This window comes from Cupressus sempervirens, chromosome 3 (genome assembly GCF_028749045.1).
Source record: "Cupressus sempervirens isolate cs-2001-9-10 chromosome 3, ASM2874904v1, whole genome shotgun sequence".
In the NCBI taxonomy this organism is placed as follows: Eukaryota; Viridiplantae; Streptophyta; class Pinopsida; order Cupressales; family Cupressaceae; genus Cupressus; species Cupressus sempervirens.
The window spans coordinates 235463198-235607376 of record NC_143120.1 but is presented as its reverse complement, the minus strand read 5'-3'; the positions used below and the strand labels follow the sequence as shown (position 1 = coordinate 235607376).

Sequence of the window (144179 nt, the reverse complement as noted above, 5' to 3'; positions counted from 1 at the left end):
ATGCTAAAATAAATATAACTAAATATCACATCTATGAAATGTAAACACATAACAAAAAAGATTTGGTAACCTTGACACCCTCCAAAGTTAAGTTAAAATTGGGGTGGGAATGACACCCACAAATCTTCACTACTGTAGTAACAAAGTTAGCCTGTTAGGACTACAATTTTGATCATTTCTGATGATCTACCTTGTGAGGGGTCATCTCTTTTAAAATATTTAAGACTATTAGGTCTACCTTGAATAAATGATTTTACACTTACAATGAATTAAGGACTTGGTTAAGAGATTTAGAAAAGGCCTATTAAGACCACTATGTTAAGAGATTTTGCCTGATTTAATCTGTCAAACTTAATTTAGTACCTAATCCTTTGGTCTACACTCACAATGTTGATTATGGATCTCCTCCTTCCAATATCTAATCTAATCTCTTATCTAATATATATTTACTCTATCCTTCACTACTTTAATCAGGCCACTAACTTTGTTTACTTCACAACTTTCTCTAGCACCATCCAAAACTTAACTCCTTTACATCATTCGCATAGTTCACACTTTCATCTGTGACATCATTTAATCACTTCTATCAAAATAGGGTTTATATCTTTCTTTTTAATTACATCTAGAGATTCTTCTATATTTTTTCCTTTTTTCCTCTTCATTTGATTGGTTGTCCACTCTTCATAGGGATCAATGACCCAAGTCAAAATGTGTAACAAACTTTTAACAATCTCTAAAATCATTAAATATTATTTACATGTCAGCCCAAAATGGTTTACCTCAAAGTTTGTACCATTCCAGACATTTATATTCACTCGTTGTTACTTAGCACACACTGTCTCTGATGCTCGGTCATAACTGTTCTTCCTGCTATTACTTAGTTCATTCTATATAAATTAACATCTATGTACTCTTGTCTAATTGGAATTAACCATACTTATCTTGTATATTAAAGTACTTGATGACCAAAGACTTTCTAGGCTCCTATATAACTCAGGTTATACATGATTATTTACAAGTCTTTACATAACTCGACCTATATGGAGTAACTCATTTGTAGTGATGACTGATTGACTCTACCTTATTTATGATTAAATGTTTGACACTAATAGACAACAAAACTTAGAGAGACCAAAAATATCCCCCTTTGACATTAGTGGAAAAAATACTTTGTCATGATTTTATATTTATAATAAAAGAATAAGAGTACTCCCCCTAAGCATATGTATCAGTTCTTATAGAACCTCAAAACTTTTCTTTACAACACAGTATACATTACATAGTTTACATGACTCAAAAATAGTCTAATGTAGATTTTTTTCACCATTTCCTTATGAATCAAAATTCCCCCTTGTTTTTGACACTTATGTCTATTGTTGGGGTTCTTCTACTAGGCTATGTAGATGGAATCAAACCATATTTATCAATGAATATTTTATGAGTTTGAATAATCATGGCAAGAGCATGATCCCATATGGTTCTCACTGATTCTAAAACTTGACTCTTGATCTCCAAATTTGTTGCTAAATCAATTAAGCTACCAACAATAGATAGATTATGATCTCTTGGAACTAGATCCTTTTCTACAACTACCTCTGCTTGCATAACCTCCAAGTGAGGTATCAACATGGATTGTATGGAGATTAGTTTGGCTCGCATTCTACTAGCTATTATATGTAGCTCAACCAATCTTCCTTGTGCAAAAAAAAAAATGTTATAATGCATTGAGCTTGATGTAGTTGAATGAGAGATAGATCCTCTTGATAACTTCATGTCATCTTGAATCTTCTGGATGTTTTTCTGAAATTCATTTGTGAATCTTGGCATGTCACAAAGAATATTGTATAGATCTTGTATCTTCTTTATAAATTCTTCTAGATTCTGTACTAGTGCCTACAATTCTACTTTTCTTACTGTAGTGATAGTAGAAACTTTCTCCAATACTTTATTTTTTAACTTACTTTTAGACCAGGCCATAAGTTTCTCATTTGTCTCAATATCCTCATTGTTAGCTTTTTCAACTATTCACACTAACTATGATATGATAGGTGCATGTTCATCAATGTTCTCAATATCAAAGACATCAAAAAATATTTCCTTGATATCATGCAACACTTGTCTTTTTTGTTGCTCTCTTTTCATCTCTTCTTTCTTTTTCTTTCTTACTACAATATATTGCAAGATGAGAGTTTGTTCAAATGTGTGAATCTTTAAATCCCAAACTAGTATTTCAATAACTTCTTCCAAGGTAAAAGTTGTACCTAGAGAAATTTCCTTTTTCTTCTTTCCATTCCCTTTCTTTGGAGTGTTGTTGTCTGGCCCTGCTTGAGTTAGAGTAGGTGAGGGGGTTTCACCACTTGGTCATGTTTGTATTTCAGTGCTAGGAACAACAATAGTAGTACTCAAAACTTCTTGAGAAACTACATTCTCTTGTTCTTTCTCCTCTTCTTTCTATATAGTATCCTTATTTCCCTCATCTAAAGGTCCTAAGACATGTGGTCATGCTTGAGCTATAGTAGATACATCTACATTTGTTTCCTTTTCTAGTTCCATATGTTCTTGCTTCTCCCTTTCTGACTCCTCAACTTCTATTACCAATATTGTGGTTTGAGAGGCCTATTGGAGTTGTTGCTCATTCTAATTTAGTTTTTTATTAAAATCAACCACTTGGACTTGAGTTCCTCCTAACTTAAGACAGTCCTTAATTTTCTAAATGACAATACTGTCAGGTGTTGATGTATGAATATGTGATATATTCACTTGGGGGCTCAGATTACCTAAATCTTCTTCATTACTATGATTTTCATCTATTGTAACAATGTCTACTTCCTTCTTCTTCTCAAATCTTTCCATAGTTAGTCCAAAAATACTACTCCACAACAACTCATTTTGTTGAACAAGAAACTCAACTTTATTTTGCAAAATCATGAGTGTTCTATATTTAGGAACAAATTAGCTCCTATATTTCTCTAAAAATGCTATCTTTTTCTTATTAGTAAGTTCACTCATTATTTTGGCTAATCTACCTTCTCTTATGTGTCTTTCAATTATAGTAGCATGTTTCCACTTTCCATCAATTCTATTATACAAATCACTAGAAAATTTATTTTCTATCTCTATCAGTGCTAGCTTGTGCTTAGCCATTATCTCTAACATGGTTTCTTCTACCTTTGATTTTTATAAGGCACTCATTTTATTATACTTCAAGAATATAAATTTTGATAGTCCTATAGAGTTTCTAAAATTATCACATTCCTCATCAATTGTTTTAGGCTTGGTATGTATAATGGCTCGGTGATGACCAATTTCATCAGACTCATTCCTCTCTGCATCTTCCTATATAGCTTATTTTTTCTTAATTAGCCTTCTTCTCTTTGATTGATCTTTGGTGACTGGAATATTCCTTTTCATTACACTTGTGCCACTTGAGCCTTTTCTTGACTTGGTGATCTTTACCACTTCTTTCTTCAATAGTGGTTTGGCACTACTTACTATCACTCCCCTAGTTCTTTGTCTTAGTGGCACAAGAGGAAAGAGGGGATTATCTTCTTTGCAACCTTCCTCACCTTAGGCTGAATTATTTTTTCCTTCTTTTCTGGTGAGGTGACAACTGCTAGGGTGTTCCCTTGTTTCTCTATACTTTCATCCTCTTCCTCTATATCACTATAATTTCCTTGGTCTTCTCCAAGTCCTTGAGTAATCATCAAAGGTTCATTGCTTTTGTTTTGTGTTCCTAGCTTCTCTTCTAAGTCTTTAATCATATTCTTTCTCTTCTTATTGTTAGAAGAAATCTTGATGTCAATAGTTATTCTAGCCTTTTCTTCTTCATACTTTCCAAAGGGCTCGACCTTTGCATCAACTTCTTCATTGAGTAGTAATTATTGCACTCACATCATTGCTATCAATTTCATAGCCAAAAGTTTTAAGCTAGGATTTTCTCGGCTTGACTACTTGTACAAATGTGTTATTTGTGTTAACTAGAATACATATATCATTATAATGCTTCTCAACTAATGACATCGGTACCCTTAGCCTCTTTTTCATCTTTTGTTGAATTCTTCAAAATATCCATCTATAACATTCTCAAAATATTCTCCTAAACTTGCAATATTCTGACTAATCTACCTCATAGCAAGTTTTCCTTGTTCCCATACAATATTACTAATAGTCAGAAAATAAATATGCGTATAAAAGAAAATACACATAATCAATGATCTAAACTTACACGTTGAGTTCTTTGCTTTTTTGATAGATGCTAGGTTCTCTACAAGTTGTAACCTTTGCAACTTGGCAAGATCATATTCATGATCCTTCATCACAATCTTCCATGCTTAATCAACTGCCATACACGACACACTATTCAATTAGCTTGACTGGTAAAATTTATGAGAGATTGCTCTCACTAAAAATTCAAGTAATGGATATGTGATGGTTGAAATAGACATGTCATGTCCATTCCACTTAGCTTTTGTACTAGCCTCAAGTTCTTCTCTACTCTAGCAATGCATTGTCTTCTTCATATCAAATGTCAGATACTTAGTAATATCATAAATTATTTTCTTTGTAATTTTAATCAGCCTATTCTCTAGCCACAATTCCATATCATGATTTCTACTCAAAACTGCCTTAATCCATTCAATATTAAAATTTATCAAAAAATATAGGGCATGAATTAACCCTTTCCTCTCAAAAATGTAAACTCATTCTTTAGTATTCCTTCATTATACAGTTTCTGATAAGCTACACAAATCTCATAGTCTCCAACTTCACCAATTCTACACATGTAACAACATTATACATCATGGATAATAATAACCTTAGGTGGTATTGATGATAATGCACCCATCAAACCTCCTTTCATTGCAATTTTAGGAATAACACAGTACTTAGGTGGAGACAAGTGTCACTCTTCACCAATTGAACATTGCTTACCTCTTTTCCTTGATTCTTCACTATAGATGATGATGATGCCATTTTCCCATGTTAGGGTTTTTAAAAAAAAATCTTCTTGAACAACTCGACACAACTAAAAATCAACTCTTGATCACACTTTCACTTCTGATCCTCTTTCAATCGCCTTAAAATTGCTTCACAAATTGCTCAAGTCATTATGTGCTTTCAAAATCTAAATGAAAGGTGTTTGAAATGTCTTGAAATCTTGATATATACCTTTATTCATTCAATTTAGGGTCTCCATAAATGACGTGTCCTCTATTAGGTGGAATCCAACTATCTCGTTCACTATTAGACTTTTGAACTCAGTCTATATTACACAGCTTGGTTAGTACCATCTAACTCAGCATATACATCAGTATGGTCTTTGGGGGTACTCGGTCTATATTGTAATGCTTGGTCAATATAGATATTTTTACTAATACTCAACATCCAAACATGTAAATGATTCTTTTTCACTATTCTTTCTATAGATCTATTCTAATGCATATTTTCTCATACAGTTATGAACTTTGGTACTTTTATGTTAGGAACTGATATAAGATAAATCATTAAATATATAGTTCCTTACATACCTTTCTTAATTAGTTTGAGGTGGTGTGATCACCTTCCCCACTAGATTAGGCGATCTCAGCTTCATTTTTTCCACTACTTCCAACTTCCTCTTTTTTCTTCCAGGTTTGATTCATCTCCTTCTTTGTTTTCTCAACATCCACTTTACTTTTACCTTTACCTTGATGTGTTCATCTTTGGTACTAGTGACTAAGTCCTATATTTCTTGTTCAAATGTCCAACCTTGTGACAACTACAACATACTTTCTTAGATGTATTATTCTACCTTTTGTTTGTCCAATTTTCTTGTGATCTGCATTCATATACTCTATGCCCATAATTTTGATAATTATAGTAATATCCCTCAAATCTAGGTGTAGTAAGTGTATTTTTATCTTTGATCTACATTCATGTACTTGGTGTCCTTGCTTCTTTCAATAAAAAATAATTACTAGCTTAGGTTTAGGGTTTTGCATACCATTCTTGTTTCAAAAAAAAAATTTCATATGTCCAAGTTTACCACAATAATAGCATATAGGTTTTCCTTTTGATTTTGCATTCCTTAGCTCTCCAATTTTGGATTATCCTCCTAGTTCAATAGATAAATGCTACTTTATATGCCCTAATCTAGAGGTGTTGCTAGATGACCTTGGTGATCTCATTAGTTCTTCAAAATACTTTATTGCTTCACTAGGCTTGTTCATTCTTTCCACAAGTTCTTTCTCAAATCTTAACTCATTCCTCAGTTGGTCACTCTATGATCTCAGATTTTCTATCTCCATGTCTTTCCTTACCAATTCATAAGTATCATTTGATTCATCATGTCTAGCTAAGTGTTTGTAAGATTTTGTACCTTAGATTATCTTTCTTCAAACCTAATATACAATTGTCTTTTATCTTCCTCAACCATAGCTTTTTCTTCCTCATATTTCTTTTTATGTTTGGTCACTTCACATATTCTTACTGAAAAGAATTAATGCTCTATTTTCAATCCTTTCTAACTTCTTCATTTATGATATTGTCTTTGTCCAATAGATAAACAATGGTAGCATCACTTCCATTAGAATTTCCATCCTCAAGCAGTCCTTGTGTATCAACTTCTAGATATAGTATGTTATTATGTTGAATGGCCATATGTTTCCCCTTTCTTAGGTATTTTCTTAGCTCCTCTCTTGCTACTTCAAGTTTCTATAGTATGAGTTGGATGTCAATCATTTGATATTCAATGATCTTTCCCAATTTGTAAGGCTTCATCTCCAAGATTTGAATTCTTAAGCTATTAGAATTTTTTGAATAGAACTCTACTCCGATACTCAGAGGAGGGGGGGTGAATCAATATTTATAAAACTTTTATCCTTGAAAATAACTTGGTTGTATTCACCATATTAACCATCTCATGTCTAGCTTATGCATAACATAACTTGAAATATCAAATGCTGAAATAAATATAAGTATCACATCTATGAAATGATAACACATAACACAATAGATATGGTAACCTAGAAACCCTCCAAGGTGAAGGTAAAAATTGGGTGGGGATGCCACCCACAAATCTTCACTACTACAATAATAAAGTTAGCATGTTAGGACTGCAATTTTGATCACTTCTAATGATCTACCCTATGAGGGGTCTGTTGTACTAAAATATTTAAGACTCTTAGATCTACCTTGATTAAAGGATTTTACACTTACAACAAAGTAAGGACTCAGTTAAGAGATTTAAAAAAGGCCTATTAGGACCACTCTTTTAAGAGATTCTACCTAATTCAATCTATTAAAACTAATTCAGTAACTGATCTCTTGGTTTGCATTCACAATATCTATTACATATCTCCTCCTTCCAATCTATGATCTAAACTCTTATCTAATATATATTTACTCTATGATTCATTGCTTCAATTAGGTTGATGACTCTATTTTCTTCATAACTTTCTCTAGCAACATCCAAAACTTAACTCCTTTGCATCCTTTGCATAATTTGCACTTTCATATGTGATATCATTCCACCACTTCTATCAAAATATGGTTTGGGTCTTCCTATTTAAATATATTTGTATATTCTTCTAGAAATTTTCCTTTTTGCCTCTTCATTTGATTGGTTTTCCATTCTTCATAGGGATTGGTGATCCATGAAAAAATGCATAAAAACCTTTGTAACAAGCTCTACAGTCATTAAATTTTATTTAAATGTTGGCTCAAAATAGTTTACCACAAATTTTGTACCATTCGAGACATCTATGTTCACTCTATGTTACTTGGCACACATTGCCTCTAATGCTCAGTCATAATTGTTCTTCATGTTGTTACTAGGTCTTAACTAATTCATTTCATTTTATATAACTCAGTATCTATGTGCTCTTGTCTTCTTATCATTAATTGTACTCAGCTTATATATGAAAGTACTCAGTGACTAAAGACTTGCTCGGCTCCTACAGAGATCAACTTATACATGATTATTTACAAGTCTTTACATGACTCGCCTATATAGAATAACTCAGTCACAATGATGACCGACTGACTCTACCTTATTTATGACTAAGTGTTTGACACTAATAGATAGTAAAACTTAGAGAAGAAATCTACTAACAAAGATGAGAGTTGAGGTACTTGGTCTTGATGACTTGAAGCATTTATATGGAACTGATCCTAACTTTGTAGAACCCTGAAAGGATTGTAAGGAGAAAATAGTGATTGATGAGTGGACTAGTTATTTAATTTAAGAAGAAATCTTATTTAAGGGAATTCAGTTATGCATACCTAAAGGTCTATGAGAGAGAACATAATTAAGGAGAAACATAGTGGTGGACTTAATGGATATTTTAGGGTTGATAAACTAGTGAAACTAACTTCAGATTGATACTTTTAGCCACAAATTTATAAGGATGTTAAGAAAATGGTTAGAGTTTGTAGAATTTGTCAAACAACACAAGGAATAATTCAAATTTTGGGAGTGTACTCACCTATTCCATTACCTGATAAGCCTTGGGAAGATATTAGTATGTACTTTGTTCTTGGGTTGCCTATAACTTAGAGAGGTAATGATTCTATTTTTTTGATGGTTGACATATTTTCAAAGATGGATCATTTCATACTTGTAAGAAAAAATTTGATGCATTACATGTAGTTAATTTATTCTTCAAGGATGTGGTAAGATTGCATGGTTTGCCTAAGACTATTATTTGAGATAGGCATACTAAGTTTACTGGTTATTTTTGGATGACACTTTGGAAGATGTTGAATACAAAATTGAAGTTTAGTTTTACATTTCACCCTTAGATAGATGGAAAAATTGAATTTGTGAACAAAAGATTGGGTAATTTGCTGAGATATTTGGTTGGAGATAAGCCATCTAACTAGGATTTAGTTTTGGCACAATAATATTTGGCACACAATAATTATGTGAATAGGTGCACTAAGAGGACACCATTTGATATTGTTATTGGATTTCATCCTAAGGGAACCACATAGTTGAGATATTTTCTTACCGAGAAAAGGAGTGCTAAAGCTTGAGACTTTGCAATTTTCATAAGAGCTTTACATGATGGAGTAAAAGGAAATTTTGAGGACATTATTCTAAAATATAAACAAAAATAAAATAAGAGAAAGAGACATAAATCTTTTCAAGTTGGAGATGAGGTGATGGTTCATTTGAAGAAGAATAGATTTCCAATTAATACCCATAACAAGCTAAAAATGAAGAAATTTGGTTCTTATAAGATTCTGAAGAAATTTGATACTGGGAACACTTATGAAGTGGAGTCAATAGAAGACACAAATATTTCACCCATATTCAACATTATAGATATCTTAGAGTACTTTGAATAAAATGACGAGTTGTGAGATAACCAACATTATCCAAAGAAGACAAAAGATAGTATTGAGAGGATCATGAATAGTAGAATAAGAAAAATATAAGAGGAAAAGACTACATGGAATACTTAATTCAATGGAAAGATGAGCTGGTTGAAGATAGTTCATGGATTACACAAGCTACATTAGACCTCTATGATTCAGGTTAGAATATGAAGAATGTTTGATGTCGACATCAGTTTTTAATTAACCCCAAGTATCTGGTGTAGGAGCATCTTGGATCTTTGAGCAATCTTGAATCAACCAAAAATATTTCCAATTTTCTGTATCAATCTATTATTTGTGAAGTAGTCATTGTTGCTTTTGTTTTTAGGTTGTATGTAGTTTTGATCCGATCAAGAACCTATCCTTAATCTTTTTTCTAAGTGCATAAATTCCTATGTTGGATGATTCTCAATTTTTGTGCCATTATTTATGATTTTATTTTCCTTTTATTTTACCTTTCATAATGTGTTGATCCAATTGGGACGCAATCTTGAATCAACCAAAAATATTTCCAATTTTCTGTATCAATCTATTATTTGTGAAGTAGTCATTGTTGCTTTTGTTTTTAGGTTGTATGTAGTTTTGATCCGATCAAGAACCTATCCTTAATCTTTTTTCTAAGTGCATAAATTCCTATGTTGGATGATTCTCAATTTTTGTGCCATTATTTATGATTTTATTTTCCTTTTATTTTACCTTTCATAATGTGTTGATCCAATTGGGACAATTTTGATTGCTTGTGTGGTATCTTGCATAGTTAGGAGTTGACTCCTAATACATTTTTGGACCTACCTTCAAGTGTGTGTGTGATTTTGTATGACCATTGGCATGGGTTTTTGTTTACTCTATTGGCACTCAAAATTGCATTCTCATTTTAAGCGTCCATTTATGATTTTGAGTCAAATCAAGCCCCATAAATGCCTATGTACCCGGTTGTACTTGTGAGGCCCCTAAGGTGTTTAATGTTTCTAACACCCTCCATTCAGTCTGCTTAAGTGTTCCATGATGTTAAATTGAGATTTCAATGTTTTTGGCAAAGTCTTGTTTTGAGTTGGTGTCATTTCTGCATTTTACCCTAAGTGTCAAACAGCGACATGAGGCCTTGTTTGCCATTGAATATCTCGCACCCAGAATTGTGTCATGACTTTCCACTTTGGGAGTATCTAGTGTCTCAACCTGAGAACCTATGTTTCAGATTTTGAGTTGTTTTGAGTTTGTTTGATTAGGTTTTGAATCCCTCGAAGTTGGTCAGTAACTGTTTTCATGATTTTACACTTTGCACACATTTATGGGAAGCCCTGTTTGACGTGTTATAATTTTGACCCAGTTGATCCAAATGTAAAAATTCCTATTGTGTTGCATTGTAAGTGTCAAAAACTTGTTATGTTTCAAGTTTTAGCTTTTGACGAATCTGTTTGATCAGTTTTCAAACACGATTCCAAATGGAATTTCTAACTTTTTACTGGTGTTAGTATTTGCAGATTGTTTGGTAGCCCTATTCCAGATGTTATAACTTGAAATCTGTGATTGGCTGGATTGAATTAATTTTACTCTTGTATTTTCCTCTGAAGATGCTCCAAGTGTGTCAGTTTGCAAGTCATAACGAATCCATATGCACACTTTTCCAAGTCAATTCTGTTTGCCAAAATCACTTTTCAGTCAGTGTTCCTAGTTGCAAAATTCTGAGTAGCCTACTTTGAATGTCCGCCATTTGTGTCCAGTTAATTTTCATGAGCCTAAATCATAGATCCATAATGTCCTCATGACAGAGAATGAGTGTCCCAATTTTTATTTCCCCATGTGCTCATTTGCCTAGTTTTCCAAGCCGATTCCAGAGCCAATTTGTTGTTTTCTGACGTGTTTGCTTGCAGGTAATTCTGAGAAGGAAACTTTGATGGTCAATATCTTTTGACTGGAAATTCATCATGAGATGAGATCTAACAAGGTAGAAGTATACAGAGAAAAGATTCAGTGTGTCATTTTTTAGATCTTGATCAAGTATTCAAGTCAGTTTTTAAAGGCAGTCAATAGACCTCCTGGCATTAGATTCACAGTTGGCAGAAAGTGACAAATTGAGTTTTTAACGATCAATCTATGATCAAAATTGTTTCCAATCAATCTGAGAAGGTCATTGGATCAGTTTGAAAGTTTAGTTGTTCGAAAATGAAAAATTTTTTAGTCGAACCCACTTTGGGGTCCAACTGATTCCATCAGATAGAGTAAGCCTAAGAATTGAAAATAATGAAGCTAGAGTGAATGCCTCAATTTTCAGAATGATGAAGTGAATTTGTTAACCACAAGGGCTAACACCCATGGTGATGAAAATGAGGCCCTTAAAACTCAAGCATCGAAGTATAACAACAGAACTGCCATATCAGCAAAGCATGAATTATGCAATGATGAATTAGGAAGCAAACTTCTTGATTAGGTACATGATGAAGATTATGAAACTTCTAGAGCCATCATTATATCACAAAATTCAAAAATTTCTAATGACAGAATGATTGGGAAACCTTCAAATGGATGTGTTGTTTTAAAGTGGAGCAAATGCATATAGTCAAAGGTGAATTTGCAGAATAAGACTAGTTAACGCATGTTGTCAATTAAAAGGGGCAACTGCAATTAAGATAAGGCAGAGAATTCTGATTTAAATCCTCATAGAGCGGCCAAGCATCTAAAAGAGCCTTCACGCATGTAAAAGAAGACCCTACGCTATGAGGGCTCCATGTATTGAGTTTTAAAGTTCACTTCCATGCAAATGTGAGAAGCCGCAGGCCTGCAAGTAAAAAGAGAGAAGCTCCCATGCCAATAAAAAGAGCACAAACACCTCATAATCACGTAGTAAAAGAACACAAGCAGCAATCCGCATTTTTTCAGGGAAATTAGCATTGTTTGAGAGTAGCTCATGCATTGAGCAATCAATGCGTGAATAAAAGGGTAGTTATGATGTTTTTAACAGGGCTGTCACTGCATTGAAAAATAGAACCCTCCATGCTGAAAGTGAAAAGAAGTTTCAAAGCAAATATAAAAGGGCTTACGCTAGGAAATATTGAACGAATCAAAAGAATTAGACGCCTATGCAAAGACCAGAAGCACTCCACAAACATAAGAATCTATGGCTAGGAGAATCGGTTAAAAGAAAATAAGGAAGCCACAGTTAGGGTAAATATCCCACATCTACTGCGGATTGATATCTTTATGAGTTTAAATAGAAAAGTGCTCCATACTTCTAATGTCTAAAGACAAGGGCCTCTTGTAAAGGCAACTGCATGGGAGGTGGGCCCCTTATAGTTGACTTGGTGATGTGGATGCCAGCTGGAGAAGACAAAAGCATAAATTTTGAACTAACATGCAGCCCAAGGGTCGATGATGTCAGCAGAATGAAGGCGACTGGGAAATTTAGAAATCTGGCGCCTCGCTACTTCGCTAGCTGGGAAATTTCAAAAAATTCGGCTAGCGAGGTAGCGACTCGCCAAAAAACTCCAAAATTTGGAGGGGATAATAAGTCAGTGTGGGTCTCGCTTGTAGGAGCAATAACGAATCAGATCGTGCCAAGTGGCAGTGAACGAGAGGTGGTGTGGCAAGATCCAGATGGTTGAACAAAATCATGCTACGTGGCACATTCGGTGGTCCTCGCTATCTTTTCGAGGAGAAGTTGCTCATGCGATAACATGGTGAAGTAGTGAGAAGATGACACATGGCACTGATGAGGATGTCCAATCAGAATGTGACACGTGGTGCTGCTCAAGTCCAAACCAATCAGAAGATGACATGTGTCAAGCTCAGTCAAACCTAGTTTGACCCAGATAGAGAATGGTGGAAAATTCTTAGGAATTTCAAATGTTTAATATTTTACTATTTTCCTTCAAACTCACGTCAGGTTCATTTAAATAAAGTTTGAAACTCTATATAGTTTAAACTTTATAAAAGTTTAAATTTTGCAAAATATATGTGGAAGCCATGAACAAAGGGTCGATCTTCAGAAGGCCATAACTGGAGTATCTTCTAGGCAAAATGGGCACTCCAATATACCGTCAAAACTAGGAAGAGCTGAATTTTCTATTTTTGGAGTCAGATTATGCAAAGGTGTTCACTAGTTCATGTTGTAAGTCAATTTGTGTTTTCCAAGGCATTGGCAGTGGAATGAGCAGATTTCTTCATTGATGACCAAAATCAGTTACATCCTTTCATCATCAAATTTCTGAGATATTTTGATGCCTTTGAGAGGTGAAATGATGAGGATTTGATTTTTAGTTAGAAGGAGAAGTTAGAAAGAGGTTTTTGATCTTCTTGGAAAGGGTTTCTAAAGGGACACTTGTCAATTGCAAATTAAATCTGGGAATTGTCTTCTCCATATTTATTCTTTCTTCGTCTCTAAAAAAGAGGTTGTTGGTTGGTTTTCTATTTCCAGTTCTTGGAGCTCTACTCAGGCTGTGAAAGCCACATACCCAGCATTTCTCTGTTGTATTGAGCAGCATTTATGTTTTATGCAGATAGTTTTATTCTGTTAGGTGACCTATGTATTATTTTCTGTACATTTCATGTATTTGGTTTCAAGGAAAGCAAATAAAGAGCAGCAATAGTTTCAAATTCAATTTGAATCTTGTCTCCTATTTGTGGATCTGTAATCTTTTCTAGTTTGCGATCAAAGACCATAGATTAGGTTGCATCTCATTTAGTGATGTATGTGATTGAAATATCTTTCTTATGGAACAAAGAGCCATGTAATTGCTTGGTGTTTATCATAGGGTTTACTGATTTCATGAAAGGATTGTCTGAGTATGAGATTCAAATATGAAGCAGATGTCTATTCACAAGGTGAAAGATAGATCAGGGATCTTGATGTAGAGATATTTTTGAGGTTTCCAGGAGATGTACTATTCTAATTTATTTTAATTACCCAATAGATAAGGCACTAGTGAGAGATAGGATCATTAAGTTATGTTGCTCATACTTGGGTCTTGCTATTATCAACATCAATAATCAAACGCTTTTCCCTTTCATGTTGAAGAGCTATAATGGAACGCCCTCACTCAGCTTGTGAATATCATAGAGTTGTAATTTTCTACTGTAGATCTATGTTATTACATGAGTTAATAGGAGAAATAAGGGTTTTATCTACTTTATATTAGATTTAGTGTATGCTTTGATAACTGGTACCATATAAAGAATCTATAGGTATACCCGCCTAGGTTTTGCAGAGCCTGAAGTGCAGAAGGAGTGTAGCCTTATAGTTAGCCCAGGTTCTTGGTGAAGTGTGTCAATTATTGGAGATAGCTGCCCATAGACGCATTCTTGCCTTGCATACTTGGTTGTTTAAACACTATTAAATTAGGAGCCAACATACTCTTCCAAGTATGAACCTAAATTGTAATTAGTGCTTGAATAGCTCACTTGTGGCTTAGTTAGCTATTAAAGAAGCTTGGTTTGATACAGGAGAGTAGATTTTCAAGAGACAATAAGAAGATAAGAGTAAGAATTTGCCTAAGGCAATAATTCAATGCCAAGATCAAGAAGCTTAGTAGATAGCACAAGAGAGACAAATAGTTATCAAATGATAATCTTAGTAATGATCAAAATGATGATGAATATTAGATAAATACACCATAGAAGTGTTTGTATATAAAGGAAACTAGGATGACTAGGAGTCAGCAAAGAGATAATCATAACAACTAAGCACATGTGCACCAAGAGTAGATTATCATTCATTGTGCATGAATGTACATGCAACAATGAGAGGATAAGAATACAAAGGTGTATCTTGTAAAGAGATGTAGTAGGCAACATGTGCTCAATTGGATTGCAAACAACTGTGTCGTCTATATGATAACTCATGTGAATATGCAAACTTCTAGGTGTCTACATGAAAACTAGTATGCTAATACATTTATCTAAGTAAACTTAAGTAAATTGTAAATAGTAAATACTTATCTACACCAACAGCCCCCCTTAAGTGCAACATGGGGGAATGCACTTAAGCTCACAAAAGCTAGATGATAATTCAAGATGGGTCCCAACTCCTAAGCCATATTAGGTACCCATGTACAAAATGAAAAAAGCATGCAAGCTCTCATAAAGAAGAGAAAGAAATAAAACCTCATGAGAAAAGCCCTCCCCCAAAAAGAGAGATGAAAAAACAAGATGAATGGATGGATGGAGTAATTAAGACCCACCCCTCTCCCCACCCCCGCCCCCCCACCATTACAACATACATCATGTATATACAATAGAGAAGTACAAGAAGGACACAATACCAGAAGAGGAAAAGGTCCCCCCCGTAAGAGAGAAGTAGAAGAAGAAGAAGAAAGGAGACAAGGTAGTCACCCCTCAATGTAGAATGCCCATCAATGATAGTTGCTCCAAGATGAATTTAAAAGTTGATCTGTGATTACTAAATAATGTTCCTACCCTTAAGAAGAAATAATGTCATAGGTACATATGAGTTTCTTCCCTAATGTGTAGAAAGAATCCTCAAGATGAATGGTGTCTTTGAAAACTGCTCAACTTTCCCTGTGTTGATACTGACGGTTACCCCCTTCCAACATTGCTAAAAAGAACAAGTTTGGATCTAGCAAGGATGGATGTAGAACATATCCTAAAGAACCAACTATCTCCTTGAATGATAAGGAGGCCTCCTCTAACTATTGTATATAAGGATCCATAATCATATCAACCTTTTAAGATTGGTCATGTTAAGAATGGACAAGACGATCAGAGTGTTCCCTTACAACAACTAAAGAAGGATCATCTTCATCAAAAAGAAGATGTATATCATCAATAATGTCTTCCAAATCTACTAAGTAGGACTCCACAAACAAATCTAAAATTTCTGTCAAGTAGTCATCCCTTGATGCTAAAACCAAAAGACAACATGTACCAAACTATATTGAATTACATGGACCTATCACTGTAGCAATGTATGGAAGTGGATTTTTTGATGTTGTGACCTCCTCGTGCATCTGTTAGAAGGATCCCCCCCATCTAAACCTGCTGAATCAAGTGTCTGTCTAACCCAACGAGGCCTAGTGGAAGATGGTGGGGTACCCTCAACCTTGAGTTTACCCAGAAAAGGTGTATTCCTACATGTCGAGGTTGAGGAATATGATCCATCTAAATCACTATCAAATTTTTCACTATTAGTTTCCATAATTTATGAAGTATGGAGATGATTAGAGGATAAGTTGAGTGAACTTTCCTCAAAGTGAGCATTCCTCTCTATGAATATCTCGTGAGTCTCAGGATCCATAAGTCTACATGCCTTAACACATTCTTCATATCCAATGAAATTATAAGGCCTTGGTGGTGGTGCCTTGCATTCCCTTAAAGATATATGTGCCCATGTTAGACAACCAAAAACTTTGAAGTGTTTCACAACTAGTTTTCTTCTGTACCATACCTCAAAAGGAATCATTCCATCTAAGACATTATGAGGAGATCTATTAAGGATTTTATTAACACTACTTATAGCTTCTACCTCAAGTGATGTATCAAGAGACTTAGCTTAAATCATGCAACTTGCCATTGACTTAAGAGTTTTAATCCTCATTGCTGCAACACTTGTCTTTTGTGGACTAAATGCTATAGGATTCTAAAGATCAATACCCTCAAGTTCACAAAAGCCTCTAAGTCTTGTGTTCACATGTCTACTTTCATTTTCCATACAAAGAACCTTGATGACTTTACTTGATTGCTTCTCAACATGACTCTTGAAGGCTAGAAACTTATCAAACACTTCATTCTTGTGATCAAGAAAGTAGACCCATGTGTAGTGTGAAAAGTCATCAATGAAAGTGAGGACATAGCGACCCTTGCAAACTAATGTCATTGAAAAAGGGCCTTCTATAATAGTGTGAACCAACTTAAGAACTATTGATGCTCTCCAAGACTTCCCTTTGTCAAACTTCTCTTCTAGATGCATATCCATTGAACAAGTTGAACATTCACCCTTAGAAAAGTTGATTGTAGGTAGACCTTTGACCATATTTTTTGAGGTAATTTGATGAAGATAGTAGAAGGAAATATGTCCATACCACTCGTGCCATAATTTACTTTGTGATTGTGAATGTGTTAATAAGGCATGTGAAGGCAACTTAGGCACAAAGTGGTAGAAAGGATAAAGTTGTGTGTCATGATTAACATTACCCACAGCAACCAATGAAGCATCCTTAAGATTTCACACCATTACTAAATCAGGAAGGAACTCAACTTTATTTCCACCTCCACAGTGAGTGATTTGGTAAATTGAAAGGAGATTAGTGCTAAGTTAGCAACATAGAGAACATCTTTGAACTCTCTATTTTCCATCTCAACTTGTCCTTTCCCTTCAACTTCAACTTGTGTATCATTCCCTACAAAGATGTGAGGTACCTTAGATTACTCCAATGAAAAAAAATGTCCTTTTGAAGAACCCATATGATGTGTGGCACCTGAGTAAAGAATCCATTCCCTTGAAGAACTTGAACTTTCCATAAGTTCTTGCCTTTTTCCCTTTGAAGTGGATAGATTTGAATCCTTGGAAGCATTTGGGACATTTATTTTGTTCTTCCTAAGTAAGTTTTCCAACTCATCTATTCTCCTAGTCTTGCAATGATTCTCATCATGATTTCATTTCTTGCAATATGCACAAAATGATTTATCCTTATTGTTGGAAGTAGAATTGCCTTGTTGTGAGGAGGAAGATTGTTGTGTCTCTAATTGTGATTTTGGCTTCCACTGCTTTTTCTTGTTGTTGGTGAAACTTTTGCTACCTTGATTTATTTTAGTTCTCATTACTAACCACCAATGCCTTAGACTTTGATGACTTGAGAATTCCCATATCTATCAACTTGGATTATTTCACCATCAACATTTTTGCAAATGCATCAAATGAAGGCTTAGTGAAGGCACTTCCCATGGTCAACTTGTGAGTGTTGCAACTTGAAACATAAGATGCATACTCCAAAGGTAGCCTCTTCAAGATGTGATGAATTAATCTATCATTCTTCATGGGATTACCACAATCCTTAAGTAGTGCTCTCATCTCATTGGCTTTGTTGACATAGTCTTGAATAGTGTCAAAAAATTTAGGATCCAAGAGAAGTAGATTATCCTCAATTTGGAATCCCTTATCCTCATCCATCTTACCGTACAACCCTTCAAGTTTGTCCCAAGCACCCTTGGCATCCTTAAAGCTAAAAATGTGGAAGAAGAGATCTCTGTGAACACAACTCCTAATAATTCCTAAAGCATGGTTGTCTTTAATTTTCCAATCAACTTGTACATCAACATCAGTGGGTTTTACAATTGTACCATAGACATGTAGATTTAAACCTTTTTCCATTAGTCTACTCCATACAATATCTTTCCATGTAGCATAATTGTGTGAAGTTAAAAGTGGATTTTTAGGTGAACCCATGATGTAAAAATTAAAAGAACACAAGATAGAAAGAGAGACACAAGAACACAATACCTCCCCGAAATTACTCAATCAAAGAACCCCCCAAAAGTGATGTTTTTGACACTTTATATTTAGTGCATGTACAATTGGCCACTTGTCAAAATGGAACAAAGAGGACTTCTAATTTTGATAGTTACAATAGAAAAGATGAAGCTATAGCAGACTCAAGTACACAAGACACTAGATCTTTCAAGGATCTAAACAAGTACAATTGCTAAAATAGATCCAAAATGACCAAATGTTAAAAGTATAATATCTACTTACAATTTTTCTAAAATGATATTAGATCTGGAAAGTAGACAAGAAATTATGCACTTTTTTTAAAAATGGCACTTGAAAATGTCTACGTATGAGCTTGAACGAAACATCTAAAGTTGTAAAACTAAGGATTGCACATAAAGAGTCACCAAAATCTCTCAATTCAGCAAACACTACTCATCAAAACCATAAAATAGCTACACCAATGCAAAATTTAGGAAATGTATTCCAAAAAAAAATTGTGCCTGCTTTGGAGTTTGGATGAGTGACTTATGGCCTTTTAAAGTAGGACTACCATATCAAAAATCAATATGGTGAGGGATCCATTTTGCAAGCATTTGTTGATGTCAACAATACTATGAGCATAAAATTGATGGTTTTTGTCTAGTTACAACAAAAAATGAAAGCCCTCCTTTGACTATGAGACAGGTGTCAAATTTTACAACATGGATTTATGAAAAAAAAAAAAAAAAAATTTACCAAAAATTGATTGTCTGGTCTGTGAGATGTTGTGTATCTGATCATAGCCTTAAGATATGAGATGGCTTGGCCACTGATCTTAAGTGGGGGCTACTTTGCAAAAACCTCTCAGTCTGTCAGATCAGATGTCTCCAAGATGACTCAAATATGAATGATAAAATGAAGATTTGAAGAATATCTCCAAATTTCCAACAAACGGATGAGGTGCAATGATTGCCAAAAAAGATGATCTTTTTAGATCATAAAGAAAAACTAGATCTACTCCAACAGAGAGAAGATATCGAGTGCTTAAGAATGTGGAGACTCAATATGTGATAACCAAGCAGTGCATCTCCAAATCGATGAATCAGGGTCTAAATGCAAGATGCCAATGATTGATGTGGAAGATCCCTTCAATGTTGATTGGGCAACAGGAATGTTAGTGCTTGCACCAGAGATTACCAGTTTTCCCTCCTCTTGAATTTATGATTGGGAATGTGCTCGATTGCAAAATGTTTGCTTAAGAAATCATCTTGAGTGTATGTTGGGGGTTGGATCAGATGTTGCCAATTTAACTTCCTCCAACTGTTACTAGCCCATCAAATCTTAATTACCTCTGTGATGTGTATAGAGAATGGTGGCGATGTGAACCACATTAATGTGCACAAATTGGAGTAGCAAAAATGAAAATCAAATCAACAATGAGAGTCAATGCAAATTAAACCAATAGTGATTTAGATCATTGATTGTGATTGAAAGAGTGCATATGCAAAGAATTTTGTAGATGTCTTAATGACCAATCTATAGGTCAAAGTCAATACAACCATCTTCTATGTGGTATTGGGTTATAATGTGTGAATCAGTTGCATGTTGCATTAGGAATATTGTCCCTATGCATGGCTATGGGTACGATGTGATATGTGATGAAAATTGCAAATGAATTGCTGCAATTCTAAATGAAGATGGATTCTGTGAAGAAAATGGGTGATCTCAATATTCAAAGGATAAAAATTGCTATCAAAGATCAGATAGAGAGTCCACAGTGATCTATATGATATACAAGTGCTACGATGGGTCTGTGATCAATGCGATGGGCTTGGATGGGAGAATATTTGCCTGCACACTTTGACCATTCACCCAATATTGTAGAAATTATAAATAATGAGCTCTCCAATTCAGAAAATAGGAGTTAATGTACTGTGCAAAAATAAATTTCCTCAAATTTGACTTTTGCCTAAAATAGGCATATTTATAGTCAAAATTTGTTAGAATACACACCCAAACGCATTGGTGAGGCCAGCTCTTGTTCTAGACACTCCCACAAACTGTTACACTTCTAGATCTAATTCATGACCTTCCACAAAATAAAGCAAAAAACTCTCAAATGAATATACAATAAAACTCTTGTGGCTCTAATACCATGTAAGAATTTGCCTAAGGCAATAATTCAATGCCAAGATCAAGAAGCTTAGTAGATAGCACAAGAGAGACAAATGGTGATCAAATGATAATTTGAATAATGATCAAAATGATGATGAATATCAGATAAATACACCATAGAAGTGCCTATATATAAAGGCAACTAGGATGACTAGGAGTTAGCAAAGAGATAATCATAACAACTAAGCACATGTCCACATAGAGTGGATTATCCTTCATTGTGCATGAAAGTATGTGCAACAATGAGAGGATAAGAATAAAAAGGTTTATCTCATAAAGAGATGTAGTAGACAACATGTGCTCAATTGGAGTGCAAACAACTATTTTTCTACATGATAACTCATGTGAATGTGCAAAATCCTAGGTGTCTACATGACAACTAATATGCCAATGCATTTACCTAAGTAAACTTAAGTAAAGTGTAAATAGTAAATACTTATTTACATCAACAATAAGAAAGGTTTTTTAGATTGAAGAAGATAGAAGATGTAAGCTAAGGCTCTAGTTTTTTATACTTTTTTTTTTTTTTTTAAGACCGCAACCTAGAAGGCCTCATAAACAAGCATGTTATGGTTACTCTTAATAAAAATTTAAATAATCACACCTACGACACGTTTCATCTGGCCTCATTTTCTTAGTAGATTCATTTGATTTATTTATAACTTACATGTGTAATTCTTGTCAGGGGTAAAAAGTTACAATTGATTTTATTCTACTTGTTGTTGTTGTAGGGCTCTTCTTGCACCCTCCTTGCATCAACTTGAAAGTTTATAGACTTCTTCCTCCAAAACTTCCTTTCAAATTAGATTCCTTCCTCTAAAGGTACATTTGCAGTTAGCTTTCCCTCAAGTAGTCTCCTAATTTGGTTTTTTATAGGATTTGATATTGTTGTGGTTCCACAATGCATTCCCCATCTTTGAAGTCCAAAGTTGGGATCCACATTTTTTCTTTGGGTCTTAGGAACCTGCTCTTCAAAATGGGGTATCTTCTAATATGTTCAAGAGTCAAGAATGCCATGGTTTGGGCCTAGTGATCTAGAAAAGAGATTTTATCCATTTTAGATGGTAAAAAATGGGCATTCTTGTTCAAACTCTATAAAAGTGTGCACCTACATATGTGTGTAGGGTGTGCAAAGAGGCACAATGTCCTTTACATCTAAGTATCTTTGTAGTTGTTGAGGTGTGTACTTGTGCACCTTATACAGGCTCACAAATCTACACCCTACATACTCTAGAGAGTGCCACATAAAGACTCCTAGGCACCTATATATACCCAAAGGGAAGCCATAACCAAGTCATTCTGCTCACCTACCTTCTTGATTGTAGACCTACACACCTTTAAAGCTCCACATTTTATCGCATCCTCCCAACATATGCTTTACCGTTTCATCTAGTGGGGGTCTCATATGTGCATCTTGTGTACTTAGGGACATCTAAAAGTGCACATCCTCTACATTCCCCCACATTTAATAGCTCAAGGTTTTATTTTCAAACTTTGCGCACTCTATGCACCTAAGCAAGTGTGCAAGGTTTACACTTCCTTCTATTCAATCTTCCCAAGTTTACAGTCTACACATTTGTGTAGCCTATAAAAGAAACCTATTCAAGTCCATAGTTCTCAATATTTTGAAAAAGAAAAAATAGTCTTGCTAGGTTTTGGGGTTTATCATCCACCTTTTTGAGTTTTAAAGAGTTTTTCTACCAATTACATATCATAATTACTAACATTTCTTAGTTTTTTTGTGATCATGATGGCCTCTTTATCATTAACAATAAAAGATAATATTTTATCTAAGTTGGTAACATTTACATACAAAGGATCCCCATGCATATCACAATGATAAATCTCCACTTAGAGATAAAGGACATAGAACTTGGGTATTAAGCCTCATGAGAGGTTGGAGTTTATCTTTGTAATGATTTAGAATGGATTTTTAAATGGAAACTCCCACCCCACATCATTCTAGTCCTCTAAGATCATCACATCCTTAGCTCTGAAAAATGTCCTAGATGAAAGAGTGGTAAAGAATGTCATTAGAGAGATCATTCTAGATATCATACTAAATAACATTGAAAGGGTTTTTCATCTCCCCATTTCAAATTAGTATTATGGAATCTCTTTCTATACAACATGGAACTCATACAAATAGAATAAGCAAGATAGAGACAAGATAGTGCAGGAAAAGTATCTAACAAAGACAACTCATGAAGGTAAGAAAATAGCCAAGGTTGATATTAACCAAGGGTACATGATTTTTGACATTGGCTATTGTATTGTACTTTTGAGTAGAGTAATGGGACTTCCATTAGCAAGAGACCTAGAGACATGGATGGTCCACTTTATTGAGATGATAAGACCAAGGAAAAACATGATTTATTGGGGTACTATTCTCAGTGACTCCCAATATGGGCAATTATTATTGGTAAAGATAGATCCCAGGTTCTACATTATTATCATGAATTTAGATGGTATTCCTATGAGGGAGTCTCCTTTCATTACTACAAAGATGATATAGTGATCATATGTTGCATTCATGATTATGTTTTTCATTGATGTCAACATACATGTTATTCTATAAAGATTGACATAACACTAGACAAAGATTGAGGTAGTGTGGTTTGAGGATTGAAAAAGAGGGTATGCATAGTTGAGGCCCTTTTTAACAAAGTTTCTTGATGATGTGGCTAAGTGCCTATGTCGAAACATAAAGACATATGATAGTTATTCGAGATTTATTAAAGACAACATTTAGATAGAGTTCCTGAGAAGCGGTTACTCATGTTTTCAAGGGTAAAATTTAAGTGATTTCAAGAGTGTTCTAGCTTGTTGGAGCATTTGTTGATGTTATTGACTAGTGAACCTAAGCAGAAGGTTGAGAAGAGTTTAGAGGAGAAGGAGAGTGATTGCTTGAAGGATTTCCAAGTGAATTAGACATAGAGATGACAATGAGGGCTACTCAATGAATTAGTGCATGTGAAATGAATTGGGATCTATATACGAAAAGTGAGTTTTACTTGAAAGATCAAAACCTATTATTACCTTCTAACCATTATAAATAGTGTTTGAAATCCTTTAATCAAGGTTGACCTCATAGTCATATGTAAATCCTTTAATAGGAAAACATTCTAATGGAATATTTTGATGTCCTCTAATAAGGTCACTCTTAATAGGGCGATTTAATCCTGTAACAAGGTCATATTTAACAGTTTTTTTTGTAACCTTTAACAAGGTAAGTTTCTAATAGAGCTCACTTCATAAGAGTGAAAATTGGTGACATGTTACTAGTGGTTTTTCCCAAATTGGGTTTCCATGTTAAATCCTAGTTTCAAATTTGTGTGGATTTTATTTATGGTGTTTTACTAATTAATGTTTACATTCTACAAGTCTATTACATTTAGGAAAATGGACAACTAGTTAATGTTACTAAAGTTGATTGTTGAGACCGAGCTATGGAACGATAAGATCTTAAGTTGTCTAAGTGATTGATTGTTCCATTGGTACATGTAGACCTTGAATAACTTATTCAACCACCCCCCCCCCCCCTTAGTTATTGTAAATTTTATAACAATTAGTATTAGAGTAGTGGTGCTTGTAGAGAAAAATTTGAAGGTACTTGCAATGTCAATATCAAGATGTACAAAAAGGAGGTGCCAAGATTAAACAAAGAGAACTTTTTTGCATGGAAAATATTGATAAGGCTACACATAGATGGTATTGGTGAAGCTTCACTAGAGTTTTCGAACAATGCATATGTGGAGATAACAACAGTCCCTTTGACTACTCAACAACTAAAAGAAAAACAAGAGAACAATCAGACAATGTTGGAGATTACTTCAGTCCTAAGAAATGTTGAGTTTGATGATATAAAAGATTGCAAGAATGTAAAGGAAATGTGGGATAAATTGAAGACCATATATGAAGGATCTAATAATGTCTTGAGAACCAAATTAGAAAGCTTGAGAGGAAAATTTGATGAAATGAGAATGACAGTTTGTGAGAATATAGTTCAGTATTTTGCAAGAATCAAAGAGTTTGTCAATGCTATTAGAGGTTCAAAAGAAAAGATTGAGGATTAAACACCAATAATAAATGTATTTAGAACTCTACTTCCTATTTATTTTATTAGGGTTTCTAAAATACAAGAACTAAAATGTACTCCTGGTAACACCCTAACTATAAAAGGTGTGATGGGTAGGCTTACTACTTTTGAGATGTCTAATTTTGACAATTGCACTACTGCTACTACTAACTATTCTTTTAAATCACAATTGGTTCTTAGTAAGAAAGGAAAAGGTAAACATGTTAAAAGAGATAGTGTTAATTATGATGATGAACCTAATGAAGAACAAAAAGGAAAAGAGCCTACACTAGAAAAATATGTGAGAAGACATCATGCACTTGAACAAATTATTGGAGATAAAAAAATTTGGTGTTATGACAAGGAAACATCTTAGAAGTGAAACATGCTTACTTTGTGAGTTTGAGCCCAAATTTGTGAAAGATGCTTTGGATAATGAGTATTGGATATAAGAAATGATTGAATAAATTGAGCAAATAGAAAAGAACAAATGGACACTAGTACCTAGACCAAAAGACAAAAAAGTTATTCGAACAGAGTGGGTATTCAGGAATAAGCTGAATGAAAATGGTGAAATCACAAGGAACAAGGCTAGATTGGTATGTAAAGGATTTGCACAAGAAGAAGGTGTTGATTATAGGGAAACATTTTCCCCTATACAAAGACTAGAAGGAGATAGAACACTTCTTTCACATTCTTCTTATAAAGGATTTAAAGTATATCATATGGGTGTTAAATTTGCATTTCTTAATGGATACTTGAGGAAGAAGTATACATAGAGCATCCTAAAGGATTTGTGGATCATGCCAAGAAGAATATGGTGTGCAAGCTACACAAGGATTTATATGGTTTCAAACAAACTCCTAGAGCATGGTATGAAAGACTTCATAACTATTTGGTGAAGATTAAATTTACAAGAACTAATAATAACAACAATTTGTACTTGAAGACTAACAAGAATAGTTTGTACTTGAAGAATGACAAGAAATATCTTCTTCTTTTTCACTTTGTAATTGGCTGGCTTTTGATTTCTTACCCATCTTCTTGAGTGAAAGATTAGCTTCAAATGTAAACTCAATACCTTTGGAACTAGGGACATAGTTATCATAGTTATCCAACTCAAAAGTTGTCAATCTTCCAACTAGAGCATCCAAAGTTATTTTTCTATTTGGATCACATCTCATCTCTTGAATAGAAGAAACTCTAATTGCATAGATAGGAAGAAGGGTTCTAAATACCTTGCTTACAATTGTTTTGTGATCAATGTTTCCTCCATATGCTTTGATTGTGCTCATGCTTGCTTTAATTCTCTCAACATATTTTGCAATGTTTTCATCTTCTATCATATTTATCTAATCAAATTGTCCTCTGAGACTTTTGGCGTTAGCTCTTCTTAAATTATCATCTCCTCCATAGATGGATTTTAATTTGATCCACATATCATAAGTTGTAGTACAACTTTTGACTTCATCAAATTTGGCATAATTAAGAGCAGAAGTAATGTCAATCATCATGATGTTATAATTTTTCTTTTTAGCAATATCTTCAATTAATAATGTCCCAATAAGAGTCTTGTATTCATTATCAAGATATTTACAACTTGAATCATTAATAGTTTCCAAATGTAACCTCATAAGTCCTTGCCATGCTGCAAAGTTATCTCAATTCAACTTGGGAATCTCTTTTCTGTAAGACATACTAATCTTTAGCTTTGGTCCTTAAAACCTTCTCTACAAGCATCAAAAGATATGATACTAATTTTTGGAAATATGATAGGACTAACTAAGAGGGGAGGGGTGAATCAGTTACCACAAAAATAAATCCCAGATCCCATAGATGTCAATATAAATCAAACTTTGTGAAAACTCAACTCTATTGAAACTCAAAAAACACATAGACAAAATGTTGTAACTCAGTAAACACTAAAATACCTTGGAAAATGCTTAACATGAATATATTTAGATAGTATCATATTACTTGATTTTCAAACACATAGCATGAACACAATTGACACCAAGATTTAACGTGGAAACCCAATTTGGAAAAATTCACCAATTACAACTAGTTATTGATTTTCACTCTTCTAAAGTGAGCCCTATTAGGAGTCAAGCCTATTAAACGTTGTAAAACACATTGTTATGTATGACCCTATTAGAGGATTTAATCACCCTATTAGGAGTGATCTTGTTAGACGATTTACAAATAGTTGTTAGGCTAAATCTATTAAGAGATTTAGATCACTACTACAATGGTTAGAAAGTAACAATGAGATGACCTAATTTATGATGCAACTAAATTACTAATTATAGATCTCAATTTTGGCTTGTATACTTGATCTGTCTTGATTGAATGTATCTTTGCATCTCAACAAGGATATTTTTTTTATCCTTCTAATGTGCTTCCTCTTAGCATCATGAAATCTTCAATTATGTTCCACACATTCAATCCTTAACTTGACCTTATATTTATATCTTACATATTGTCAAGTCAACTTGAATACAACTTAGAATAATTAATATTCATCTTCACAGTCGACTATAATAAACAAACAATTCAATTGAACTCAATATGCCAAAATAAGAAAATCCTTTGTTAGTCGACCCTGCTTGGTAGTTACTAACTCAAAGCAATTTTTCTGTGATAACCAAGTGAACTTGGTTAATACTATATATTCACAAAGTTCCTTTGGTAACCGAGTCATCTTTCTTAACACTAGTTCCATCCAACATTTCCTTCATTGACCATGTGAGCTCGATAAACACTCAATTTCTGCAAACTTTCCTTTGTTGCTCGAGTGAACTTGCTAGAAATTGTCTTCTAAACTAGGCAAACTCTAGAATGTTCAAAAGACATAGAAAAATGTCTTCAATGCCCAAGTGAGCTCAGCATACATTGACTAGCAATGATATGACATTTTGTGTAATATCAAAGACAATACACAATTAATCAATTGTTTCCAACAATAAGGTATCTTTGTTACACAATCCAAATATATCAAGGAGATAATAAAAACCTTTGGAATGGAAGATTTGAGACCAGTAATTACACCTATGGTTACTGGACACAAATTATCTAAGAATAGTGATTATATTGATGTGAGCTAGACATTATATAGATCAATGATTGGAAAACTACAACATGTTGTTCATAGAAGATGTGATATTGCACTAGCAATTGGGATAGTTGCAATATTTTCTGCAAGTCCTAAGGAAAACCACATGATGACAGTAAAAGGGATATTGAGATATATGAAAGGAATGAAAGACTATGGATTATATTGCAAGAAGTATGAAAAATTTGAACTAAAGATATTCACTAATTCTGATTGGGCAAGAAATTTTGATTATGGGAAGAGCACAAATGAAGGCACAATCTTTCTATGAAAGAGACTAGTTTCATGAACTAGCAAGAAGAATAACTACATTTCTCGTCAACAACTAATGCTAAATATGTGGCAACAACAATGAATTGTTCAAATATCACATGGATCAAGCAATTTTTGAAAGGTACAAGAAGGAAGAGATCACAAATTTAGTGGTTATCTATTGTGATAACAATAGTTCTATTAACATATCAAAGAATCCTATAATTCTCACAAAAACCAAGCACATTTCTATTAAGTATCATTACTTGAGGGAGCTAGTTCAAGAAAAAGAAGAAAATTGGAGTATGTTAACACTAAAGATAAAATAGCTAATATGTTCACTAAAGCTTTACCTAAATATGCTCTTGAATATCTTAGAGGTAAAATAGGGGTGATTCCCCTAGATAAATCTACTTAAGTTGAAGTGAAGCTTTATATCAAATGTGCTAATGAGACTATCTTACAAATTGATGTAGACAGTTCTACTTTAGGATTTGCCTAAGGTAGTAGTGAATAAAAAAAAAAAAAGAGACAAGAATATTGTATCAATCATACAAAGATAATAGATGAAGAATTAAGAATTGATATAAAGGTATCTACATGAGAAAGATGCATGAGTTGGAATGTCTTTGGCATTATTTTTGAAGAAGGGGAGATTATCTAGTTACCATAAGAAAGAAACAGAGGATATCTAGCAGAAATAAAGATTAGCCAAAAGGAGAAGATCAAAATGAAAGAGGGAATTATTGAAGAAATTATGATGCAAGAGGGAGAGATTACTACAAGAGATTTATTTACTAGAGGTGTTTCCACATATGATATGATAGAAAGACATATATTAGAGTTGCATGGATGGGAATCCGAATGAAATTAAGGATATTAATGAAAATATGAACCTACATATAGAGGGTGTTGGCCATGATAGTAAAATTTTTGGATTGCAAGTAACTAGAGGTGTTTCCATCAATGCAAAAGAGGGAGATTGTTGGAAACTACAATTGGAACAATTATTATGTTTTCATTGATGTCAAACCTATTGGTGAGATAGTTTTCTATCTGATCTAAGTAGTATATCTATTTGATTGATGACAAGAATTTGAGAAGTTGTTCATAACAAAAGTATCTAGAGGAAAGGTTGAGTAATGAAGAGGACACTATAAATGGACACTTGATTAGTTGGACTTTGAAAAGATAAAGTGATTGTTTAAATCATGTTACAAGTGGAGAAGACACTATTGCTAAAGCCTTGAAGATGTGATCAAAGATAGATCAAATGCATAGGCTTGACTAACAAACAAAGTAGAAGACTAAAGAATTTGAAGCATATGTCGAATGATGCTAGTGTCAACTAACTACCAAAACAAGCCGAGAAAAATTAGTGTTGATTGAGCATCAATATTGATTGAGTGATAGTTTATGTGTCAAGAAATAAATTTAGTAGCGACCGAGTAACCTAGTGATGACCAAGTGTCAAAACTTGGTGTTGAGTGAGAAATAACATTTTAATAATTTGTGAGAAATCACAACTTTCAATAACTAAGTTGATTTCTTGGGATATGGAAAGTTATTGAAGATAAGGATCGATGAGTTGGATCATTTAATGCTAGAAGAGGATTAGTTCATTACCTAAGGAATGGATTCCACAAGAATTTTCTAGAAAAGAAGAGGATTAAAAAGATGGCGATCAGACTCATTGTATGTATTGAATCTAATCATAAACCTTAAGATCTACAATGGTGTTTAAGTGGAAAAATATAAGAATTGCCTATTGAAGGAGGTACAAGGGAAAACTCTAAGTGAGTTTGAGAGTGTTCCAGGTTGTTGGAGTAGTTGCTAATGTTATTGACTGGTGAACTTGAGAAGAAGGCTGAGAAGAGTTAAGAGAAGAAAGACAGTGATTGCTTGAAGGATTTCCAAGAGAATCAAAGACATAGATGATGATGAGCGTCAGTCAATGAATTAGTGCATGTTAGCCAAACTAAGATCTATATATAAAAAGTTAGTTGTACTTGACAGATCAAAAAAATTTATTACTTTCTAACCACTATAAATAGTATTTGAAATCCTTTAATCAAGGTTGCCCTAACATTCATATGTAAATCATTTAACAAGGTGACATTCTAATGGAATGTTCTAAAGTCCTCTCAATCCTAATAGGGTGATTAAATCCTTTAACAAGGAGACATTTAATAGTGTATTTTGTAACTTTTAACAAAGTTGGCTCCTAACAAAGATCATTTTAGAAGAGTGAAAATTGGTGACATGTTAATGGTGGTTTTTTCCAAATTGGGTTTTCACGTTAAATCCTAGTGTCAAATTTATGTGGATGTTATTTATGGTGTTTTATAGATTAATGTTTACATTCTACAAGTATATTATATTTAGGACAGTGGACAACTAGTTGGTGTTACTAAAGTTGATTGTAGAGATCGAGTTATAGAATGATAAGATCTAAAGTTGTTTGAGTGATTGATTGTTCAATTGGTACATCTAAACCTTGGATAACTGATTCATCCCCTCTTAGTTATTCTAAATATTATAACATGTGTTTGGTGAAGAATAAGTTGTACATAATTATTTTTTGGTATTATTTTGAGAAGGATAATACTATGGCCAGTTGGACAACAAGTTTAGTGGTCTTGCTCTTGAAGTTGTTTGGACAGTGGGTCATTCTTCCCTCCTCAACTCCTAACAAGGTTAGAATATCCTCACATGGGTTAAAAGTATCCTAAAATGGACTAATATGTACTGAATGTATTTCATTTACTCCTAATAGGGTCTATCCTCTTAAAAATAACTTATATATTAGTACATCATTTTTTGGGTATCATCCCCACTAGGGTTTTCCCTCTAATCAAGGGTTTCCCTAGTTAACAAATTAGGTGTTATTGTATATGGTAATCTTCTTATGGTTGTTACACTTGATGATTACATATTTTAGACTTAAAAAAGGTTAATAAGAGTTACTTTAATATAATTACTAATTTACCTTCTCCCCGCCCCCTCGCCCCCCACACACACACACCCCAATTACTTTAGTAGACTTTACTTTCTAACAATTGGTATCAAAGCCTTAGGTCCTTGAAGGAAAAGTTCAACAACTTAAAGAGATCTATGGTGAGTCATTTTAGAAAAGGAAGTCCAAATTTTAATGGAGTTAACTATGAAATTTGGAAGGAGGAGATGAAGACACATTTTTCTTTGCATGCATACAAGATATTGGTTGATAACTAAGAGCAAGAAAGAAGTGATTGAATAAGATAATATTGAAGAGTGTACTAAACCTTAGAGAGAATTATTGATGTGTAATGTGCTTTCTAGACAATTATTTATGATAGATCTTCCTGAAAATGAGTAACGCATGTAAAAAAATTAAATTTAGCACATGAAATTTGTAAAACTATGGAATCTAATTTTCAAGGTGATAAGGGTGCTAGGAAGTTTAGATTGCAGAATTGGATATGCTTATTTCAAGAAGATTATAACATGACGGAAGATAAATTTTTAAGAAGCTATTTTGGTAGAATATCAAAAAAAATTGTTTCAAGAAGATAACATGATGGAAGATAAATTTTTAAGAAGTTATTTTGGTAGGATATCAGAAATTTTTGTAGGAATTAAGGCTTGTAATAGAAAGAAGGATGAATATGAAATTGTATGGAAGATCTTGAAAACTTTGCCACCTACATATAAGTAGATAGCAAAGAGAATAAGTTATACCTTGTGTGGAGAATTTCAGAAGAGAAAATATTCTTGGAAGGTTGGAATCATCTGAGATTAGTTTAAGAAAAATTGGAGATCTTCCTAGAATTAAGACTACTTTCAACATATTAAGTGTTAGACCTGCATTGACAAGAAGTGCAAGTAGTAGTCAAGATTGTGCTAGTAGCAGCAGAGGAAAATCAAAAGAAGACAAGAAGATTGAAGAAGGAATTTCCCTACTTGTGAGAAGAGAATTTGAAGGTAAGAAAATATTTTAATGTCAGAATTGTAATGAATATGGTCATTATGCTTCTATGTTCCCTAAGAGAGTAATAAAATATAGAAGATATTTCAAGCCTAAGAGTCCTAGAGAATGTATTTATGCAAATGATGAAGATTTAGAAGCTAATGTGGAAATAGTTTTTGACTGAAAGTGATGATGAAAGCAATGAAATGGGATATATTTCTATTAAAGAGGAAAGTCTTGAAAAAAATGAAATTAGCGAAGAAAGAGTCCTAGTCTCACAAGTGGAAAAAAAGAAAATGGATTGGATCATGGATAGTGGTTGTTTACATCATATGTCTAGAGATATGAACAAGTTCATTGAATTTAACAGTTGTGATGGAGGAATTGTTAGAGTTGGAAACAATGTAGCTTGTCACATAAAAGAAATAGGATATGTTACTCTTGATGGAAATACTAACACTAATGATTTTTTTTTTATTTAATATTAATGGTTTGAAACAGAATATCTTGAGTGTTAGAAAATGTGTTGATAAGGGATATCAGTCACAATTCACAAATAAAATATGTATTATCAAGGATAAAGATAGTAAGATGATTGGTACTAGTACAAGGGAAATAGATAATGTTTTTCAATTGAATTCTACTGAGATAACATGCTTAGTTGCTAAATTTGATAATAGTTGGTTATGACACAAGAGGTTTTCTTACATAGACTTTGATAACATTGTCAAGATCAGTACTACACTTTTTGTTATAGATTTTCCTAAAATTTGAAGCCTACTAACATGGTATGCAAGGAATGCGTAATGAAAAAGAAGAAGAAAAACTTATTTTCTAATCAAGAAGTTTACTACATCAGTGAAGTTGGATCTATAGAACACAATGACTTAAGTAGTCTTGCAAAGACAAGGGCTTTCTATGGTGAGAGGTATTTCATGATTTTTGTTGATGATTTTCTAGGATGATGTAACTAGCATTTGAAAATTTTAAGGTGTTTAAGAATAGAGTTGATAATGAATCTAGTTTTAAGATTAAATATTTGAGATCTAATAGAGCTGGAGAGTTTACTTTGAATTAGTTTAACATTAAAAGACAACTTTCAGCCCCTAAGATACTTCAGAAGAATGGTATAGAAGAGAGGAGAAACAAATCAATAACAAAGGGAACAAGAGATATGATGTTTGAGAAAATTGTGGCGAAGATATTTTAGAAAGTAGTGAATACAACAGTATACACCATGAACGAAGTATAGATCAGACAAGGTACTGGTTCGAACCCCTATGAGCTTTGATTCGGAAATGTACCCTTAGGTAAGCATATCAGAATCTTTGGAAGTAAGTGTTACATTAAGAGAGAAGATGATATTGGTACTTTTGATGCAGGAAGTGATGAAGGTATGTTTCTTGGTTATTCATTGAAATAAAAAGTATGCATATGTTTTAATATTAGAAATAAGACTATTGTTGAGAGTGAAAATGTAAAAGTTGAGGAAAAGTTTTGAATTCAAAAATAATGCTTGATTATAATTATGACGAAGAAACGAATCCAAAGGATAACTAAGGGAATGTTGAGTTGTTTTATGAGATTGACACATATTTGTAGAATGACATACAAATTGTAGAACAAAGAGAAGAAACAAGGACTGAACCTAGAGTTTAAGCAAAAGTTGGAGCAATGACACTTAATAGGAATCTGATAAAGAATCATCCTACTCATTAGATTATTGGAAGCAAGGGCAAAGGAGTGATGACAAGGAATAAAGCACAAAGAGACGATTTTTTTTGGATTTCATAAGTCAAACCTAAAAGTCTTGATGAAGCTAGTAAATATGATTTTTTTGATTAAAGTTATGAGAGAAGAATTAGATCGGATTAAAAAGAATGATACGTGGGAATTGATTCCTAGACCTAAGGACAAAAATGTTATTGGAACTAATTGGGTTTTTATAAATAAAATGAATGAACAAGGTGAGGTTGTGAGAAACAAAGAAAGACTAGTATGCATAGGTTATTCATAGGAAGATGGTATATATTAGACAGTTGGAATGTTTTTTGCATAGGCGACTAACAAGAAATTCAAAGTCTATCAGATGGATGTCAAATCAACATTTTTAAATGAAGAACTTGAAGAAGTTTACCATTGAGTAGCCTGAAGGTTTTCCTTTGACAGAAGAAGGAGACATGCTTTCTAAGTTGAAGAAAGCATTGTATAGATTGAAACAAGCACCTAGAGCATGGCATGCAAGATTGGACAAGTATTTGAAAAAATTGGGATTCGCTAAAGGTAGTGCAGACAATAATTTGTATTTGAAGGAGATTGAAATTTTTTTTCTAATTATTGAAGTGTTTGTGGATCATATAATCATTGGAGATAATGATGAAGCAAGTGAAGGAATTTTAGATGAGCATGGTTAGTAAAATGAAGAATCTATTGAGTTTGTAGATTTTGTAGAATATTGATGGTATTTTCTCATCACAAACTAAGTATTTGAAAGAATTGTGGAAAAGATTTGGTTTAGAAAATTGTAAATCTCTTGGTTTGCCTATGGTAACTGGTCATAATTTATCTAGAAAAGGTGAGACATCTACTTTTGAACAGAATAAGTACAAGTCTATGATTGGAGGTTTGTAATATCTAACACACTCAAGACCTTATACAGCCAATCCAATTAGCATTGTTACAACATTTCAAGATGGTCCCAAAGAATCACATTATGTAGCAATAAAAAAGACTTTTTAGATATTTGAAGGGTACACCTGATTTTGCATTATGGTATGACATATCAAATGACCTTACCTTATGCACATATACTGATGTGGATTGGGCAAGTAGTATGGATGAAAAAAATAGTACAAGCGGCAAAGCATTAATCTTAGGGAGAAGATTGGTTTCTTGGATAAGAAAGAAACATCATCGTATTTCATAGAGCACAACCTAGGCATAGTATGTAACAATAACAAATAATTGTAATCAGATCATGTGGATGAAGAAAATGTTGAAGGAAATGGAATTGAGTTAATAGAGCCTATCATTATACATTGTGATAACACAAGTACAATGAATATGTCGAAGAATCTTGTTTTACATTCAAAGAAAAATCACATATCTATTAAGTATCACATTTTGAGAGAGAAATTTTTAGAGAAGATTGTATTAAAGTATATCAATATAAAGGAGCAAATAGTAGACATGTTTACAAATATTTTTTCAAAGGATACATTTGAGTACTTGAGAGGTATACATGGGGTTATTCCATGCCTACTTATGAGTAGTTGATGTAGATATTGCATTAGTCCAGTGGTATGGTATAGAGATCTAATCTTTATCTGGAGTATATGCTTGATGCTTCCTCTATGGGGGAGTATTTGCAATTGAGCTAAGCCATGAAGGACTCTTGGTAATTGGTATTTGATAGTGTCTTGGACACTTGAGCTTATTGAAGATCTTATGGAACAGAATTGACATAATGATGCATTTATCATTGATGTCAATGAGGGAGAATTGCACATGAAAAACATCTTATGGTATATCAGGGGGGAGATAGGTACATGTTATTGATGTCAATGGGGAGTAGCACATTGATTAATATCAATGGGGGAGAAGTCTTGTGAGATTTAGATTTAATTGATGAAGAGGATTTGAGAAGAATATGATTTTAGTTCAATAAGCAATTATAGTAGTGAGTATTTAGTATTCATGGAACTTAGATATTTTCATCTATGTTTTCATCAATGCCAAAGGGGAAGATTGCTAGAATGAATTTTGATGGTATTCCTATGGTGGGGTATCCTATCATTGCTATAGAAATGATACAGTGATCATATGTTGCATTCATGATTGTGTGTGTTATTGATGTCAACACACATATTATTCTATAAAGATTGACACAAAAATAAATAGAGATTAAGGTAGTGTGATTTGAGGATTAAAGATGAGGCTATGGAAAATTGAGGACATATTGTGTCATAATGATGCAGCTAAGTGCACATGTCAATACATGAATACATATGACAATTATTCAAGATTTATTGAAGACAACATTTAGATAGAGCTCCTAAGAAGTAGTTATTGATGTTTTAATTATATCTCCTAACAGAGATATAATCTAGTTAAGTGTGGTTTTATAGAGGTAGAATACATGATTAAGATGCATTGATCAAATGTGTGCATCCTAATGAGCATTGTGTAAATATTTATGGATACTATGATTTGCTAGTTTGGTTTTACTTGTAAAAATTTGTGATAATGTAATTTAATGTGTATTGTAATATCTTATGGTGGTCCTATACTATAATTATAAATTGGAAAAGTCTCAAGGATGACTTAGTAATTTGTTGTAGGAATTGGTATAAAAGAAAGATTATTTCCTTGTGCTACAATTTTTTTAATCTAGTAGAAATATATGTGTAATGTGAGTATGCAAACTTGTATGTGAGATCTAATATTGAATATCTTTTGATAAGAGAAGCCTTTGGTGCAGTTGAGAACAATGAGTAGATAGAGGGGTTGTATTTGGCAAAGAAGTTGTTTTAGATAGTTGTTTATTGGTATTATTCTAAGAAGGATAGTACTAAGGCTAGTTGGACAATGAGTTCGGTGGTCTTGACCCTAAATTTATTTGGACAGTGGATCCTTCTACCTTCCTCAGCTCCTAACAGGGTTGATATCTCCTCACAAGGATTCAAAGTCTGCTAATAGGGGCTGCTATGTACTAAATATATTTCATTAACTCCTAATATGGTCCATCATCTTACAAGGAACTTATATATTATTACATCATTTTGTGGGTACCATCCCCACCTAAGGTTTTCCCTCTACTCAAGGGTTTCCCTAGTTAACAAATCTGTTGTTATTGTGTATGGTTATCTTCTTATGGTTTTTGTACTTGTTGATTACATGTTTTAGATCTAATAAGGTTAATAAGAGTTATTTTAATTTTATAAATGATTCACCCCCCCCCCCCCCCTTACCCTCCCTGAATTATCTTGGTGGACTTTACTTTCTAACAAACATGACCTCATATGTCATATATTTACTCATTGTTAAGGTGGAATACCTTGGATTTACTAGGGAGGAAAGCCCATTAGATAGCCATGCATGCCTATATATTATATATACTCACTTAGTCAAGAAGAAATTGAGGGAGGTAGTCCTAAATATAGGATCTTTAACGATGCCTTCATTTTTACTGTTATTATATTTGTAGAAGGGGATATGCAAACAAGATGTCAATAGAAGCACTGTCAAGGGTGGCTGAAATAGGGGTCTATTTCATATATTTCAATAAATTTTCTTATATTTGGGTGGTTGATTCAACAACTTATCCAAAGAATCTCCCTTAGTATCCTTGGATTAAGATCATTTTATTAGAGATAGAATCCAAACCAAGAATTAGAAAACCTAGGTATGAATGATCTCTATTGGACCTTATGAGGTCAAGAAGATAAACGATATCTACACCTATGATGTTGGATGAAGTATTTCTCATTGGATGATTTCCTCGTCGCTCACCCTGATTTTGACAATATCAAAATGTTCTGATATGTTGCTGGCAAGGAATTTGGACCTATTTCCTCCATAGCTATATGGATGATTATAAACTTCAAATTAGGGACCACTATAGGATGGATCTTATCTTGGTTGAAATGTTTTAGGGATATGAATTTCCCACAAGGTGTGGAATAAAGATTCTCCAAAGATCATAGACCCTTTGTACAACAAAGATAAAATCTTTGATAGGTTTATTTTAAAATTTTAGATACATTGCTAGGAGAATGATGATTTAATGTATCACACCTAACATGTCATCAAGTTGACTAATAATTGGGTTGTCAACCCCTTGATATAGTATTTATTACCAAATAGGTCATCTTTGAAGGACCCTAAATGACTAAAGAAGGGAAAAAGGGGTGAAGGTGATGGCTCCTATGTCAGGACTTGCCTCCCTGGTGCACCCAAAAAGAGTATACCACCATGATAGAGATGTCATATATTCCACTAGGTGGAGAAGATAAGAAAGAAGAAATGAAGGCAAAAATGGTTGAGGAAGAGTGAGAAAAATTACTCAAGCATGAATAACAAGAGGAAGCTACATCCAAGCCTTTAGTCTCCAAGAAGAGGAGAAAACTATAGTGGTAGTGAGCCAAAAAGGTTGGAGATTAAAGAAGAAAAGTATAGTGTCTCACATATTATTCCTAAAAAATTACTAGAAGATCCACAAGAAGAAGAAGCAAAAAAAGAGGATTATATACCTCTCAATTGGAGGACCCAGATATCCAAAGCCACTAAGAAAGAAAAGAGATAAAGCTAGACTTGGAATCTTCCCTCAACACAAGAGAAAACCATTGTGGTTGAAGAATCTATAGATTAGGAGAAAGAGGATTAGAATAAGTCTACAATGAGGGATGATTCCAATAACTTTGACTTGTCTGATGTTGAATCATTTCTTGCAGGGACCTACATGGAAGGGAGAGTTATCAAGGATACTCCAAGAGAAGAATATGGAGGAAATATGTTCACAAAGACATAATTTTTGGTGCTAAAAAAAACTGACACTTCATCTCCTCTTGATATATCAAGGTCTACTCCTTCACTTGAGAAAGGCACTATATTGATTCCTCCACCCTCTCAAAGCCAAGAATCAAAGGAAGGAGAGATAAGTCACAACAATATATGGCCTTCATTTTTATGTCCATTTTTGACATGAGGACATTTTGTCTTGTAAAATTCACTTTTTTTTAATGTCCTAAAAAGGTCAAAATTTTCACAAAAATTAAGTTTAGTGTCAAAATTTTGATGCCAGTTAAGTTTAGTGTAAAAAAATTGAGGAAAACGAGATATAAAGAAAAGAAAAGTTAAAGTAAATTAATTCATTTTTTATCTTAGTTATTTATGGATTGTGGGTAGGAGGAAGGGTTTTAACTATACAGGCCAATCAAGTATAGTGGTAAGTCCTTAACAATTCCCTATGTAGTTGTTGATCATGATTATTTTGATGAAAATGATAGAAACTATGTAAATGTGTAACACCCTATGCCATAGGTCTGACAAAATTCCTGCTACAAACCTTCTTTTTGGATCAACTACAGATTATTTGGATTTCCTCCTGCATACATTATTTCCTCTTTCATTTTCTTCCATCTTCTCCAAAATTATGAATGCTAATGATGAGATTCACATCCACTTCTTCTTTCGAGGTCAAGGGATGAGTTTTTTTATGGTTGTAAGTAGATGAGAAAGGATATGACCTTTAAGAGGATGAGTAATTACTACAAAAGCTCTGCTAATTTCTCTTACCTGATGTACCTAATTTTCAACAACATTATTTTTTCTTGATGTCCATTATTGAGAATACAATCGACATCTACCTCTTCTTATGGTGTTTGGGAGCTTGGACTTTTGAGATACTTAGTGGGATTCTACTCTCCATTTTTGTTCTACACTTATTCAAAACATTTACAATAGTATTCAAAATATACATCATTGCCTCATGACACTATTCCCAACTTCTCCGTATCCTATGATTTTGCTTTACAAATTATCAACTCCCTATACCTAAATTTCATAGCATTGGGGTTCTAAATTCATTTTTTGTGGAAAAAAAGAAATGAATTTGGGAAAAACAAGAAACTTGGAAAGGAGTTGTTAATAAAAAGAAAGCAAAGGATGTTAATGTTTCTAGGTTCTTCTCTTTTAAGACTCATGAATTCAATTTGGTTGTGGTTTCAAAAACTTCAAATAATAAGTTTTATTTGCATTTTATTATGAACAAAGAACTCTACAAAATTTAACACTTATTTTGTACCTTCTATATAATGACTATTTCAAACAAAAAAAAATCTTTTGGTAAAGAACTTACTCTCATTGGAAGTGTAGAAGACCAACCGAACCTAAAGAGGAGTTTGGCTTCTCCCTTGTTACTGCCTTGGTAAACATATCTATTGGATTATCATATGTGTGTATTTTCTCTAGCTTGAATGTCCATCATCCAAAATTAACCAAATGAAATGGTACCACAACTATATGTGTATTGTCTTTGAATGTAGAGAAAAATTCTTTGCAATTTGAATGACACTCTAGCTAGGGGCAAATAATCTAGGGGGGAACCATGCCAAATAAAACTCCAAGTCTGATTAGGCTCCAAATCACAATAGAGGCAGTGGCCAAACAAAACCCTAAAAGAAAATGGATCAACTAGTGAACCATTTATTTATCTCTACAAAGCTTAGGAAGATGAGATCTCCATCAATCAATTTTAGAGATGATAGATACACATCGACCCATAAATAAAATTAGATTGCTCATCATTATTTCTCAACTACCCCCACCCCTTTCATGATGGTGCAATACAAGGTATCACAATCCCCAAAGGAGATGTCCTAGCCCTTAGGAAATAACCACACAACAGAAGAATAACAATAACACATAGATTTAGATGCAAAATAATGCAAATTATCTTAAGATAATCATAAGATTTACATCCAACATGCCTGACTGTAAGGCCTTCTGGGTTACCAACAAATACATAAGCAGATACACAAAATTCTCTACAACATCTCACAAGATCCAAACCCTAGCTATCCTAGATCCGCAATGTGGTAGAAAACCCAAAGAAGAATCTAAACTTGTGCTTTCAAGTAACCAAGAAACCTTCCTATTTTTTTAGACTGCAACTACTAGCTTTGCTAACAAACTTTGCTCTTCTTAGCTACTCCTCTCTAGTTGACTTCCTCCATGTTGGATCTCATGTTGAATGAATAATGACTCTAGACTCCACAAGACCCTCTATTTATACTAAACCAAGCCACAAATTCGCCTATCATAAAAGACATTAAAATAAGCACTCTCATTAAATACACCTTCAAGCCACAAGTCATCTTCGCAGCAAACATTAAGGAACTTTCCACTAACTTCTAAAATACCACCTATGCACCTTGGCAAATGAAATGCCTTTTTCTCTTTTTTCTCCATTATTATTTTTATTTTTTTCTCTAATTTTCATCACTTTCTCTCTCCTCCACATTTTTTTTAATAAATTTAAATCATGCCCCATTTTATTTTGTGATGCAAGATGCTCATGCATCAGTCTCCCCAAGTAGATTGAAAAGTATGTTCCATACTTTCATGCCAAAAGAAATATCTACACACAACTTCATCTTCACCAAGGGTTTCCAATTCATCCTAGATAGAAGAACAAATCTAAAAATCAACCATATATGCTTCATCTACTCAAACATCAGAATTGAGTGAATCTCAACAACCCAATCAGCAATCTCACTCCCAGGAACAACTCCTAAACCAAATCAACAAAATGTAATATCAAATCCACAATAAGAGCAACATGTAAATCTGTAGCCATGTCAGCCATAAGAAAATCAAGAGTATATAGATCCATAGTATCATGTAGACCATTAACCACATCAACAACTAGAGAATCCACACCAAGAACATCTGACTCCACATCAGTAGCAACATCCATATCAACCAAACCCTTAATCATTTCAATGGAAATATATGAATTTAGATTCATATCAGAAACCATAAGAAAATCTTCATCCATATGTAAATCCTGATAATAAATAATCTCATCATCCACAATAAGATGCTCTACAATTTTCATGTATGATCCATCTAATTGATCATGAAAACAAATATCATGTCAAGCTCAACAAGATTAGGAACCTCTTCAGAAACAACCATAAGTTTCTCTACAGGTTTCATATTAGACTCATCAAAATGATCAAAAAAATCAATTTCTTCCTCAACCTTGCCATGCCTTCTTCTCTCTTGAACAAGTATTCTAATCGGCCATAGAACTCTCTTCCAAATCAATAGAGTCCAGCTCCAAAAATTACTGCGAAACTCAATTATCCCTTCCTTAACTGGATTAGTCAAACTAGTTTCTAATCGACAAACATCTCCGAAATCTTTTTCTTCACTATATCATGGAGATCTACAATCATCCCAAGGTCCAACCTTTTGGACTCATCTTCCAAGATCTTCGCAAACCCTCTACAACAAATCCACATTCTTAACAATCACCAGCCAGATCAAACCCTTGATCAACAAGGTCAAATTCCCATCTTCACAACCATCGATCCATTTGCAAGTCTTCCACAATTGTAAGTTAGAACCATGATCTACTACCTCACAAAAAAGATATATAGGACTCCAAAAGGAACAATCCATTATAAGATCAAACTCATCTATGATACCACTTAATGTAATAGAAGGTAGGAGAATCATCAAAGGAAGTTTCATGGCCCTAATCAAATAACTACACAATAGAAGAATAACAATAAAATGAAGATTTAGATCCAAAATAATGTCAAGTCTCATAATATAATCATAATATTTACATCCAATGCCCAGTGGTAAGGCCTTTCGGGTTATGGCCAAATGCATAAGAAAATACAACCACTCTATAAAAGCTCACAAGATCTAGACCCTAGCTAGCCCAAATCCAAAATTTGGTAGAAAACCCAAAGAAGAATGTAAACTTGTACTCACAAGCCACCAAGAAACCTTCTTGTTTTTCCAAGCTTCGACTACTAGCTCTACTAACAAACTTCACCCTTCTCGGCTACTCCTCTTTAGTTGACTTCCTCCATGTTGAATCCCATGCCAAATGAATAATGACTTTAGACCCTCCAAGACCCTCTACTTATACTAAACCTATCCACAAATTGGCCTAGCATAAAAGACATTAAATAAACACTCTTGTTTAGTACACCTGCAAGCCACAAGTCGGGTAGGTAGTAAACATTAAATACATGAAATGATGAACTTTCCACTAACTTTTAAAATGCCACCTATGCACCTTGGTAAATGAAATGTCTTTGTAACTTTTTTCTCCATTATTATTTTTATTATATTATTATTTTCTCTAATTTTCATCATTTTCTCCCTCCTCCACAATTTTTTATTAACATTTTATAAATGTAATTATGCCCCATTTTATTTTGTGATGTGAGATGTGTAGAAGTTGATGAAAGCCAACTTCACAGCTCGCCAAGATCACCTGTATGCTCATAACTTGCTAAAGAGAAACTGAAGAAGGAAGGGTGGAGCTTGGAGAAACTAAACGAACTGAGAGAGAAGATATTGCAACAATGAGATTATGAAATTGTTGTACAAAAATGCAAAGGGAAAAGATATGAAATTACAATAGGAGAGCTTGAATATAAAGGCCTCAAGGAAGCTTGTAGAATAAGCTAGAAAGCTCTAGGATATAAGGTTGACATGTAGTGCCTCTCATGTTTGTAGTTTGTACCTTGTCTATTTTGATTCGAGAGATACTTGATACTCTTATTTTGTACCTTATGTTGACCTGAGGGTCAGATGTTGTCTTGGATTCAATACCATGGATGCTTTACTGCGATGTTGTTTAGTTTATCATTTTGCATGTTGATGCTATTTTGAGATGACCGTAGATCTATGATGATATCTAGTTATGTGGCTTATTGGACATATTTGTTGATTATGTCATGAGATGAATTTCATGCTATGGTTATTTACTTCATTCTTTTATCTTTACGCTTTTTGTGAATGTGAGTGATGTAAATGGATTAAATAAGTATTTTAATACACGTTGCTTCGGCTATGATATTATATGCAATTACACTTGATCGTGTGTTTTAGTGTGCAGGAATTATATCCTTGGCAGTGGCACATGGAGTTAGTGATTCAGCTATTCATAATTACCAATGTTGTCCCTGTATGGTCGACGTACCCTTATTTAATTGTTTAAATTAAAACCTTTCGGTGATTAGTAAATTCGAACTCATCTGCATTATGTGATTAGACCAGTGAGCGTGTTTGTGCATTTAGAAGTTTTCTTTTGTCGCGAAAGTGTTAAGTGATTTTCTATGATTTTGGGTTTTGAGGTTTTAAATCTTTTCAGATTTAATTTTTGGCATCTTTGCCTTAGGTGAATTTTCATTACAGATAATAACTTGTTTCCGTTTGGATCGATTCAAAGTTTAGGTACTATAGTTGGCTATTTTTCCTAATCGAATATTCACTTGAAAAGTGAATAAGTGTTGGAAAAGTGAATTCGTTATTCACTTCTCACATTTTAGAAATATAATTTGGAGAGCAAATTTGGAAATCCTCTTTTGAAGGATTATTGTTTTGTTCATTCTAAGAGCTGTGAGCATGGGATTTGCGCACGATTGGTCTCGTTGGATTTTGCTCAGGGACTTTATGCTTTGTCATCATTTTTAGCAAATTTGATGGGTGATTTATTTTATTGTGCGAGTTTCAGTTTCTGCCCTTTTTGCTATCAGGTAGGGCCTTCCCGTTTTATTGTTTTCGCTCTATTTAAGCTTCTGTTTCTTGTAGCTATATGTTAGGAGGTTAAGAACTAGTGTTCCCTTCCATTTTTGTTTGTTGGTTCTGCTCGGTTTGTCAGTTATGAACATTTTCCTCATTTTCGAGATGGGGGTTTGAGATTTTGAGCCATTATGTTGGCCATTTTTGCATATGGTGTCCGATTTCATTTATTTTTGGATTTTTGGGGTTTTTGAACCCAAAGGCCAAATGGGTTTTAATTTTAAATTTTTTTTAAAATTTGGAGTTTTTACCTCGTTTTGTGTGCTGCCCTATTTTCTTGAGTTTTCTTGGCACTATTTGGTTCATGGACCTAGATGATCTATTTGGATATCAGTCAGACCACTTTTGCATCTTTTATTGCATTGGGATGTGTGTTGCATCCGTCCTCTCGATTTTATTTTCGGTTGAGGGACTTGTTGCTTTGTGATCTCTTCCAGTCCTTTTGTTATGATCTTTGTGATGGTGGTGTGCCACATACAAGTATGTGCGCGTACATTTTCAGATGACTTGCGAGGATCAATCTTTCGTGGTAATTTTGAAAGCTATGATCATTGGGGTTGGGTTGGGAATTTGCATGCCTACGGGCACTCATCATTGGATGAGCATGGGTAGGGTAGGGTAGCATATGGAGGGGGCTTCTATCTTGCATCCCAAAAATCATGGCGTCATGGGTTGGAAAAGGAAGCTTTATATAAGTGATAACTAAATGAAATACTAGGTGGTAATAAAACTTAAGATAATAAAATGTGTGAGCACCTGATTAAGTTTGAGGACACAATGTGTTAGCACCCAATTAAGTTTGAGGACACATGATCTGAGCTTGGGCTTGTCGATGCCAAGCGACTCTCCATGATGTCATCCCCTACATGGTAGCCCATTGAGGTTTCTGACTAGGACCTGTAGTTTATGCATTGTCTTTGTCTTGGATTCAGTCATCATACTGCTTGGCATGTGTGTTAGCCATGGTTGTTTTGTGTGTGTGTGGTTGGATCATTATCTCCATCAGCACGACGGGTGTGGACCTATGGGTGCCATGTGGTTGGGAGGCATAGCTACCTTCACCATTGCTAGGGACCGATGTACAGAGATTGTCTTGTATCCTAGTGCAACTGTTGCTAGATGTGGTCACTTGGTACTTCGATTTACAGAGTATGCTTTCTTGTGATTTATGTTTTCCTTGGGATGTTGTTTATCATGTTTAGATGATGTTAGTTTTAATGCATTACTTATTATGATGATTAGCATGTGGTAGGTGATGTTATCTACTGATAGGATTATCTTATGCTTTACTACTAGCATGTTAGATTTCCTTTGCTTATATTGTAGCATGTTTAGTAGTGACGTCCCTATCACAACAGCATCGATGATCTGATCGGTGGCTTGGGATGTTACGCATGGGGGATGGCTAGGGCCCACGATGGTCTTATGATGCCATTGATGGTTGGGAGGAACCATGTACTTAGTGGTTATTTTGCTCATTGTGATGTTAATTAAACTTAATTGTGATGTTTCTTTCAGTCCTTTGTGATGTTTTCCCTTTCCATACTTTCCCTTCACTGTTTGATAGATGGTTAATTTTAGCTTTTCGTCATTTAATTATTCAGTTATAGTTTGAGTGTTCATGCCTCGAGATGTGGATCCGATACTCCCCAGTGTGGAGGTTTTATACTTTGTTTTTCCCTTTTTGTGTTCTCTTTAGGTGTTCTTGTGTTTCTTTAGGCGACATTTATCAGCATGGTACGACATAAAAATGTATCGCACGCTCATAGAAACTATGTCGTACAATGCTGGGAAGTATCGCACGCCTCTTGGAGAAATGTCATGCGATACTGGAAAGTATAGCACCTCCTTTGGAGAAATGTTGTACGATACCCTGAAAGTATCGCACGCCTTTGAGAAAAGTATCACTCAAACTCTGAAAGTGTCGCCCTCCTTTGTAAGAAATGTGTAATACTTTTTAGTGTTGTATTAAAGTATCACACAAGTTTTGTAAAAACCTGCGCGAGCGGGCAGTGGGCACTTTTCGACTTGATCTAAACTTTTTGAGAGTTGTTTTGGATACCCTTTTTGGTGTTCTTCAACCCTATGTTGTTGCATTTTGGATTTAGGTTGTTTTCTTTCAAATCCAGTTTGCATGTTTCTGTTGTAGTCCTTCAGGGTTTAAAATATATCGTTTAATTATAAGTTACTTAAGATATATTTTAATATATGCGACGAATCATTTGAGATGGGTTTCAGACCTCTACGGGCTAAGATAAAGATTCTAAGAAATTTCAGGGCTTCAGAAATTCAAACTTAGCCAAATTTCAAGGCTTTAGGATTTCAGATTTAGCCAGTTTTCAGGAGTCAGCTAATGTCTTTTAGCTTGGTAGATCTCTGATGTTTTCTTGGTTGTGTTTCGATTGGTAGTGGCATTTGGAGATATGTTGGTGCTTGGTTATCCTTCAGTCTTCCATTGCGATCTTTGGGATCCATGTATGTTGTTATCATGTACACTTGCACACAAAAAAATCTTGCTTGTATTTCATCCTTGTTTCCAAGGATCTCTGGGCAGGGCATTACATGACAACTAAGCATACGTCCACAAAAGATGGGATATACTCAATCAAGGTGAGAAGATAAGTATGATTTAGATAGGAACAAACTCCCATGTTGTCAACAACTCCTAGATGACTACTATTAAATAAATGCATTTAACTTAAGTAAACTTAAGTAAAAGTGTAAATAATAATTATTTACTCTAACACCCCCCCTTAAGTGCAACTTAGGGGAATGCACTTAAGCTTACAAAAGCTAAGATGAAATGTAAAATGGGTTCTGGCAACTAGGCTATGTTAGGTACCCATGTACAAATGCAAAGAAATCTCTCTAAACCGGAGACAAAGGAGAAAACCCAGTGGGAAAAAACCTTCTTCAAAAAGAGATAACTAAAAATCTAGTGAAGGACTGAAGAAGCCTCCAACTAGAGGAATGTCCTAGAAAATAGGAACAAAGAGAAGATCATGAAGAGCATCACTGAAGCATGAAGAAGCCACAAACTCTGTCAAAAAGAAACTACTGATCTGAAGGACCTCCACAGAAAATATAAGGCACGAACTGAGAGTGTCTATATGGTAGATGATCTATCTCATTGAAATGCATAGGTAGCTAGCCACTGCAATCGCCTAGTATATAGGATCAAATATTGAATGCATAGCTCACTCCATCAAACCATCGAACCAAGGAAGCATTAGAAATAACAGGATAACCCCCCCTTAATGTAGACAAGGTGAGGTGACAGGCAACTAAGAAAGTGGGCCAAAATCCTTTGTAGAAAGAACCAAGAACAGCGAGAGAGAGTAAGAGGTACAAACACCTATAAAGGCACGTGTCATCGACACATCATGGGGCTAATGTCGTGGAAGGGACACTCACTTGACAAAGGACGAGGGCAAAAAAATGGCAACAACTAACCCCCCCATGGTGCTTTATAAAATAGTGCGAGTACAACTGTCTCAAAACAACGTTCACAATCTCGAAATGCAAGAGTGGCACTTTATCTCAGTGTGTTTGCATAAAGATGCTTACAAATGATAGTAGCAATGATCAGAAAGGGAAAAAAGCTAATACAAAAGATAGTACAACTCAAAACAAAAGATCCCATGCCATGAAAATGATCCTCAAACTTGGAACACCCAAGATATCCACTGTAGAGAAAAAAATGCCAAAAACATGATACAAAGAACATGGGGCAGAATATGAAGGAAATTACAGCATTTTTGAAAAGTAGATAGAACCAGTTGTCCACAAATATAACATTTTCAAAAAATGGAGATGGGATGCACAAGATATGCTTGCTAGAGTGAAAAAAAAAACATCTAAATTTAACTACAAAAATAGGCAACAAAACTGCATCAAAACCAAAAAATACCTACACCAATGTCTTTGTCTCGAAACCGGCTTTTTGATGCTTCTTTCAGATCAAAAAAATACCTCCATATGCTCAAGTTAGGCTAAAAAATTGCGAGTAGGTCAAAAAGGGACTTGGTGAGCTTGCAAGTGTGCTGATGTAATGCTGACATCATGTTGATGTCAGCATTTTACTGTCTCAAATTTAACAACTTGATAGCTATTGTGGAAAAAAAAAGGTTGCCATGTGGTAGTACGGTAAATGGTTGGGCGTGATTTGGCACGGGCCACATGGCACTCGTGCCACATGGCATGCGCAGGAAATGCCAACTATCACAGGAAATGCAGAGCGGAGGAGGTGGCCATAAGTGGGCAGCTGTCGCTGGTGGAGGCATCAGAACAAGGTGATGTTGTGGTGGCTCCGCAATGCTGTTGTTGGCAGTGGTGGTGTGGGGGTGGCACCCGTGGTGGTGGCGCCGCAGTGGCGTAGTGGTGGCCCTGAAAAAATAGTTTCTTTTAAATTATTTTGTACAAAAATCGTCTGTACAGGTCCATATGGCCTCCCGAACAAAAAAAAATTGCCTCCTGGAGCAACTTTCTCCAAAATGGACAAATTTTATGGATCATGACTGTAACGGGCCTTCTGAACTCAATGGCAGCGTCCGTTTAGGCCCAAAATGCCCCAAAAAAATTGCTCTTCCTCCCAATTGAAGAAAAAATCATAAACAAACTAGGGTTTGTGTCTCTGAATCGCAGCTTCAAAAATCCTTCAAACAGGAAGCAGCAGGGAGGCTCTAATAACATGTAGAAGTTGATAAAAGCCAACTTCACAACTCGCCAAGATCACCTGCATGCAAATAACGTGCTTGAGAGAAATCAAAGGAAGGGTGGAGCTTGGAGAAACTAAATAGACTGAGAGAGAAGATATTGCAACAATGAGAAAATGAAATTTTTGTACAAAAATGCAAAGGGAAAAGATATGAAATTACAATAGGAGAGCTTGAATATAAAGGCCTCAAGGAAGCTTGTAGAACAAGGTAGAAAGCTCTAGGAGATAAGGTTGACAATTAAGTATACATCCACAAAAGATGGAATATCCTCAATCAAGGTGAGAAGATAAGTATGACTTAGATAGGAACAAACTCTCATGTTGTCAACAACTCCTAGATGACTACTATTAAATAAATGCATTTAACCTAAGTAAACTTAAGTAAAAGCATAAATAATAATTATTTACTCTAACAAGATGCTCCTCCATCACATGAATAGCACGGCAATTCTAAAAATCAAAGCACCAAATCTAAAGGAAACAACAAGTCTAAGTTCTTGAACACATGGGAACATACAATTTTAATGTGATCAAAATACGGCATGTCAATGCAATATAATTCTTTGACTAAAAACCAAAGATTAGAAAATACATGTAGGATATCCATGTATTATATCTGGGAAGAGAAGGGATGACAAAAATATTATAAAAAAGTGCCAAATATGGAAGAAATTGCGTATCTATGGAGACGAATATGTGGGAAGATGTAGTTGTGATGGGATAAAATATGGTGCATCAGTCTAATAGCCCTCTTTAACTAAAAATGAAAGCTTGGAAAATACCTACATGTTGTATTTGGGAAGAGACGATGCTCACCAACAAAAATTATGTGGTTGGTCTTTGGATGGGCACGTGGAATTCCAACAAGTGACAGACCTTTGATCATATCCTCCATCTCACAAAACTCTACAAAGCCACAAAAAAAATCCAGCCTTTGACAAGCTTGGCCCATTGACAAAAAGAAGTACAAAGAGTGCATGAGGGATGCATACCACTTATGTAGGGATTTGGGCCAAAGGGGATAATTCCTTCTCTAAATTGCTCATTGTTCTTACACGTGGCATGCATGGATCTTTGTGGAGAACTCTGAGCTAAAAGGTGATTTTCATGTCGTAGTCATGGAGACTCTTGGGGAAATCCTTCCTTATGGGATGGGAACTCCAAACTATGGTGTTTAAGACAATTGTCCCATTATTAGGATAAGAATAGTAGCAGTAGTTGTTTCTATGATTCACTTGAAATACCACATATAATCTTTCATTCCATGAAGGAATTAAATGTAGTTAATGCTCTAAAGTTTCTAAGGAGCACAAAATTCCTTTAACAACATCACAAGAAGTTAAACTTGGCTAGCTATCCATAGAAATGAGAAAAATGGCAGTTTTGGAAAATGAGCAATATACCTCTACAAAATTTGAAAGTTATCTCAAAAGAAATAAATGCAACATGCTTGCAAGGGTATTTACTTGCTTATCTAAATGGTAATAGTTTTAGAGAATGGTGGAGCATTCACAAGCCTTTGAGAATTTGAGCAAAGCCTAGATTACTTCATCCTTGAAGCATAGAAACTCATGCTAGATTAACTAGCCGACTGCATCAAGATCGCTTCCTAGGTTTTATATATGATGATTAGCTAGCTTCCTTTATCAAAATTGAGAATGGATTGGTCCTTGCAAACTTGAAATGGATCCTAGGGGAGGACATCCTTCATAGTGAAGATTGGACTGTTAAGCTTTAGCATTCCATCATTGAACATTTTAACCTTTTGCAAAAAACATTAATATGGGAAGATGGAAAAATACAATAAGTCTGACTTTCCTTATATGGGGTAGTTAAATCCCTGCACGCAATAAAGTTTTTTATTTAGGGTAAAAGTGGGTTTTGAGGGGACCCAAAACCTCGTACAAATAGATCTTAAAGAGGGTCTAGAACTCCATCAACAAGAATCTTTGCCACTAAGTAAACAATCAAAGGTCTAGTAGTCCATTATAAATTGACAAACAATGGACAAGAAAGAAAGATCAATGACAGAACAATTATGAAAGGGAGAAGCCCTAATCGTCCTTGAGGGAGAGAAACTCTCAACCAAAAGAAACAAGGAAAACACTAGGATTTTCCTTTACCTCCCTTCTTATTGGATCAAATATTCATATTGAAATGAGGAGAGGATTTCTTACAGTGTTTTCCGGTAACATGGATCTACACTTCTTCAACCAATGAGACTGCCACCTGCAATTCCAGAATAAGCAAGTATGTCACAAAAGAACCAACAAAAGAGACATAGGCAGAGCCAATAGCAATACCTCCAACAAAGGGAACAAACATAGCAAAATTTGGCTCTAACAGGGACCTTTGTCTAGTTAGGCCACCATACTCAATAAAGTTAAGGCCACCAATGTAGCTTTATTGGTCTAAGCTATCACTTTAGATGAATCAAACAAGATTAGGCCAAGAAAATGGCTCAAAACAATCAAAATGATTGTTACAACCTAGAAGAATTCAAAAGATAAGATATTGGATATTATGTTGCAAACATAGTATTGTAGTAGATAGAAGAGTTCATAACATCATTTTTATTTAACTAATCTAAAGTCCATGCCGCTGGTCTAAAGGGAAGAGGCAATATTATAGATAATCATCATTATAAGATGCAAAATAACAAGTAATATAGAATTTGTGCATATGACATGTCCTTTAAGTCACCCTTTCTTTTGTATTTATCAAATTCTGACATTTCAAAGTGTGATTAGAAAGTGTTGTGCTATTGAAATTTCAAATAGATAGGGAAATAGTTTCTTGAAATTATATCTCATAGCTAGATACACGCCTCATTCAAGAGTTTTAGAGTAGCCTTGATATCCTTCAATTCTTTGATTGACTAAAGGTCTATACTTTGACACTACTTGGGATGTCTAAGGAGACCATAAAAAATATAATTAGTTAGAATATGTTGAAGTTTGCTCATGAGAATCCTAATAGGGTTTTTCATCAAATATTATCCCCGTTCCTATTTCTTCAATTCTAACATTCTCAAACATAGTGTCATATTTGCACATCTTCTAGGGCTTCATCATTGTCTAGATGAAAAGTTTCTTATTTATTTATTTTTTAAGGTCAAAATGATCTTGTGATCAAGATATTATAAGTATTAACTATTTAAGGATATACTCTTGATAAGCTTCAATAAATTTTTGGACAATTTCTATTTTTTCAAAAATGATTGTCATCTGTATATTGGCTAGAGTGTTTTATTATTATTATCTTCATTGGGGTCTTTAAGTATTAATATACAAGCGCTTTAAAGTTTAAATTTTGGGGCACTTTGCTTGGATGCATGTGACATATGAGAACATGATAAAATTTAGACTATTATTTGAATTTTAAAAAAATATGAAAAATTATTCCAAGGCAAAAGTTTGGAAACAAAAATAATAGGCAAGTCATGATCTATTATGAACTTGAATGTGTGTAAGACATCTTAGTATGGTTAGATATTACCTAGATATGTTATGAGGCTAATGATGCTTCAACTTATGGATAAGCTAAATTCAAATTTAGATTAGCTTAGCCCAAGGTTTAAGTTTAGTTAAGATGTATTAATAGATCTGAAGTTATGTGCAATGAGATAATTATTACAAACTTTGAAACAACTTCATTATAAATGCCCCTATCTTTTTTAAGTCAAGTTAGTGTTATACAATATAGAGGAGTTCAAAAGATGTAAAAAATTGAACCCTAGCATACTCTCTTAGAAATAAGCAAAGAGAGTCTAAGAGCTATTGAATGATTTGTCTTTCATGAATACAACAATAGAGCCCCATAAAATGGATGAATAATAAGTTTGATCAAAGCTATAAGATTTCTGCAATCCATTAGACTGCTATTCAATTTTTGGGTTCAATTGTGTAAAGATTTTTTTCCATCAAAATTTTAAATCACACTACATGATCCATCTCTCTTCTCTTTGGCTCTCATGCATCCTAATGATGGATCGCATAGTGTGATTCAAAATGTTGACAGAAAAATCTCTACATCATTGAACTCAAAAATTCAACAGCAATAGGCTTGATGTTATGTCTATCATGCATAACTAGTCGATGCTTCGGCCTATAAATAAGTCAAACCTGGGTTTCTTCAACCTAGAGTTTAAATTTGGTTATGTAAATGTGGGTATAATCAAAGGGGTGTTTGGAGCAACTTCATTAACAATGTCCCCATTTTTCTAAGTTAATTAGCACTATAGCCTAGCAGAGTTCAATAGCTTGCAAAAGTTGAACCCCAATCTATTCACGAAAATGAGCAAAGATAGTTTGAGAGCTATTAAAATGTTTTTTTGCCTAGCATGCATACAACAAATACACATGAATTGGCTAAATAATATGTAATTTCTTCTTTCTTTCACCAATGGAGACCATGTACGTTGTTATGTTATTTAGTGATTGTTGTACTTAAAAGTAATATCTTATGTATACATCATATCTATAATATATTTGTAAATTGATCGTGTGGTGTGTGGTTGTGCTTTGTTACAAGTGTTGTTATCCTTACACCAAAAGATTGACTTATTAATGATCAATACAACTAGATTTATAGAATCTATAAGAGGCAATTAGTCCCATATAACAAATCCCAAGGGGAGCATTGGCCATTTTGCCAACAACCTTAGCATTATCTAAGAAAATCTGAACTTGTGACCAAACTCTGATACCATTTGTTACAAGTGTGGTCATTGTTGAGTGGAAAATCAGCCTATTAATGTTCTATACAACCAGTATACTTACAAAAACCATATGCAATTGCTAGTCTCTTGACACGAATCTGGAAGGGAGCATCAACTATTTTACCGACATGTGCATGTATGGGTGTGTGAGGATGAGACTACATATGCGCACGTGCAAGAGTATGTATAGTGTGGGCATATACATGTGGTGAAATTATATATTATTATGTTTCATTCAAGTTATTTTTTAACAATTTTCTTCAAAATAATTTCCCACTGAATATCTATATAATAGCAATAATGTTATTGCATTAAGAGGGATAGCCTATTGATGTGCTAACAAAAACTTGCTAGAACAATTGTGTACTAAAAAAAACTTTCCTTCCATTTTACGTTCGATATCCAAATATACATTAGTAAGGAGCAGACAAAAACTTAGTACAAAGAGGGGTATAGACTAGTAGTGTACTAATAAAAACTTGGGGGATTGTAATGGTGTTGTAACAATAACTTACTTTCCATCTTAAATCTGACGTCCAAATACATGTTAATAAGCAGCACAGAAAGTTTCTCTGAGTGAATGAGTTTATAAAGTTTCTCAAACTGAAAATTAGTTTCTCTTCTTAGTAGGGATGCATGTCCTTAATCGATTCATTGTACCCCTTGTTGCAATAGTGCATACATATATAGATCGCATTATAACGGAACATGAAATTACTCACTAAACATTAGGACTTAATTAGTTCAGAGTAAAATAAAATAATCTAATTGATGCATACATATATGCATTGCATTATAACAGAACATGAAATTACTCGCTAAACATTTAGGACTTAAGTAGTTCAGAGTAAAATAAAATAACCTAATTGTGTGCCTAAGTTTGGCACCCATTTACACAATTGCAGCACATGTGATTTCTCTCTACATATTGTAATAAAATAGTCTTATAACACAAAAATAAAATGACTGGCAAAATATAAAGAATAGTTTTGAACTGATGACGTTTTTTAAAATATATAGAATAATTTTGAACTGATGACATTTTTTTACATTACATTGATGTATTTAATATATCTAGATTTGTTTACATTATTTTGAAAATATTTCTTTGATTTTAATTTATCTGAAACATGTTTATATTTTTTTTAAGGGCTCTCAAATGACCATTGATAACACAACTCCATCCCATGAAATCTCTAAATTCAACCCCGGACTGATCATTTATCATATTGGTGATTATTAAATGTTTGAGATTAGAGACATTTCAAGCTGCAGTAAAGGGTTACTGAGAAAAAACACCAAATATAAAGGAGCTTAATAGCTCAACAGTTAAGTACTGTAGCATGTAAATCGGTATTCCTAAATTTAAATTTATTCAATCTGAAGTTTGTCTACAGATCAATAGTAGAGCACAAACACATGTTAATGGGTACCTAAATTCAAATCCCAACCAACCTTATAAAAAAAAGTATACCGTTTGAGCCACATTTAAAAGTCATCCCGCACAAAGCATGGCTCTAGTAGGTAGTTGGAGAACCAGAGGGGCCAGTAGCTCAGAGAGGATTGTCGTCAATTAAGTAATAAAGATGATCCGGACATGTACATAAAAGGGTCTAAGTATCACAGCTAGGCAAACTGCATTCAAATTGTAATAGACCAAAAATAAAATGTAATTCAATAGGTTAAGCACAATTAGTAAAGGCGGTGATATTTTGTTTATGCTATCCTCCAATGTTCAAAACCCCAAAGGTATGTTATAAGAGTTGAGACGGGTATCATGACCCAAGTAACTTTAATGAAACGGATACCCTGAGGCCTTGGCTCTCAACAGAGAGTATCAGCTGATGTACTCCCATATATACTATCTTGTGGATGATAAAAAATTATCAGCATAGACCTGTACACTTAATAATAATGGAATTAACATTTACGAAAATAATCCTCATTAATATCTTTCCACACTGAATTTGTATGATAACATAGCTAGGGGAAAGGGACTCTCAGATGCCATTAAACAATAAATTTGTTTATACTACTTTTAAATGATTTTATATAAAGGATAGCATTTTTTAAAGTTGCAAGTACTAACAAATTGAACTGTTAAGAAGATTCTCAATGTTGAATGGTTACAGAGGATACACAATTTGGTTTTCCAAAGATCTAAATCCGCACGGCACTCTCAGTAGCATTAAATTTTTTACCTTTATTTAGAATTTAACCAAATGGCCAAAGCATCAACAGCAAGTTGGAAGCTTGTGATTAGAACAACTGTCTCAATCAGCAGCTTAGTCATAATTGTTTCCCGGAAAAGGCATCCTAAAATCCAGCCATTCAAGAGCACAATGTTTACACAACAAAACCTGTCTCTGAAATTTCCTCTTTTTTTGATGTTATATTAGGCTCAGAATAGAATGTGTCCAATTCAAAAAATATATTGGTGACAGAAAACATTAAGTCCACTTTGTTTTGCATCTCTTGCTCTTCATACTAATGATGGATCACGTCATGTGATTCAAAACGTTGATGGTAAAAATCTTAACACAATCAAATCCAGAAACAAATCACTGTGATAGCAAACAAGCTAAAATAAAATCTGCCATTAAATCCCCAAACCAACTAGCAGTTTAAACAGACATTTTTTATGTTTTCTAGCTAATAAATATTCCCGACTCTGATCCTAACTCAATGAGGCCTTAAGCATGTTTGGAAAAACTAACTATTGAACTGGAGAAAAGGTAGTAGAGGCAGTAGTTTTGAATTGAGACATTCAACGTCCTTACATTCACAATTCAAATATTCTGTACCAATTTCACGAGAACATGCACAAGGTTCCATTGCATGTCATTTAATCTTATGGGCACAACGTTCACAATTTGTGAATGAATTTAATTGCAAGTGGGGAAAGCAAACTGAATTTACTTTTTATAAAAGGTTTCAGAAAACTAAGAAAGCATGAACAGTTCAAATAAATATGAAATAACTCTTCACCCAGAAGAGATTTTAAACAGCAGTCAAATGATTCAACAGGAATTTGACATTGTCAACAGACATTTTATGACCATGTTCATAATAAAGCATGTCAGAACTACAATAATTAACCATATAAACAATTTCCATGAATAAATTCGACATGAAGATAATCCACCACTTGTCATGAGATTGCAAAAGTATTCTAAGACTCCAAACTTCAGCTTTATGTCCCTGCTTTACGACGTGCAACACGAGCAACAAAGCCAGCTTTGATGGGTGCTACAGAGCGTGAGCATCCACACTGTATAGACATAATAAACACAAGGAATCAACAATCAGCATGCCTCCATTGTCCTGTTTAATCTATTATAAAATTTGTAGCAATCATAAAAATATCCACTCACAAAGGCTCTGTACCTACAATACTAAAACAATAGCTACTGGATAACAAGCCAAATATACTTCCACCGAAACAGTGAAATTAAATTGCATTAAAGCAATTAAGATGCATAACAAAATAATCAGATTAAACTCTCCCTTTGCATGTATCCAAGTAGCATTCAAATGGTGAGAAATAAGTGTCAGGCAATTATTTTGCTATCAGTTATGTCAATATGCAACCCTCCCTCTCGCCCTCTCTCTTTCCCATCAAGATTGTTTACAATGATACACAGGGAAATAATAGTATCATACGAGATGCATCGTTCAAAGTTGTTTGATGGCAGATAAAGAACAAATTCTGAATATTTTAATTGCCAAAGACTAAATCAACCCAGCACAACATTCAATTACTAATGTGAAAAGACATGAGATGATGGAATACCAGCCCCTTGGTGATTCACAATTGCAGAAAGCACAGTCTATTCAAGAAAATGACAGTGTACAGGACAAAAAATTCACAGGCAAAAAAGGACTTATGCAGGATTGGCTTTTCACAAAATATATAGGCTTTTTACTTAAATCACTAAAATATAGACTCAAAGCCGCATATAATATTCCTCACATATTGGTGTCTTGGAACTAATTGGAAACACCGACAAAAAATGGTACTAAGTTACCTGCTCACAGCGAAGGAAGAAAAGCCGATTTTCCTTTGAAAGGATGGTATCAGGACTCTTACAACCATTGCATATCACATATTCATCTGCACGGCAAAAGATTCAAATTAGTACGATCAGTGCCAAAAATAAAAGCCCATACAGATCCCAAACAAATACAAAATGGTCTGTACATAGATTCATGCTTTGCTCTAGAATAAGCTTTGCTCATCTTTCAAACAAGCATGAGTAGTTTTTCTCAAAATTTATCTGAGTTTGGTTTTCTTTCTAAACCAAGTGATAAGCGATGCTAGGCTCTACATAACAGCTTCTTATAGATCTCAAATTATAGGAGATGCAGAAAGTTGGGATTCAATGGCTGAAACACTCTTCAGAAGTAACATGTAAAAACTATAAGAATTCTGCAGCACACAATCTTCCCACATAATTTTACAACTCATTATGTCGATTATAGGATCAGTCAATAACTAAATTAGAGCAGATGAAAATGACTTTTACCCTGGATTTCACTGAATATTCTAGTTCATATGAAGGCTTCAATATACAGCCAGAGACCTCAGATTCAAAAGACTAATGTTTTCAGAAATTGACCAAACAGCCATACTTGGCAAAAGAGTATAATGCATCAAGATTGCTCTCTTTCTCACGAAGCTAACACATGATATATATATATATATATATATATATATAGTCTACTGCAATTGACAGCATAAATTTCTTTATAACTGGTGAAATCTAATTTAGAAAGAGAGTGGAGCCACATGGTGTCCCGCAACTGATCCAACAGAAAAATACTGCTTATAATTGTAACCAAACTTTATTGATTTTTATAATCTCCTTCAACAGCATACTAAGGCTATAATCATTATCCGAAAAATGCAGGAAAAACATAAGATGCTTCATTAGCAAACTCTTACACTTATATATGCTTCAAGAAAACATCAGCAGTGGAACAATTAATTATTACTGAAGTTGTTAAAACTACATCTTTCTTTTCTTTATTTTCTATCTTTGATACTTTGTGAAAATGACATTTCACTCAACCCGTTAATGGGTTAGCAAGGGTTGATCCTTCCATCAGGCAAGACAAGTGTGTTTGGTGCCCCCTCCCGGAAAAAGGATGGATGAAGATCAATTTGGACTGTGCTTCCAAAGGCAACCCAGTAGGTAGGTTTAGTGAGAGAAACCTCTGCATAGCCCTACTATTCTATATCGTAATCCCCTACTATTCTATATTGAGAGGAGCCATTAATGAATGTTACATATAGAATTGTCTTGGGGTGTGGTTATGTAGCAAGAGATGAGAAAGGGAATGTGATTGCCTTAGGGGCTAAGAGGTTGCCAGATGGAATGAATAATGCGGCAGAATACCAAGCAGTAGTAGAGGCAGTCTTAATGGGAATCAAGTTGGGTTTCAAAAAACTCCAACTAGAAGGTGATTCTTAGATTGTGGTAAATGGTTTATTGAAAGGCCAATTGGACACATGGCAGTTGGATAAATATGTTAAACAGGTCAGAGCCCTTTCAGCAGAGGTTGACACGCCTATAGAGAAGCAAATGACATAGCATATAGATTGGCAAATATTGGGGCCTCACGTTCGTTGGAAGATAAATTTAAAATTTTTGAGGATTTCCGATTCATCAACTTGGAGATTTAAGTTTAAAAAGTGCATCAATGTTATGTTTGACACCTTATCATTAATGCCTATCCTTCAAAGCGAATGCCGATTAATGATGGCAGATTTGGAGGTGGAGAGGATGGATTCGACTTGGTACATTTGGGCAGCTGTGCATGTGAGAACTTCATCAAGACATGATTTAGCATTGATTTAAGAGCTTTTCTTTCCGGGTTTCTGAAGAGTTCCGAGGAGGTATAACGAAGTGGTAGCTCTGCATAACACAGTGGTGTTTCCTCGACACTGTGGAGGAGAAATTGGAGGCCAATTTCTGCTTTAAAACTGACAGGCAGATTCCTGGCTTTCATGGGCAGATTTCGGGAAGAAAGATTGGCAATGTTTTTAAGATACAGGATAAAGAGTCTAAGGAGGCTGTCAGATTGAAATTTTGGGCCAGAGTATTTGGATGACGCCTAGCAGTCGCAGTCCAATTCTGAGGTGGCTTCTCTGTTTTTGGCAATGGGTTTAATGGTGGGTTAGAGCAAGGAGGAAGTGAGGAATATAGCTCAAGAATGTCTGGAGCTCAGTGGGCGGGTTGGATGGAGGACATAATTGAACGTGTTGTTCTGGGTAAGGATCTGGACATGGGCAATGGTCCATGGCGAATGGTGGGTGCGGGTGGTTCTCCAATCCGGCCACTTATCATATGGTCGTCCTCTTACCCGCCATGGGTCCAGTTGCTAAAGGTGGAGGAGGGATGGGAGAAAGTGAAATCCACTGTGGAAAAACATGTCTGCAACAGGGGACCAGTAAGGAACACAAGGGGAGGAGTCAGGAAAGTAACACCGCACAAGTCTAATGTGCTTGTAGGTGAGGATAGCAGATCAATGGTTAGAGGGCAGCTTCAGCCCGTGAATGTGGGTGAGAGTGCGGATGGCAATCAAGGTTTGAAGAGGGGACACATTGATCAAAGTGAGTCCCTGCAGAACATCGCCAGAATATATGTTGAAATAAATTTGAAACTTCGATTGTCCTGAATTAAACAATTCGTGGGACTAAATATCAGAGGCTTGAGAAAAGTATAAGAAAGAAATCTTCTGTACATGAATTTATCATTTAAGATAAAGGAACAAGCAGGTAAACCATAAAGGCATTTTCCTTTATTTAAATTTTAAATCGCCAAAAGCTTATGAAGAAAACTAAAAATTAATAAAAGATCTAATGTGAATGCAAGAAAACTAAGCTTTAAAAGAATGTGGCAAGCGCAATTTGTCAATTTCTAAATAAAAAATTGAAGTTCCTCATTTACTTCAGCAGATAGAATGTCTCTTTTTCCTTCATCACAGAAGGAAAACACTTACTGATATACCGTCGTAGAATTCCCTCAAAATTCTTTGGAGCAAATCTTCCCTTGATAACTAGTCGCTGCTGTCCATCTAGAGAGCCGCTTGTCCCCATTTCTGCAAGCAAGAAATTCATAACATGCTCTGGCTGTCTATGCATCCTGTAAACAAACAAAATGAAAAAGAGAATGAAGAGGAAATTTGAGTATAACAACTCAATCAAACCAGATAAATATAGAAAACACTAATGACAACATATAAAACAAAAAATCACACTTATTATCCATGTACAATATTAATAGCTCGGGAGAATAAGAAGCCTGATCCCCTTCCAATTATCACACACACAGATATTCACAAAGAGACAGTGCTAAGTGGACAAACATTTGAAAGTGACTGCAACTTGTACCAAGCACAACAGTCCCTACCATTATTGAGCTTGTCAACTAATAAAATCCATACAAACATGTACTCAGTCGGAAATACAGCATGCAAAATTATTTTTCTATTCGAGTATACCAAGAAAAGACATAATAGAATACCATGCTTACTGACAATATTAAAGTCAATAATTGCAATGAGCACGAAATTATTACACACCAGCAATTGCACAATTTTGTGCTTGCAGCGATAAGCAGATAGTATTTGATAATGAAATTATTATTTTAAATACAATCTTATGCGAATAAATTATCACTAAAAACTAATATTTAAAGTGAAAAACTATACTAATCTAAAATATAAATTAAAAAATCAAAAAACTAAAACCTAAATCAATTTTAAAAATCAAACTAAAATTATAACTAGCACAAAATGATTACAAACTAGCAATTTCCACACTTTTGTGCTTGAAACAATAAGCCGATAGTATTTGATAATAAAATTAATTTTTTAAATACAATCTTATGCTAATTAATTAAATTATTAATAATTTTAAATTTTAATAAAAAATATTTTAAATAGACTAAGAAATATTTTTTATTTAGAAGTCAATCATTGCAATGAGCACAAAATGATTACAAACTAGCAGTTGCACACTTTTGTGCTTAGCTGATAATATTTGATAATAAAATTTACTTTTAAATACATCTTATGTGAATAAATTAGATTATTAATAATTGTAAAATTTAAATAAAAAATATTTTAAATAGATTATGAAATGTTATTTATATATTCAATTGATCATATATGAATAAAATAATTAGTTTAAAAAAAAAACTCCATAAAAAAAAGATCTATGAAAAATTAATAGGCGAAATACAAAAAAAAAATATTGAAAAAATAGCAACTCCCCCCACAAATATGTTATTGGCTAAATATATAATAAAAACTTAAAAATTAATATTAAAAGTGAAAAACTAAACTGATCTAAAAAATAAATTAAAATAATTTAAAAACTATAACCTAAATCAATTTAAAAATCAAACTAAAATTATAAATAAAATCATAAGATGATATTTTTAAAATATTGTATTTAAATTAGTCAAAAAAATAAAGAGATTAACTTGTTATTTCAAATTTCAAAATTGTTTGTTAATTTCTTTAAATCATTGTCGGAAAAGAAAGTTATTTGGGAAGAGTGCTACAGTATTTCAACAAGAAAAATTCATAAAATAAATAAAATCTTATGTGAATAGATTAAATCATAGTAAGGAAATGGTGGAACATCACAACAGTGAAGACTGGTATGGCAAGGTAGGCAGAAGAAATTTGCACTTTCACGACAGAGAAAACAACAGACTGGATTCCAATGTTTTAGATGATAAGATAAAAGATTAGGTCTTCAACAAAGAACCAGATCAGACTATTCGTTCGGGAGAAGACCCAGTCTCAGCATAATAGATTCCTGAAATGTTCAATGGACTCCCACAAATCCTCCAAACTAAAACCAGTTTTTGACATCTGTTGATCTGAATCTCCTCGTCCAGTTCCCCTTACTTTCCTCAATTCCATTCCAGTTCATGGAGCTGCCTTCATTCCAAATTCATAAAAAACAGATCCAGTCGAGGTGCCAAAAAGAGTCAGGGCCAGACAAAGTTTCATTAAAGGCCCAAGCCGGCATCATAGTAGAGAAAAGGTCGTTGTAGATATTCCACAAGGGCTGTTGGATCCTCCTGCTTCATATCTCAAATCTTGGGCATTGATATGGAAGATTCTGGACAGGGAGCCTCCACACTAGCTCCTGGTATCTTGGGTGAACCAAAACTAGGAGGGATCCTTAGAAAGGGGAGGTTTTTTCATCGTTATCTTTGAATGCAAGCAAGCGAGGGACCACATTCACACTAGGTAAGGGGATTTTCACCCATATATGGCATCCTCCATTCATTCTATCAAAATTCCAGATTCCTTTCTTTCCTATTGGGCTCTCGTTGCCCTCTCTGCCCTTTGAATTCAAGGAAATTGAAATTATGGAAATCTTAGGGAATGCGCTGGGGATTTTTTTTTTGTCTAGATCTAGCTTCTTTTGAACATTGTAACTCCTCAGTAAGGATATGTATCTCGAGAGAAAAGAAGCAATGGCCAGATAAAGTGGTTTTATCTGGTGAAGCTGAAGGAGAGGCAGGGGAGATTAGGTCACCTTACTTGTCATTGAGGTGGAGTGATGACAGTGCTGATAGGGTGTGCCCAGATCCAGTGTCCCTTCCAGAACAGTGTAAATGTTGCAGGGAGGGGAAAATTGGGGACAGGGGGGGACTTCCAGCAGGTGCATGTGGGTATCCATCGAGAGCAGAGGATGAATCCCCCAGTCGCTGTGTGGTCCCCAAGGTGCCCCTGCAGCCTCATAGGGCTGGAGAATCTTCAGCTTCTTTTCCCATGGCGTCTGTAGATTCACTCAAGCAACTATGGGTTATGGCTGAGACTCCTTTGGTAACCAGACATAGTGGATAAGATGTTTGTTGGAGTCCTAAGCCTGATTGCAAAGGGGGTGAATTGGTCCAAAGTGTAGCAGCGATTTGAGAATCTCCTATCCTCTGTCAAGAATCGAATCTTCCTAAAGTTCCATCGAAGGTTTTATCTCATGAGAATGGCAAATTTTATAAGGTACCTCATCATCTTCCTTCAGATGTCTCACTTGGGGATATTGATCAAACATTTCGAGCTTTACATGTCAATGAGCTCTCTCCGGCATATCCAGTCTCCTCAATCAGGTCTCATCCTTTGAGGATGGAGGTTCGAGTGGAGAATCAACAGAAGGTAGTCAACAATTGCCCTCAGAAGGTGGGTTGAGGGAAGCCCTCAGTCTCACAGGAAGATTCTGCTAATATAATCTCTGATGCCATCTTTTCTCATTCGGACATTGAGAATCTCCACCCAAAAGGGCTAACAGTGGAACGTCTAGAGCATTTTGTGGACAACATGATTTTCCAAGTAGCGGAAGAAGAGATAGAAAAGATTGCAAAGGAAAAGGGAGTTCAGCTCGAGGACTTGTCAGATTCTAAGAAGGAGATTCTTAATAATCAGGAAGGTATTGCCTCTCCAATGGGTTGTTCCATTTCTCAGTCTGAGGCAGACGCTTTCTGATTGGGATTTGTATCTGAGTAAAAGATCTAGGGGAAGACCGTCTAAGTCTCAGAAAACAATTAACAAAGTGGCAGCAAGGGTGCAATTAACCCTTGATTTTGGTAAGACTCCCAGGAAGTGTAAGGATGACGCAACAACCTTAATTTCTAAACAGTTAGTAACCGGAAGGAGAGCAAATGGCTCCGAGGCAACAATGAGGGTTATTTCATGGAATGTTAGAGGCTTAAATGCCTCTAACAAAGCCTGTCTCATCAAGTTACAGATTCTAAGAGCAGGTGCAGAAACTAAGATTTCATTGGAAGAGGGTGAGAAGTTTATGGAAGGATTGGCAGTATGTAGCTTCTCCTGCGAATGGTATGTTAGGAGGTCTTGTTGTGGCTTGGAAGCATACTAGTTGTCAGATTCAGCCAGTTAGTGTGGCGGCAAATTGGATTGCTCTGAGTGCGTCTTGCTTCAGTCCGAACTTTGCTCTCATTAATGTGTATGGACCTACCTCGGTGGTACGGAAAGAGACTTTGGGGCTATCTATCAGATCTCCTGCAAGATTTGGGGAATTCCAAGGTCATTATAGGTAGTGATTTTAATGCAACTCTGGGCGTGATGGATAAGGTTAGGGGCATGCAACCATCCCCCAAAGTGACACAAGATTTCAGTGATTTTGTGAATGATAATGCATTGTTGGACTGTAAGCCTCTTAACAGGATTGTCACATGGTCTATAGGCGGAAAGGATGTCAACATGTAGGAGTTAGGCTGGACAGGTTTTTTCTGAATACTCACTGGGTTTTGGACCAAGGTTGTTGTCCCTCCTCTATTCTCCCTTTCACTGGTTCAGATCATCTTCTAGTAGACCTGAAAATACAGCCCGGAAGTAAAGTCAAAAAACCGAAGCAATATTTCAAGATTGAACCAAAGTTGTTCACTGATAAAAAATTCTTGCCTTGGCTCTCTCTATGGTGGTCGAACAGCCCATATGTTGAAGGGTCAAGGATGTTCCAACTGGCAAAAGAGTTGGAGCATATTAAGAGAAAATTAAGGATTAGAATGCCAACAACTTTGGGGGCATTTTCCAAGAATAAAAAGGCTCCAGGCCCTACAGCAGCAATGGAATGAATACGTGATGGTCAATGACCTTACTTCAGAAGTGTATGATATTCAAAAAGAGTTAAGAGACAAATTGGATGAGATGATGCTTAGGGAGGAAATGCATTGGAGACAACAATCCAAGGAGCTCTGGTTAGCTGAGGGGGATAGAAATACTCGGTTTTTTCATGCTTTGGCTAAAGTAAGAAGGCATCGTAATGCCATTTTCCAGATTAAGGATGAGTTGGGCATTGTTTTTAATAAGGAAGATTACATCTGCAATAAAGCTGTCTCCTTTGAAATCTTCTAAAATTAGATGACCTTTTTCTCTAGAAGAAATTAAGAAGGTTGTTTTTGGTATGTCTGCTGATAAGGCTCCAGGCCCGGATGGATTCACTGTATTCTTTCAAAAATGTTGGCACTTCTTGGGGAGAGAGATACTATTGGTAGTAGAGGAATCCAGGAGTCATACCAACAAGTTGGGGCAATTCAACAGTAACTTCATTACCCTCATCCCTAAAAAGGAACATCCTAACTCCTTTGCTAACTTCAGACCAACACAATTTATAAGATCTTTAGAAAGGCAATTTCGATTAGGCTGGCTGAGATTATTCCTCTCATCATCTCAGAACAGCAAGGGGAATTTGTCCCAGGTAGAGAAACAACAGAGGGAGCTTTGGTGGCTCATGAAGTTCTTCATTCTATCAGGGCAGAGGGCTCCCCTTCCATGGTTCTTAAGCTAGATATGATGAAGGCGTACGACAGGGGGAGTTGGGACTTTTTAAGAGCAGTTTTAGAAATCTTTGGTTTTCATAGAAAGTGGATTAAGTGGTTTATGGCATGCATTTCTGGGGCTAAATTGTTAGTCCTCATAAATGGCTTCCCAGTTGGTTTTTTCTCAGCATCTTAAGGACTTAGGCAGGGGTATTCTTTGTCTCCTTGTTTATTTTGTTGGCAGAAGGATCGAGTAGACTTGTATCAAAGGAGTTGGTTTTATGGAAGGTTTTACCTTCCAGCAGTCTAATTTATCCTTAACTCATAATTTATTTGCTGATGACTCGCTCTTGTTTGGGAAGGGATCCATTAAGGAAGCCATGGTTATCAAGGAAACTCTTCAAGAATATTCTGAGGCATCCGGGCAAAAACTGAATCTGTCCAAGTCAATGACATTCTTTTTCAATGTCAAAGACCAAGTGAAGAGGGTCATTTAATGGCTGCTAGGCTTTTCGGTAGCGATCACCCCTTGTAAGTACTTGGGGATCCCATTCATTCAAGGTGGGTGTAAAGCTTCCTTCTGGTCAGGGATCCTTAATTCAATCATGGACAAAATTGCGTCATGGAAAGCTAGATGGTTGTCCCTGGCTGCTTGGATTCTTCTTGTTAAATCTGTTCTAAGTTCTATCCTCAATTATATTATGTCAGTCCTTTTAGCACCACGAAGCTTTCTGCTGTCCTTAAAAAAGTGTCTTCGAGATTTCATTTGGCAGAAAAATTTAGACAGCAAGAAAAAGGTAGTTCTAGTTTCCTGGGATTATATGTGCCTTCATAAAGATAGTGGTGGAGCAGGCATTCACAACCTTTTGGCTAGGAATATTAGCCTAGGTGCCAACTTGGTGTGGAAACTCTATTCAAATCCTTCTGCAATATGGTCAGGTTTTAAGAGCTAAATATCTAGACTCGGATGATCCAGAAAGAATCTTCACCATGAGAAATCTTCCAAGTGGATCTGCTACGTGGAATTTTATGAGCAACTGCAGATCAGTTCTTCTACCATGCTTGTCATGGGAAGTGAATTCAGGGAACAGAGCCTTGTTCTGGTCTGACTAGTGGAATGCTCTACCTCCTCTTAATGCCAACGGTAAGTTTGATAAAGTTCAGGCCACTTTTGAAAGTTATGGGGCTCTAAAGTTGCAGATTATTGGGACTCCTCAGCTGGGGTTGGTCATGGGAAATGGAAGGACTTTTCAAATCTGCCAATCTCTCCAGCAGTCAAGGGCCAGCTTTTAAAGGAGTTCGAAAAGAGGATAGTATTCATCAATGATGAACCAGAAAGGCTGATCTGGACAAAAAGTGACAATGGGAATTATTCAGTAAAGGCAGGGTTCCAGAGTTTGATGGATTACGGGTCTGTTTTCAGGAGAAGAGAATTTAAGTTCTGTTGGCATAATGCAGTCCTTCCAAAGGGTGGGGCGTTCTTATGGTTGGCAGTTCAGAATAGGATTCCTGCTTCAGATAGGCTTTCAAAGATGGGCATTGCAAATAGTTTTATGTGCATCCTATGTGGGAAAGTTCAGGAGGATGCTGATCACTTGTTGGTTAGTTGCGCCTTTGCACATAGGTGCTGGTTGAATCTTGTAAATAAGTTGGGATGGTGTGGTCCCTTCGCAAAATCACTGTCTCAACTTCTACAAGGATGGCCTTTACTCAACAAGGGGTCTTTTTTCTTACAAATGTGAAGAATAGCTCCTGCAGCTGTGGTGTAAGGGATTTGGTCGAAGAGAAACAAAAGGATCTTTACACGATAAGCCTCTCAGGGGACCAAGTTTGGAACTTGATTGAGAAATCAATTTCGGAGAATCTAAATGCATATACTAGGAAGTGCAAGAACCTCTCATCTCTATTTTCTTCATCAGAAAATTTAATTTTCAATAACTGGAAATTGGTAGTTATTCCTTTTAAAGGGGTCTTGATTGGAACAGTTCCTTCAGCAGTTCACAGGAAGAAGGCTAAGTGGATACCTCATAGCAAGCAGATGGCAAAAAAGAACTTTGATGGTGCCTCCAAAGGTAATCGAGGTAGATCAGGTGTTGGGTGTGTTATCAGGGATGCTAGAATAGCTGATGGCAATACAAGGATTAAGAGCCGATGTTAGGGCTCTTCTGGTAGGGATTAAGCCAGCATTGAAAATTGGGATCTCACACATCCACATAGAAGGAGATTCCCAGTTGGTTACTTCAACCTTGTCTTCTCTTAATCCAGTCAGTTACAATATGTTCTGAGTGAAGTGCGGAGACTTCTTCCAAGATTCCAAGAACACCAGGTAAGCCATTGCTGTCAAGAAGCAAATGGGTTAGCTAATTGGTTCGCCAAAATATGGGCACAAATAGTGAACAGGGTGGTCTGGAACTAGATGAAGCCGAGATTCGGGAGAGGATTAGTCAGTCCCCATGTTCCAGAACATTGTCTTTGGAGGTAACTGTTGGTAAGCTTGCAGCAGCATATCAAGCTGAGGCCTGGAAGTTGACGTTATAGTTAAATTTGATAAAGAGGGTCAAGGCAACGAAACTATTCTGCTGTAACAGTAGTATATAATCTGATCAAATAAACTTTGAGCAATGCCTAACAGACCAACATCGTCAAGTGCTACATTTCTGTTGAGGATTTGTAATGTCCCCTTTCTAGGATGACAGACATTTGTTCATAGATTGGCCTACCACTAGAGTTCCCATAGGCCAATAGAGTGTGTAGGGGACTCATATAGGGCATATAGACCCAGACATGAGCTTTTTAGGCTGGTTTGGGCAATCAACAACAGGTTTCTAAAATTTAAGAAGGATCCCTAATTATTAGGGACTGATTGGGAGTTGTCTAGGAGGCTTCCAAAGACCACTGGGGACATTTTGGAGACATTGGACGCATCTCCTAATTTTTAGGAAGAACTCCCACTTCACTCACACACTCTGAAGATGCACACAACAGAGGAGATTCATTAGTACTCAATTTCAGAGTCACAGACTCAATCTCCTACTTTTTAGAAGGCATTTCCTTGATTGTAGGAGATTCCTACCTTTTAGAAGGTTGACATTTTCCAGAGTTGAGGTTCTATGAGATCACCCCCTGGTCTCAATTTCAGGAGATTTGGGTGTGTTCCCTATTTTTTAGGAGTATCCCTACATTTGAGGGTGAGACTGCCAGTTGGCCCAGGTTGTCCAACATCAGTCACTTGAGACTGCCAGTTGGGAAGCGACAAACTCAATTTCATGTTTTGGAGATGTTTGGGTTGTTCTTTAACTACTTGGGAACTATTTTAATATATTCAAATAATCTCCTAAGTTAGCATTTTAATAATTTAAATAAAGTCATTTTGGAGTAACAAGGAGTTTTTTGGCTTCATCTAAATAAATTTGCCCATGTGTGATAGCTTGTTGGAAAGAGCTCAGTATCTACTATTTGATTATCACTTACCGGGACCTATTTGATGCTTGGAGCTATTTGTCATTAATAAAGTAATGATTTCTTTCTATTTGGACGGCTTTATTGGGGAAAATAATGTTATATTATAAAATTCAAATGAATTCCACTTTAGGGTTCTTTTAAAGTTCGAATTGCCTTGGAGAGGGGATAAAATGAGAAGGCAACCTAAAGGTGAGTATCATATATCATTTTGTCAACCCATTTTGGACGTCGTTGCTCTGGAAGAGCATTCCTCACCTAGGACAGAAACCCTAGTGCTGAGACCAGATTTGTTGGGACGTAGCCCTCAACAAGATATGATTTGAGGTTCTTATGCATACAGTTTGATCAAGGCAGAGGATCGATTTCTAGTATTGCAATTACACTTTGCAGACAATGAAATTTTAGGGAAGGCAACCACTTTGATTCACCCTAGCATTTCTTTATAGCAGCTCACATGAGGAATTTTGGGGTGTTTATTTGCAGTAGACTGGAGTTGTTTAATTGCAGCAGCTTGGGCTTTATCATTTGAACTTGTTTGACTGTAGTTGGGTTCCCATCTTAAGCTGGCGTCAACCTTGTTTGAAGTACATCTGTATTGGTACTATTCTGAAATAAATTAGACTCTGTTAGTACGGTTTTAAAATCATTTCTAGATTAGTATGTATTGTTGCATATGATTTCTATCACTTCTATTTTATCAGTTAATGTTATTTATTCATTGTAATACCTATATTCTGAAAAATACAAAAAGAAACAACATCCTTCTGCAACTTCTGTCTAGCTCTATAAGATCAAAGAAAAATCTACAGGAAAATATAATTTATATAATTAAACATTATAGCAGCAGCAGAGCAAATATCCATTTGGGATATTTCAAGATGCAACTTTATGGCACTAGAATTGGGCAGAATTGACTTACTATAAGTATAGATAATGAAGCGGTCTGCTACCAGAGCAGACTTAGCGAGGTTTAGGCAGCAGATTTCAGTATTTTGGGGGAAGTGCTCACAGGTATTGTGAGAGCTGAAATTCTATTTCACTTCTCATAGCAGGCCACATATAAAGACATCTAGTTTTCAGTCTTCGGTCTGTTTCAGCAGCTAGGTTGGGAGATGCTGGTCTCCAATATGGTGGAAATATTGGCTCTTAAAGCGTTGTTCTCAAACATGAGGATTTGAGGTCTTGGGGTGGGTACTTTGGGGGCATTTTGCTCTGTTCAGTTTCCATAACATGCTTTGGCTTTGTTGGGGAATAGGCATATTTGCCTACCATTTTGCCCTAAGTCCTTTATAAGGTGGATGAATGAGCATGTTACAATTGGTCTAGGTTGGATTTGCCCCTAGTCCTTTGTGGTATTCTGGAGTTGGTTTTTAACAATGTTTTCTTTGTATGGTGTTTTCCTTATATCAATATGAGCATGGGTCCCCGACCTTATATATATATTTATAGAGAGAGAGAGAGAGAGAGAGAGAGAGAGAGAGATATATAAACTTTTAAATAAACAACCAATAATAACCATATAAGTAAAAAAAATAAAGGCAAAAACAAGGATTAACAATGGAGATAATAGGGGGCCTCATGGCCTCTTACCTACCAAAAAAAACAAAAAGCAGTGGAGATGATAGCTAATTAAGCTAAATAAATATAAGAGGATAAGGATATTTAAAAAGATAGCCAATGGAAGAGGATAAGACAATAAGGTTGTTTGTCCTATGTGGAGATGTGTCGGCTCTAAGTTGAGGTGGATGAAGTGATGCGGAGTGATGAGTCACCGAGCAAGGTATAAACCAGAGATAGCGTATGCAGGCGGGTAAACATTTGGCATGCGGGCAGCAACCGTTATACTGGAAGAGCATTTTGGAATCTGAAGAGGCTAAGGACAAGGAGGAAGATTTTTAGGGGGCTGCGAGGAGAGAAGGGTATGCAAAGATTTGGACTTGTTGTGAATGGGAACAAGAGCTTGGGTTTCGAATTAAGTGTTACAAGGGCCTGTGGGATGAAATCCTAATAGTCTAGCAGCCTCGATGCCTCCACTGGAAGGTCTTGGGGCTCGAACCACTGAAAACTGATTCAGGGAATTTAGCTGCCATCATGGAACAAGGAAGTTCGAAATTAGCAGCTTGAGTAACCAAGGCAAGTTGAGACGAGAATGAAAGAAAGCATAAGCACCTACATCAATAGTATTATCTGTTCAGTCCTAAGGTATTGGAACCGACAGTGAGGGAGCACCATGGAGAACATAGCACAGAAAGTTGTCGTGGGTAGTATTGAGAGTGTCATGAGAAGATTGAGTCAGCTGAGGCAACGAGCAAGCACCAAAAATTTAGCAAACCGAAGAGTTCAAAGAGGATTGCACAAGCAACGAGCAAGCACCAAAAATTTAGCAAACCCAAGAGTTCAAAGGGGATCGCATGAGGGTGACAAAGGCAGCAAGTGTCATGGTTCTGCGAACTCCTACCCATCACTCTGCCAGTACACATATACAGCTGAAGAGAGTCGCCGTTGTATATATATTTCTATGGAGGAGGGAAGGCTACCATATGGCACTCGTGCCCAGAAGTAGATGAGCAGATTGTGCGCCACCACTACAGTAAGTCAAGAGAATCACATGTCAGAGTGAAAAGAGGGAGACTGCATAATACAGGTGGGTACAAGTTGACTGTGCCCTTGTATTTGTGAAAAGTTTTCCTTTAATACAAAGTAATTGGAAGATATTTGCTTGTTATTAACAATGATCAAGAGATCAATTTATGCAAGAGACTGAACAATATTTCCTAAGGAAACAATTGTAAAGACTAGAAACTGGAAACTAAAATATTAGAAATTTTCAAATATACACAGGAGATTACAACAGATAACCATTAGATACTAAACAAAGATACTAGAAACCCTCTATTATCGCAATACCCTTCCTTAATGGTTAAAGCCTAATTTATCCAAAGCACAAAGCTGTCAAAAGGCGTAAAAAGAAAATTTAGTCTGCTTAGTGTGCTTCGCGCTGTTTTCTATGGATTACAAACAAGATTGCTTAGATCAGGACCAGCTTGAGTAGGTCGAGTTGTCATACCCAAAACCACCTTATCGCTGTCACGATAATCGAAGATGGTTAGCATCCATTGTTTCCACATGCCATAATTGTGACCATTGAGCTTCCGATTTCCCTCGAGCAAAATATTAGTCAGAGATGCCATTGCAAGTTTTTCAGTGGAAAAGTGCGAAAATCTATGAAAGCATGTATTTTGAGGCAAAAAAGGGAAGACCCAGGGAAAAAATAGGTACTTAGAAGAAAGTTCAAAAAACCCAGAAGGAATATGTTGTCATATTCTAGATCTGCTAGCTCAAAAATCAAGGCACAAAAATCGAGGCACCTAGAAAAAATAGACAACCTTGTTGAGTTCTCAAAAAACTTACCAAAAAAATCTGTATAAAATTTTGATCCGATATTGAAATTTAAAGTTTCAAACAAAAAAGACTTTGGCTTAAAAAAGGTTAGAAAAATGGCAAATCTGTAGATAAAATAGCAAAATCTGGACATGAATAAACAGCAAACATTTGTAAAAAATGTACACCTCCAAACAAGCAAAAAAAGACCACTTTTAAAAAATAAATGGAAAACACATGATTCTCAAAGAAATTTGGATGCGAGTGGCAGAAAAATCCAGGCATGAGTTGCAGAGAAATGGTGCCCAACAGTCCTCCACATGAACAACAAGGAATAACCCTCAATTTTCAGAGGGTTCGGTTGCGCTAGTTGCAGATAGAAGGGTGTGAGTTTGCAGACCGGAAAAAATCACGGGAGTTACAGACAAAATGGCACGATTTTTTTGGCGGAAAACCCTAGTCGAACCAAAGGTTTTGGAAGCAAATATGCATGAAAATAATTTCAAAAATAAAAGGAAAATAGTTTCAACTAAGAAATTATAATTATTTTCGAAAAAATTTAGAATATTGGCTATGAAACCATATTACGAAGTACTTGGAAAATATTTGCTTGTTATTAATAGTGATCAAGAGATCAATTTATACAAGAGAGTATTGTTGGATAACCTTGTGAGTGCACACAAACACCCATGTTTACAACTAAACAAAGCCATTCCAAAACACTGAATCAAGTTCACTAGGTAGAACAAGTCATGTGTCAAACTGGCAATCAGCAAGTCACTACAAGATAATACCTAATTAAGTTGAATAAATAGAGAAAAACAAGAAATAAAAGTGGAGTGAGATGTAAACAAGCCAGGAAATAGTTAACGGCAAGGGCTGACAATTTTCCGGCCAAAAAAATAATTTTACAAGAACAAAGTTCCCGCAAAAAGCCTATCGACTAAAATTTTGTGGACAAAGCATTATAGATTAATTGACAAGAGGACTTTCAACTTGTTCAAACACATCAACATTATTGAACTATATATTTTTTCTATTGCATTCACCTTTAGGTGAGAAATAGAAGTCTCAAAAAATTGAATTGCGACCTAGTGCCTCAGTTGGATGATACGTTCAAGAATTAAATCCTCCAAGATGTGAAATTATGGATACACATATAGTGAATCCTTAGATTAGCATGAACTTATGATCTAAAGCCAAATTTTAAATGGGATAAACGTGGCATGGATAGGTAATAAGAACATGTCCTTCAAAGGTATAAGTACATTTCAATCAATTATATGAGATAAGGAAATTAAATGGAAAAGTCATTTTATAATCCATGATACCAGCCATATGATTCTGGGTCTACATATGGTGACAGCAATACGAGACTACCCCGTACTTTGTGGAGGCAACTAAATGTGCTACAAACAAGACATGCATGCCCTACTCTCCAGTGGGATTTGAACTTGTTACATCTAAAGAGTACAAATTTGCCACCACTAGAATGAGTGTTTGTGTCGTTTGTATCAAAAGATGGACGACACAATAATAAAAGGATAATGCAGTGATAAATTATGCCACCAATTTATAGTGGATGAGAGACTAATCATCTATCCCGTAGTGGGAATAGTCATCAATCATATCCGCTAATCTTTATCCTCTATCCACTATCATATGATGAACATGAGCAAATCAAGCAGGGTGAAAAAATGCCGAATTCCAGCAGCCATCATGATAAAACACCTATAGTATCACCTGTTCAATTTATTACGTTCTTTAATAACCACATATAGAATACCCATATCCACCAATGAAGTAATACTAATCCAATTAATCACCCAAGCTTGACTAGCTAGGGAGCAAATCTAACAGAACAAATACAATCCTGCTCCCAATCTTCGTTCTTCCCTGATCATTACAGAATTGGGAATCCCAAGCTGGCTGGAATATTTTCCTGTATAGATGAGGCCACCTTACCTTCAACTCCAGTTATGGGTCAATCCTTGTTTTCCTGGGAAAGATAATACTCTATGAAGGTTTCTTGCTATAGACCCAAAAACTGATGGTTTAGTCAACTGCAAATTTGCTTGGACCTAAAATCAAGTGAACATTTTGAAAGCCCTATCATATGAAATATGTCTTCAAGTGGAGGAACGTATTTGGAAACAGATGACTGACTATGAAAATCCATCTTTTTATATTTAGAATCTAGAGGATGTTTACAGGTAGTATTAGAATACTATTATACTATTTACCTTATGATGGTCATTTAAGTCACATAATGTATTTGGTCACTTGGTGTATCTGTAGTTGCATAATATTAGTATCATTATATTTTCACTCTCAGTTAACAACTGTTTCTTTTAGAAACATTGTCTTTGTATTTCCTTCTCCTTTCTAACTACTTTTATTCAAACAATCATCATTTGATAGTATCACAACCCATAGGTTAGCATTTGTAGTTTAATACCTGGAATTAAACTCCAGAAGTTTTTGACATTTGTTTATGAAAATTTGTGGAGAATCCTTGAAAGCTTATAAAGTTATTTTTCTATTTTTTAATAAAAATCAAAGATTTAAAAAATGAGGATTTTTGAAATTGCAAATCTCTTAAGATTTTGAATATTTCTTTGTAAATTTTGAGAGCTTTCCAAATTAGCCCGAGGGTTTTATATCTCAAATTGTGTTATCTGGAAGTTTTGTTTGCTACATTTGAGGGTTTTTGCATCTGCTCATAGAGGAAGGGGGTTTTATAATCTTTTGCCCGCAAAAAATCATCAGAGCGTTTGCTGGTAGTTTTTCCACAAAAAACTCGTGGATGGGGTTTTTTTCATTCTTTACAGTGGTTTGTCATAAAAAATCATGATTTTTCTTTCTAGGTTTTCTGAGTCTTTTTCCCAAAAAAAACATGAGGGTTTTTTTCCTTTTTTTAATGATTGTCATACAAAAAATTGTGCGTTTGTTTTTTAAAACAAGTTACAGTTTGTGGGTTTTGCTTGATTGTTTTTCACTACAACTACTATATTCTGAAAATGGGTTTTGCTCAAATTTTCCCCAAATTTGTGGGTTTTTTTGTCGGGTTTGTTGGTTTTGTTAACATTTTTTGTTAAACAGCAGGGGTTTTTTAAGATTTTCCCTTGAAATGGTGAGGATTTTTCATAAAATTGTGCCTTGCAGTTGGGTTATACCTCAGTTTTCAATGGAAATCATTGTTCCAGCAACTGAATTGAAGTTTATTGGTGTTCGGTGGGTGTTGTTTTCAATATTTTTGGCAAAATCGTTGATTTTCAGAATTGTAGAGTTTTCTGAAGCTGATAAGGGGAGGGATTGCTTTTTATCCAACATCATGTTGGACAATTATGGTAAACTTGGTTATGTCAAGAAGTTCTACAATAGCAGGGAGGGTCTCAATAGAAAACTCATGTTCTGGAGTATTTTGACGAGAATGCGGAAGCCTTCTATGTATTCATGGCTAAACAACCTACCAATTTAGTCTCTTGTAAGGTAACTACTAATTAGTTAATAAACTGACTGTTATGGAAGGGTTTCAATAGAAAACTCATGTTCCAGAGTATTTTGATGAGAACGGGGAAGCCTTCTATGTATTCATGGCTAAACGACCTACCAATTTAGTCTCTTGTAAGGTAACTACTAATTAGTTTATAAACTGACTATTATGGGAGGGTATTAGAATAATATTATACTATTTACCTTATAATGGTCATTTAAGTCATATCTAGTCACTTAATATCAAGGTTGCATGGGTACTCATACCCATACCCCTGTGTATCCCAAGTACTAGGTTTTTAAACAAGGTCCTTAAGATTTCTGATTTTTTTATTTGTTTTTTTTTTTTTAGTATCAGCTTGTTGTTTATCAAGCTTAATTCAATACATAATCAGTTTGAAACTTTTATACAATATTGATTAACAATAAACTTTATCGCTATTTTGAGGTTCTCACACCATCGCCCCAAAATTTTGGGGACCCCCTTTTTTTCGATCGCATTGGCAATAATTTTTGAAGTTGTCCAAAAAAATTCCGATCTTAGAAAATTTTGAATCTTGGACGCCTCCAGGCCAGGAGGGAGAGGGTTAGATTTATTTTCACCCAGTTTCAACTTGATTTTCTAGAACGACCAATTTCATCCTTAGGCCGAACAAATTTCAAAGAACAACACTTGGCAAGATAAAATTGTAAATCTTGTACTTCGATGATTTTTTTTTGAAAATTTGGATATAATTGTATAAATTTGAATAATTTTTAAAAAATCAATTTTTGTTAGATTTAAGTTTGTTGGAAAATCTTGAACTTTTTCGATGAGAAAATTAATTTTGTGATGATGAAATCAAATAGGAAAATCGATTTTAGACTCTACAGAAATGATTTATTTTTGTCAAAAAAATTAAAATTGCATAGCAAAATCGATTTGGGTTAAATTGCCTTGAAGATTTTAAAATATTCAAAGAAATTAGTAATTTAAAATTGATAAAATCAATTTTGGCTAGCCAAAACCCGATTTTTAACGATATATTAATTACTAAATCATCATTAAATGGAAACATTTAACGTCTACAAGGCTTTATTTATTTATTTTTTGCAATCTTGGTCTAACCGGCAATTTTTAAAAAGTAAATTTCATCTTTGCAAATTTTATTTTTTTAACTAAGCATTTAATTGGGGCTAGATTGGTGTTCTAATTAATGTTTTTTTTGCTCCCAGGGTCCCACTCGGCCAGCTAAGGATAGCAAGCAAATGGGGTACAAGAGAAAGTCCTTTCTCCTTATCTCCTCATTCCTCATTCCTCCTCTTCATGGTGCTTGGCGATTTAGACTAAAGAGCAGATTTCATCTTTTTTGGACAATTTTGAAAGAGAAAATTGGCATTTTTCCTTGGGCGATTTTCTTGCAAAAGCAGATTTTCATTGGGTTTGACAGTTTTAGAAAGGGCAGATTGGCATTATTTTTGGCGATTTTCTTCATGATAGAGATCTCCCATGCTTGGTGATTTTCTTTGTGGGGCAGATCTGCACTCTATATTGGCGATTTTCCATGTTAAAGGCAAAAATCTCATTCTTGGCGATTTCTTCCAACTAGGGCAGATCTAAATTTTCAATTTTGGCGATTTATTTTTGGCAAAGGAGAACATTTTCAGAATTGCAAAGTTGGAGGGCAGATTTGTTATTGCTTAAGTCTAATCTTACATTTTCTAGAGTGTTGTGATTTTCTCCTTGCCCTATCTGATTTTTGGGTGGAGTTTTGTTGTTCTTCTAGAGGTTGCGTTTATTCTCCTAAAGTTGGACGATTTTTTTGTAGTGAAGGAAACAAGTGATAAGGCCTGATTTGTAGCATGTGCACGGACAATTTCAAGTGGGCCAAATTTTGATTTTTTCGGCTAGGGCATCAAGATTTGCAAGAGATTTGAAATTCTTAGGTCTGATCCTAAATTCCAAAAGAAGACTCGGCCATTGATAAAGATAAGTTCAATTCATTTAGAGTTGAAAGGGGTCCTTAAGCGGATTTATTCTTTTGTTCTTGTCTAATTTTGTTTCCTTTAGTTCTTCTTGCATTCATCATCCACCACTTCATCATCCTATCATAAATTGAAAATTGGAGATTGATAAGTGTAGAATCCATGATAGGACATTTGAAAAGGTAGAAATAAGCTAGACCACCCCTAGGTTGAAGATTGGAGTGATAAGTGTAGTCCATCCTAAAGTAACGGCAAGGTAGAAATAAGTGTTAATCCTACCCTAGCTTGAAGATTGGAGATTGATAAGTGTAGTGATAGCACTTCGCGAGGCAAAAATAAGTGTAGAATCCATCGATAGAAAGAAGGTTGGAGATCGATAAGGGTAGTCCATATCACTTAGAACGAAGGGGCAGAAATAAGTGTTTAGGATGATAGATATTAGTGCAAGCAAGAACCCTAAGGGAAAAAATACTAAGAAAGACAAAGAGGATATGATGCCCAAAACAACTTTCTTTTTTAAAATGAGGCGAATAACCAATACCAATGTCGGTACAGTAAATATAATACAGGTAAATGACAGACTAAAGGAAAGACAATCCCCTATGACAAAGAAGATATACAGAAGTGGGATTGTACATGCAGCAACTTTTCCTCCCACCTTGCCTTGTCCAGAATTGGTTATGGAGTGCGCATCCAGGTTTGATCTAATTAGTAAATCCATCATTTTTAATGAAGGGAAGAGGGTGTTGCCCAACATTGGCGGACAGGTGATCGAAGAAGCATTTAACATTCCCCAGTACAAGAGCAGGACAGTGGTGATGATGGATCAGGCAGCCAAATCATTTCAGGATAACCAGGAAGCTTATTTCATGCATCTAAAACAGGATTGGCTACACGAGGGAAAGAAAGGGGTAACCAAATCATCAAGGCTCACAGAGGCAGATTTCAAATCAAAATATGGCGATCTCATTGTGCTTCTCAATCGGATCATGGGCCTAACTCAAGGTATGCAATTTGAAAACTAGATTTACTTCTTTATTGATGAAATTGAAAAGGGAAAAAGAAGATTTGATTGGGCTAGGATCATAAGCGAGAATCTAGAGTTGCAACTTAGAACCGTACAAAACCAAAAGCAATTCTACATGGGATCCTATCTGTTTTACCTAATTGCTAGATTGTATAAAAATCTAGGACTTAAGGCCTTGGGAGAAGTTGGCAATGGGCCGGGGCAATATTTGGTGCATGAATGCTATCCAAAATTTCATCTGCACAACAACAAGGATTACAAAATGTTTTGTGATGCCTTTGCCATGAAGACAGTAAGGGTATTACAAGGGACGCCTGCTAAGAGACTCTCATCGGAAGCAAAAGCAAAGATAAAGAAGTATGGAAGTTGGTTCGTCCAATTTCCACAATTCACATACATTAGAGTAGCAAGAAGTACAGTTTGTCCCAAGAGGCTTCCAAGATACCCACCCGACAAGGTATTTTGATAGAATTGGCTAGGCAACTTAAGCATTATGATAGAACAATGAGAAACGAAGGTAAGACAAGGATTACTTTCTCATTCGGAATTGGCAATGATAGTTGCCCCAATCGGGTCGCCTTTGCAGCTACGGAGAAGGAATTGGAATGGTATCATCTAGGATGGTATAGAGCAAGGCAAGGATTCGATCCTAATGGTCTTATCAAGGTATCTCATGGAAATGTATTTAAACATGTTCCCACTATAGAAGACTTTTAGGCCAATGCCAAGGATGACTTTCATGTGAGAAAGCTAGCTTTCTCAAGGTTGTCGGTGAACATGATGAGAGATATCAAATGGAGAGGCCTTGATATTCCCGATCAACTAGAAGATGATGGAGATGTGCTGAGAGAAGATTATGATACAGCAAAGGGAACAGAGTTGAATCCATTAGATTGGGATGATCATCAGGATCCTTCCTTGGAGGCAGTTACAAGAGCAGTTGATTTGCATACTGAGTCATGGTACAATGAAAGATTAAAAAAGCTACAAAGTCAAAGGATTCCCCTTACTTATGAGAAGATGAAGCCAAAAGAAGGTCCAGCGGAATCAGTCGGACAGAAGGGTGAAGGAAGTAGCCAGCAACAAGAAATAGTTATAAGCAAGAAGAGAGCTTTGGAGGTTGAGATGAGTAAAGAACATCCAGAACCTCTAGCCAAGAGACAGCACGCAGCACCGTCAAGGGAAAGTATAATTGAGGCTAGAGGCCAAGAAGATAACACAAGTGAACAAAAGATCGCAGTAGAAGTGAGCTCTAATTCAGAGTCGAGTGGTTACAGTAATAGCACCGAGTACTCTCCTCTCTCAGAAAACCAATGTGGAGATGACATGGCAGTTACTAGTGAAGAAGAAGATGGGCTGATTGATATTGAGGAAATAAGTCAAGCGCCTGAGGCCGTTGGTGATGATCGGCTGATTGAACCAAATCCATATTTGAGGAGATGCACCGCACTACTATGGTTAAGGCAAATGCTTATGCAAAGAGGCGAGGTAGTAACTGCCCAAACGGTTGAAGACATCCAAGAACTAATAGAAAAGGGTGATAGCGAAAACCAAAAACAAATGGCAAAAACGGTGGCAAAGGTAACCAGAAGTGACAATGATGGCCACCGAAAGGTTCAAATTGCTATATCAACAGTCGACAAGGCATTAGATGAGATTGCGGCCCAAGAATATGAGATAGTGGAGCATCATTTGGGAAGAAGCACAGATGACATGGAATGTGAGGAGATCCAGGAAGGTATAGCTTCAATCCGAGAAAGGTTGAGGAAGGCAAATGAAAGGATCATAAAGTTGGAGGCTGAGAACAAATATTGGAGAGTTGCACCAGGCAGCCCTTCCTCAAGAAAGCAAGAGCAACCTAGAAGAGATATCAACTCAGCTACATGAAGTTAGGGATTGGATCCATGATACAATCCAAGACGGGCAAAATTTCTTGCCTTCCTTCATCTCAACATTCCGGTCATTAGTGACTGTTAGAAACAAATTTAGAATATTTGAAGAGTGGAAGGATTTCCTTCTAGTCAAGGATTTAGCTATTCCCAGGCTACAAGTGTTCATTGGGCTACCAGAGACATATTTGGAAAGGGCCAAGTTGATTGATGAAAGAGGATTGAGTACAGTTGAGTCTTGGTTTGTTGCCTTGACTACCAAATTGAGAACACTGGCGGAGATATAGAAGGCAGTTGCACAGCACAACCCAAGCGTCAACACCTCCATTTCAACCATGATGAGTGACATTAGAGTGGCACTTGATTTTGAAGACATCAGAGAAGAGGACATTGAAAAGACAAGACTTGGATCAAGATTGGATGAGTTAAGAAAGGTTGCTATCAAGAAAAAACATTTGGGCACCCTTTCCTCCCTCAATGCCTTTATCGGATATGCAAAAGAGTATGAGGACCATGAGAAGACACTACAGGCAGCAAGCAGCATGATGAAATCGGCGGAGCTCAAGATAAAGCATACAACTTGCCCTCCCATGGAGAAAGTCAACGAAAGGCTAGCTAGGTTCATTGCCTTAGCTAAAAGAACGAAAGAAAAAGGGAGATTTACATTAGAAGATCATTTGATGTAAGCCCAAGCGGCAACTTCTCTTTCTTCGAAGGTAGGACAAGTGTCTAATTCTCATTGGCCACCATTTTGGTCCCTTCTCATTGGTTGCTACTTTTCCACTTTTTTCATTGGTCCATTGGCGAGGTGGCATCTTCTCATTGGCCAATGGGGTGGCAACCCTAATTAGGGTTTCTAGGATCCAATTTGGATCGTCGGTTTTGCCTCTTTATCTCTATCGTCAGTTGTACATTTTGGCCTCTATATAAGGCCATTTGCTCTCATTTGTAATGGTCGGAGGAAATTGTTGCAAAGATAATGCCAAAAAATCGTTTTTCTTTCTCATTGTTGTGACTTGCATGGTGATTAAGAGCCTTTGGTATTGTTGCATGGTTTCTACTTCCAAATAGTTAGAGTAAAATTTCTTTTAAAATTGTTAAAGTGGATTGCATTTCAAATCGTTAAGTAAAAGTAAAGTAGATGGATAGTTGCATGATGGCATTAGTAGATGTTTGATAGGGATCAATACTAGGCCACTACCATCCTAGCGGCTTGTTGAGAAGCCTTGTGTGATAAGCTAATTCAATTTCCTTTGAAGCATTGCATCTATGGAGGTGGAGCCGCCGGTTAACCTTCATTAGATTCGATCCCCGTCCGTTTGCTAATCTTCCATTCATAGGAGTAGGAGTAGAATAACAAGTAGTTTAGGACTTAGAATCTTGAAGAAGAGAGTTAGAAAGACACCAGTCATAAGAACATTCACCCTCCATCACTATCACTTTCTCCATCAACATCGTCTAGCATTCACACCAAATCACCATCACCATCATTCCACCAAAGTCCAAAATGTCCTCAAACAAACGGCGTAAGGCCGCTTACGTGATTACCAACAAATCACATCGATATACTAAGTATCAACAAGTGTAAGGAACATTGGAGTTATTCTCATGTCCCATGAGTATTCACTTTTCAAGAGAGGAATTGTGTGTTTGATACTCTGTATCAAATATTCAATTGCTAATATGTTATGTGGTATAAAAACTGACATCAACATTATCTGGCGCTAGAAGGAGGGCGGATTTAAATTCATTCTTGAGAAAATTGGAGCATTGGTGAGGCACATACCCTCCATCGTCATGCCATCAATAGGTACTTTTGCAACATTCCATTTATTGCAGCCAGGTAATTGACTATTTTTTATTCGTTTTCTTTAAGGTTAAAGTAAAATTCTAATGATATCTACTTGTTTTATGATTCACTGATTAATCATAGATTAACTTTACAAGCTTACATAATGATTTGTCATCTAAATTTCTAATCATAATCCATTTGTGACACGGCTCCTTATTGGCAAAACATGATAGATGTGGTTCCTATTTGTGGATCTAGGGTTTAAAGCCCCAACTAAGGCTGAGTTGACTGGATACCTCTTCGATGAAATGGTAGAGGATGTGAAGGTTGAGCTTGAGGACCACCAAAAGGAGTGGATCGAAAAGGATTGCACCATCATGACTAATAGTTGGACGGATAGGAAAAATAGAACACTCCTCAATTTTCTTGTTTCTTGTGGAGGTGATTGATCATTCTACTTTCCTACATACATTGTGAATTGTGAATCGTGATTGAATAATTCAAATTTTGATTTGTTGATTGCTAATTTGTTGATGATCCATGACAATTCATTGTTTTGTAAGATATACCATGTTTCTCAAATCCATTGATGCTTCTACTCATAAAATATGCTACATACTTATGTGAGGTTATTGAGGAAGTCATAGCAGAGGTGGGGGAACAAAATGTGGTGCAGGTGGTGACGAATAATGCAGTAAGTTATGTTGTTGCTACAGGTAAACTTTTTAACTTCTCAAGTTTTGAAAATAAATTTGATTGAATTTGGGACTTTTTTTAATTCTATGTTTCCTAACATGTCTAAATTTCTAATTAATTTAAAATTGTTGTAGGTAAACTTTTGATAGATAGGCGGCCCACCATATTTTGGTCTCCTTGTGTGACACATAGCGTTGAACTCATGTTGAAGGAAATTGGGAAGCTTGAGTGGCTCAAATCATGTGTAGAAGGGGCAAAAAATATACGCAAGTTTATCTACAATCATTCATTTGTCCTTAACACAATGGGGGACTACATAGGAGGCAGGGAGTTAGCTCGTCTTGGCATCACGAGGTTTGTCTTGAATTTCATCACACTGCAATCCTTGTTGACATCAAGAGCAATTGAGGAGCATGTTTGTTGGGCACAAGTGGATTACATCTTCCTATGCTATGACCACTGTAGGGGTAGATGTGGTGAATTGCATCTTTGATGAGGATGGTTACTAGAAACCTGCTAAAGAAATCCTTGAGGTAAATTTCTTACAATTTAACATTTAGTATTTAGTATTTAATTGTTTAATGCTTTAGTTTTACTTTTAGTTTTATATTTAAATTTCGACTCAAATGTCTTTTTGACATTATATACAGGTCACTGAGCCCCTTGTACCAATGGAGAGAAGCCCTCTATGGGCTACAAAAATGAGGGCATGGATAGGGCCAAGGAGGCATTTAGAGCCCAATATGCAGGAGTACAAGAAAAGTATGCCCCTATTTGGGAGATTATTGATAGGAGATGGCAGAATCAGCTCCACCAACCCATCCATGCAGCAGCTTATTATCTAAATCTGGCATTCCATTTCCGTCTTGACTTCAAGGTGGATGAGGAGATTCTCACTGGACTATACACAATGATCCAGAGAAGATAGTGCAGTTACAACCATTGAGCTAGACAAATTCAATAATAAAGAAGGGCCAATTTTCTCTAGCAAGATCGCCATAGATGCTCGAACAACAATACAAACACGTAAAAATAATATATTCTTGAATATTAAGTTTATGGCTTATAAGTTGTGCATTTTAATTTTTGGTTATGTAATTTTAAAGTTTTAAATGAGACTAATTATTTTCCGTTTCCCTTATTTCAGATAGATGGTGACAAATGTTTGGGCCCACAACCCCAAAACTTCATAAAATTGTCATCCATATTCTGAGTCAACCAAGCAGCACTTCTAGATGTGAGCACAGTTGATCCATGTTCGAGCATATCCACTCGAAGAAGAGAAATAGGTTGTTTGTGCAAAGGTTGAATGATCTTGTCTTTGCTCATTACAACCTCCGTCTTAGGATCAGATAGATTTTGGGCACTAACTCCTCTCTGATCATTCTAGAGGAGATTGATCCAGAATCAGAGTGGCTCATTGAGACTGTGGATCCAGTCTTCACTGAGGAAGACCATGAGTGGGTTGATCAAGTAGATAGAGAGGTTGAGGTTGTGGCCATGGTAGAGGAGGCAGCAAGAGCATGTTCAAGCACTAATAGACGCACATGCACACACAAAGACATAGACACAGGCCCTAGTGATGTTGTTCGTGAGCCCATCTTACATGCAGGGGCTATGGTTTAGCTGTCCTCTAGGACCTACCTTAGACGCCTTTCTAGAAGGCAAATAGGATACTCAAAGGCCGAGGCTGAGGTTGCGACCAAGCTTGAGGATGATCCTAAGGCTTGAGCTAGAGCCTTGTTTTTTATTTTTGTTTACAGATATTGATAGACATACGTTTCATGGATCTTCATCTTAGATTGTTACATACATTTATGATTCGATGTCTTATGGATCTTCATCTTACACACATTCTATGATTTGAATAGTTATGATCCTATGATTTCCATTTACTTCAACTATAGCCTACAATTTACATTTTACGTGTAACGTAGCTATTTATGTGATGGATTTATCATTCATGTTCCATGTTTATGTATGTTAACTTCTATTTGATAATGTTATAGTGTGTTTAAATTATATTCAATAAAGGGTGCATGAAATAAGTTTTAAATTGTTAAAATCTCTAAATTTCAAGGGTTTTTCAAATTTGTTGATTCAATTCTGATTCATGCTCGATTCGCGATTCGATTCGGCCTTGCTGATTCCAATCCAATTCCAATTCTCGTTACTTTGGTTTGCATCCAACCTTCTGCTTCCTAAGGGTTTTCATCCTTAGAAACCAACCAAACACTTTCAGCAACAAGATGAAATAATTTCTATATCAAATTCTTATAACATGCTCTTGAAGTAAGACAAGCTTCATTTTTAAAGACTCCTCAAACTCCAAGTGAACCTCCATGATCAATGTGGGATAAATCATCCTTAACTTTAATACCTCCTTATGAAGTAACTTCTTGAACAAGCTTGAGAGCTTTATTAATTAAAATTTAAAATGAATTTATTTATTCATTTTATAAAGTCACTTTATGAAAACAACAGAAATACTCTTTAACCTCCCTTAAGTAATCACATCATTAAGTCATTTAGTATAATAAATACTATTAAGTTAAACTTGATCTAACTTTAGTAATTTGACTTATATCATTAAACCTTGATAATTTCCAATGTCAACTCATGGGAATAATCCATCCACTTTCCAAGTATTGATATGATACCAACTAATCACCTTGATAACTTACTATTAATAGTATGAGCAAAACATCCAAGTGACTTGCTCAAAATAGTAAGTTGGAATCAAAGTATCTTATTTTGAATGATCTCCAGAAGACTCACAACAAATAAAATAGGACACTGAATTTAATAATATTGAAATAAGCCCTAAAGTTTGGGGGCATCATAGATGATTCAAGATATTGGTAGTGAGTTAAAGTAATCATGATTAGATGATCGAAGAGTGATGATATAATGAATGTTAGTTTGATATATTGATGAATGACTATTGATTTGATAGAGTGATGCTTGATTGCTCTACTGCATTTTTTTCTTGATCCCAAGATGTAGTGATGATTGATGTGGATTTGATGATTGTTTGCTTGATCTTGTCGTTTTATCGTTTGCATCATTTCTTGAGGAATTATTGATTGATGAAGGATGATGAAGGATAAATCCTTCCATGCTTGGAATGAAACCTCCTTTATACTTTATTGGTGAAGGGGCCACCACCTTTCATAAGAATTGAGTCACCAATTTTCATTGTTGCCTTTGAGAATAACATATCATTCTCCAAATTGATCTTCCTTGTATGTCCTCAATTAATACCTTCTCCTATTTATGTCTTCCAATGTGGGGGGATAGTCACACCTCTTTATCAATGGTTGTTTTATGCCATATTCACAACCTTTTACAATACCACACTTAAGAAGAGTAACAACCCTTCATCATTTCTACCCTACAAAAGAATCGCAATCCTTCATAATTGGTGTTCTTCAAAAGAGTCGCAACCCTTCATAATTTTCACCCTTTAAAGGAGACACTTCTTTATTTTTTCTCATTTCTTTTTTCTCTTCCAATAATTCTTACTTCATTCCCAACTTCCCTTATCTCTTCCTCCCTCCACCCCCACCTTTCAAATGAAGTTCTCTTCTCTCTCTCATATCTCCCATGCATGAGGGAGTCACAACTTTCATTTCACGCCTTTTGACCATTCATTAAACTTATAATTATTATTATTTTAATTAGATTTATTCGTTAATATTTTGACTTTAATATTATTGTTCATTGTTAAATACTAATCCAAAAAAAGTGACATTTCAAGAAGGCCCTATGGTTAAACCAAAAAGCCTATAAAAAGGCCACCATTTGGTCAAAGGGTTTAATCAAGCACCGCTCAATTATCCAGATACTTCAGTCCTTGGAACATCTGCCAACATCAGAGCCCCTCAACTTAACAAATGTTTGCTTGGCAGTCCCCAACAGGTTCTTGTATTGCCAGACTTTTAGGGATAAACCTCCTCCTTTTCCTCCTGACGTCTGCTAATGAGACTTCTAGTTCCCCAAGAACAGATAACCTACTTATAGTTACTCCTACTATGGCAGCCTAAAAGATAGTTGTAACATCATCTAGAGAAAGGCCTGGAGACTTGACACCACCACACAACCTCTCATTCTTTCCTTTTACATTAGACATGGTAACATGAATTTCAGGCTGCCCTCAGGCATTATCTCAAGTTGAAGGATGGCGCATAGATGCAAAGATATCAGATTCTCTTTTTCAGAATTATCAACTATTCTAGTTCTCTGTACTGTAAGAACAAGGAAGATGCAGCAGAACTCTGGTTAATAATAAAAAAGCTGCTCAAAAGAAACAATTTTTGAGACGCATGCTCCTTCTGTATCACAGTCAAAATGGTTTAGCTTGACTGGTGTTGTTTCAAGTTTTTCGTCAGAATCCTTACCTGGTTTTCCCCAGCTGGTGTTGCTTTAGTGGGTGTCTTGGTTTTTATTCTACTATTTCTAGATGTATTTCTCAGGCCTCAAACTAGATCTCCAGAATTGCATTAAAAACAGCTCACATGAACTGGCATGGTTAAAGCAGTATTAAAGTACTCTAGTCATACCACAAAGTGACAAAGGTGATTTAAAACAGGATGTGAAAAAGTAGTCTAATTTAGACATGTATTTGAGAATTCTTTGGCAATCACTACCATCTCTATTACACAGTGAAGCATGATAAATAATTTTTAATTTAATTGTGGTTGCAATGTAATAGAAAAAGGTTTAAAAGTGGTCCAAGTGTTTCCATGCTGATATGAACTGCTGATTTGGAAGCAGACCAGAAAAGACAAAGGATGGAAATAAAGTTCCTTATATAGTTTCAATAAAACAGAGTACAAACATACAAGTATGATTTTCAAAAAAACAGATCCATTACATATTTCTTAAATCCATATTTTCTGCAGAACTGATCGTGCAGTTTAAATTCCCAAGTACATTTCTCTGTAGCCTAAATGCTTCACTTGCAGAAACGTTGTTTGTTAATATGTTGTTAATGAAAAGAAGATTCCTTATATACTTTAATATAAAGATATAATGAACAGGAGTACAAGAAGCGGGACTGATTCTCAAGAATAGATCCAACTATTTATTTCTCAATTCCATATTTCAATGGTATTCAGGGTGCATTATGAATTTCCAAGTATATTTATCTGTATCCTCAATACTTTAAAAGTTTAAATGCATAATAAACTCTAATTTAAACGTTCCTATATTTCTGCTCTCAAAATACAAAATTGTGTAAGGCAAAATGAGTCACTGTATATAAGCGTTGCAGGAACTCCATTTTTTGTTTAAAAAGTGTTCATAAAACGCCCTCAATGTTTTATCCTAAAAAAATTGGCATCTATGCTCCAAGAGTATGCAAATCTTTCACCACCTAAAAGACATGAATTATTTGTTTATTTTTCTAGATTTGTATTGACAGGTAAAAACTGATGAACTGATCTAGGAAAGGGAATGTCCCATCTATTTCCAGCAGGATGTTAAACAAACTTAATTGCATTAATAAATTTCAAGTAAGAGTTTCAACCGTAACTATAAATTTAATGATGGAACAATTTAAAGATCCTTAAACAATAACTTTGTGTGCAATTGAAGAAAACATTAAGCTCTAGATAAATCAAACTGCATAGGCACAAAACAACCCTTACGTTTTGCACAGATCCATGAAATTCACAAACACAGTCTTTTTGGTACCCTCACGGAGGACTTGAGGTGGCCTCATGACAGTTCTACGCCTATCTCCAGCAAGTTCTGGATTGTTCTCTCGCAGGATATTGAATACTCTTCCAAGAAGCTGTATCAACAAGACAACAATCAGTAAATTACTGTATTAAGAACTGCTAAAGCAAATCATAGACAATCCCACCATATCCGGAGCAATAACTCTATTGTTATAATGACAAGTACCAACAGAAAAAATATACAATGGACTCATGCAGACATTTAAAGGACATGTAAATGAAATTTTCATTTAGCCTTATGCCTGGATGGGTGGAAAGTGAAAAATTTTATATTCGTAGGTTGCAAAAACTAATATGCTACCCAAAGAATGAAATAGAGCACCACAATGTAGAAACAGTAGATGACATCATTCTCAATAGAATTTTTTCCTACATCTTCCATGTAAATTGTCACATATCTTTTGATGTACCAGTGCAATATATGCTAATACAATGTCCCGGGGGAACTAACAGACACCACAACAAAAATAGATGACATCACTCTTGGTGCAAAGTTTTCCTCAAAATTAAATAATGTAAATTATAATATACCTGCAAATGTGCTTAGACATATAATTAACCAAAAATATCTGAAGACTGTAACTGAGCAGCAAAGACTGCTTGTCATGCAAAGTTTTCCTCCAAAGAAACTATGTAAATTCCAGCACATTTTTAAATGTCTGCCTAAACTTGTGATGTAAAGTTTTATACCATTAGAAACTGTGTAAATTCCTGTACTATATCTTTAAATATCCATGTGTACGTGAAATATGTGCTTATATAATTCCCCAGGGTAGCTAACAAACACAACAGAAATAGTAGATAACATCCATCTTACTGCCAAGTTTTCCTCAAAAACAAACTAGTTAAATTCAAATATATCTTAAAAGGTGCTTGGACATTAGTACTCTCTAGAAAATGTCTGGAATGCTCAAACTAGTGATAGAGATATAATTTTCTTCAATGTCTTTCTTCAAACGAAACCATGTAAATTCTAGTATATCTTCAAATATGCCTGCATATATAGTAAGATGACATTCCAGCAAATCTCCGGTGGCCATGGTAAGTTATAAAGGCATGTTGTTACCCATCAACAAAAAAATCAAGGAACAATGTTACCACTATGACAACTCCAAATCAAATCTTACTCTAGGAAGCACTGATGTGAACCTGATAAACATGTGCTAGCATATAAAAAGTGCAATGCACACCTAGGAATGTGGCCCTTTTTCTATCTGATGGTTGAAGGATCATATAACTCTAACAAACAAGCCTGAATGAACTACAAAATAGAGAACAACTGGCCTAGATATCGAGTAAAAGACATCTATATCCATGATAAGCCTACCTACGCTTTATTGGTATAGATTAGTATACACATTCAAAATAAGTCTTAATTCTTACACGTGACATATAATAAAATCAATTTTAAAATGCTAAAAATTATTTCCGGTGCTTTTGTATTGGATTGTGTCCATGATCCATCATCAAGATGAAAGAGCACCAAAGAAAAGATAGAAAGAAATAATGCAGATCTAGCAAGGAAGAGCAAAAAAAGAAACGGAAAGGGCAAGGGACACAAATGTTAGAGTAAATAATTACTTATTAATTATTTATTCTATTTACTTAAGCTTACTTAGGTAAATGCATTTCATTTAATAGTTGTAGCCTAGGAGTTTGTTATAAGTTGTTGACAATACGAGAGTTTGTTCTCTCCTAAGTCATACTTATCCTCTCACCTTGTTCGAGGACTTTCCACCTCATGTGGATGTATGTTTAGTTGTCACACTTATCTCCTAGTGTCTTCTAGCTTGTTCTAAGAGATTCCTTGAGCTCTTTTTATTCGAGCTCCCTCATTGTATTTCATAACTCATTCTCATTGTAAATACAATTTCATTGTTTTGCATTATTTCTCTCTCATGTCCGTTTAGGGTTTTTCCCTAGCTCCACGCTCTTCTCTTCTTAGCTTCCCTTTGACAAGTTATTTGCATGCAAGTGATCTTGGGCATCTTCGGAGTTGGATTTCATCAACTCCAACATGGTATCAGAGCCTCCCTGCTGCTGCTTGGTTGAAAAATTTTTGAAGCCGTGATTTGGAATCACAAACCCTAGTTTGTTTGTGCATTTTTCTTCAAATCAGGGGAACAGCGAATTTTCGGAGCACATTGGGCCCAAACGGACGCTGCCATTGGATCCGGAAGGCCGTTTGTAATCAGGAGTCATATAAAACTTTATGTTTTTGGTGACAATCTGTTCGGGAAATTTATTTTAGGCCTCTTGGTTGCTGTGGTACGGACTATACGGAATTTCGGAGCAAAAAAAAAAAAAAATCAAAATATATTTTCGGCACATAGCCAAGCAGCCGCGCCACTCGCAAGCTGCCACAATCGGCAGCGCCGCCGCAAGGCCATCGCGGACCAACCGCCACCAGCTGGCCACCCGACCACCGCCTCCACCAGCTCCTTCCGCCAGTTCTTGCCGCCTCCACTAGAGGTAACCACCCCTGCGCCACTCTACAAGCACAGCGGCCACTTCAACGCTTCGTCAGCAATTTGCGTCTCCAACTCAGCACCCAGTCAGCACATTGCAGTTGTAGTCAACCAATGCGAGGGTGACACGTGGCCTGGGTGCCACGTGGCACCTTGCCACGTCACCCCTACCACACCACTCCCCTGACACATGGCGTCCACGTGGCCAGTGCCACATCATCATGTCTGCCACATGGCTTCTTTTTTGCTGCGACGGCTAACTGGCCGTCAAATTTAAACCCGTGAAATGCTGACGTCAGCATGATGTCAGCACTGCATCAGCAGACCTTTCTTGCACTTCTCCTAAGTCATTTTGACCTACCTTCAGTTTTTTGGCCATAATTTGAGCATACGGGGGTATTTTTCCGATCCGAAAGAAGTGTCGAAAAGCTGGTATTTTCAAGTTTTGATGCAGTTTTATTGCCCGTTTTTCAGTTTAAGTCCGAAGTTCTATTTTTGACTCCGGCTTGCATATATTTTGCGTCCCATGTCAATTTTTTGAGAACGTTATATTTTTGGAAAGCCAGTTTTGTCACCTTTTCAGAAATGTAGTCCTTTTCCTTAGATTTTAGCCCATGCTCTTTCTATCATGCTTTTGGTGTTTTTGCTATATGGTGGACATCTTGGGTGTTTTAGGTCCGAGGATCGTTTTCTTGACATGGTTTCTTTTGTTTTGGGCTGTACTTTCTTTTGTGTCAGCTTTTTTCCTATTCTAATCATTGTAGCTATCACTTGTAAGCACTTTTGTGTACGCATTGAGATAAAGTATCACTTTTGCATTTCGGGTTCATGAACGTTGTTTTTGAGTCAATTGTACATGCACTATTTTTATAAAGCACCATGGGGGGGATAGTTGTTTGTTGTTTTAGGCATTCTCCCTTTGTTAAGTGAGTGTCCCTTCCACGACATTAGCCCCATGCAGCATCAGTTTGACCATGTCTTTATAGGTGTTTGTACCTCTTCCTCTCTCGTCATTCTTGGTCCGTCTACAAGAAACTTTGGCCCACTTTCTCAGTTGTCTGTCATCTCACCCCATCTGCATTAAGGGGGGGTTATGTTGTTGTTCTAATGCATCCTTGGTTCGATGGTTCGATAGTGTGCACTATGTATTCAGTGGTTGATCCCTAAGTCACAAGGTTCGAATTCGAATTCGAGTTCGGCAACTATAAAATTCGAATGAAGTTCGAGAAAGAGTAAAAATTCGGAAAAAAATTCGAATTAAATTCGCCTTATACAATTTTAATTATTTTCTAGATGTATGTAATATATCTTATCAATTATCAAAATAGTAAAAATTGCTAAATAGATCTCACAACTTCATAAGCCTGATGAGGCATTTATTAAGTACAAAACATAAGAAACATGTGAAATCACAATAGCAAAGATATTTTCAATCAAAAGTTAAGACTTCATAGCTTCAAGAAAGCTCGAAGTCAGCAAGAGCACTTGGCTCAGATGGTGTAGTATCATCATCAGTATCACTACCCAATTCTTCCTCAAAAAAGTCAGGCTCATCTGCGTCTGGTACTACTATGTCTTCCAAAGTCTGTTGTTGTGAAGATGACTCATTTGTTGATTTGTTCATAAGCAATTTTAAATTGCTGCGAACATAGACAAGATCTCCCAACTTTTCAGACAACAACTTGTTCCTCTTTTTGGAATGGATGTGGTCAAAGCAACTCCAATTTCTCTCACAAGCTGATGAACTTGCTCCTTGACTCAAAATTCGAATGGCAAATCGCTGAAGTTCAGGAGTTTCTGCCCCATAGCTCATCCACCATCTATAACTAGGTACCTCATCTCGTGTCATATCATATTTGGCTGCTGCTATTCCAAACATCTCTTCCGCTTTTCTGTATTTCCAACATTGTTCTCTAATTAGAGATGCAATTGTTGGATCTGGTTCAAATCTACTAATGGCTTCATAAAACCCTGCCATAATTTCAGCATCACCTTGTCTATCAATGTGAAACAGTTTAGGCTCCAAATAGCAAGCTGCTGCATGTAAAGGAGTGTGCATCATTTTCCATCTTGAATCAACAGTCTCCCATATCTCTATGTACTCTGCTTCCACATTATTTAGTGCTCTCTGAATAGCTTCCTTGCAACGGTCCATGCTTTCATAAAGCATTCCAAGGCAAGGAGTGTCACCATCAACCATGCAGAGCACGTCAACAATTGGACTACATATATTTAAAACCTTTGCCCCACTTTACCAAAAGCTACTATTTAAAACAATTTGCTCTATCATCTTCTCCTTACCACTTTTTGAGAGAGTTGAATTTTTCCACTCATTGGAACAAATTACAAATCTTAAAGCCGCTTTCTCTTCAACCACTCTTCTCAAAGTGATATAAAATGAAGCAAATCTTGTATCACAAGGCCTCAACAACTCTCTAGATGCATGTTGCCTGTAAAGGCTCAATGTGAGACGATGATTTCGTATGAAATTCGCAACTTCTCTTCCTCTATGAATTACTTCATGTATCCAAGGGAATTTTGCCAAATCATGAAGCAACAAATCCAAACAATGAGCTGCACATGGACTCCAATAAATTTTTGGGTACTTCTCTACAATCAGCTTGCCAGCTCCCACACAATTTGCTGCACTATCAGTAACCACTTGAACCACATTTGCAACCCCTACTTCAAGAATTGCTTCCTCTAATATCTGAAATATATATTCAGAAGTTTTTTTATGATTCATAGTGTCAATAACCTTCAAGAATACAACACCTTCAGGACAAGACACTAAAACATTAATCAATGGTCTTTGACAGATATCCGACCATCCATCACTCAATATAGTGCACCCTGTTGCCTTCCAAGAGGTTTTGACCACATCTAATTTATCAGTCACTCTATCTTTTGACCTCTCTAAGAGAGTTGTTCTCAAAGCCTTAGAAGAAGGAGGTATGTACCCTTTGCCAAACTCTCCAGCCTTTTGAAATACAACACGATAAAGTGGATTTCTAGCTACATTGAAAGGAATTGCACTAGTATAGAATAAATCAGCTAGTAAATCATCAACTACTTGTTTCTCACATGGTTTCCAAAAGCTATTCAGAGTTCCACTCTCTTTTGTTGCCTTTACAACCTGAGGTAGACATGAAGATGATGGTATAGTTGATGTGAATCTAGAGACGTCTTCAATTCTTTGTTTCTTTTGTGCCTTCTTCATCTTTTGAGCAATAAAAGACGAATGCTCTTTCTCTAAAATCGCCCTAAGCTCTTGGGTCACACCTGGACATGTAGTAACACCCCCACCTTTACCTGCTAGAATACCAAGCAAGTGATCCATGACCCTTGTTAAACTTCCAGTAATAACTTTCGGACACAAGTTACACTGAGCTTTATTAGGACCGTTTTGAGTCACATGTTTCCACGCCTCCGAAGTTGATTTGTGGGGAGCCATATTACAATCTATAAAATAAAAAACAAAATAATATATTATTATTTCAAACTTTAAAACAAAATAATTCAATAAATAATTTTAAAATGTTAATTTAGAATTAAACATGTTAAAGTTCAACTTTTTACACTAATAATTATATTATTTAAACTAATAATTATATTATTTAAAAATTGAAATATACATTTACTAAACATAATATAATATATCTATTTATTTATTAAATTATAATAAAAATTATAAACTTACAAAGCAAAATAAAGTAAACATATTAATATATATCTAATCGACTCTAAACTCTAATATTTTAAAAGTTTTCCAAATTATGTTAATTACAAATTAATATATCACTATTTTAAGTCAATTTTAAAAAATAAATCAAATATTGAATTAACTATTACAAAATAGATTACAAAGAATTATAAAAAGATTAAATTTTTTATAAACTATATAAAATGAAATAAATTTTTTATACAAATTATATTAATAAAAAACTATATAAAATGAAATAAATTTTTTATACAAATTATATTAATAAAAAACTATATACAAATTTTATATCTAAAAACTATATTAAAAAAACAAAACTAAATATAAACTTAATACCTATTGAAAATAAAAACTTATACATATTATTACAAAGTTATAAATCTACAAATAAAATTGGATCATATTATTACAAATAACAACTATTGAAATTGCGAAAAACTGAATCATATTATTACAAATTTGTTACTATTGAAATTGCGGAAAATAAATATATCGCAGGACGTTAGGCGGGCACGACAAGGGTTCAGACGTTCACCCAGGCGGGCACGAGAGGGGTTCAGACGTTCACCCAGGCCAGGAGAGGGAAAACAGCGATGAAGGCAGGATGCAGGAGAGGAGTTAAATGCCGCTTCAACAAAAAATGCCGCTGGACAAACGTTTCAGAAAACGCAGCCTCAACAAACTCCTCATTTGCATTGGATTTTCTTCTTATTCGCATCGGATTTTATAGACGTTTTTGCTCAACAATACCCTACAAACTCTGCCGGCAATTTCTAAATTTACTTGACGAAGTCAGTTTTTGGCAGTCGAATGAATGGCGGATTTGAACGAATTTTTAAGGCAAGTTTCAAATTCGGCAATATCTGAATATCAAGCTTGATATTCGCCGAATCTTGTGACTTAGGACTTGATCCTATATACAAGGCGATTGCAGTTGTTGGCTACCTATGCATTTCGGTGAGATGGATCATCTACCATATAGACATGCTCGATTCGTGCTTTCTTCTTCCATGGAGGTTCTTCAGATCAGCAGTTTTCTTTCTGATGGCAGATTTTGCGGCTTCTTCATGCTTCAGTGATGCTCTTCATGATCACTCTTTGTTCCTGTTTTAGGGGACATTTCCCTAGTTGGAGACTTCTTCAGTTCTTCACTAGGTTCTTACCTCTTTTTGGGGGAGGGTTTTTCCCACGTGATTTTCTCTCTTTCCCCATTTTCAGAGGTTGCATCTCTTTGCTTTGTACATGGGTACCTAACATGGCCTTCTTGCCGAGACCCATTCTGCATTTCTTAGTTTTGTGAGCTTAAGGCATTTCCCTAAGTTGCACTTAAGGGGAGGTGTTAGAGTAAATAATTAATTATTTATTATTTATTCTATTTTCTTAAGCTTACTTAGGTAAATGCATTTCATTTAATAGTTGTAGCCTAGGAGTTTGTTATAAGTTGTTAACAATACGAGAGTTTGTTCTCTCCTAAGTCATACTTATCCTCTCACCTTGTTCAAGGACTTTCCACCTCATGTGGATGTATGCTTAGTTGTCACACTTATCTCCTAGCGTCTTCTAGCTTGTTCTAAGAGATTCCTTGAGCTCTTTTTATTCGAGCTCCCTCATTGTATTTCATAACTCATTCTCATTGTAAATATAATTTCATTGTTTTGCATTATTTCTCTCTCATGTCCGTTTACGGTTTTTCCCTAGCTCCACACTCTTCTCTTCTTAGCTTCCCTTTGACAAGTTATCTGCATGCAAGTGATCTTGGGCGTCTTCGGAGTTGGATTTCATCAACTCCAACATGGTATCAGAGCCTCCCTACTGCTGCTTGGTTGAAAAAATTTTGAAGTCGTGATTTGGAGTCACAAACCCTAATTTGTTTGTGCATTTTTCTTCAAATCAGGGGAATAGTGAATTTTCGGAGCACATTGGGCCCAAATGGACGCTGCCATTGGATCCGAAAGGCCGTTTGTAATCAGGAGTCATATAAAACTTTCTGTTTTTGGTGACAGGGTGTTCGGGAATTTTTTTTTAGGCCTCTTGGTTGCTATCGTATGGACTATACGGAATTTCGGAACAAAAAAAAAAAAAATTCAAAATATATTTTCGGCGCACAGCCAATCAGCCGCGCCACTCGCAAGCTGCCACAACCGACAGCGCCGCCGCAGGGCCATCGCGAACCAACCGCCACCAGTTGGCCACCCGACCACCGCCTCCACCAGCTCCTTCCGCCAGTTCTTGCCGCCTCCACTAGAGGTAACCACCCTTGCGCCGCTCTGCAGACACAGCAGCCACTTCAGCGCTTCGTTAGCAGTTTGCGTCTCCAACTCAGCACCCAGTCAGCATATTGCAGTTGCAGTCAGCCAATGTGAGGGTGACACGTGGCCTGGGTACCACGTGGCACCTTGCCACGTCACCCCCGCCACGCCAGTCCCTTGACACGTGGCATCCACATGGCCAGTGCCACGTCATCTTGTCTGCCACGTGGCTTCTTTTTTGCTGCGACGGCTGACTGGCCGTCAAATTTAAACCCGTGAAATGCTAACGTCAACATGATGTCAGCACTGCATCAGTAGACCTTTCTTGCACCTCTCCTAGGTCATTTTGACCTACTTTCAGTTTTTTGGCCATAATTTGAGCATACGGAGGTATTTTTCCAATCCGAAAGAAGTGTCGAAAAGCTGGTATTTTCAAGTTTTGATGCAATTTTATTGCCCGTTTTTTCAGTTTAAGTCCGAAATTCTATTTTTGACTTCGGCTTGCATATATTTTGCGTCCCATGTCAATTTTTTGAGAACGTTATATTTTTGGAAAGCCGATTTTGTCACCTTTTCAGAAATGTAGTCATTTTCCTTAGATTTCAGCCCATGCTCTTTCTATCATGTTTTTGATGTTTTTGCTATATGGTGGACATCTTGGGTGTTTCAGGTCCAAGGATCGTTTTCTTGACATGGTTTCTTTTGTTTTGGGCTGTACTTTCTTTTGTGTCAGCTTTTTTCCTATTCTGATCATTGTAGCTATCACTTGTAAGCACTTTTGTGTACGCATTGAGATAAAGTATCACTTTTGCATTTCGGATTCATGAACGTTGTTTTTGAGTCAGTTGTACATGCACTATTTTTATACAGCACTATGGGGGGGATAGTTGTTTGTTGTTTTAGGCATTCTCCCTTTGTCAAGTGAATGTCCCTTCCACGACATTAGCCCCATGCAGCGTCAGTTTGACCGTGTCTTTATAGGTGTTTGTACCTCTTCCTCTCTCGTCATTCTTGGTCCGTCTACAAGAGACTTTGGCCCACTTTCTCAGTTGTCTATCATCTCACCCCATCTGCATTAAGGGGGGGTTATGTTGTTGTTCTAATGCATCCTTGGTTCGATGGTTCAATAGAGTGCACTATGTATTCAGTGGTTGATCCTATATACAAGGCGATTGCAGTGGTTGGCTACCTATGCATTTCGGTGAGATGGATCATCTACCATATAGACATGCTCGATTCATGCCTTCTTCCATGGAGGTTCTTCAGATCAGCAGTTTTCTTTATGATGGCAAATTTTGCGGCTTTTTCATGCTTCAGTGATGCTCTTCATGATCACTCTTTGTTCCTGTTTTAGGGGACATTTCCCTAGTTGGAGGCTTCTTCAGTTCTTCGCTAGGTTCTTACCTCTTTTTGGGGGAGGGTTTTTCCCATGTGATTTTCTCTCTTTCCCCATTTTCAGAGGTTGCATCTCTTTGCTTTGTAAATGGGTACCTAACATGGCCTTGTTGCCAAGGCCCATTCTGCATTTCTTAGTTTTGTGAGCTTAAGGCATTTCCCTAAGTTGCAATTAAAGGGGGGTGTTAGAGTAAATAATTAATTATTAATTATTTATTCTATTTACTTCAACTTACTTAGGTAAATGCATTTCATTTAATAGTTGTAGCCTAGGAGTTTGTTATAAGTTGTTAACAATACGAGAGTTTGTTCTCTCCTAAGTCATACTTATCCTCTCACCTTGTTCAAGGACTTTCCACCTCATGTGGATGTATGCTTAGTTGTCACACTTATCTCCTAGCGTCTTCTAGCTTGTTCTAAGAGATTCTTTGAGCTCTTTTTATTCGAGCTCCCTCATTGTATTTCATAACTCATTCTCATTGTAAATACAATTTCATTGTTTTGCATTATTTTTGTCTCATGTCTGTTTAGGGTTTTCCCCTAGCTCTACGCTCTTTTCTTTTTAGCTTCCCTTTGACAAGTTATTTGCATGCAGGTGATCTTGGGCATCTTCGGAGTTGGATTTCATCAACTCCAACAACAAAGACCAAGGCCAGGTCAAGGGACGAGGAAAAGCCTAAACAATAAATCAAGAAACCAAAAAGAAAAGAAGAAAAGGAAGAGATAGATTTTTATTTTTATTTTAATTAATGAAAAGAAGCAATATTACTAATAACAAGGAAAATAATAATGATAATAAATTAATAATAAAATAAAAATAGAAAAAATAAGAAAACTGAGAATATTAATATTATAATATATTTAAAATAATAACAGTATTAATGGAAACAAATAAATAATAGTAATAATAATAATAGAAACAATGTAATAAGAATACTGAAAGTGACAATAAGAATAAAAGTAGACAACAATATAATAAGAATACCAATAAAAACAATAATACTAAAACTAAAAGAAAAATAATAAAAGATATAGAAAGAAATAATCAAGGGAAAGAAAAAGAGAAAGGTAAAAACAAAAGAAGATATGAAAATAAAATAATAATAATAAAATAAAAGTAACAAATTAAATAATAATAACTAAAACAACAGCAACAACAAAAGTGATAACCACAGTAATACAAATTAAAATTATTAATAAATAAGATGGGGCAGCCTCTGATTCGCCGTCAATTGTCAGTGATCTCCCTGTGGAAGCGGCGCTTCTGGGTCTGCCTCCAGAGTTAGGGATGGTGTGGTTGCCAGCATGGATGTTTCACTCCTTGAAGAGTGGGGAGATGGAGCTGCTTGCAGGGGTATGGCTGGTGAAGGGACTGGAAGCAGGGATTATTTTCCCAATTTCTCCCTTGAAGATGCTGTGAGGTGGTCTCGCTGATGCAGGGCGGTGGTGTTTTCATTTTTGTTCAAGTCTTAGGCTGTTGGGATGATCTCGTTGTAATGTGTCTATGGTTTGCTGTAATCAGGGTTGTATGGGAGGTTTTGATAGGCGGTTTTTTGAATGGAAGTATCTCTTTGCCACAGGATGGCTTATCATGATGTATTTTCCATTTTTAATAATAAAATTCTTTTATTACCAATCAAAAAATAATAATAACAACAATTATAAAAATAATAACAACACAAAAGCAAAAAATTAAAACAAAACAAAAGGGAAATAAAGAATACCATGTATAAGGAAAAGTAGAAAAAATGAGAATAAAAGAAGATATGATAATAATAACAATAAAACTAAAAAACAAAAATGAAATAACAATAATGATAATTAAATAATAATAATAAAACTAGAAGAACCAAAAGACAGACACATCAAAGGAAACCACAAGGCAATGCCGGGTCACAAGAAGGAAGGGTGAGGAAGAAGCCAAAGGCCCCAATAGGCAAGAAAGATGGTCAAGAGATGGGGACAAGGACGAGAACCAAGACAAGAGAAGCGAGGAGCACTAACTATCAAGATCTAGGTTAGGAAAGAAAACCAAAGCATCAGGAGGGGAAGGACAATCAAGTATTATGATGACCACGACCATAGATAGCAGATAGTAAAGGTTGTCACATGGTACGAAGACCCCAACCTTCATCACAATTGAGATTGGTGGGAAGGTTGGAGGTGTATGCTGATTTCTATGGCTTCCTTTAGCTTCCTCCTGAAGAAATAATATTCCTTGGGAAAAAATTCAGTGCTTTCTAAACAAATATGATGTTTAGAGGACAAAGAGTATTCAGCAAGGGCAGATTTTAAAACTCGCTCATGTTTTATGTCATCTCCATGTTCTTTGATCCTAGTGTCAAAGGAGCAGCCTATGGCAACCCACATGAGCAAGAAACTTTGCAGACTTTGGCCTCAAAAAAAATGTCCCTAGAATCTTTCAAAGGAGGAAGACAACTTTTCATGAGGGAGAAGGGCTTGAAGGCACAGCAAAATCCTCTTTTTGAGAGGATTTCAGAGATCTTGTGGGGGATACCTTTGATACGAGGCAGCAAAATATTGGGGAGATCGAAAGAAGGCAAGGTTGAAGAACCAGATGGGAACCGAGACTTGGCTTGACTAAGGGCCCTAGCAATTTGCTTATTGGTAATACCCATTGACTCTAAAGATATGGCAAAGGTGGTCTAACTCTTGATCCAAATTGTGACAATCACAAATACATTAAGCCCCCAAGGTTAATGTCTTGAGAACACCAACGTTTTGGTGCGGGTGGTCGTGCAACAAGGCATGCAGATAAAGGTCAATCTATGTAGCCTTGCGGTAGGTCTGTCGACCAAGGGAATTGCTTGGATTCTTGCTAATCAAGACATCCAATAAAGGAAGCTGGTAATGGAAATAGATGGATTAATGCTATTAAGGTGTGAATGAAAATCTTCCAATGTGTCCAAGCCATGCAACCAACACACATTTATGTCATCCACATACCAATTCCACCACTTGGGCTTAAGGGGGTAGGAGGAAAGTGTTGGGTCTTCAAAATACTCCATTTATAGGTTGACTATGACTGTGGAGAGGGGAGAGTGCATAAACGCACCTCTACTTGCTCATATTCAACAACTTGGAAAATAAAGAAAGTACATCTTAAGCAAAACTCCACCGAGGAGACAATACCTGTGTCGACCTTATTCCTGATAATATTGTGTAATGACCCGAACCAGCACTATAATGTTCGAACCATATTTTCCCGTTTCCCCTTGGTGCTAACCCCAGAATATAAACCCTCTAATCAAATAACCAGCACAGGTGAATCAATAGTTGATAACCCGGAAAGATATTTCCTGCAACTCTTAGATATAATATTCAAAGATACATACTCATGAAGAAGAAACACAAACACCAAATAAAGACCAGAACTTACTCCAATCACTCTGTCTTCTTCAAAATGGTAATAAAGGTGCGAGAATAAGAAAATGCAGTACAAATCAAAGTACTAATCTAGTAACTTTTCGCAATTTGGAAGTACATTGTTGCATTAGATATCATCAATACTATAACCAACAACTTCTAGATAACTCCTAAAATGCTATTGTATTATACAACAGCAATACAATAACCAGCAAACCATAAATCCAATCTTAAACACAGTTCTACAATCAGATTGGAAACTTAAGAAAAGAACATGTAAGCACAACTAAGACACCTGAATTGATATCTCCACTGGCAATGGGTTTGCATCCACTGCTTGCCTGCACGAGGGGCTACATCCTCACACGGGCTGAAAGCTAAAGCTTTCTAAATGACTCTCACAAGAGAGAACTGAAAATTTGAATAGTAAATCAAGCATAACAAAGGATAGAGCCTCATCTCCTTTTATTCTCGCAACGATGACCCTTCGACTTCTTTTCTGGGTTTTGTCTTATCTTTCCACGTCCTCTTTTGCCCACTTGGAATATTAATTTGACTTTTAATTAATGACGTTTGAGCTCTCATAGTCAATTTAATATCATAGTAATGACCCCCCTTAATATTTCTAATGTCCCCAGGAAAGGGACATTACAAGTCTCCCCTCCTTGAGATTGCTTGCCCTCAAGCAATTGATACCAAGATCCCATATGAATCTGCAATTGACCCTATAACCTAAACTGAAAACAAATCCGGCCAAACTGTGAAGCAAGGTGTCATCTTGTAAACCACCTATCAACCAAGTTCCTGGATCCCCTATTACTCTCTGGAAGAACTCGGCACCTGTATCTGTAAACTGATCAGCATGGTTCAGCACCATGACCACAATAAAATCCTTGTCCGACCATAGATATAATCTACCAACACCTGGATCCCAAACTCTGTTATGTCGTTCCGCTGCTATGATGAGGTAGAAGCATATCAAAGGTCCATGTGTAACCCAGTAAAGTGTGAAAACCTGCCCAAAATGGGTGATGTAGAAAATGAGCTGCTCATAAGCTAAAACCACTATTTCAAGGACATCAAAACCAATACCATCGTCATCGACCTAGAGAACTCCCAAGTACATAGGTGCTATGAAATTGAAAGATGCTAGAAATATAAACACATTCCTCACATAGCTACTCCACCAAGAATTACTTAGCAGCTGATGAAGGAAAATCACCCAACTCTCGAGAGGGTTGAAATCGGAATATATGTTGGGGTTGATCAACTGATAAGCAACAGAAGTTGATTCACCATTCCCAAGCTGAGTCCCTGAATCACTGTTAGGATCTGAATCAGCATTGCAGGGTCTGAAATCAATTTCTTCCTCCTCAAGGCAAACAAGAGGAACTCCCTCATCTATCATAAAAAGTGGGTTATCAAACGTCCAGTCAGCAGCCACCTCAAACAAGGGGTTATCTATCAACTGAAAGTGATCTTAAGTTTTGCTACTTAATTGTTTGGGGCAGCTATTCAAGTCATAAGTTTGCTGAATGCTCTCAAGTTCATCGATGACTTCTAGGAAAAATTCCTATCTCATTCTATCCTCATGTTCCCGAGATTGATTCATGACCTTGATCTGATTTTCTGCTGCTTGAAGAGAGAATCGAGCCTCATCCAATGCCTTACGAACATGCTTCAACTCTCTATTAAGTTCGTCAATCTCATCCTTCCCTCTATTTGCTTGTTCGGCATATATCTCAGCAATCTTAAGGATATAATCCTTGTCGGTCAGCAAATACAAGTAATCTGACTTCATAGTTTCGAGGGCTTTCTTGACCTCCTGCAAGTCATCAACATTCCAATCTCTTCCCGTTTCTCCTGGAATCCTCCTGCAAAGTTCATCGACCAACTCATGAGTCTTGTCATAATGTACTAAAGATGCCACAACCATATCTTCACTAACCCTCAGTTGATTCCTTAAGGTATGCATTTCGTTATCGCTCTACTAGAACTGTTTAATATCTTGCAGTGTTATCTTAGGGGGTTCTTCCAATTTCAAGCCTTGCGTGATAGGAATATAAGGTTCATTATAAAAATACTCCAAACTACTATTACCTTATGGGCAAACTACCTCCTCAACCTTCCTGTCAAGGTTCACTTCTAAATCACCGACGAAGAAATTTGTACCTTGCGTAAAATCTTCTACGTAATTGCGAGTAGGATGCTCATCTCCGGTAGTCGTCTATTCTTCTTTTTCAAGATCATCCAAAAGATAATTCTGGTCTATCCGAACTTCTTCGTACACCCCTGTGTGCTGTTCGTATGCAAAAAGATCCTGGGCCAACTCCAGATACTTTCGTTTTGCCATATCCATCATATTTAGCTGCTCACGATATAAATCCATATACTCATTGAATGATAAATCCTTCTGAATTCTGGTAGGAAGTCCCCTGTACTCCTCATAAATGTCGAGTATTTTAGCTTTTACAACGGAACCTAATTGCTCTTTTGACTTCATAGTAGCTTTCCTGATACGATCTACAACTCTTCCCATTGTTGAAGTTTAGCTGTAATAATCTGTGCTTAAATTTATAATCAAGATGCTGAATGTATAGCTGAGAGAGATTTTGTCAATCAGCTCTTAGACAACCTGTAGATATTCTCGACCAGATTGGTGGATACCACTCTTATATTCTTTTCTCGGAATATCCTAAACAATTGCTGGTAGGTAGATATAAGAGGAATATCACCAAACAGTCCTCTGGCAACTGATTATAGCAACGCTCGAAATGTTCTTCAACAGCTATTGTATGCTCTATAAAAAAAAATTCTCTGTCATCAATCTGTTATTACCTACATGATGTTGTGGACTGATGATCAATGCTTAGCAAACCATACTCCATACCCGATATAGAGCCATCTTTCAAACAAGTATCAGGTACTCAGAATATTACAACTGGGCTTGATCCTGTAAACTCTATTGCATGCTGATCATGCTTGTGAAAGCCACTGTTTACTCTCAAGCAAAGAGCTCTCTAATAATTTATATTCTCCAGCTCTAAAAGGTAGATTTCTTGTGTCGTTTATGGGACTGTTAAAATCCTATACTGAGGGTGAGGGAGACATGGAGGAAACAAAAGGAGCCTTAAGGTTACATGTCAATGCAGCAGAGACCTCCTTAAGCTTTGTGATTACGTTTAATTCCAATCCAAGTGCTATACCATTTTTTATAAAGAATTTAAGAAAGTAATCAGTTCTTTAACTTCCAACTGTCCTCATTGTTATCATGAGCAACATTCCATGCATTCTGACTATTCAGGAACAAATTTCCAAATTCCAGTAGTTCCACTGCTTTAATACGCCAGTCTCCAGCATTTCCCAAGGCTTTTTGAAGGAACCTTGACTCGTTAAGTGTGATTTTGAGATTGACAAATGGTGTCTGTTTTCTTGCCACCTGATATTTCTGCTCTTTTCTCTTCTTTCCCTTTGCGCCACTAGAAGAGAAATCGGCGATTGAAAATTAAGATCGCCATGGATAAAATTGAATGAAGAACACGCTTTTCTGGGCCTTTCAAATCTTAAACAAAGGCCGTGCCCTCAATTCACTTCCAATCTGATACATCTTTACTTGGTAATAAGTCGTTCCTACTTTTGTTGATTCCCTTATATGCTCAGCCCGGTCTATTGTTTTTCTTCTAAAGCTTTTTCCTTGAGTTCAGTTCTCTCCTTCCATCTCAATACACCAAATGGGAAAAGTAGCTATCTAGACATCTAAGCAACTTCCCTCTCAGACTTGAAGCGCAGAATTTTTATAATTCAATAATGGATAATAGTTAGTGCCACATCCTCCTTCTGTTAGGAGTGATCTCATTCTATCTACTTCTGTCAAAGGAGATCGAATTTCTGTTCTATTCAACGATTTTCCTGAAGCATGAAGTTTCCTTTGAAATATATCCAGACAGACGGTTTAGGCCAAGAGACAATTTTTTTCAAATTAGACAAAGATCCCAACTGTAATACAAATTGTCGGTTGTCTTATTCTAACCAGGAACAATGTGAATTTAATTCTGTATCAGTGTGAAGCCAACCTAAGATTTCATGGGACTCGCAACTTAAATCCAAAATCAATAATTACAGTGTTTACTATGCTGACTTGTATACCAGCAATGACAGTATTTCAGAGCACATTAATCGACCAAAGGGAACTAAGACAGCATTAAGGACAAACCCGTCTTGCTGAAGAAGACCTTTTGGGCATTGACTGTAGGTCAAACTAGGCCTTGTTGCGTACACCAAGTTCGCTTTTCTCTTAACCGACTCTTCCCATGGTTAATGCCGTAGCACACCAAAGTGCACACTTCGTCTCAGATTTTCCCCTTTATTGTTATGCGGAAGTGCCTTTCCAGAACTGCTAATGAGGATGTGTGATGATAATACCGCCCTTTACCAACAACACCAAACCTGCGTTCACCTTCTCATGTCTAATATCAAACCTGCGGTTTCCAAGAAACAACCTCACTCACAAATTTAACCTGCTTGTTCTGAGCCACGTTGGAGACTTAATCCAAACACGGAACTCTCTTCTTGCCTACTGTGCGTACCAATTGATAGATTATGAACTCTCAAATTCACATAAAACAATTGACGTTATCCCAAGACAATCTAGATTCGACTTGGCTTTAATGCAATCTTTATTTCTTACGCTTGTAACTGCCCCAGCTTAGTCGACAATTGCTTGGCATGATGTCCAAGTGTGAGGGCCGTTCTTCAAAAGCTGATATTCTCAGCTAAAGTTCATCGACAAGCGTCTCTTATCCATGATTTTCCACTCCACCTGCCTTCTCCGTAGGTTGAGGTAATTGCAGGTATCCCTACAAGTGTCGATTCAATAATATTCGACTATCATTCTGCCCAAATAATTTGTAATGGTAGCTCCAAAATATATTAACTCCTAGTAAGCGTTGCTTGCTTCTCGATTCTCAAGTCTACAGCTCAACGTTATTCGCATCTCCATTAAACAGAGACTGTCGTGTGCAGAAAAGATTGCCAACCTAGTAAAAATTCCTTACGATGGGTGTCTTTTTTCTTTTTCCCACTTATGAACGATGGATTTGACAGCTAGAAGTTGTGCCTTTATATGTCTAAACGACCTGGCTTCACCCTAACAATACACCTTCCACTCTTCCACGTAACCACTGCTCCATATCTTCAGTATTCGACAGTTAAAGTATGTCTCGCCTTGGGTAACGCCCACTACAGAAGGAGTTATTCAAATGCGAAAAGTCTTAGAGTCGGTTTCAACTCCCTTGAAGCTCTCAACCATGTACACGCTTAGTTATTGCTAACAAAATGAATTGTATTTGCCTGAACAACTTTGGTCCTGTAAATGATACACGGAAAATATATGATGCCACCAATGTTTGCAATTAATCCTCAGATGTTATATCTATTACTATACTACCATTCACATTGATTCTCTGTGCGCATCAAGAAGTGCATCATGAATACTTCCATCATCAACCAATAAATGCAGATGCAGGTTCAGCAAGGTCAAGATCCAACTGGAGACACAACTCGCACGATTCCAGCAATAGCCTATAGTAGATGTACATATTATACTTCATCATTCCCCTATATATTGTTGGCACCTCCAGCTCGAACCATAACAGTGTTGTCCTTGTCCAATATTCAGTTCAAATGAAAGTCAAATAATCCTCTAGTAGATAGATTACATCAACAAATGACTATTCCATTAAGAACACAGACAGCAGATACAGTGTATTCAACTAATATCAACTGCACAGCACAATGTATTCTCAGCTCGCCCTTAACTCTTGTTTTATGCTCACCCAATGTTCAAGAGTTTGGCCTTCAGTCAAGCTATTTTTACTGCTACAGAGTTCAAGGCCTCTTTCCACAATACTCCTGTTACCAACTTTTTGAATTTCAAATTGTGCCCTGTTATCTTCAGCTGCTACAACTTATATATCTCCTTTCACGAGTGTCCCATGAGGACCTATGCTTTTCAAGAATGATGCATTCATGAACCGGCGGGTATTAGTATTTTAGCCAAGTACCTGTGGTAAAAATTTCAGAAGCTAAAAGTTTATCCATTCCGAAAAGGAATTTAATGAGGCCCTTTTTCCAAAAATCTATCCAAGAATGATAAAAATACCAATGTTATTGAACCTCACAGGCTGGCAAGATCGTTGGCTCTGATACCACTGTAATGACCCGAACCAGCACTATAATGTTCGAACCATATTTTTTCGTTTCCCCTTGGTGCTAACCCCAGAATATAAACCCTCTAATCAAATAACCAGCACAGGTGAATCAACAATTGATAACCTGGAAAGATATTTTCTGCAACTCTTAGATATAATATTCAAAGATACATACTCATGAAGAAGAAACACAAACACCAAATAAAGACCAGAACTTACTCCAATCACTCTGTCTTCTTCAAAATGGTAATAAAGGTGCGAGCATAAGAAAATGCAGTACAAATCAAAGTACTAATCTAGTAACTTTCCACAATTTGGAAGTACATTGTTGCATTAGATATCATCAATACTATAACCAACAACTTCTAGATAACTCCTAAAACGTTATTGTATTATACAGCAGCAATACAATAACCAGCAAACTATAAATCCAATCTTAAATGCAGTTCTACAGTCAAATTGGAAACTTAAGAAAAGAACATGTAAGCACAACTGAGACACCTGAATTGATATCTCCACTGGCAATGGGTTTGCGTCCACTGCTTGCCTGCACGAGGCGCTACGTCCTCACACGGGCTGAAAGCTGAAGCTTTCTGAATGACTCTCACAAGAGAGAACTGAAAATTTGAATAGTAAATCAAGCATAACAAAGGATAGAGCCTCATCTCCTTTTATTCTCGCAACGATGACCCTTCGACTTCTTTTCTGGGTTTCGTCTTATCTTTCCACGTCCTCTTTTGCCCACTTGGAATATTAATTTGACTTTTAATTAATGATGTTTCAACTCTCATAGTCAATTTAATATTATAGTGATGACCCCCCTTAATATTTCTAATGTCCCCAAGAAAGAGACATTACATATTGATCACATCAAGGAGGGGTACCTTAGAAAAGAGGGAGACCGCATCAAAACTCACTGAGAGGCTGATGCCATCTAATATAGAGACCTTAAAAAATGAGAGGAGACCTTGATAAAGCAATCAGATTTATCAACCAAGGGTTTAATGAGTTTAGAAAGATGAGAAGCTAGAAGGTATGTGGGAAAGCCCATAGTGTCAACAATGGATCTAAAAGAAATGCCCTCTTTATGGACCTTAAGAACTCCGTAGATGCAAGGTGACACTTCCTTGGAGGGGATGAGACACCAATTCATGGCATCATCAAAAAAGGAGCACACTATGGCCGACTGAACACTCTTTAGAATTTTGGAGTAGGGATTCTAAGATAAGACTTTGTAGCTGCTTGAGTGAGAGAGGACACCCATTTTGGCAATGTAATCATGCTTGTTCATGAGCATTGCATTGCCCTTGTTGGCTTTAGAAATAATAATGTCATTGTTGTGAATTACCGGTCGAAGGCCAAGATTTCAGCTTTGGGGACATTCCATCTTGGACGCTTCGCACGTCTAAGGGCAATAGCACAATCTTGCCTAATGTCTTCAGCAATCTCAATTGGAAGAGAAATAATAATGTCATTGTTGCGAATTGACCAGTCGAAGGCCAAGATTTCAGCATTGGGGACATTCCATCTTGAATGCTTCGCACGTCAAAGGGCAATAGCACAATCTTGCCTAATGTCTTCAGCAATCTCAATTGGAAGAGAACAGACAACGAACACATACAAACCATAATTTCTAACTAGAAATGTATTCAAACCATGTGGGATACAAAGCTAACCGAATCCTTTGCTTGTCACCCTCAAACAGATGGAGAAAAACGATTGTAAATCAAATGTATGGGCAAATATAAATGGGATGAATAATTGACTTTCATAAAATGCAGCTACAACAATGTTTTACACATTTCTATAAGTGATAACCTAAGTAGCCAGTTTCCTCTCACTTCCCTGTTGACATTGTCCTAAACTGCTCCTGGACAAGGAATGTGCACCAGTTTCTGGATGGGACGATATGGTGCAGCCATAACATCACACGTACCATGCAGGTACGTCTCCATAAGGTACCCAATACACCACAGCACCATCATTGGAGCTCAAAAGACAAAAGACCCATTGCAAAAAAACTATCCAAACTCCAATTCACCATTTTTAACTATAAAATATGCATTTTGGAGCCTGAAACATGAGTGAAAACCTAAAAGCAACCCAAAGCACTTGAAATGATTAATTTCAGAAACACAAGCCCACACAAACATCCAATAGCATTGAAAGATGAGATGCTAGCTTTTAGCTTGCACAAGGAACCTACTAATGAAAGCTGTGTTTGTGTGAATTCAAAAGCTTTCTTTTTTATGTTCTCTGCAATAATTGGCATTATTACGAACATTGGTGGTGCATAGCAGGTTGTCATGTTCAAAAACACTAATAGGTACTACCTCTCAAGTTCAGCTGAATGCTAACAATAATTATATTCGTTGGTACGTGGTAACCTTGAGCTACCCAAAAAAACTTTTATTTTTTTTAACAATTTGAATTTCTTTGTGCTTGTCTTATTTTTTTTATTTATAAATATTGTAGCATAGTATTTTTTTTAAGGATAAACTAAATACTATATTACTAAACTTTGTCTTCTTACAGCAATCTATTTAGAAAGGCTGTTTGTTCAAGTTGAGTGACCCCTAAGGTCAATAGACAGTTCAAATTTGATCAAGCATCTCCTCTCTAGAGATATGTTATGATGATTGAACAACTTAATGAAGGTGGCACATCTCTATGGAATTGTACTCAATCTAGGACCCAATATATATTATAAGGTAATTGGTAAATACTTGCTTGATATTAATAGAGACTGAAAGGTCAATTTATATATGAGAATGAAACGATGTTTCTTTAAGAAACGATCGTAAAGAATAGAAACATTCTATTCTAGAGAAAGCAAAAAACAAAAGCAAACTAAAGCTTAAGATATTTACAATAGATAACCATTAACTAATAATAGACGACTTATCTATTATTGTAATACCCTCCCTTAATGGTTAATCTCTCAAACACACCAAGCTGTCCTCTGAATTTGACAAACTTATCAGGACCAAGAGCCTTGGTGAGAATGTCTGCAGTTTGATCTGTGGTAGGAACATACTGCAGATCTATAGTCTTGTCTTCAACCAATTGTCGTATGTAATGACAATGAACATCCACATGCTTGGTTCGTTCATGGAAGACTGGATTTCGTGCTAACTTGATAACGCCTTCGTTATCAACAAATAGAGTAGTCGAACCTGCTAGTGACATCTACATGTCCCCAAGCATCCGACGAAGCCAAACAGCTTCACATCCTGCCTTAACAGTCCCTCTATATTCAGCCTTTGTAGAAGAGAGAGAAACTGCCTGCTACTTCTTGCTAGTCCATGTGACTGCACCAAATCCCAAACTGAACACATATCCAAATGTGGACTTTTTATCATCAACAAAGCTTGCCCAATCTGAATCTGTGAACCCACTGAGTTTAGGATAAGAACTTCGAGAGTACCAAAGTCCACAATTTGAAGTGCCCTTTACATAACGAAGCACACGCTTTGCTGCCATCCAATGATCAGCCTTAGGAGCTATCATAAAGCGTGAAATATCACTAACTGCGAAGCTGATATCAAGCCTAGTAGCAGAGAGGTAGATGAGGCTGCCTACTAGTTGTCTGTATGGAGTATCATCAACGGAAGGAGAATCAAACTTTGCTGATAACTTGAGACCTTTCTCCATAGGTGTAGATGCAGGTTTGCAATCCTGCATACGAAATTTGTCTAACAGGGCCCTAGCATATTTGGACTAAGAGATGAATATACCAGAAGATTGTTGCCAAACTTCAACACCTAGGCAATAATGCATGAGCCCAAGGTCAGTCATATCAAAAGACTGGCATAAGTTTTGTTTGATTCCCTGAATTAAAGATGCCGAACTGCCAATGATGAACAGATCATCCACATGGATAACCAGAAGGATGATGTCAGTGTCAATAATCTTGATGTACAGATTTGAGTCTAAAGAACTCCTCTTAAAGCCTTGATCATGAGGTACTTATCAATCTTGATGTACCATGCCTGAGGGGCTTGCTTCAAGCCATAGAGAGCTTTTACCAATCTGAGAACCTGATGGTCTCTACGAGCAACCTTGACACTAGGAGGCTATGTCATGTAGACCTCTTCATGGAGATCATCATTCAAGAAAGCACTCTTGACGTCCATCTAATGGACCTTCCAACCAAACTGTGCTGCCATAGCTAGAACTAATCTAATGGTGCTCATTTTTGCAATAGGAGCAAAGGTCTCCTCATAATCAATGCCCTGACGCTGAGAAAATCCCTTCGCCACTAAACAAGCTTTGTACTTATCCAAAGTACCATTTGATTTGAATTTGATTTTGTAAACCCATTTGCAGCCAATGGATTTCTTCCCTGATGGAAGATCAGAAAGGACCCAGATGTTGTTCTTCAGTAGGCTCTGATGTTCAGATGTCATGGCCTGTTCTCACTCTAGAATTCCTTTAGCCTCGGAATATGTTTGAGGTTCAAACACACTGTGAATGTTGGCTATAAGAGCAAAGTTAATAGAATATGTAGTTTTGCTCTTTTTCTGAGCAATTCTCCCATCAATGAGCTCATCATCACGAAGATCAGCAAGTGTCTTAGCCCACCACTTAGGCCGGATAGGAGAATGACCAACAATAGTACTAGGAGATGCTTGATCAACAGGATCCTCATCAAAAGAAGTTGGATCAAAACTCAGGTGAAGCATCTACAAAGCGAGGTGATCCTACAGGTTAAGCCAGAGGTCTCTGTACAGGTATCACTGGAATAACTGATGCTGCAGGAGCTACTGGAGCCCTCCCATCAGGTGGACCTAATGAAAGTTGTACTCCCAAATCATGAGCCATCATAGGCTTGTCTGCTGGATCAGGAACAGAAGAAACAAGCATGAATGGTCCTCGTTGCTCATCAAAGACTACATCGCAATTGTAGATGAGACGAGATGTCTCAATATCAATCAGGCAATAGGCTTTGTGAAAACTGCTATATCCAGCAAGTATCAATTTCTGACTATTGGCATCCAACTTGGTGCGTGAAGCATCAGGGATCCAAACAAAAGCAAGAGAGCCAAAAACCTTCAGGTGACTGATTCTGGGCTTCCGACCTGACCAGGCCTCTTCTGAAGTTTTAACTTTGACCGCCACTATGGGTGACCAGTTCAACAGATAAATGGCAACGTTAACTACTTCTACCCAAAACTGCTTCCGAACATGTTTGTGTTCGAGCATGGAACGAGCCATCTCAGTGATTGTCCTGTTCCGACATTCAACTACACTATTCTGTTGTGGTGTGTGGGGTGTGGTTAACTGGCATTTGATGCCATGTGTATCCAAGAAGCTGGAGAAAGCATTAGAACAAAATTCCCCCCATTGTCTGATCTAAGAGTAATAATAGATTTCCCTGACTCTTTTTCAACTAAGGGTTTAAACTTCTGAAATACATTAAATGCATCTAATTTCTTTTTAAGGAAATACACCCACATTTTTCTATTGAAATCATCAACAAAAAACAAAAAATACCTAGACCCAAGAACAGGAGTGGCCATAGAACCACAGATATCGGCATGAACAAGCTGTAGTACCTGAGAAGCTCGCCAAGAATCGCCACTAGTGAAAGGTGTGCGATGTTGCTTCCCAGCCTGGCATGCGTCACACACTCCAAAGTGTTGAGTCTGAATCTTTGGCAATCCAAGAACAAGCTCATCTCGAGCAAGCTGTGAGAGATAATGCACATTTAAGTGCCCATATCACTAATGCCAAAGTGTGTTGACCGAAGATCGTCGAGCAACCATAGCTAAGTCCTGAGAATCACCAGAATCAGTACGTCTGAAAAGACCATGATCCTCAAGACCGACTGCAACAGTAGACTTAGTGGCCCGACCAATGATTGTGCGCTGATGTGAACTGAAGGTGACTGCCAAGTGTGGAGAATGTCGTAGCAGTTGACTGACTGAGAGTAGATTTAGTTCCATCCTTTGAACATAGTACACATGAAGGAATATGAGATTCCTCCCAATAGACTGAATCTGAATGTCGCCTTTACCGACAACCGTGTACTCTTCTTCGCCACCAAAAATAACAGTCTGAATAAGACTGGTAATCAATAAACCAATCTCTATGGTGAGTGAAATGACAAGAGGCACTTGAATCAATGTACCAGGCAGACGACTTCACATGATCTGCAAGTCTTTTAGCCATGAAGGCGTAAAAGGCATGATTTGCATTGTTTGCTTTGGGCTACGAACCTGATTGCTCAGATTGTGCAGCTAAGCGTTTTCGACATTGAACCTTCATGTGACCAAACTTGTGGCAGTAGTTGCACTAAATGTTCTTCTTTCTGGAACCATCTGATGCTGGAGCAAAAGACTTTTGCTGAGATGGTTGCTGAAACTTGCCCTTATCCTCCTGTAAGGATTTCGCAACAAAGGCTTGCTTTGTGGAGGTGGAACTGGAGCTACTACCGAACTGTTGTTTCCACCGATCTTGCTAAAGCAGCAGTGTGCAGAGATCAGTGAACTTTAGATCAACACCAGTAGACATGATGTTGAGAGTCTCGATAAATGCTCATAGGATTTTGGTAAACTCCGAAGAGTGATAACCACAATATCCTCTTCCTCCATCTTGCGACCAATGGCAAATAGCTGTTCACGGATTTCCTAAATCCGATTTAGGTGTGCCTGGAGCGTAGTGCGCTCATCCATGACAATAGAAAATAGAGTGTTTTTCAAAAAGAAGGCTCTGCTCTTGTCGGAAGTCTCATGAAGACCTTTCAAATGTGACCAGATTTCGGCAGTTGTCTTGCCGGATGGAATCTGAGAAAGCTAATCATTAGCCACGTATAATTTGAAAAGCATTATTGCCTCTCAATTATTTAGATCCTATGTATCTTGCTCAGGACCCAGAGAAGTCGGACACTTCGTAACACCCAGAACAAGTTGATCGATGTTCCGATATTCAAAAATTGCGATGATGTGTTGCTTCCAGGTGCCATAATTGCGACCGTTGAATTTGGAGTTATGCTCGAGCAAAATATTTGTCAAAGATGCCATGGCACATTTTTCAATGAAAATTTGTGAAAATTTGTGAAGGCATGTGCTTCGAGGCAAAAATCCGAAAGACCCAAAAGAATCAGAGAGTGACCCAAAAGAGAGCTCGAAAAACCCAAAAGGAATATGCTATTTTTTTTGGATCCGCTGCCTCGAAAATCAAGGCACGAAAATCGAAGCACCCAGAAAAACAGATTACAACCCAGTTGAGCTCTCAAAAAACCCACCAAGAATCTTCAAACAAACAAAAAATTGACCCCAAAAATTAGGGTTTTGGGCTAAACCCTAGCCGGCAACAATGAAGGTCGATTTTGCAAAAAAAATGGTAGTTTTCATAGTCGACTAATGCTGGAAGGATGTCATGGCAATATGGAGGAGAAAAGCTCAAAAAACCGATGCCTTGAGGTCACACAAATAGGAAAAACGACCATGAAAACTGTGGTTGTTGGACCTCCAAAAAATGGCGAGTTTGCAATAAAAAAATGCAGGGTTTTTGTGAATGTTTGAAGGATGCCCGTGAAGTGCAGATGCAAGCCGACTATGCACAGACCTCCAGTTTCACGAATGGTAATCACGAGCAAAGAAATCGCCCCTTCTTTTTTTTAAATGGGTGTGATTTTTTTTATAGATGATTGCTCCCAGTCTGCAGTGATACCATATTACGAGATTTGCAAACAGACCCGAATTCGGGATTTTCTCTAGGCCGAAAACCCTAGGCGGGTTTGATAGAAAATCTACGGAAATAATTTTGAAAAAATTTAAACAAATAATTTCACAAAGAGATTATAAATTTTTCCGAAAAAATTAAGTATTAGCTCTGATACCATATTATGACGTAATTGGTAAATACTTGTTTGATATTTACAGAGACCGAAAGGTCAATTTATACAAAAGAATGAGACGAAGTTTCCTTAGGAAACGATTGTAAATAATAGAAACATTCTATTCTAGAGAAAGCAAAAAACGAAAGCAAACTAAAGCTTAAGATATTTACAATAGATAACCATTAACTAATAATAGACGACTTATCTATTATTGTAATAATATAAAGGCTTGTACAACAATGTGAAAGATGACTTATCTGTTATGACTGTTGAAGTTTACGTAGCAGAGAGAGATTTTCTTTGCAAATTTTTTGGTTTCCTTAGTTCCAGTTTCTTCTAAGCTCTCTGTTTATTCAAGGCAAACTCACAGCTTCCTGGTTGTTGCTCGAGAGCTCTGTTTTATTCTCTCCTTAACATCTCATATCGGCTGCAAATATGCACTCTTCTTAGTCATATGTTATTTTCTGCATGTGAGGATTTATGTTCGACACCAACTTATCTTTCCACGACAAATATTATTTTCAGCTTGTGTTGTTTTCTGTTGGCGCCATCCTATTTTACACATCATCAATTCTTGCGTTCACTTCATTCTTGACATTCGGTTTATGACTGACGTATTTGGGCATTTTCATATCAGTTAACATTCTTGGTAACGGCTCAGACTCGTGTCTTTCCACCTCCCTCAGAATCATTCAAGTAAATGATCTGAAACAGTATATGTTTTTCTTTTCCAGAACTGCACCGTCTCTCCTAATCATTTGCTTGTGTTTTCATTTCAGAGGGTGTATTTTCAGGTGGTGCCTGAGTGTGATATTATTACAGCTCTCTGTCGTCTGAAGTATATGTCATAGATTAAATGTGTGCAGCATTGGTTAACGGTGGTTGTTTTCTTCAGTTTTATTCGTATGAGATTGAAACAGGAATATGCTATTGACCGGATTTTCGTCAATCCTGGAACCTTACTAACTTTTTGTTCTGTTATAATCGTTGTGTGAAGATAAATTGCGGTGCAATGCATGTTCGAACAGTGGAAGTCTTTGTTATAGTCCTATTTTCAGCATGATTGAAAGGCATTCAGTTTTGGTAAATTGTGTGAAAAGTATTCTTCATACTAAGAGTATTGTATTCCTTCCTTATTCATATCAATAAAGAGAACTATTTTTGGGGGTTGGGTTGTTTCCCTAAGAGAGGAAGATTTTTCCCAGGATAAAAATTTATCTGTGGATTAAAATTATTTTTGCTTACATTTTCGGGTTCAAAACTTAATACGGTATTAAAGCCATGTTGTTGAAGCCACTTCTAATTTTGAACCAGATTTTTTATATATATATATCTTCTTGATCTTCTTAAGAGTGTAAAGATGGTGAATGGACCTAAAGTCGAGAATAGATTAGAAGGATCTTCAAATTTTGCTTCTTGGAAACCAAGAGTACTAGTTTCTCTTGAAGAAAATGATTTATTGGATTATGTTAACTCTGTTGTTTCAGAACCATTTGATGAGGCTACTAAAGCTTAATGGAAGAAAAACAAAGTGATGGACAGAAAGATTATGGTAGATTCCATTAAAGATCATTTGATTCCAATTATCTCCAAATTGGAATCAGCTATGGAAATGTTTGACACTTTGAAGGATTTATATGAGATTAATAATACCAACAGAGTCCTTGCCTTCAGAAGTCAATTGCTGCATGTTAAGATATCTGGAGGAGACTCTGTGGTCTCTTATTTCATGAAAATTACAGAACTAAAAGAACAACTCGTTGCTACTAGTGAATCCTTCGGTGATAAGGATTTGGTTATGATTGTTATAATTGGACTTCCTCGACCATGGGAGTCATTTATCCAAGGCATCAGTGGTAGAGATGAACTTCCTAAGTTTGATCACTTAAAGGGGGATTGTAATCAAGAAGAATGCAAGTTTGAAGCAAGAGGCAATAGTCGAAAATCTTTCTCTGAATATGATCACATACTTGCTACTCATACTTTCAAAGGAAAAGAAAAGACAGGTAATTTTAAAAGATTCAAAGAGAAAAGCTTTGATTCTTCTCCTGACTTCAAGAAAAAGAAAAAAAGTCTTTTCTTGCAGTCAGTGCTTCAGGTGTGAAAAGTTTGGTCACTTTGCAAGAGATTGTCATGTGAAACCAAAGCCTTCTCATGGAATTTTTGTTGCTGATGTAGAGAACTTCTCTCCTAAAAAGGAATCCTAAAATAATTATAAAGGTTTTCTTTTTATTTCTGCTCTTTCCAACAATATTCCTACTAACAGCAATACATGGTTCATTGACAGCGGAGCTTCTCATCACATCACTGGTTTCAAAGTACACTTATCAGATTTGAAAGAGAAAGACCCTCATCTGCATGTCATTATTGGTGACGATGCTAGCTATTCTGTTAGAGGTGTTGGCTCTACTTTTAAATTGAACTCCAATATTCCTCTCCATCTAAGTGATGTTATTATTTTTGTTCCGGGTATAAAAAGAAATCTGATGTCTATTTCAGCTTTGAAGGATAAGGGATATTGTGTGGGCTTTGCTGATGGCAAAGTATTGGCTTGAAAAAAGAATTCTGATTTTAAATCAGCTAGTGAAATTGGGATTCGTCATGATAGTCTTTATCATCTTTATGCTCGTCCTCTTCAAGCTCTAACTATAAATTCATCTGATTCTTGTGAATTATGGCACTAGAGAATTGGGCACTTAAATTTCAAAACTCTTTCCTCTATGGAGAATGTCATTGTTTGTCTCCCCAAAACTTAACCAGGACCACAAAATAGTCTGTAAGGGATGTGTGTTAGGTAAGAATATCAAGAGCACTTTTCATAGTAGTAAGTCTAGATCTAAAGAAATTTTAGAAATCATTCATTTAGATTTAGGTGGTCCTGTGTCTACTGCTTCTCTTAGTGGTTTCTGGTATTATATTTTCTTCATTGATCATTTCTCTTGTAAGTGTTGGATCTACTTCCTTAAGTCTAAAGAATCAGATGAAAGTGTTCTCTCGTTTCAAAGAATACAAGGAATTGGTTAAAAATTTATCCAACAAAAGTATTAAGACTCTAAGATCAGACAATGGTGGAGAATATGGGTCTGGGATATTTCATAAGTTTGTACAGAGGCTAGGATTAAAAGGGAGTTTTGTGTTCCCTTTAATCTTCAACAAAATGGTGTGGCTCAAAGGAAGAATAGGACTGTTATTAAAGCAGCTAAGGCAATGATTCATGATCAAAATCTTCCTATTTTTCTATGGGTTGAAGCTTGCAGAACAGCAATTCACATTCAGAATTGTTGTACTCCAGAAGAAGCCTCCTCAGGTATTAAAACAAATATTAGTTATTTCAGAATCTTTAGATGTCCACAATACATTCATATCCCCAAGAGAAAAAGGTCTAGAGTGGAACCTCCGGGAAAGAAAGGTATTTTTGTTGGATATCGTGAGTCATCTAAGGCATATAGAATCTATGTTTCTGGTCAAAAACAGATTGAAATAAGCAAAGATGTTAGATTTGATGAGCTTAAAGCTTGTAAATTATCCAAAGACTCAAGTTCTAAAATTGTTGAAAAAGATGTTGAAAATTTTTAAAACTCTATCATGACTGCTCTGGAACCTCCTTTAGAGATTCAAAGGAGTTTGTTGATTTAGATCTTAATGCTGGTCCATCTTCTCCTCCTAATCCTATTATTTTTAGCAGGACAGTGTTCTTCTTCGGCAAGCAAGAAAAGTCCTGTATGGGCTAGGAACCTCATGGAAAAAGGTGAAACCTATGCAGTCCCTTGTGGCACTTTAATATGAAGTAAGAGACCTCAAAAGTTGGCTGATTATGTTGCTTTAATTAATCACATAATTGCTTCAAAACCCTCTAGTGTTGAAGAAGCGTCTAACTAGCAAGTATGGGATATTGTTCCACAACTAAAAGATAAGTCTGTCGTTGAAGCATGTTGTTGATGGTAGTATAGAGAAATATAAGAGCATATTTGTTGCTAGGGGCTTCTCTCAAAAGGAGGGCATAGATTATGAGCAGGGTAAACTTTAAGAAACCCCCCTCCAGAAAAAAAATATAAATTATTGGCGAATCTTTCATTATTTTGAAAAACTAAATTATTTTTATTAGCGAATCTCTCAATTTTTATATTTTAAATATTATTTTACGTTCGCAATTATTTTGGAATCATAATTTTTTAGTAGAAAATATTGGCAAATCTCAATAATAATTGGAAGTTCGCTAATCGTCATGGAATATTACAAATCAAAATTGAACATGTTTTATCTCATGGAAATTATGAGGATAATTACATTATATTTTAAATCAATAGTGAAAACTAAATATTGGTAATATATCCCTAAAGTAACTAATAATTATGATAATTATTGATGAATTAATTTTAATTTCTCGATAATATATAATATTTAGATGAATCAAATCTAATCATGTATCGAATATTGTGGTGAATCTTTGAGTTTAATTTTTTAATAAAATAAATTATTGAGCGATTTTAAATATTTTAGAACTAAATTAAATAAAAATGTGGCAATTTAGGTTGCATTAAATATTAAATTATTAGCCAAATTACTAGCAAAAAAAATCTAAAATTCGCAAAATTACGAATATTTATTAGTAAATTTTGAATATTTTTCCCCTGTAGCTCGTTATTCTTCCATTAAAACAATGATAAGTATTGCAGTTGTAAAGGGCTGAAAACTTCACCCAATGGGCATTAAAACAGCATTTTGAAATGGCATTATTAAAGAGGAAGTCTACATTGAGCAGTTTGAAGGTTTCATTATTCATGATAAAGATTCTCATGTATGCAAGCTGAAAAAGGCATCGTATGGCCTTAAGCAAGCCCCCCGTGCATGGTATGAAATAATTAACAACTATCTACTTAGCATGGGATGTGAAAAGAATGATGCTAATCCAAATTTATATTTTCAAAGAAATGATAACAATGTGTTGAACGTTGTGCTCTATGTGGATAATTTATTTCTTATTGGTGATGATGATCCAATTGATATGTGTAAGAAGAATCTTACTTCAGAATTTGAAATGAAAGATCTTGGTCTCATGCATTATTTTCTTGGTCTTGAGGTATGGCAAACCTCAAATGGTATCCTTCTAAGCGAGGCTAAATATGCTATAGATATACTGAAAAGATTTGGTATGTTGGATTGCAAATCCATGGTCATTCCTATGGAAGTAAATCTGAAAAAACTTCATGAGGATACAGTTGTTTCAGATTAGGTTGATCCTACCACATATAGACAGTTCATTGGTTCACTTATGCATCTAGTTAACATAAGGTCTGATATCTATTATGTTGTCAATATTTTGAGTCAATTTATGAGTGAACCAAAGCATACACATTTAGTTGCAGCCAAATATATTCTAAGGTATGTCTGTGGTACCCTGGGATATGGTTTATACTTTGCATCAAACGTTGAACTAACTGTACAAGGTTTCTCTAATTCAGATTGGGCAGGGTGTTACTAACAAAAAAAGTACTTCAAGCTATTGCTTCTATTATGGTAAATCGATGTTGATGCAGTTGTATTAAACAAACGAAATGAAAACTCCTTATACAGGTTTACAAAGACGATGTTTCTAAAAGAAACAATCGTGAACTAAAGATGAAAATAGAAACTATTAAATGAACTAAAGACTAACTAAGATGACCATTAAAGAAACATTATAATATTCTAATACCCTTAATGGTCATTGTCTAATAGTTGTCTTTTGGTCACAAATTTGAAAAAACATTTTGCTACTACTGAGAGCCTCCCTGGATCTGCAAAATGTTAATGACCAAGAAGCTAAGATTTGACAGGAAAAAATGGGGTGTCCCCTTCTTCAGAATGCTTTGTAACAAGAGACTCAGGCCTACCACTAGCTCTACCACTAAGATGAGTCTACCACTAACCATCCCAAAATCAACAAAACATCTAACAAGAAATCATCATAAAATATCCAACCTGATGTTGGATAACGAAGTTGCTCTTCCTTAGAGACATAGACAAACATTGGGAATAGCTAGCACGATTTTGAGGTAAAATTGACAAATCCTCCAAACTTTGCAGATGAGCATGATGCTCCAAAACAAACTGCAAAAAGCTACGATTCTTTAGGAGGAAAATCATCGAAAACCAAACACAATTTTTGAGGTGAAGAATTGATCAAAACTCAGCATGATTTTTGAGGAGAAAAAACAATCAAAACCAAACAGAATCAAGAAATGGATAAGAGAATACAAAGCTTCATTTTTGACAAAAAATGGTCAAACCCACCAAATAATTTTGGAGGAAAAAATTATAAACCCATAAAGGAATCCCAGGCAACTTCGCGAATTATAGAATCAGAAAAAAATTATAAGGGAAAAATTTCTGAAAACCTATTAGAATTTTGTTGTGTGATTGGGTTTTTCCCTTCATTCTAAAAGGTTTTTCCCAAAGTATTTCTATGTGTCTCTTGCATCTTATTTGGCTCTTTATTGTCGGTTATCTTTAGTTTCTGGTCTCAAAATCCAACATGGTATTAAGGCCAAGTTTATTAATAGCAAATAAGATATGTTTAAGCAGCAAATAAGGAATGTAGATGGATTTTAATATTTTCTTTTGATTGTTTTTTTTCTTTTTCAAGCTTCTTTCTCTATTGTGGTGTATGCGGTATCCTTATCTATGTTTTGTTGGCATTCTCTTTTGGCGTTGATATTTCTCTCTACCAGCTTGTTTTATGGGAAGGGAGTCTTTGTTTTTTTATTGTCGCCGGTTACTCTCGACAGCTCCACTTTCTTACTCTTTTGACATCTTCTCTTCGCTTCCTTGGACTTTCAAAAAATTTCGTTGCAGTCTGTGAACTTTTTTATTGTCAATGGCACTCAGGCCCTCTCTGTAGTACTGTAGAATGAACCAAAAGACAAAAATAAGAATTACGTCTGAAGGATAATCTCTAAGGCAAGTGATTTCTTGCTGTGTTCCTTTGACTTCATTATTGAGGACAAGACTAAAGTTATATGATGTATTAGATTTGAAGCAATGCAATTTTTTGTATGCTATGTGTTTTCGCCTCCTATGCATGTTGTCTTTTCATGCACAAGAATAAAGAGGCAAGAGAGTGATGGTTGCAATGCAATTTTTGTATGCTCTTAACAATAAATCTTGTGTGAACCGTTTGACTATCGATCATAACTGGCAGGAGTTCAATAGGCACATAAAGGCTTATTTTCATAAGAGGTGTGATCATACTAGCAAAAGGTCTCCAATTCAAGCATTTGGTATTCTCTCTTGGCATCAATGTCATTGTATTAACTTGCTTCCTTGTAGCACCATTGAAATATTTTTGTGATGCTTCCATCATTTTGTCCAAGGATAATGTTATCGTGCTCCAACTCTATCAACGTTACCATTATGTGTTATGAGAAGGATCGCATTTTTTAATTTCAAGCATCGAGCTTCTTCTCCAGTCACTCTCAATTTAGTATATTCTTCTTAGTGTAAGGGTACCTCTACACTATATCTGCAATGGAAGTCAAGGACTCAAAGGATGCAGTATAGTTGAATTTTTATGGGCAAAGGCACTATTGCGATTGGGCATCATCGCTCACATGCCATCGATCGTGGTGGCTTCTCTAATAGATGAGAAGATTCTATTAAATGCTCGGAGACCTTTCACCAGATCTAAACAACCTGGATCAAGTAAGACACATTCCTTGTCTCACAGATGTTCCAGATATGGAGCTTTTATGTGATCTTCTTTGGACAGATCCTAGCAAAGATGTTCAGGGATAGGGTATGAATTGATAGAGGGGTGTCATATACCTTTGGTCCAAATAGAGTGTTTGAGTTTCTCCAAAAGCAGGACCAAGATCTTATTTGTTGTGCACTTCAAGTTGTTGAGAATGGTTGCGAATTCTTTGATGACAGACAACTCGTGACAGTGTTTCAGCCCCAAATTACTGTGGTGAATTTGATAATGCTGGTGCACCACAGCTAAACCGGGAACATCCCCTCATGGAATGTGGACGTTTGCAGAAAATCAATGGACGCAGCATATGATCATTGCAGTATTTTGGGACATTCAGTAAAGTTTCATAAATTCATACAGCAAAGTTGAGCTCTTGAGTAACAGTCTACCAAGAGATGAGTGTTCTTTGATATTTTTATAAACACTAAGAATAGTGTTCTATTTCAGAATTGATATCTAATAAGTTGATTCTAGGTATCATTAGTTAATTTCTCTCATTTCTCTTTTCCCTTGGTTGCAAGGTGCAACAAGAAGCAAGAGATGATCATGAATATAAGGAGGTTGCTTTGATAATACGAGATTCAGAGGGAGATATTAAGATGAGGAAGTTGCCTCCCAATTTGAATTAATATTTGCAAATGAGATTCAGGGGGAGATGTCCACCTTCAAAGGAGTTGTTATTGGTTGAGAGGGAGCCCTTATTGTATCCCTTCCTTTCTTATACATGCTCTTAATGCTTGTGGTTTGAGATTCTTCTTGTGATTTTCTGTGTTGATTTTATATTCTTGTGAAATTAATGATAGTTATAAGGTCAACCTAATAATCTTTCACTTATGAGAGATTCATAGTGAGCATCATGTAGAGAGAGTCCATGATGTCATCATGTTGAAGGATTCTATGATGGGAGTTGGAAGTCATGTTGAGAGAATTCATGATTGCATCACGTTGAGAGAGTCTGTGATAAAATGTTGGTTGTAAACCTTACTAACTTGTCATGTTGAGAGACTCCATGACGGCATCATGTTGAGTGAGTCCGTGATGAAAGTTAAATGTGATTTTTGTAGGTTTTTCATGATGAGTGATTCAATGATTATTAGTTATGAATAACTATTTTCATCTATCATGTTAGTGATTCCATAATTATTAACAATGAGTAAATTGTTCTCTTAGTGTCATATTAAGAGATTTTGTGACAACATTACGATGAGAAATGTTTCTTGCAAGTTTTCTTTTCTTTTTTTTTTGTTTTTGTTAATGAATAATCCCTACTCTACTAATTAAACATAAAAGTTAAATATTCACAAAAAAAGGGGTTGGGGGGTTACAAGATCACCCCGCATGAGTTTAAATGGCTTGAGGCTGGAAACTCAGCTACTAATCAAAAAATAATAAAGCCCGGAGGCTGAAATCCAAACATTAAAAACATAGCAATATAAAAAGCCCTCAGGCTGCAAGGGCCATGCCATCCAAGGGGGGAGGAACTCTGCCATCAGAACCCCATACATCAGCAAGGTTATGAAATGGCTAAGGGGGAGCCCACCAATCATCAGCAACAGCAGCATCAGGAGCATCTTTTTCTTCCTCCGGCCTAGGAGGGGAAATAGCTAAATTCAGCTCTTGCAAGTTTTTCATGTTCAGTGATCCCATGAATTTTTGTCATTAGATTTTATCATTGACATTTTGGTTGTAGCCTTGTGTGACTGTTCAACCAAAGATCTCTCTCTCACTAAAAGGGAGTGTTGGAGTTTGTAGCTGCAATAGATATCTTTGTCTTTTGGTGTTAATATAGTTATGGTCACCTTCAATTGAAAAGGGCATTTATTATAAATTGTAATATTAAATATAAAGAAGTGTCATACAACATGCGTTGGGGCATGGAAATACAAAGAGTTGCATTTTAAAATAAAGTCCTTTCGGAAATTGAAGAGACCCTCAGTTGTAATGTAAAGAGTCTCTATATTTGTTATATATATCACATCAAGGGAAAGGCATTGTACATTTGAACTTTTTAATTATCGATAAAGTGATATTTTGTTCTGTGGCTGTGTTTTTCCATTCATTCTAAAAGGGTTTTCCTAGGGTATTTTTGTGTGTCACTTGCATCTTGTTTGGCTCCTTCTTATTGCTGGTTATCTTTATTTTCTGGGCTCAAAATCCAACAATAGATTGGTTCCCTTGAATTAAGTAGGTCAACCCAAGTGGGTGCAATTGACTTAGTTGGATGTTCCTTCCATTTATGGTCTAACGGCGAACTGTCTTAGTTGGATGCTTCACGCTCCTGGGCTTAATTGGTCTTCCTCAATATCCTGGATTTCTTGACTTAAGTAGGCCACCACAAGTGAGGATTTTCTTAGTTGGGTATTCCTACCATTTGTGGGCCAAGAGGCAAGTTGCCCTTAGTTGGATGTTTTGCACTCTTGAGCTTAATTAATTGGGCTGAACAGTCTCCAGTCACCTTTTGTGGTTTCCCATCTCCAAACCCTACTACAGTTGGTTACGGGAAATGGAATTATTGATGGTTTGGTTCCTCAAGTTCAAAGGCCAATGCATAATCCAACTAAATAAATTAAGACAATTATATATATATATATATATATATATATGCACTTCAATTTGTTGTTGGATCTCTAACCCTTATAAGAATAATAGGTCTTCGAAATTATATTTCAAATGTTGCCTAGTATGATAGTAGGATCTAAACCAGGATTTAATCTTGATAAAGATATGCTATTGGTAAACATATAATTCTAACTAAATTGTGTTTCTTATTGAACTTGTGATTTTAAAGCAAATTTTAGGATCATCCTAAAAAGGAACATCACACAAGTGTCATAGAATCAAAAATATCAAATGTATTTAAAATTTTGTAGTGTATATTTGCAGTATCAAGTAACACATGAAGTTTCAATTTTGTGTAGTGCACCTATTTTTTTGCACATACATATATGGCTATACTCTTACCTGGGACTAGCATAGCACATTCTGTTAACAAAACCAGTGAGTTAGATCACAACCATTCCAAATCTCTATTGGATTTTAAGCCATTAGACACGTAATGATGTAGCTAACCCAATGCTACCACACAGTATCATTTCCAAGACACTAAAGCTGTTCATAAACATTTGGAATATTCCACATGGTTTCGTCAACATACTCTGGAAGTCTAACAAAACAATAATCATCATTACTACCAGAATACAGCATGAATGCGGTCAATGGATCTTTAAATTAGCATAGGGCATGGTTAGTGGCACTCATTTTTTATCACCAAAATGTAATAACCTATGAAAAGCATTTGCTCAACAGATGATCAAAATCTAGTTAGTTCTAGCCTTTGTACCGCAGCATTTTTGTTTCACGATGTTGGCAAAAGCTTACTTTACAATGCTTCCAATCGCCCACAGGGATCCTCCTCCTTGCCATTGTAAAATTCATAGAAAGATTTGAAATAGAAACAAATAAAATACTTGTTAAGCATAATATACAGAGTGCCCACCATGAAGAAAGACCTGAAAATGACAAACTACATATCTAGCAATCAAGTTTGTTGGTAAACCCTCCAATAAATAATTTAAGTAAAAGTCTCCATATCAAGTAATCATTCTCTGTACTCCAGCTGCTCTTTAGTTTATATCAAATATCTTGGTAATCATCCTCCGTATTCATTTCTCTCTAAAAAGGTATCAGAAGCCAAATCAAACTTCAAGATTTGTGCATTAACACCAGGAGACTACTGCTGGCAGTGACAGTTCAAGTAACGCACATGACACAAAAGTACTAAATAAGCATTGTACATTACTGCACAAAAATGTGCGGAACTATTTGGGCATTTTTCCCCAAAAATCACAGGTATATTTTTGCTTAAGTCAGAATTCAGTTCTACGAAATTGCTTGCTCTCTTTGGCAAAAACAATTGTGAGATTGTGCCCTGCAAAATTGTGCTGTTTGATAGAAGTCGAGCAGTTTTCTGGAAAAATCATAGCTGATACATTTTTAGATATTTTTTATGGTTTTTTACAAATATCATGTTCCCTTTTTTGTTAGGTGAATTCAAGCCTGCACAATGGGCTTGTGCATGACTATTTGGATGATTTTGAATAATTATGGGTCTTCTGCAATATTTTGAGGATTTTTTGTCAAAATTGTGGATTTTTCTGAGTGGCAAGGGTTTCTATCAGATTTCAGACCTGTATTTCAAACTTTTTCATCACATGGAGGTGTTTTCTGCTATTTGTCCAGAGCCTGAAGTAACAGTCACTAGAGCAGGGACAGAAAAATTTAGGTATTTTTCAATATTTTATTAGCAGAAAATTTTGAGTGCTTGCAAACTAGAGATTTATATGTTTCGTGATTCCAAATTGCAAGAGGGATGGATTCATTACCAACGACATGTTATAAGACAGCCGAAGCTTCATTAGCAAGAATAATAACATCTAAAAATAGAGCATGCTCACAATCTTCGAGAACAAGTGCCCTGACAAGATCGTCCTTGGTGCTGACAATTGGCCAACAATTGTGGTAGAAGACCAGGACAAGTTTAATGAGCATGATCAAGAAGCTATCATACTAAATAAATTACCACTTGCCAATGACAGATGATATCCTCTAGACATTTGAACAGGCACAGACTCTACAGAGATTTGAAAATGTGTGTGAGATCTACTCGAGATATCAGATGAAGGCCTTCTTCCCTAAAAATATTCTTTTCTCAATTCTAGCAGATTAAAAAAAGTCTTTATATGAACATTGGATTAAGATCAAAGGCATCCATTATTTATCACAAGCCATAGGTCCCAAGATGCAAGAAGACAGTATGGTGTTTATTATGCTAAAATGCCTACCACAGGAAAATTAAAATTTAATCGAGGGACTCAACATCACATCTACCAATGTTGAACTAATGTTCACAGAGTTGTACAATACGCTCTTCAAGGTGATATGGATGGAAGTAGTTTGCCAGAAGAAGTTATAAACTGAGAGTAAAACAAGTCTTTGCAGCCAAGGAGAAAGGAAAAGGTAAGTAGCCTCAAACAAAATGTCAAGGGAACAATAAGATTACTTTAGAGAATCTGAAATATACAGCATTTTCATTACCACATTTGTTGAATACAATGAGATATATGTCAACAAATAGACTCTAGAGTGCTGCGCATAGGTTAGTTGCCCATCCGTTTTTCATAAAAATCACATTCTGTTGATTTCCACCCCAACGTTTTTCCAGTTTGTGTATGATTATCTACATGTTTATGGATGATTCGCTTTATTCATCTAGAAATGTTGCACTTAAACACATAAATCCAACCAAGCAAATGTCCGGCTGCAACATGCCTGAATAATGAGATGAATATAATGATTCGCACACATACAGGTTAATTACCCTTAAGCAAAATAGCAAACTAATAAATGTTCAAAAGCACCTCTTCATATTTGTAATCACGATCACTTCCCTCCCATGGATATCGAACTTGAAAAGAAGTTTCTTCCACTCCTTCATCCTCATCCTCATGGTTACCTGTGAATACACAAGAAGTGCAAAGATGGCAGTCAAAAAGAACAGAACTCGAAAGTCAGATGTCCTGAAGCACAAAGATGGCAGTCAAAAAGAAAAGAACTCGAAAGTCAGATGTCCTGACTTTGGATTCTGGTAAAGAAACCGAATTAAAAAAATAGAAAGGCCAACCAATTAGAATTTCATCAGAAGTCCAAGCTAGAAATCATTACTTTACAAAGGATACCAATCAAAAGAACTAGATAATCTTAGCCTTCTCACCATTAGCATCCTCTATGGGTTCTACATTCTCCTCCTCTTGAAAACTCCCTTCCACCTGAAGGAACATTGACAAGTGTAATACAATTTTCAGGTATAATGCAGAAAAGTTCCTTAAATCACTCAAAATCATAACAGATCCAAATTTAAAATAAAATACAATAGAGGATTGAATATGTAACATACAGGCTTCTTTTTCTTTTTCTTCAGTCCAGTCAATGTATCAGAAACTGTAGATGCATACAGAAACTTGAACAGTTAATGTTCCTTGCATACATTATGTATTATGTTGCAGATTACATTCTAATTGAAACATAGGATAGATTACCTACAAAGACTATATTACCATACAAATTTCCATTAATACTAGAATATTCATTCTACCTGAGGGACTTTCCATTTTCTCTGTCACCTTCTCTGCTCCTTCATCTGTTGCATCTTGAAGCACAACCTTCTTCTTCTTTTTCTTCTTGTTAGGATCAAATGGAGCAAGCTGCAAAGCATAACATGAAATAATATATGTAGACTTAAAATTGAGAAACGGAAATCCCAACTTGATTTAAATTAAATAATATAGTATTATGCATTTCTACAAGTCTAGACTATATTATTTTCATTATGTTTCATTAAACTTGTAAGGTTCCCTATCTCTTTACTCATGAGATTTACTTTTACAACATTTTCTAAGAAGTTTGTCATTTATTTTTAGAACTGTCAATAGTTTGGTTTGTCAACCATATTTGTCACAATAAAGACCTTCAAGGTAGCTAGCTATCAAGATTGATAGAGAAGACTCACCTCGGATACTTCTTCTTTCATTTCAATAGGAGCTCCATCGTCTGCCATCTTCCTTCAATACAACACAACTAACGAAGGATTAGAAGAAACATTCCATGGGCAGTAAAAATTTATCAAACAAATCTGAAACCCTAGCTTACTTAAATTCTTGTTTTCTCTGCCTTAAGCTGTTGCTACAAATCAATTTCCCTCTGTTCCACCAAAGTCCACTGCAAAATCGTTTGAATGAAGGGATTAAAACTCGTTTCTTCAGAACTCGCTACTAGATAAACAGCCGAGAAATATCAACCAACCTTTGATTATTCCCAACCTCAAAACGAATTGAAACCTCATAAAGTGACATTGCATTAACGAAAGAAGATTCAAATAAAAACTAAAAAGGTTCTTCTTAACAAAATGCTTCAAATTCTCTGGGCTTTTTGGTAACAAAATTTGTTTTTACTGTTAGAAGCAAATATGACCGCTGTTTTTACATTTTCGTGAATATATAGCAAGGATATACCACTGTTTTTGCATTGTGTTTGTTTTTGTTGAAGGGAGAAAGCACCATGTTTTTTCCTATGGATCATATCAGATTTGACTTGCAAAGCAAAATCAACTAAATAAATAAATCTTTTTCAGAGTTTTGACCAGCCTACCAACATTTGCGCTCCACTGGTCTCTTGCATTATTAATATCCTCTAGAAATGAGCAATCTATGTAATAAAGAGTTCCACGATCCTTTAGGTTATAGGCCCACCATGCCTCTGTTGTGTGTAGTGTCTGCTGCCTTTCCGCACCATTCAGTGCAGGCCCATTGCCATTTCCAGACCTCCACACAACTACAACCACCAGATTTGATTTCCCTTACTATGCCCTTCAATAGGTTGAAATTCTTGCCATCTCTAACTGCAATTATTCCTACAAATATTTACCCAACTATTGCAGTGCAGCAGTAGTAGATCAAGCATGATACGTTTCAATTTTTGCTTGGTCTCTTCACTACACACTGCAAGTCTGAATCAAAATTAGGAAGCAACAACAATGTATTCCGTACACCTTCCGAAAATTCTATATTATTTTAAAATTATACTCGAGACTAGAATTTGGTGGAATATTTTATTTTATTAATTAAGAGCTCCATCGCAGATATTCACATTGAACGATTTAATTAAATTCACGCCAATCATGACCCAACAATAGCAAGGATATACCCTTCTTGCATTTTCCGTCCTCTGTTATTACTTTGGATGAGAAGAATGGTTAGATTTTTTATATTGCTTAATCCTTTGATGTAATTGAGCATTAAAGATCCAACTTTTTTAATTTCAGTGCTATGTAATTGAATATTGCAGTAAAAAACACTCACAGCCACTAAAACAAAACAAAAACTCCAAGAAACAAAAGCTCATCACATAAGCATTGCCGTACGATGCAGTAAAGAGTTGTTAGAACAAGAAAATCAAAAGCAGGCGAGTTAAGGTCTCACCGACGGTTTCATCCCGAAACTAAGTTTCACAGGCACGGTTTCATCTCCAGTGATCTTGTTTTGTACGTGGGAAAATTATAAAACCCAAAACACAAAGATCGCAAACCAAAAATGCAAAATGCGCAAAAGGAAATAATATAGAAAGTGAAGCATCCAAACGCATACCTGCGAGCAAACAGAGCAAGTCAAATTGCCAGTCGACCAGAAAAAAAATGTCCGCAGAGGCGGCAAAGGCAAAAATTCATGTCATAGAGCGAAAGTGAGTGACAAACCAGGTGTCTGGCGGAATTTTAAAAAACATGATTTTAATTAATTTAGAATGCTAATTGGAATTAGAATGGGTATTTGAGCAATTCTATGGTAAACCAAAAATGAGCATTTGCAATTCCAACTAAATAGGTGGAATTGGAATATGTATTCATATTCCAATTTTATTTATTTTAGAAAACATAAATTTTTTGGTCTGTGAAATCCCATCAAATTTTGACTGAACCAAACAAGAATAGGAATATGTATCCACATTTTCTATTCCAAAATAATAATTCCAATTCTCGTATTTCTATTCTCGCACCCAAACTAAGTGATTAAAATGGAACATCCTATTATTGACAAAGGTAAACCTAGATTATAGTAAGAATGGTATAATGTTAAATTTATCTTTTGATTTTATTATTCTACATGTAGCAATCTTGTATATTGTTATTATTTTCTTTATTGGAAATCACAGATGGGTCAATCTAGGCTGACAAATCTATTTTTGAAATTGTGTTGAAGTACAAAGACACAAATAGATAAATGATTGACTAACCCTTTACTCAAGGAGTCAATTTACTGCAAATGCTTGAGGGCTTCTATTCTTTTGTTGCTTAGAAATGAAAGATTATGGATATGCAACTTTTAGCTTAATTCTTAAAAATACTTGAAAATGAATCACAATTCCAAAATAAAGATGTAAATTGAGAATGATATTATGCACCTATAGTTTGAATTTAAGCTCATTTTGCTAAGATGAAGGCAACTAGGTAGCCAAAGACTAAATAACCCGATAAGCTTTTTGATTTGGATTCTTGAAGATTATATCTAACTATGATCCAAATCCAAGAAAATAATGTGAGGACAAGGGTGATCTGGGGGGTCGGGGCGGCTTTGACTCATCCCCGATGAAGGAGTTGCCCTTGACACTACAAAATTGTATGAAATTGCAATTTGTGAGTATACAAATGTCAAGACTTTGTTTCTTCTACCAGGATTAGGTTTTGACATGTATCTAAACTTGCAAAGAGAAAAATGACATGTGTAGCTATATAAAGGTTTGCCTCAATCAACTCCCTACTTTGGTGATTTCCACCTCCACAAATAGCCAATGTCAAAATAGAAATTGTGTGTGCTCTTGAATCTTAAGTGTGTTTAAGATTGTTATGAGCTAAAAAAATGCATATTGGTAAATTGCATATCTATTCAAGTGTGTTAGAGAAAAATCATATATGATTTTGAAACTATATATGCATAAGATGATATAATTTGCAATGATTGAATTCAAACCTAAAGCTTAAATGTGGAGATCTTATAACATGAAATTATACCTAGTCAGTTGATAATATCTTCTTATCCTTCAAAATCAGTTGAAAGATTCAATAGTGTTGTTGATGCTTGATGTTTGATGTTGATGTTGATGATGGAAAGAAGATGAACTTGATCCTTGTTACATGTTTATTTTTCTTGACTTGGAGATCTTCACTACATTGGATGTCTTCAAATTGTAAAGCCAAATCTTCACAAATTATTTTGTTGATCCCAATGAAGTGAGATGAGTTTGCTTCTATGGACCTCTAAATATTTTTTGGGGTGCAAAACTCTATGGAGATCAATGAGGATTTAGGGATCTTACTAAATCCAGATAGCCTTTGCCTTATTCAAATTTGGGGCCAATTATCAAGGTTAGGAGTGACTCTTAGGTCAAGGATGACCCAACTTTCCTTTAACCCCCCTAGTCGCCCTTGATCACCCAATACAAACTCAAATTTGGATTGGAAATCCAATTTGGTATACGAGGATGCCAGAAATATGCTCTATATTAAATTATCTTGTTGGGATAATATACAAAAGATTGCACATGATAAAATAGGGCCTCTGTAAGCAAGTAGTGATTGAATAGATTAAATAATTAAAGGGGTACACCTATAATCAAGGACCCATATATAGATGTGGTAGTAAATTAATAGAGGACTCATTTTAAAATGTGTAAATTAAATGCATAATGAGGTCCTAAAATGTATGTTAAAATGAAACACACACGAAAATATGTGTTAAGCATGGCATCAAATGCCTTCAAAAATATTTCAATTAATAATGGTAGACTAAATTACTCAACCTATTTATCACTATTATACTATATAGAAAGTGATCACATGAAGCTCGATTAATATCTCCAATTTATATGGCATGATGGAATACAAAACCACCTTGAGAGAAAATATGATTAACACCACTTGGTAAGAACTTGGTGCCAATGCAATATCAATGCCTTTGCGTTTATTATTTTGTTGTTGCTTAGAGTTGAGAAACAGATAGTTGAGATGATTAATTTGACTAGGAACTAAGTTAATTAAATTGAAAAGTAAATGTAGAGAAACATTATAGAGGAATTGAGTGCACCTAGAATCAAAGTAGGAGGTATTGTGATTCAGATCTCAATTCCCCATAATCAAGATCTTGTAGACACTTATAAATACATATATATGACTTAAATGTTATAATCTAACATTTTTTTTAATTTTTAGATAGATCTAGATCGTATAGGTGTTGACCTTGTAGTCAAATCATTTGTCTATTAGTGAATTAACATTTAGTCAATTGGTTTCATTGCTACTGAGCTCTACAGTTGCTACTAAGCTTACCATTCTTCTAGCAGTGTTAACCAAGTGTTCAGATGCTACCAAGCTAAATAGTCAAATTGTAGTTCATGTTGAGCATCATAATGTCTACCGAGCATCTGAGATAGATTATAGTGCTTGTTGAGTTCTACAATGTCTACCAAGCTTTTTAGTTTAAGTGATGAAGATCTTAGAGTTAACCAAGTATAGTAGTGTCTATTGAGCTCATAGTGTTAACAAAGTTAATTCAGTATTGATCAAGTCATGTAGTGTTAACCGAGCCTTTTAGTATCTACTGACTTTCTCAATGTTCATTGAGTCATACAGTGTTGATTGAGTTCCTACTACTCTAAGTGATCAGTATGGACCGAGCTTCAATGTCAATCAAGTGCCAGAGTCTACCGAGTGTTGACAATGTTTGTCGAGTGTCAAAAAATCACTGAGTTATCTTCAAAACTCAAGTTACAATAGTGGGAAAACTTTGTGAATTATGATGAATTTGGTATTGTAACTAACTCCAAGAGGTAATTAAGTGGATTGGTATATGTAATGTATTATATCATATCCAAATGAGATATATATGTGAAGAAGTAAGAATTAGATGAGTGTGAATTAGTGAAGGCTACAAGCAATATAAGGTATAGTAGAGACTTATCTATCACAACAAGGTGATCATTGTAATTCAAGGAATCTCATTCAGCAAACCAGAGTTGCAGATCAGAGATCACCCACTGGTTCATCCTAATAGGTGCATCAGTTAAATCCTCTAACAAGGTGGACTTAATAGTCTTATGCTAAATCTCCTAACAGAGTGCATACTTCATTGTATGTTTGTAAAATCCTTTCACAAGGTGTACTAATAGTCCTTATCGCTCCTAACAAGGCAGATCATCAGAAGTGAGCAATTGTAAGCCTTAACAGACCAACTTTATGTTGCAGTACTAAAGCTTGTGGGTATCATCCCCACCCCAGCTTTACCTTCTATTTGCAAGGTTTCTAAGTTACCGTATCTTGTGTCAAAGGGTTATGAATATTTTATTGCTTTCATTCTTTCATGCATGCAACTAGATCAAATTATGTGGTGATTTAAGTTTAAAGCTTTATTGGTTCTTGATTCACCCCTCCCCTCTCAATAACCTAGCCTACCTTATATTTCCAACATGTAGGAGTTGATGAAATCCAACTCCACAGCTCACCAAGATCACCTGCATGCAAATAACCTATCGAAGGGAAACCAAGAAGGAAGAAGTGGAGCTTGGAAAAACCCTAAACGGACATGAGAGAGAAAATATTGCAAACAAGGAAAATGTATTTACAATGAAAATGGAACGAGAAATACAATGAGAGAGCCTGAATATAAAGGCCTTGTGGAAGCTTGTAGAACAAGCTGGAAAGTGGTAGAAGATAAGGTTGACAACTAAGCACACTTCCACAAAAAGGTGGAATGTGCTAGAAGGGAACAAACTCCCGTGTTATCATCAACTCATCACTACAACCATTAAATACTAAATATTAAATAAATGCATTAACCTAAGTAAGCTTAAGTAAATAGAATAAATAATTAATAGTTAATTAATTATTTACTCTAACACCCCCCCTTAAGTGCAACTTAGGGAAATGCCTTAAGCTCACAAAACTAAGATGAAAATACAAAATGGGTCTCAGCAACGAGGCCATGTTAGGTACCCATGTACAATGCAAAGAGATGCAACCTCTGAAAACAAGGAAAGAGAGAAAACCACATGGGAAAAACCCTCACCCAAAAAGAGGTAAGAACTTAGTGAAGAACTGAAGAATCCTCTAACTAGGGGAATGTTCCCTAAAATAGGAACAAAGAGAGATCATGAAGAGCATCACTGAAGCATGAAGAAGCCGCAAAATTTGCCATCAGAAAGAAACTATTGATCTGAAGAACCTCCATGGAAGAAGAAGGCACAAACTAAGTGTGTTTATATGGTAGATGATCCATCTCACCGAAATGCATAGGTAGCCAGCCACTGCAATTGCCTTGTATATAGGATCAACCATAGAATACATAGCTCATAGTATGGAACCATCAAACCAAGGATGCATTAGAACAACAACATAACCCCCCTTAATGCAGACGGGGTGAGATGATAGGAAACTGAGAAGGTGAGCCAAAATCCTCTATAGACAAAATCAAGAACAAAAAGAGAGGAAGAGGTACAAACATCTATAAAGACATGGTCACACCGATGCTACATGGAGAAACAAAAGGAAGAAGGCCAAAAACAACAAACAACTATCCCCCCATGGTGCTTTATAAAAAGAGTGCGAGTACAACTGTCTCAAAAACAATGTTCATAAACCTTAAATGCAAGAGTGACACTTTATCTCAGTGCGTATACATAAAAGTGCTTACAAATGATGTCTACAATGATCAAAAAGGAAAAAAGCTAACGCAAAAGATAGTATAGCCCTAAACAAAAGATTCCATGCTAGGAAAATGATCCTTGGACCTGAAACACCCAAGATATCCACCATATAGAAAAAATGTCAAAAATATGATAGAAAGAGCCTGGGCCAGAATCTAAGGAAAAAGCCCACATTTTTGAAAAGATGACAAAACTAGCTTTCCAAAAATATAACATTTTCAAAAAATTGACATGGGATGCAAACGATATGCATGCAAAAGTCAAAAATAGAACTTTAAACTTCAACTAAAAAAAGGGCAACAAAATTACATCAAAACTTAAAAATACCTATACCAATGTCTCCATCTCAGAACTAGCTTTTTGGCACTTTTTTTGGATTGGAAAAATACCTCTGCATGCTCAAGTTATGGCCAAAAAGCCAGAAGTAGGTCCAAAATGACCTTAGAGAGGTGTAAATGACATGCTGATACAGTGATGTATGCTAATGTCAGCAAAAAAATTGCAAAAAAAATTGACGGTTTTTGGACTATTGTGGCAAAAAAAGAGGCCATGTGGCAAAGGATGATGTGGCAAGGGTGACATGGCAGGTCCATGTGGCAAAGTGCTACGTAGTACCCACGCCATGTGTCACCTTGCACGCTATGCCAAGTGGCACTGAGCGTGCAAAGACTCCAAGCTAGCACTGTGTTATCCTGCCAATTGTGCAAGGTGGAGCAGAGGCCATGGACATCGGTGGAGCAGCGGAGGACAGGAGCGAAGGTCACCCAATAAGGAGGCTCCGCAGCAGAGTAGTCAGAAGTGTTTCGGAGAGGTTGCGACTGAGGCTAGGCTTGGCTGAGTGGTGGAAGGGCAGAGAGGACTGGGATGTTGCTAGAAGAGTTGTGTGTGTGTGTGTGTTTTTTTTGCACAAATCGTCCGTACAGTCCGTACGAAAAGCCTTGGAATGAAAAAAAAATTGCCTCCCGGAGCTTTGTCTCCAAAATAAAAAAAGTTTTATATGAATCCTAATTGCAAATGGCCTTCCGGATCCAATGGCAGCATCCGTTTGGGTCCAAAGTGCTTCAAAAAAAAATTTTCCCCTAGGATTGAAGAAAAATGCACAAACAAACTAGGGTTTATGTCTCCAAATTACGGCTTCAAAAAATCTTCAACTAAGCAGCAACAGGGAGGCTCTGATACCATGTAGGAGTTGATGAAATCCAACTCCACAGCTTGCCAAGATCACCTACATGCAAATAACCTGTCGAAGGGAAACCAAGAAGGAAGAGGTGGAGCATGGAAAAACCCTAAATGGACATGAGAGAGAAAATATTGCAAACAAGGAAAATGTATTTACAATGAAAATGGAATAAAAAATACATTGAGAGAGTCTGAATATAAAGAACTCATGGAAGCTTGTAGAACAAGCTGGAAAGTGGTAGAAGATAAGGTTGACAACTAAGCACACTTCCACAAAAAGGTGGAACATGCTAGAAGGGAACAAACTCTCGTGTTGTCAACAACTCATCACTACAACCATTAAATACTAAATATTAAATAAATGCATTAACCTGAGTAAGATTAAGTAAATAGAATAAATAATTAATTATTTACTCTAACACAACAATGGGTCACTAATGTCATCATGTACCCAAGGATAGGTCACCAATGATATCTTATACACTAAGTTGGAATTTTATAAAAGTGCTTCATCTAGTTCAAATCTACTGTGATTTTATCTAATAACTCCATAACTTGTTAATGCAATACAAAAAGATGAAATAAGGTTGGATAAAGGGATTTTCCTTAGTCAAACCTCTGTTTTATATTCAACATTAAAAATGAAATAAAATTGCACAAGGAAAGATGAAATAGAAACTATATCTGAATTGCAAATCACCTTATATCTTGATGATGCAATACTTCTTTAAATATTCTCACAAATGGTAATGCTATAGTTTGATCCAAAAGAAAATCATGAAATGAATTCCTTGAATGATGGATATTTTAGTTTTCCATAGTTCTTGATGAAGGAGAAGAGTTCTTTGAAGGATTAAAGACTTGGATGCTCAATTACAGAAGAGATCTTGGATTTTGATTGCTTTCTCGATCATGAGTACTTGAAAATGTGATATTTAGTACTTTCATTTGATAATGGATACTTAAATGAGGAGAGATAGGGGTTATGTATGCTCAATCCATCATTTTGGGGGTTAAATCTCTCAAGTCGACATTATGCAGGATCAAATTCACTATAAATACTCCAACATAGGGCCCCATGCCAAATTTTGACCTCAATCTTAGGGGACAATATTCCATTGGCATTTTTTGGAAATTTGGCTAAGGTAGACATTGGATGTTGTCATTTATGGCAACACATCTTCTATGTGAAGAGGGAAAACTATGAAGAATGAGTCATGACACTTGTATTTAGAAAATTGTTTAAGTATCACTTAGCTTATTTGGCATAACAAATAGAGTTTTGATCTATGTGGTTTGTAGAGGTAACATGGACATGTGTGAAGTTAGTTATGGGTACCTAAGACATCAAATATGACATGTTCAAGTGCACAAGTCAATACGAACAATACGTCAAGAGTTATGGACAGATTACCAGTTACGATAGTATACAAGTAGAGTAGAGCATAATAGAGAATTGGAGATTTTGGAATAAAGAAGAAAAATAATTGATTAACTAATTAGGGATGATATCCTAGATGTTAATACTAAGAGAGAAAAAGTTAATTTTGTATTTTGTATACTGTATAAAGATTAAAGGTCTACTAGGTAGTAATATTATAATTAGAAAGCCATAAAGAAATATTGTAATATGTGAAGTTATGTGTAAGTGTGTAATGTGAGAAAGTAATGTTTTAAGATGTGAGATTTGATGTATGATCAAAGGAATGTGAAGTTTGTGAAGAACAGTAAAGGAAATACCATATATTGAAGATTTCAACAACAGTGTAAAGAGGTTTTTCTATCTATCTCTTTGTATTGGAGAACTACATTGTATATTACATGTTTGGGTAGTGGGATCATCTTGCATACATTTTAGTTTTATATTACAACTCCTAATAGGGTTGAAGCTTCTAACAAATCCTAAGTCCTCTAACAAGGACTAAGACACTATACATATGTAATAGACTCCTAACAGGGTCAATATCTTTCACAATATACTTTTGATTAGTTGATCATTTTGTGGGTACCATCCTCATCGGGGTTTTCCCTTGGTTGTGGTTTTCCTAATTAACAAAATATGGTGCTATGAGCTATTTTTTTGCATGATTGTGTTTACTATTCAACATGGTTGGTTTGCTTTCATATGTAAGTTATAAGATTGTTAATAATATCTAGTTTTTGACTTAAGTTTGTAAAATATTGATTCACCCCCCATACCCCCACCCATCTCAATATTTCATATTTCTAACACCTATACACACCAATTAGGGCCCAAAAAAGGTAAAGGGTGCAATATTCTATCAAATAATTAGTTTCAAGGTCAAGAGAGAGTATAAAGGTTGTGAATGGTAAAATAGGTCATTAATTATTTGACTAGAGGGAAAATAGAGGAGGCCTCTCATAAATAAGGGACAACCTCAAGTTTTGAAGAAAATGAGTTAATATAGGACATATAATATTAATTTGAAGGTCCCACAAGTGTTAGGGGAGTGTGAAATCAATGTGGGAACTGATACATACCAACATAGGGCTAAAATGAGAACCTAATTAGGGGTTCTTATTTTTTAGGATGGTAAATTAACCCCAACCCCCCACCCCACACCATTCAGAGGGAGTACAAGCCCACCTCATTCTCATGGTAAAGTAGAAAAAGAGAGAGATAAATGAACAGTATGGGAAAACCACAAATAATTAAGGTATTGCTAAGTTTAAGGACATGAACCCCAAAATCAATTATCTTAACTCATATGTCCTTATGTGATGACACACAAAACAAAAACAAAATCATCACCCTTAATAAGATCAAATAATTTAAGTGAACTTACTAAAAAAAATGTCTTGAACATAAATACCATGCTCAAAAAGATACCATAAAAGCACAAGTGATCATTTGGAAAGAATAATGACACACATCAAAGGTAAGAAATGACTCCATGATCCAATAAACTACCAAAGTGTGTTATGTTATATAATTATTGAGGAGAGAAAGAGAAAATAATGAATGAAATGGGCTATATATTTGTATTATGTTGGGTGATCCATGAGAGAGAAGAGAATGGAGAACCCATCTAGAAAATTGTGTTATGCACCCATCAAAAAGAATATAGAGAAGGAATTTATGATCTAGTGCATGTTAGTTAACCCATAAAAAATTATGCAAATGAAAGGTTAATTAGTATTGTAAATTTTATTGTACAAGAAAATCAATCCTAAAAAATGAAGGCAAAGGAGAGATCAAATAAACTAGCAAGTCGTGTTATGCTAGTTCAACCAATCCTATGGATAGCCCAAAAAATCTTTGCATCCAAGAACATATACCAAAAATGCATGAAGGAGAGTGATTTGGCCCTAGAAAATTGTATCATTCCAATGTACTCTACTTGACATGGTTCAAGTAAACAAAATATCTACAATAAGGAGGCCATATATGCCCGCCTCCCCCCACCCCCCAAATATGGAAAAAATGACTATTTTGACATCTTAAGGAAAAGAGAAACGAGGATAAAGCACATTTAACATAAAAGAGGTATCCACAAGTAACACCAAGTCCAAGCTAAAGAGGTTACAACTCATATAAACTCAAAGATGAAACAAATGCAAAGAGATATCATGTAGGAAGTGTAAAGGGGGTCCTTTTGAAGGATGTTGGAAAGATGTGTAGAAAAAGAAGGGAATAATTTAGTCCTTCCCTATGGTTGGTCAAAGAGACCCCAAGATAAAAGATGTGTTTATTGAGGCTACTTGATTGTGAGTAATGAAGAGGTTATTATCAAGGATGCATATTTATTATATCATAGAGAATCCCTAATATAAACAAACAATTCCATTTAACATTGGATATCACGAGATATTTTTAAAAATGTAACATAACCAAGAGAAAAGATTACCATTTAAAGAAGGGAGAGACATTGAAAATACTACCCTTGCCTTACAAGTGTAGAGACAAGAATAAAACTAAGGAGTGTTATGTTATTCACAAAGTATGATCGTACCTAAAAAGGTGTGCCGCTATGCATGAAAATGAACCTGCAAAGGATATGTTAACCATGTCACATAACATATAGAAACATAACAAGAACTTAAATGGTATCTAACAAAAATAGATTTAAAAATTAACTCTCAGTGAAATGTGATGTGAATGATATCATAATCAATGATTTGTTGATCTCAGATTGGTTTTGACAAGTGAGTGTCAACACACTTAAGTCATTTACTTAGTTCACGTTGAACTAGTAATACATTGATAAGGTTTTGCAAATGGGGTTGCAAGCTTTGGGTTTAACTGTTGAGGAAACTTCGTAGTTAAGCGCGCTCAGGCTGGAGTAGTACTGGGATGGGTGACCTCCCGGGAAGTCCCGGTGCTTCACCCCTGTGAGCATCACCTAGATCCAATGAGTGCTAAGTGTTCCATTTATTCTCATGAGAGATGGATTCATGTTGAATCACTACTCACGAAACATGGGTCATCGAATTTGACTCAAAATCACACAGTTAAATCTTGATATTCACATCACAATTTGACTAGCTGTGGAAATCATCTCCTACTTATCAATTGATGAGCTTAAGGGGCTTTCTAATGAATGGTTCATAAGGCACAACACTTGGTGAAGGTTTTGCAAATGGGGTTGCAAGCTTTGGGTTTAACTGTTGAGGAAACTCCGTAGTTAAGCGCGCTCAGGCTGGAGTAGTACTGGGATGGGTGACCTCCCGGGAAGTCCCGGTGCTTCACCCCTGTGAGCATCACCTAGATCCAATGAGTGCTAAGTGTTCCATTTATTCTCATGAGAGATGGATTCATGTTGAATCACTACTCATGAAACATGGGTCATCGAATTTGACTCA

The 144179-nt window shown here is 35.8% G+C and overlaps 1 protein-coding gene across 6 annotated transcripts; it reads right to left on the bottom strand.

Annotated features, from left to right (window-relative positions):
* Nucleotides 1-57014: 57014 nt before the first annotated feature.
* Nucleotides 57015-133228, bottom strand: LOC149565721 (eukaryotic translation initiation factor 2 subunit beta-like). 6 transcript variants are annotated; one of them, XM_089819216.1, is made up of 11 exons: nucleotides 133073-133228; nucleotides 131580-131648; nucleotides 131440-131487; nucleotides 131026-131134; nucleotides 130828-130871; nucleotides 130645-130699; nucleotides 130292-130386; nucleotides 89778-89923; nucleotides 61120-61262; nucleotides 58143-58228; nucleotides 57015-57385 (listed from the first exon to the last, which is right to left on the bottom strand). In XM_089819216.1, exons 3-11 carry the CDS (start codon nucleotides 131485-131487, stop codon nucleotides 57308-57310), a joined length of 804 nt encoding a protein of 267 aa, XP_089675342.1. In that variant the 5' UTR covers nucleotides 131580-131648; nucleotides 133073-133228; the 3' UTR covers nucleotides 57015-57307. The 6 variants fall into 6 exon arrangements, with proteins under 6 accessions (XP_089675342.1, XP_089675340.1, XP_089675343.1 ...); XM_089819214.1 differs by having other exon boundaries at nucleotides 131440-131491; nucleotides 133073-133223; XM_089819217.1 differs by having other exon boundaries at nucleotides 131440-131507; nucleotides 133073-133212.
* Nucleotides 133229-144179: the final 10951 nt, after the last annotated feature.

Coding starts and splice junctions, on each gene's coding strand:
- LOC149565721 (XM_089819216.1), bottom strand. CDS start 131,487: ATGGCAGACGATGGAGCTCCTATTGAAATGAAAGAAGAAGTATCCGAG. Junction 130,387..130,644: donor ACCCATAGAGGATGCTAATG/GTGAGAAGGCTA, acceptor GTGTATTCACAG/GTAACCATGAGGATGAGGAT. Junction 89,924..130,291: donor GTGATTACAAATATGAAGAG/GTGCTTTTGAAC, acceptor TTGTTGATACAG/CTTCTTGGAAGAGTATTCAA.